The 144179-nt window shown below is 46.3% G+C and overlaps 4 protein-coding genes across 8 annotated transcripts in view; 1 reads left to right on the forward strand and 3 right to left on the reverse strand.

Annotated features, from left to right (window-relative positions):
- Positions 1-463: 463 nt before the first annotated feature.
- Positions 464-3107, reverse strand: LOC146199107 (uncharacterized). Its single transcript, XM_084594593.1, has one exon. The coding sequence runs from the start codon at positions 2978-2980 to the stop codon at positions 1154-1156; it is 1827 nt and encodes a 608-aa protein (XP_084450719.1). The 5' UTR covers positions 2981-3107; the 3' UTR covers positions 464-1153.
- Positions 3108-6253: 3146 nt separating this feature from the next.
- On the forward strand, positions 6254-8353 carry LOC146199108 (uncharacterized). The gene is made up of 2 exons (XM_084594599.1): positions 6254-6719; positions 7760-8353. The coding sequence occupies exons 1-2, from the start codon at positions 6387-6389 to the stop codon at positions 8072-8074; spliced, it is 648 nt and encodes a 215-aa protein (XP_084450725.1). The 5' UTR covers positions 6254-6386; the 3' UTR covers positions 8075-8353.
- Positions 7091-65202, reverse strand: Cdk12 (Cyclin-dependent kinase 12). Of its 4 annotated transcripts, XM_084594597.1 has the most exons (13): positions 63754-65201; positions 56892-57866; positions 55795-55931; positions 49357-49527; positions 48664-48880; positions 42437-42598; positions 41195-41521; positions 36276-36508; positions 24507-24664; positions 23153-23621; positions 19644-20012; positions 8671-8712; positions 7091-7885 (listed from the first exon to the last, which is right to left on the reverse strand). In XM_084594597.1, the coding sequence occupies exons 1-12, from the start codon at positions 64668-64670 to the stop codon at positions 8675-8677; spliced, it is 4173 nt and encodes a 1390-aa protein (XP_084450723.1). In that variant the 5' UTR covers positions 64671-65201; the 3' UTR covers positions 7091-7885; positions 8671-8674. The 4 variants fall into 4 exon arrangements, with proteins under 4 accessions (XP_084450723.1, XP_084450721.1, XP_084450720.1 ...); XM_084594595.1 differs by lacking the exons at positions 7091-7885; positions 8671-8712 and having other exon boundaries at positions 18368-20012; positions 56892-57848; positions 63754-65202; XM_084594594.1 differs by lacking the exons at positions 7091-7885; positions 8671-8712 and having other exon boundaries at positions 18368-20012; positions 63754-65202.
- Positions 65203-72087: 6885 nt separating this feature from the next.
- Positions 72088-144179, reverse strand: part of Frl (formin-like protein) — a 257689-nt gene continuing 185597 nt past the window's right edge. The window contains exons 2-27 of one of the 2 annotated variants that reach the window (XM_084594601.1): positions 117619-117702; positions 116004-116090; positions 112094-112173; positions 111127-111210; positions 108546-108756; positions 107012-107088; positions 105500-105671; positions 104699-104959; positions 103936-103972; positions 103752-103804; positions 101770-101911; positions 100430-100663; positions 98165-98289; positions 97543-97641; positions 96470-96646; positions 94972-95049; positions 94307-94393; positions 93735-93803; positions 92571-92651; positions 91834-91963; positions 88186-88358; positions 87712-87813; positions 87385-87507; positions 76919-77024; positions 76283-76427; positions 72088-74282 (exon numbers count right to left, since the gene is read on the reverse strand). In XM_084594601.1, coding sequence (XP_084450727.1) covers positions 76321-76427; positions 76919-77024; positions 87385-87507; positions 87712-87813; positions 88186-88358; positions 91834-91963; positions 92571-92651; positions 93735-93803; positions 94307-94393; positions 94972-95049; positions 96470-96646; positions 97543-97641; positions 98165-98289; positions 100430-100663; positions 101770-101911; positions 103752-103804; positions 103936-103972; positions 104699-104959; positions 105500-105671; positions 107012-107088; positions 108546-108756; positions 111127-111210; positions 112094-112173; positions 116004-116090; positions 117619-117702 — 2979 coding nt within the window. In that variant the 3' untranslated portion in view covers positions 72088-74282; positions 76283-76320. Of the gene's footprint in view, positions 74283-76282; positions 76428-76918; positions 77025-87384; positions 87508-87711; positions 87814-88185; positions 88359-91833; positions 91964-92570; positions 92652-93734; positions 93804-94306; positions 94394-94971; positions 95050-96469; positions 96647-97542; positions 97642-98164; positions 98290-100429; positions 100664-101769; positions 101912-103751; positions 103805-103935; positions 103973-104698; positions 104960-105499; positions 105672-107011; positions 107089-108545; positions 108757-111126; positions 111211-112093; positions 112174-115949; positions 116091-117618; positions 117703-144179 lie in introns of both variants that reach the window. The other variant, XM_084594600.1, reaches the window with a different exon arrangement.

The following is a 144179-nucleotide window of genomic DNA, read 5'->3' on the forward strand; positions in this document are numbered from 1 at the left end:
TTAACTCTATTAGAAAAATAAAAAATATAAACTTGGCGATGGCAATGAGGCAGTACCCTTTTTCAATGGGAAATTACACAAAGGGATCTGACAAAAAAAAAAAAAAAACTAAAAAAGAACAAAAAAGGTCTCAAAGAAAGTCTCTTTTTCGCGCAGCCTTTGAGCTGTTGAACTCGCTGCCCACATTCCCCTCTGACCTCTCGCACTTCCCGATGACTCCTGCATTTCGCCGATCTCACCGCTTCTCGCATTTACCAAAACTATAGCCGCCTCTCTGTGCACTCCACAAAGGCCTCAAAAGATTCCACTTCGTTCAGACTTCCTGATAACTCTGGCTTGCCTTCTGCCGCATTGCTGGTGCCTCTATATACTCTATATAAACCCACTAGTATCAGATTTGCATATATATATATATATATATATATATATATATATATATATATCCATTTTATGGGAAAAGCCAATAATGTTACATGTCAGGCAGATGTCCCTTTAGCACAATATATGCTACCACTGTGGTGTGGCCTAAATAATATTAAGCATGGTGTATGCACATACAATAAGACTGCACACATCACTTTCAAAGGTGTCCACAAAATGTCCAGGGATGATCCTCTCAGCACATTTATATTTTACTAAAGGAACACCCTAAAATATTGTATGGATATCTACTAGTTGCTATCCACATGCAGTAGTTGACATCTCCACAGAATATCAACAAACGGCATTAGATATTTAGACCATTTGTGGACATCCTCTGCATATTCATGGTTTACTGGATGACTGCTGTGCAGCCACTGTCAATTCCTCACCTCAAGTATATGTAGACAAGATTGGCTCTGAATTAGGAAGACTATGTGTACTAGCTCAGCTTGTCGCGAAAATTGAACGGGAAGGCACAACATATTGCTCAGTGAACTGGAAGGTACTTTCACCTTTTTCACCGTGATATTTGCCTTTGGCAAACAAAGCCGAATACCCCTTTTGATACAACAGCTACTTCTGTCATGAACCTATGTGGACAAGTCCAGTTTATTTGCACAAAATTCTGCAGTTTAACATGCCTGAGAGCAAGAAAGTTCCTATGAGCAGTCAGTGCTTGCACTTACTAGCTAATATGGTTGCAGTTCACACCTTGGCAAGCTGTGCCCAGTCACTTCTTTTCATCACTGGTTTGACCTAGTGTTCCTGTAACAGGAACACTAGTCTCACCAGGCATGACAAGTTCATATTTCTCTGTCTGGCCCGAGGCCAGGATCTTGTCCACAATCTCGCGAGCAGGAATCCTGTGACCCACAGTGAGACACCTGCCTGAAGGGCTGTTCACGCTGACACTCCTGAGGCGAAACTTCGTGGCTGTTGCATGGATGTACTGCCTCTCTTCTTTGCTGAACTCTGGCGAAAACACAAGGTCCTCCAAGACCACTGCGCGAGAATACTCCTGCAAAACTTGATGAATTTTATCGCTGAAATTCTTGTCCACCTGAGGAGAGCATTCAGAACCAAAGCCTAGGCCATGTCGGCCGCACGTTTCCTTCAGCACCACAGGGTCGACTATGCCACTGCCCCCCTTTCCCATGCCACCACCAGTCCAACCCATCATTTTGAGCAGCCTGTGGCCAATATTCTCCTCACTTATCTCCTCAGGGCCTCCAAACATGTCTCTAGTCAATTTAGGGCCAACCCCATCGGCAAGCTGCTTTATCCTCAGTGTCGGAGCTACGCTTTGGAGGTATGCAAGAGATGCAGAAGCTGCTTTCCGCTTTGCCTCTTGCTTTGTAGCGCCTCTTCCCTCCTTGATGATGTGCTGCCCAAGCGTGTATGTGCACACAAACCCAGACCCAGTGCTCTGCAGATCAAATCTGGCTTTGAGCCGGTTCTGTCTAGCTGTCATAGCCAGCGTCGACATGACATCACAGGGAGACTTAGTGCCTTCAACCACAACAAGCTTCTCCAGGTCAAGGAAGCCACTGACAGCTGAACTCTGGCCAGTAGGCTTACTTCTCTCACCACCTTCCTCTGTGCCTTTGGCAACACATTTGCGCTTAGTAGACACGTCAGCATTTCTAGGCACCGAACTCTGGAATATACGCTTACTCTTCGCATTACGTTTCTTTGCAGCCTTGCTCCTTTTCAGTGGCAAACTTAAGCGAGCGCGTTTACCTTTCACACATCCCTTCTTTACACCTTTGTCAATTTTTTTGCTCTCATGAGGCATGTGCACGTCCTTGGGCAGACTGGGGCAAATACTTGCGAACTTCTCCCAGATTGATTTTAGGGCGAGAGACTTTGCTTTCTTTTTGCTCGGAGCGGAAGCAACGGCCAGAGTTTCGCCATCGGCGCGGATGACACATTCAACCGACTGCCTCACCTCGAATTTCAGCTTGAAACCACACTGTGAGAAAGCCTGCTGCATCACGTCGAGGCCGTCGAGGCCTGTGATAACTTCATCTTTGATCAGCCGCGTCACTGCCTGAAATTTTGAGAGCCGGGTGGCGTCCGTGATGTCTACGGTTGACTGAGAACTCGCGGAGGCGGCTTTTGCCGGCTGTTCGTCTGCTGACATGCGTGCAACCTTTGCAACAATGCAAGAGTCGGTCGCATCGGGGCTGGCTCCTCGTTTACGTGGTTCGCACGCGACACCTGCCTCGATCTCAACGTCGGACACGAAAGACTGCACCGGTGTTTCCGACGAAAGCCCATGCGGCGGCGTTGCGCTGCTCTTCGCGAAGTTGACCAGCGCAAATCGTGGCACGCTTGGTCGCGCTGGCCTGGGCACATCCTTCGCTAGCTTACGCACAAACTCCGTCACAGCGGCCGGGTACATGCATCCAAGAATTTCCATGTTTGCGAACGCCTGAGCCAGACCAAGCAGTCGGTTCTCCGAAAACCGACCTCGGTGCAGGAGAATGAATTCCCGACGCATGGACCAATGCTCGTCAGACTCCCACCGGTGCCGAAACCGTTCCAAGTCCTCCATCCTGCCATGAGGCTCAAGCAGGTGCGTTGGTTGGGAATGAACCGCGGTCGCCACTGTCACAACCACAGGCAGTTGGTGCGTTCCACTCCGAAACTGAACGACTGAACCAACTGGATTAAGCCGTCAGGCACATCATTACAAATCTGTGCGCCAGTTTCGTAACAGGTAACGTCAGTGGTTTCGGTTTTGATATAAGCGCGCACGCAACGCAACACAGTAGGGGGCCAAGGGGCAATACCCTTGCGTCAATAAATGTTTTGCACCCCTCCCAGTCCGTACCCTCCAATTCGAGCCGCTTTACGGACGTTAAATCTCATCATTTTATTACAGCTGCCATCATACCGCTTATTTTAGTCACTGCTTAGATTTACATGCGGTACCACGCCAGCGCAGTCATGAAACGCCGCCAGTCCTGAAGTCTTGTTTGCATGCCTGCTCGCTACAAACACGTTTTCGTGGGGGAAGGAGAGGGGGGATATACGAGTGGTTACTATAAGCGCGGAAAGCACCTGAAATAGGCTGCCAGAAATAGTTGGAAAAATGGATATATATAGAAGGCAGGCTTTTCCATATTGCACTTCATTACATTTAAAAGGCAACACAAAGACGACCTAACACTAGCGCTGACAGGCTCCCCGAATTTACCTTTCTTGTTTCGTCCTCTTCCCACGCTGGCTCTCATAGTAATTAATCGAATCCCTTTATTTAAATCGAGGTAGAACGATAAACGGAGCAGCAAGCCCAAATCAAAACTCCAGCCAATCAGCAGCTAAGAAATAGTGCATAACTTGCTGCCGCCCAAGAACAAGGCACACAGGACACAAGCCACGAGCTGGTGACAAACCATGGCTTTATTCATCTTTAATGGCACTCCAGACCATGTTGCTGTTACTGGGTGCGTCGATCTCTGCATAGAAGAGTCCTTCACTGCAGCAATCAACTGCATTAAAAAATATAACTTACCTCAGATAAAACAGGCTGCATGCTTGCTCTTGCAGATTTCTTCACAAAGGGATACCTGATAAAAAAAAAAAAAAAGTACAGCAATACTTTGACAATTGCACATCAGCATTATAATCAGTCATGTTCAATTTGCATTTACTGATGACCTCAGTAACGACCGAAAATAGCAGCTGTATAAAATGTCCAGACAGCACTGAACCTGCCTCTCACAGCCCACTTTGCCATAACTTTATATGCATGCTTATAGTAGTGATAGTGATGTAAGACCATTGCTTTGAGCTAATGCCAGCTAAAATGTCAGCCTGTGTTGCAAAGGTGTAGCTGCATGTCAGCCAGCTATAGCCCCTATGAAAGATAAGCTATCTGTATTGTACCAGGTGCATATGATCGACAATACTGAATAGCAGGAACCACTTCATTTTATACAAAATGCTGGCATTACATTTAAGCCTCACTTAAACATACACAAGGCACAAAACTATACCCAGAAAATCACACTTTCAACTTGCATAGGTAGCTACCACATGCTGTGAAAAATGAGGTGCCTTCTTATTCTGAGTCATTTTTATACTTTCAAATATTAAATGCATTGTCACGCCACACTTCATTAAAATATATTGAAAACAATAATCACACTTACATTTAAACATCAGACACACTAGAACATAGCACTCCACAAGCTCATGATGCTAATAGGTACAAAACCTCTGAAGATTAACAGAACTCGAGAATGTCTGGAATAGAAGAGTATGTCTATGCTTGCTAACCAGCAGCTACAGAGGAGGTTTGCAGCTGTTTTAAGTATGGTATGCTATGCCATGAGGAGATTAACACCCCGGCATGACTTAGGCTATGCATTTAGACTTTGCCACAGCAAAGTGCTCTGGATTAATTTGAACCACTTGAGGATCTTTCATGTGCACTGGCATCACACAGCATATAGGTGCCTTTGTCCTCAGGTTAAACTCTGCTTCTTGGGCACACAGCAAAATGCCATAACCAAATTTTCTTTTTCATGTTATAACATCAAGCACTTTAAATGTCGTCAAATATTAAACTCAACTCCCTGCACCAACTGTATTCCTCCGTATCCAGCAGAAGCTCTGCAACATAGCGAATGTCCCACCTTATGCCACCATTTCTGGGCACCAGTGGCTGCACACACTACTTTTTGGGGCCCAATCGCTACCCACCTTCAGTCCACAATTAGACAAATTGAGGCTTGTACTGTCGCAGATTTTGGGTCAATACTTCAACGTCTATTTTTCGAGACTTGTACGCAGGCACCTCACAGGCGACGCCTCTACATGCGAAAAGTCGCATTTTCGACGGCGATGGGACGTAGCAAAGGTTTTCACAAGCGCTCCGGCATCACCACGCTACAATTCCCTAAATTAGGGGTCCAAGAACGAGTCAAAGATGCAAGGTCTGTCACAGTAATAAGGAAAAAAAAAATCACTTCGATGGATAGACCTAGCTCGCGACTCCGAAATTGTGCAGTGGGGGCCCATCGCAGGGAAACTGCTTTCATGGCACTAGCAACATAGCTACTCTTGTAAAGGAGAGCGGTTTCTCTGATGGCGCACACGCCCGTAAAAGCCCGGCAATCGAAAGCGGCATCAAAAAGCTGCTGAGACTGCCGTGCGAAATGCGTATGGACAACGTGCACACAGCGAAAAACAAACCCCTTTCACTGCGTCGTGAGCAAGCATATGCAGTGCTCGCCGGTGGGAAATGCACCACGTTCACCGCAGCATTTCAACCGCTGGCGAGATCACTTAGATGCAAAAATCACTTGCGGCATGACAGCCTTCACTGCGTGCTGTAGCAGAGTTGACGAGCTTGCGCACCAGTTATCACAGCTGTCACCGCTTTGATTCGAGCGACATGACAGCTGTATTCGAGCGGCACGACAGCTGTAGTAGGTTTGAGTTGCAGTGAACGGTGTTTCCACTTGCTTTTCACCACAGCGATCACCGAAGGTTGCTCCACGGCCAGCGAAGAATCCCGACGGTGAAGCGAGCTAGACGCACCCGTTCTTGCTCTGGCGTTCGTAACTACCATACCCTAAAAATGGCACTAAGTTGGTTTTGCAAATTCTGTTCCTCCCATTTCACTTTCAGAACTTATCGCGCAAATCGAACGAGTGTACTAAGTTGGTTTTGCAAATTCCGTTCCTCCCATTTCACTTTCAGAACTTATCGCGCAAATCGAACGAGTGTTCGAGAGAACAGACTGAACTGCTCGTGCCACTAACGGACTGTTTGGCCGACTGCGGCCACCCACGGGCCACCCACAGCCAAGCCGCTCGAGTAGCCACATGGCCACATGCAACGAATAAAAGATGGCGCCCGTGTGATCAGGCGCCGACGTGCGCGGTAGACGAGAAGTTCATTTGAAACTCTTTTTAACCAGTGCGGAAACCAAGCGGTTATACCAAACAATGCAGAACGACAATTCTACGAGGGATGATCGGCCCATGTTCGCTCAGGGCTTCTTTTTCCCGTCTCCGCCAGCATCTCCGTACCAAAGCCCCATCCGCGGCCCACAGCAACAGTCGTCCCCCGCACCCAACAACTCGTCTCCCCGCGGCCAAAACCACTCGGCTCTCACGTCTCCGTTCTCGTCACCGAGATTCAGCACGCCCGTGTTTGGCCGCCACCCTAGACAGCCTAAGTACCTGAGGGAGAGCTGTGGCTCGCCTCGATCACCCTGGCAGCAACAAGGCCACCGCCAGTGCTTTGCACAAAGGAATCGTTTCAACTCTAGCCCACGGGTAGGCATTGCGGTCAGTTTATGCCAATGCACGCTACCTTAAGCATGACGCCGCGATGTACTAAAGTGCCGCTGATTAAGCGGCGCAGCCCGCCAAATTCGAGTGAGTGCATGGCTAAGACGCGCGATAGTTTTGCAGCCTCAGTCTGCATCTATTGCAAATGTGCAAAATAAATGGAATGGAGCACATCCAGTATATAAACGGCAGTCATTGGCTGGCCATTACGTTGAGCCACGAAACACCGCATAACCATTGCGCGTCACCTCGCAGCGGATAGTAGCTGTAAAACCACTCGCGCGAGTTCCCAGCCCACGTTGGGTCATGCCGTCTTTGCCAACGCATATATCTTCGTGTCAAAGTGCCAGGAGACCTTATTTGGCTAAGATTAATTTATTTAAATAACCGGCTCCAACAACACTTGAGACAATGCACAAGCCTTCTTTCTCTGTACACACTTCAGCAATGCACATTCACCCAGTCACTGGAATGCCAGTGTAAAAGGCCACCAAAACTGTAGGAACCTCACAGTGCACATCATTTATGTATCCAGCTATGTTTTTTAAACATATGAATGAGGGTATGGCTTTGCCACATTGGCACTTAATCTTGTGGTTAACACCCCACTGAAATTCAGCCTAAACACACAGCATAAATAGGAATGTTCCATTGTGTACCATAATGCCCATAAAAGGGGAAAAAACATTTAACAGGTATATAACTAGTCCACAATCTTGCACACTAGATGCCCAGAACCCATCTTGCACCATACTTTAACAACAGAGGAGTGCCTCTAGAATCAGCAGCAGTTTGGTCCTACAAACCTTTTGTGTATCACTGTTTGGCAGCTCTGTCAGTATTCAGTATTGTTGGGGGGGCAGCAATGAGAACGGACCAAAAGCTGTGCACGGCGTTGAGCAGCTGCCCCAAATGTAGTGTGTGGCACTGATGCCCTGCTGCATGAGGCAGCAGAGCGCTGCTGCGCGTGCCCTGTGCTGGTGCCTGCCATTTATTTCTCTTGCTCTTCTTCCCTTGATGTCCAGTCTTCGGGGTCCCAGGCATCCAGCTGGTCCGGGTCACCGTACCGCTCGTCACCCCATTACAGTGGGGCCAGTAGTAGCTCCGAGAGCTACGTCAAGCCATCCATGGTTGAGGACCCTTGGGTGGAGCTGCAAGACATGGTTCAAGTCAAGCACGATGCATCATGCACAACAGCCACACAAAAGACAGATCTGGCTCCAGAAGCCATGGCCACCGGCAGCGTGTCAACATCAGATAACAGTGGATGTACGGCAGAGACTGACACCAACCCTTCCGCAGAGCACGGGCCAGCTACGGAAGAAAGTCAATGCTCTTAGTGACGACAGAAAGCATCCCCTACGTATTGCAGAGTTATTCAGTAGTGTGCCTAAGCTTCACTGCTGAATGAATGTTAGCATGCATTCATGCTCTTTGCCTGGCATTTGCACCTGCCCACAATTTTAAAAGATTTTCGGTCTAAGATGCAGTCCACTAACAAATTAATGCCAGGCTCCCAATGTTGCCCCAGCTGAAAAAGCTGGCCAAGTGACGTGCCACTCCATCAAGCTGTAAATAAAACATCACTGATTACAATGGTTTCCAAATCAGTACCCTGTGCTCATGATCAGCTGGTGTAATAGTACGCTCTCTGATTGGTGAAATAAGGTCCTCCAGCAACAAAGCAGAATTTTTGACAGTTCATTAGAAGAAAAAGCAGAGATCAACTTACATGGTGATAGCAAGAAATTCTATAACTTCTTGCCTAAACGGTCACGTGCACCACTAACTTGAGTTCTCCTCTCGCCAAGGCTGCCGATTTCCTTGCAAGAACTTTGTAAAAAAATTACATTTACGTAGAAGTGCTATCATACCAAAGATGACACTATTCAGACGGGTACTGCGATGCAAACAAATACAACACACAAAAACTCACCATTTCAGCTAGCACTGCTGTTTACTGCTTTCACAGGAGTACCTGCAAAGATCAGACAGTAAAGTAACACATGGTGCTTAATGTAGGTGTCAAAAGCAAAATGTAAAAGGACAGCAAGTTCCAGCTACAAGAAAAATATAGAAAATATTCTGATGTCCCACACACCACCACCACGAGAGCTAAAGCAATGGGGACTGTCCTGCTATCTCATGTCTGACAACAGCAGAAACTTTTGTTGGTACCAGTGCTTGGGTAATAAGAGGCATCTCGCACACTGGCTCACTTCCACATCATACACCCAAAAAGTAGAGATTTTATTTGGCCAGAAAGTAGAAGTAGAGTATGACAATGGCCTTCAGCACCAAGCCAGGTGCAACTAACTTCACAGCATACAGTAGCAACAATAAGGTTCATATTCATGAATGCCTCTGTTAGTACCCTAAGCAATATTTCCCATGTGTAGAGTTTTCTCATACAGATAAATGGCTGGAAAATTTGCTCCCTATGTAGTTATGTAAATTGATCTTAAAGCAGTTCCAAGTCATGGTATAAAGGTACAGCACACGAAAACACAAATGATGCATAAGTGATGGCATATTCTGGGGTGTTTGACATCTCAGTTTGCTTTCACAGCAAAGGGTGCTTAAATTGTGTGCTGCAGAGTACCACTCCACAACACAATTTGGCTGCTAGGGTTCTAACGGCCATAGCACATTTCAGTGACTCTAACATCAAGATGATCACGTCTACCAGCCAGGTGTCTAAGCACAATTCAATCTAGTCCAATTAGAGCACCTCCGCCAGCTTTCTCATCTTTCACTGCACACGTTGCTCAATTTCCGCGCGGATTCACATTGAATTGCCCAAACCACGTGGTCGTTACCCCAATTTGGTACCGTTATGCTAAAACATTTGATTTACCCAGTGTCAAGCTTCGCGGCAACCAGTACTCCCGCGCATGCGCAGATAACCCCGACGGTCCACGTGCAGGCCAACTGATTGCGCGCCCGACGCCTCTGGTCACCCGTGCACGCGAGTAGGCAACAGCCGTTTACACGCAGCGCGTTAAAGCATTCCTTGCATTAGGCTACTGCCATCATTACAGGCTGCACTGCGGGTTTCAAGCTCCGAACTTAAACGCACACTGCCCAAGGGCATCGGTTGCACGTGGAAAAAAAAAAAAAAAAAATGCCAGGGGGCACTTTGGAGCACTAAAGTCCGATGAGGCGAAAGCCTTTATAGCGCGGTGGCCCGTAGCCCTCCACTAGGGCGCTTTTTTTTTGCACCTCCACCTTCCTTCTCTACATTACGGCTTGTTTCAGGCGTCCGCAGAGAATTGTCGACAGATACTGCGCCTTTTATTTAGTGTTAACCAATTTCAAACGCCGCTGATGCCTGGTCGTACAGCTCAGCTGCCTGGGAGTACTTGAGCGCTGTACATTGGATTAGAACACTGTTCAAGGTTGCTTCCCATCGAACAGTCCACTGCGTCGAATACAAAGGTCAGTGCTCTTCGCGCAATTTCGAGCGGAACTGCGATGTTCCGGTATCGCGGTGCGCATCTACAACACGAGGTTCGTTCCATCCCAGAGTGATTCCTTCTCCACACCCACTCGCTTATCAAAGCTACCGTCGCCCGTTGTATAACAGCAGCCACGCTAAGAAAAAAAAAAAAAAAAAAAGAAAAAGTCTCCAAATAGCTGCAAGAGCACAAAGCTTCATTACAGATGACTCGCGAAAGCTATCTGTGAACGCAACCAAAGAACGGAGCACGCGGAACCGAAGTCTTGCCCTTTCTCCAATGCCATCAAAGGCGGCGATGCAACCATTCGTTTCAACGCCGCGTGCCAAGTGCCGCGTGCGTAGCGTAATCGGCGCCTTGGAGCAGCTTGAAACAGCTGTACAATCCTACATGCATTTCCAGCAACACTGGGGCTGGTTATAGTTTCAATTTATTAGTTGCCACTGACTGTGCGCGCGTTAGACGCTGCATATAAATGCACGCGTTCACCGGCGTCTAACGCGTCCCTAATCACGAGCACATCGGTGCCGACTTCCACACTGCGTAAAACTACGCTGACGGCAGCTTGAAAGCATGACTACTACTTTGAAACATGTGGACAAGCTTATGAGCTATAAAACTCGCATAACAGTTATGTAGACAAGCCCGCTCACCTTAGCTACCGAGTGTTGAACTGTCAGGCATGAATTTATGGGTAAATCTCGGAAGGGGCAGTCTGGTTTGAAAACAATACGGTTTCCCAACAATTCCCCGTTATAGGGGAGGGGGACACACCTATCCGGGGGTGTGACCGCAACTCGTGTAAGTATGCACCAGCGAGGACCAACGACCGCTGCCCGTATAACATCCCATTTAAAATGTCATACGGGATTACTGTCTCAACGCGACTTTGGGACGTTACGCTGTTTAAAATTGACAAATACATAACGCCAGAACTTAATTCAGATTCCCCATTCACAACTAACTTACGGGGCATCGTAGGCAAGCACGAATGAACCTATTGTATCTGTTCGATGGTGGACGTAAGAGTTGCATGTACAAGTTCGGCTATAAATAATAAAATAGATTATGGGGTTTGTTTCCAGGGTGGCAATGCAAATAGTGAATTGAAACATTTCATGGCTTTGGTCATGAAGGGTTTTACTCAGTGCTTAGGCGAAAGTTGCATACACGCTTAAATGTCCCCCCCCCCCCCCCCAAAAAAAAGATAAAAAAAAGAAAACCCCGCTAATAGTAACGTTGTGAAAACATATGGGGGGGGGGGGGGGGGGGGGGATCATTCCAAACCCGTATTATGTCCTGCCGTCTTTCTTTTCCCGTTCTTTGCACTTTGAAGATGACCCCACACCAATCAGTCAAACTGTGTACTTATTGATATGTGTGAATTCGTATGTATAGTTTCTTGCTGTGCATAATGTCTGTTTTGTTCTGACTCCGACCCTTACTCTGGCTTGAACCGGCGAAAGCTGGGCACCAAACGGCCACCCCCTTCTGTCACTAGTGTATGTACTATTATGAAAGGAAAAAAAAAAAAAAATTCTTAAAACCAGTGTATATCGGAATATCATGCCAAAAAAATAACATGATTGGCTCAAACATTTAGCAATTCACGCACTCCGGATACTTCGACGTCCCCGTTTGCGGTTTTGTGGCCCCATTTGAACCAAAGCTCAGGTAAACCTCATCTACAATGTCCTTTACTAGAGCATTCCAGCAGCAGAAGACTGCACTTCGTAGGCACACAACTTCGCGTCGGCCATCTTTATTTACTGTTCTTGAAAAGCGATCCTTTTCCTTGTACGCGTAAAGCAGCCCGGTTTCAAATGTAGCCGAAACCGCAGAATTCGTGAAAACGCCAAAGGGTAAAAAAAAAAAAAATGCTTACGCTTCGGTGCTGCTTGGCTATTATAACGGTTGTCAGCAAGTGCGCTAAGCGCGTGTGTAGTATGTTGCCTACATTGCGTTCAAAAAACGGTGGTGAAAGGAGACTGTTTCGCGACACTTACATACGCTACAGAATCCCACCTCGACGGGAGGCGAAACGCAAAAGGTGCTCCGTGTGTTGCACGCTGTCAGCTCGTTAACGAAGCCCAGGTGGACCGAATTAACCTGGAGTCTACAGCTCCGTTACTCATACCAAATGCATCGCTTCGGGAATTTTACGCTTGCATAGCAGCATCGTGAGCAGGCACTCCAGATATCCCTTTCTTGAGGAGTGAATAATCCGTCTGCCAAGCCAGCGACAAGTGTTCCAAGCCGTTCGTAACTCGCCGTCGCCCCCAACAGGCGAGCTCGCGGAATTTCGGCAGGCCCAAAAACCCCAAAACCATTTCACGAAGGACCGGTGCGATCATCGACACTGGATTGCGAAAGGCATGATCTCGTATCTCCGGGGGTCAGTCGAGATACAAGACAGCACAAAAGCCACACGCCGAGGAGTCGCCAAAATGTACGACTAATGTTACGGATCTTCTTGGCCTCGTGATGCTGCGCAATTCGTCACTTCCGCCGGTAGTTAGCACCACGCACAATGTAATGGCATTTGTCACGTAGACTGTCCTGGCATAATTCCGGGACGATTTCGCCACCTCTCTCTCCCTGTCTCCCACGTGTTGTTCAGATGACTGGATGCGTGCAGCCGGAATAGTCCGCCTCGAGTTGCACGGAACCAGTTTCAAGTTTGGCGCCAAAACCTTGCCGGACGCGCGTGTGAGCGCGTTGCGCTCGAGCGCCAGACCATCGTGAACGCGACGAATGTGAAGTCAGTTCCCCCGTATTATGCAAGACACTTGCAGTGTGACGTGAAGCGCGCCAGAAGTCTCTGCTCTTTGTCCAAGGAACGTACAGGCAGGACCTCTGCGGCGATGGCGGCGGTAAGCGCGAAATGCCACCCGCACGGTGACTGAAACAGCCAGTCGAGCTGTCATGTTCCGCCGTCCCACGAACCGTCAAACGTACACAAACTGTGTGAATTCAGCGCAATGTGCGCGCGCCCTCGTTTGTAAGCGCTGCGATTCCAAGACGATCGAGCATAAAAGTCTTTCTAAAAATAGCAATAGTGATTGGTTCAAGGAAGGGTACCTGTCGCGCTTGTCATGTGGACACCTGAACCGAGCCGTAGGGGAAGGGAAGGCGGGGATAAAAGAGGTGCCGTAGTGGAGGGCTGCGGGGAATTTCGACCGCCTAGGGATCCTCAACGTGCAGTGACAACGCACAGAAAATGGACGTCTCTCCGTTTCTCCTCCATCGAAACGTAGCCGCCTTTGCTTCAGAGGTGTTCTCGTCTTCCTGCAGTGCGTAGCGCACGACGGCGAGCCGAAGAACGATCTAAACTCTGGATCCAGCACAGTGCTCCATCTGCAACCTCAACTAGGAAAACGCGCAGCACGCGCCTTAAGAGTTAACGCAAATCAAAGCTATTTAGACGCACCACTAGCCCGCGTTTGTGAAGACGTAAGAGTCGGCAAGTGCCCAGAAAAAAAGTTTGGTCTCTCTGGTGTAATTTGGGTATTCCAATTGCATTATCTTAGTCTCATCCCCGTCTTAGGTTCTTGTAAGAGATATTAGCTTCACCTAGTTTTTACTTAAGACAACCGCTAAGTTAAGCGCCACTGACAACCAACAGAAAAAAAAAAAAAAAAAAGAAAAAAAAAAGGGCCGTCATTTTTTTTTTTTTTTTTTTTTTTGAGTGCAAGTGTGCGATGTCCGAACTCATGTCTGCGGTAATCGACTTCAGTACTCCTTGCATGCGATGCACTGCTGGCTAGATTTCCATTAAAACTCGCAATCTGTACAATTTCAATAAAAAAAAAAAAAAAAAAAAAAGGGGGGGGGGGGGGGCAGTTCCTTCTTTTTGCTTTACAGAGCGGTTCAAACAATAAGGGTCGAGTAGGTACGTCAGTTGACGAAGTGGCGAGCCGTTTGATTTGTTTTGGTGATCAATTATTTCCATTTGAAAGCACAGCTCGTATGGTTGAGCCCTGTGGGTCGCGAAAACTGCGGGACTTCGATGCGGTCAGGTCAGACGGGAGTTTTCCGCTTTGTTCTCCAAATGCATACGACCATCCTCCGTGCCGGTGTGCGACGGTACAAGCGTTGTGTTCTTGCTCTCATCGGTGGCCAGAGAGAGCTGGAAATTATGCGCAAGCGAAAGCTCCACAAATAATGTTCAGATTACACAGAAAATATTACGTCACTGCACAGTGGCATTCACAGGGCCCATGTGTTTCTTCCGCAGACCTCTAATCGCGCACGACATAATCGGAAACGCATGATCCTTCGCGCCTAAACCCCGACGTTACCTAATCGCGCGTTAATTCGACGTGCACTGCCCAAGAGCGCACCAGTCGATAATGTTAGGGCGCAGTTTAACGGCCCTGGAGGAGAAAAAAAAAAAAAAAATTACCGGTATAGTTGCTACGACCGACGCAGATTATCGCGGGATGTCGACCCGCAAACTCTCGGTCTACGAAGATTACAGGTAGCAGAAATACATGCGAGGAACTTCCGACAAAACGGACAACACATCAACTTGCGTTCAACACCTAAAAATGTGCTCGAGGTGTAAAAACCGATTAAATCGAACTATGCCAACATCAGAGACGACAGAATTTGCAGGGTCAAAATTCCACACTAACAGAGGCGCGTGAGCGAGTTTTCGCTCAGCAAGAGCTGCAGTGTTTGAGAAGAACGGCTAAGCCGCCCCTTCCTGTATATTCGAAACACAAAAGCATTCCAGTGCTCTTGCCCTGTCATTCAAGTTTTTGTTTTAATTTTTTTTTTGTGCAGAACCGGCGTTGTTAGCTTCGTTCAAGTCAACGTACGTGAAGTACGAAATGACGTGGATACGCCTACCACTTATAGTCGGGCATTTAATATATCGTGCGCGCTCTTTCGTGACCGTTTCCACTCTTTAGTGTAGACACTGGTACATCGCAGCTAGCCCACGCGCAGTTAGTGCGCAGGCAGCTGCACGCACGCAGCGTTGGGACCTATCAGCGAGCCTGCACGCCGGTAACCGTAACACGCGGAGTCGCAACCAGCCACACTGGAAGGATACCAGACCGAATTTCTAGCTCAAGCCAACCTATCTCAGCAGAAAACCCTCCCTCTTCGCCCGCAAACGGTGCATGGAAAGTTGGCAACTTTGGCCACTCTACTGAACTTCCATCGAAATTAGAACCGTTCGACCCTCGCCCCAGTTAAGAATGGGGCTTGGACGACTGGCCAGCTATCGGGGAAAGGATTGAGAGAGGGGGACGCAGATTGACCTCGCACACTCCGCCAGCTTTCGTCACTCCGCGCGATGAAAGGGGAGATTTCGTGATGAAACTGGACAGCTTATCTCTTCGAGTACATGCCCCTTCCGATTCACGCGCCGCTGCCAGCCCTTTCCCTTCAGAAATGGTGCTTCCCCACCCGACAGCCAGATAAATGCAAGACAAGGGCTGTGTGGCGACAAACTCGCTACGTCTGTGCGTCACACGCTGGCTCAAATTGCGATTAGTGATTCGCGGCGTCACGTAACAGTCGTTGCGCAATATTAAACCAACATAAGGAACTTTGCACGTCCTGATGTTGAAGTTATGAGCACTTTACGAGTGGGAGCCAGCCCATAACGGCTCGGAATCCCTTGGCAACATTGGCACTACTCGCGCCAAAGGCCGGGGCGTCCGTGTGGTACGGAACGCCAGTAGTGCGTGTGGCTTATCGTTGAAGCCAAGAAGGTAACCAAAAAAAAAACACCCATCTGCACAGTCCGACAAAGTCGACGAAAAACAGTTTGCTGGTCGTAAACACGTCGAAGCAACGAAAAAAAAAAAAAAATACCACAAGAATTTATGATTTTGTCTGCAGTCTCTTCATAGACAAACACAGAGACTTTGTAATACTGGGAGTGTCCCATGATTTCCAACGAGCCAACACAAACAAAGACGAAAATGCTTGTATGCTTCCACATGAGTCATTATAGGGAGTTGTGCCAGACGGTCGTTCATTGCGAGAACCAATCTCACCTGATGCTGAGTTCCATCGATGGCAGGAAAAAAACACAAAAAATAGAGGCAAAAAAAGTCGATTACACAAAGAAGCACAGTTGTCGCGTATGTTTTGTTTGTGTGACGCATGTAGACATAGGATGTTTGCAAGTGTTTAGTGTAAAGATCAAGCAAAAGGTTATGTAAACACTTATGCCATGTCAAAGCACTTGCACAAGCTCATGCCATTGCAACTGTGGTGTGAAGCGGAACATAATGCAGATAAATATAGCTAGCCTTGACATTAAGGCCACTCTGCAGCATATCATAAAGTATGCTGTTAACGGATGCAGAACCAATACAGGCTTACAAAACCAATAACACTCTGCTAATACCCAAGAGCTGAATCTGACTTGCTTCTCACTAAGCAGTTTCTGAGCTATAAATGGAGAAACCACCAAGGATGTTTATGTGCGAAATGCAGGAAAACAGCCATGATGTTCACTACAAAAATGTGTGCATATCACTAAAGAACCAAGGTGAACACTTCGTGGCTTAGCATGTGAAGCACACACACCATAGTTCCCAAGATCTTCACATAAATAAGCTTCATCTTTTGGCTGTATGAAGTTATGTACCCAGTCAAGTAGAGATGACATACGTTTTAAGGCTACAAAAAGCTTGCCGAAAGGATACCTACGGGTGGGCATAAAAGCTAAGGAATGCACTGCATGTTTTCATTTTTATTCTTAAGTAAGCCTAAGCAAGCGTGAACAACTTTCAAAACCTACTGCGAGCACAATCAGCAATGCACGAAATGGCGTTCATAAATACTAACACTTGCAGCTGAAATGTTTGCAAGAAGGGGAGAGCTTGTTCCACTTGTCTAGTTGGACCTAACCAGCTCGTGCTTGGTTGACAAAGGAAGCGAGGACATGGTGTGCTTTCTGCCCTTTGCAAAAAGGACAGAGTAAAGGCCCGTTCACACTTGCGACTCGCAGAGGTCGTGCGACAGTTTCAGTGAAAAAGAGACTGTCGCAAATGGTCAAAAAGCAACAGTTACAGGCCGTTCGAGCACTGGTAGTCAATCAACGGCTCAGTTGAAGTGAACATGTTAGCTTTACTCTAACTCTATGTGGTGAACAATAAAGATAGGCAAGATCTGGAAAGCAACCCGCAGGTCGCATTTGCAAGTGTGGACATCGGTCAAGCTGCACGGCTCTCTGGTCACGTGCTACAGCCCGTCGCACGCCTTTCCCGGCTCGCAAGTGTGAACAAACCCCCAAGACCTTAGTTGGTTGTGAATGCTGCTGCACATCTCTGCTCAACTACTGCCTTAAATGATATGGTGTCGCTGCTATCACGCATCTGGTTCCCACTCCTGTAACCTGTGGCCAAGAACCCTCAAAGCTACAATTAACAATCACAAGCCTGGCCGCAGCAAGAAGAGCCACCGAGCGCCACTCTTTACAGCGCAGAGCCACCACCTTGCAGCGGAAACTGGGGAAAGACAAAAGGCAATGCTTACCTCTGAGGACACCTTGACAACGTAATTACAGCGGAGAACATTTTTTTTTTTTGTTGTCGCAGTAGCAAAAACGGCAAGCAGTCTCTCCTGGATGTGGTGGGCACACACTTCTTCAACCGCGGGCCTCCATCTTTGCACGACAGTCTCAGGGCAGACACAGACAGTAGTGGCACGCACATTTGGTTGTTGCAAGGCTTCTCACAGAACACAGTTTGTAGCAGCACTGTCGGGGCTATGACCAAGCTCTCAGTCTGGTTGCTTTGGTGGAAGGTGCAACAGGAAAGCCATAGGGCACGCAGTGCAAGATGAAACGTCGTCTTAGTGGTGAAGCTGCAAGGTTACAAGGCTTTGGCGGCATGTGGCTTGCTCTTCTGCCTTACAAGCTTATCTGATGCTGCTCCAGGTACACCTAACTTTTACCTGACAAGTTTTTTTTTTTTTTTTTTCTCTCGTTTTGTTTTCCCCCAAACAATCCTTAAGCATGGCATATTTCGATTGCAAGTGCTTTGACACAACAGCACCAGAACCGGTGGTACAAGCGTCTCGTGTAAGCATGTCGGCGGTGACAGCAAAAAGGCTTGGTCAGTGTCCATAACAAAGAGGAGAAAAAAAGGAAACATCTTGTCACACCACGAGTTTGCTGGAAAAAAAGACCACTTTCAAACAGTGACGTGTTTGTTCCCTCCTGCTTTACTCAAGCCAAAATTTACATACAATGCTGCTTGCTGGTCCAGTGTAGTGACAATCCAAAGAATGTAGCCATGAGTAGCAAGGAAGTCGCCTATGGCTAACAAGCACACCTGAAGATGGCATGCTTGCCAATGTGTCCAGAGAAGGCACCTTGCAACCCAGACACAAGGACCATTCAGTGCGTTCCCATTTTTCCTTTAGTAGCAGACCTCAGAGTCTCACCGAGAGGAGAACAATTGCTCAACATGTCTCCAGGAAAAAAAAAAAAAAGAATGCTTCATTTACGCTGAGGAAGTCCTTTTCCCTCATTAGTGAGAGAACATTTGTGTCTTGACAGCGGCATTATTTTAAATTCAGGATGTCTTTGGGCATGTTCCTGTCACACAAAAGCACAATAATGCAGAAAAGTGTCCAGTCTCTCACACACACACACACAAAAAGAAAATTTAACAAAATGTCCCACTGAGATAGATACATATGTACAATAATAATAATTAAAAAAGGCTTGGCATACCGGCTGCTTTGCTGCAGTCCTGTTATCGCCGCCCCAAAAAAGGAGCACCATACGAGCCAGCATAATCAATCATCCTTCTCCAAACTAGCTATACAAGAATGCTGGCCCCATTATTATACACACACCTTTATGGCCAGCACTGCATTGCCTCAGCTGCGCAGCAAGTGACCCATGGAAAGAAAGCACTTTCACACCTTTCAGGCAGCAGAAAGTGCCAGGTCAGTGCAGCTCTCTGACAAACAATAGAGACATGGCTGGGTGCAGCCACAGACAAAAAAATCTAAACCTGACATGGATAACCAACACAGCCCCCTATCACCGCACTGCATAAGATTAAGGGTCACCCTTAGAGGATCGGCCTGTGACCCCTGGCCCCAAAGTCAGCTGGCGGGGGTGGTCCTCTTGGGACACCCCTGTACGAGGAGCCTTCCATCCTGGCAGGGTAGGCATCCGGCGGAGACGCCTCGAGTGGACGAGACGGTGGCGGCGTGCGCAGCAAGCTAAGCCGGCTTGGCTGCTGCCCCACCGTAGGACTGCCCAGAAGCAGAGGCCGTGCATCGGCCCCTGGAGGTGACACATAGAATTCACGGTTCCCTCGGGACTCTGACCTACCCCGATAGGGTCGCTCGTACTCTACCTCATAACCCTGTGGCGGATCATTGGGGGATATTTGTTGCTCAAAGCCCTGGTGGTGGTGGCGTTGGTGTGGTGGGACTATGGTATGGGGAGGAGTAGTGGGGATACCTGAGTGGCTGCCGGGTTTCTTTACGCGAAAGCCCTGCGCTTCCAGCAGCTGTGCCAGAGCTGCCTTGACGCCCGATGTGGTGTAGCTCTGTTGATGGACCACAGCGCTCAAGTCAGAGAGGCCCAGAGACTCAAATGGTGGCGAAGTGTCGTCAGGAGGTCCCCTTCTTTGATAGGAGGAGCCGTCTCCTCCGCGGCCCAGGGTGGGCATGGGGGGTGACGCTGGCCGGCCTCGATGCATGCTGGGCTCTGGGGGTAGCCGTCGGGGGAGCACGGGCGGAGCCCGGTCGCTATCCATGTGGTGTGCCAGCCCCACTGTCCCACGGTCGAAGTGGTAGGCTCCTGGGCTTGTGGTTTGTCCCCGGATGTCTGTGATTACACACCCGCCATGCTTTAATAGAGCTTGGCTACTAGTGTCATCACTTCCCTCATTAAAACTGCTGTGGAAAAAAAAGGGATGACTGCTTACCCTCCACTATTCTGTGCAAACCTGTACCTGAAAGTGATGACTGTAGTGGAAGCAAAATGAAAGGCCCCCTGCTTTCTTGCAGCTTTTCACAGCCTCCCCTCTCTCTCTCTCCTTTACAGCAATAGCTGTTAATCTACGATACTGTCATATATGTCAGCATAGAGAAAGAAAGAGGGAGAGCTAGCTGTGGTGCTGCATTTTCATGAGAAAACAAGGGTCAATGTTTTTACAGTACAGAGTTAGGAGGAGAGGAAGAGGAACTACCACAAAAGTAATATGGTGAGAAAACGGGACAGGAATTACGGGACAGGAATTAGGGGGTTACAAGGCAAAGCTTAACGCATGTGAAAAAAGCAATGATTACACTCTAACTACTTAAAATAAAGCATCATCATCATCCACCGGAATATACCCACTGCAGGGCAAAGGCCTCTCCCATACACCAATTAACCCAGTCATGAGCTAGTTGCATCCACTTGACCCCTGCGAACTTCTCCTCATCCCCCCACCTAACTTTCTGCCGCCTCCTGCTATGCTTTTCTTCCCTAGGAATCCAATTTGTCATCCTAAACGACCATCGGTTGTCCTTTCAATGCACTGCGTGCCCTGCCCATGCCCACTTCTTGATTTCCATTAGAATGTCATTAACACGAGTTTTTTTCTCTGACCTACTCAGAAATTTAACGCTACATCTACCATCTTTCATTCCATAGCCCTCTGTGTTGTCCTCAACTTAGGTAGAACCCTTTTCATTAGCCTCCACGTTTCAGCTCCATAGGTGAGTACAGGTAAGATGCAACTGTTGTATACATCCCTCTTGAGCGATACCGGTAAGCTGCTAGTCATAATCTGCGAATACTTGCCAAATGTGCTGCATCCCGATCTTATTGTCCTAGTTATTTCTCTTCCACAGTTTGGATCTGCGGTTACTACTCGTACTAAGTAGACATTTTCGTCTAACCCTTCCAGTTCATCGCGACCTATTGTGAATTGCTGCTCCTTTCAGCGGCTGTTGAACATTACCTTTGTCTTCTGCATACTGATATTCAAGCCTACATTTCTGCTATTTTTGTCTAGGCCATGTATAATTTTTTGCAGTTCATCCCCCAAGTTACTTTGCAAGGCAATGTCACCAGTGAATCGCAGATTACAGATGTATTCTCCATCGACCCTTATCCCTAACTGCTCCCATTCCAAGTCTCTGAATACTTTCGCTAAGCAAGCTGTGAATAGTACTGGGGAGATCATGCCTCCTTGCCTGACACCTTTCATTAAGGGAATTTTGTTATTTTCTTTATGCAGAACTATGGTTGCTGTGCAGCCACTATAGATATCTTCCAGTAATTTCACATACGGATCCTCTAAACCCTGATTTCACAATGTCTGTATGACTGCCACGTTTCTACAGTCAAATGCTTTTTCGTAATCAATGAATGGACTGTATAAGGTCTGCTTATATTCAGAGCATTTTTCTATCACCTGGCATATGATAGACATGATCGATAGTAGAGTACCCTTTCCAAAAACCTGCTTGATCTTTTGCCTGATTGAAGTCTAAGATCGTCCTGATTATGTTAGCTATTACTTTATTTATTTATTTATAGATATGGCGATCTGGTACAGATCATAGCAGGGTGGGAAAAAAAAAAAAAGAAATACAAGCATGTAAATGCACTCAAATCCAAAATACCTTAGTAAACACCTTATATGTAACAGATAGTAAGCTGATTGGCTTGTAATTTTTCAAGTCCTTAGCATGACTTCAGTACCGTCGATAACATTAGGCATTGCGTATACAGGGTGGCCAGCTTTTCTGCCAGTTCAATCCTGTCTATTGGGTTGGAAGCTTTCAAACTTTGGCGTTTCTTAATCAAATCTTTCGTCTCCTTAGATAGTTTACCGGTATCCTCTCTAACGATTCTACTGCCTATTTCTACCGCGCACTCAGTAATGATGTCTCTGAACTTATTGTTCATTGCTTCTAGGCTAATGTCGTCATCCTCGGTTGGAGCTGAATATCTATTCTGTAGCGAGATTCTCAACTGCTTATTAAGCTTAGTTACAATGCCTGCCAATTATAAAGCAACACACTGAAGGGCCACTGAGCAGCAGCTTTATTCAGGGACCATGTTGCAGTTTTCAAGCATTTCCCACAGGCTGAGCGTAAAGCAATGAGCAAAATAGCCAGTAGATCTTTATAAAATACAGATTGCAGAGTGCTTTTCATTGTATTATTTTGCAGTTTCAAGAAGAAAAAAAGAATCGAAAATTCTCACCCTAGTAACCACAAGAGCATGTCTGGCAGTGGAAGAGATGCAAATAAGCACCACCCATTTGAACATTAAAAAAAAACAACACCAATAAATTTTATTAATGGAACAATGTTAAAAAAACCCATTCTTTAGAAAATTTGGCGTCAGCTTTGTCAGCATAATGAGCGGAAAATCCTGGGCACGGCTCTGACAGGTGGTAGCAGGCAGGTGTCATTGCTGAGCAGAGACTGGTCATCCTGCTGTGTGACGTCACGAGACCGCATCACATGGCCGATTTAGCATACCCTGCCAACTACGGCTCTGCCTTTGAAATGGAAGGGAGAGATCAAAATAGGGCCCCGCCCAAGGCCCTAGGATCCCAAGTTAGGCACACTGCCCATAGGCCACGCAGGCACTTTCGTACGGCTTAGCTTTTAAATCTGTCGGGAGGTCCTTATATGTTTTGGTAGCTTACGATTATATGCTAAGGTATATGTGTGGAATAATAAAGCCACAAGTTAAAAGGATTAGTATTATACAAGCAGCAAAGTGCACTTAAGTGAATAAGGATCTGCAGATGAAAGCAATAAAGCTCTTAATAAGGTTTCTCTGCGGCTAAACTCAAAGTGACTTGCAAAATCATGAAAGAAAATGTTCTAGAGGAGTCTCAAAATGCCTCCCCCCCTTTTTTCTCCAGCCCAATGCCTGCAGATGTGCCCTCATGAATGTGAGCTCACAGTAGATGCAGACGCACCAAAATGTCTTTGTTGTCCGATAAAACAACTCACCAGAGCCGGGCGGCACCGGATGCTGTGGCACAGGAAGGCCTAGGGGTGGGGCGGAGGGGGGTGGTTCGCCGCTCCTCCACTTTGCCCGCAAAGGCGGCGACTCCAGAGGGGGTGGCGGCAGTCTTCGAGAAGGCTGCGGGGGTGACATGGGTGGTTGCGACAACGGAGGTGGCCGTGCCAAGCGGCGCCCTCCCTCGTCGGGGTGGCCCAGGCCGCTCATCTGGTCCCTTGGCACATCAAGCGGTTTGCCGGATGGTCCCACGAGGGGCTGCGGAGATGGCACTTGCTGCTGCAGCGGTGGCTGTGGGTGCTGAGTTGTTATCAGGTGCTGCTGAGCGAGGGGTGGGACTGGGTGCACCTGCCTACTCTGGTGGCTGGCCATTTGCACCTTCTGGGCCTGCTTGGCAGCCGCCGCCAGCAGCAGCTGCATGTTCAGGTTCTCCAGAAGCTGCCGCGTTGAAGCGTCAACCTGCAAGGCAGTTACAGCCACTGAGAAAAAGGTCGCTCACCAATGGGCCACTTCCATCACCAACACTACACCAAAGGTGGCGCACAATCTAGGGTGCCCACAAGAGAAAGCAATCATTTGACTCGTCTGTGGGAAAAAGATACCTGCCTGCACCTTGCTTCAGCGGGCGACAGATGTCTTTGCAAAATGCCCGCCTTAATAATAACACCAGCAAATACACTCACGCTGAAGCTGGCAATGGTGCCTTTGCGTCCGTCTGCAAGGCAGCATGAAGGTCAATGGCAAGTTTTATGCATGCAAAAGCAAAAGGGGCACTCAGGTCTCCCTTTGTGTTAGCGCTTATTATTCTCTGAAGGCAGTGCCAGAACGTGCAGGATGTGGGTAATCCATGGCCATGTGAGGGGATGTACATGGTTGTGCGCCCGCTCTCTTCAGTGCACCACAGCATCCGACCAAGCCGCACATTGAAGTGAAGCGGTAGGTCATGCAAAGCACCGCCTCGACGGCTATGGTCGCGCCAGTTTGCTTCGATGTGTGGCTGCGTCGGACGCAATGGTGCTTCACCTGTTCGCATTAAGAGTGGATGACCATGTACATAGACTGGTGTGCACTAAAGGATAAAAACAGAAATATAAGTCAGAGTCCCAGTCTGCAATAGGACTACCTTGGCCTATGCAAGCTGTATTCTAAGGCACGAGTTCTACATTATTATTAAAACGACAAACCAACATGGCACACAGCCGGTTTGAACTCTGTACGAGCCATGTGGGAGCTGGCTACAAGGAAATGCACATACAAGTGTCCAGCACTAACAAAGGCCTCACAGGAAACAGTAGGGTTGGGTGGAGTGTGGCTGTCTGTGTAAAGTGATGGTGGTGGGCTCACCTTAATGTTAAGCAAATTGGCAAGCTGGGCAATGCTGAGTGTCTCATGCTTCTGGAAAGCAGCCGTGATGGTGTTGAGGTTGGTCTGCAGCTGCTGGCTGTTCACACTGGATGCAGCCGGGTTGCTGTCAGAGCCGTCGGCCGACTTACTATCAGCCTCTGCACCAAAGAGGGCAGGAAGTGATGCTGCAGCAGTCACAAGCATAGCACACAAACAGAGAGGGGACACACCAGCAAACATGAAAGCAGACTAGACAGATGGAAGCCACAATGCTAGCTACAGTGACAGGCAAAATAGTCTGTGTCTCAAGGATGCCTATAGTTACAAGTGAGGTCTCATCACAACCTACTCCTACAGCAGATCCCTCATTAGTGAAATCTCATTACTACGAACATCACATTAACAAATTTTTCAAATTCACAACTTTTTTAAAAATCCCCAGCAGATTTCCTATGCTTTCAAAGAAAAAAAAAAAAAAAAAAAAAAGGTTTCAGAATTACGAATTGCAATATAGCATATATTTCAGAACAATGTACAGACTTTATCAAAAGTTTACAGCCCAGAGGATTTGCTTTTAAGCCATATAATATGACTTCTGTAATAATCGTGGAAGTCCTAGCCATTGGAGAAGGTAGGACGAAAAATCTTTTTGCCTTCAGCAAGTATGGAAACGTGGGAATGCATCACGAGCCACATAGTATCGCTCAGAAGTAGACCCCCTGGGCTGTAAACTTTTGATAAAACCTGTACATATATATCTTTTTCTTCTATGCTCTAGGAACACTGGTATTACGAATTCGGCTAAAATTAACAGCGTCGTAACTCTCGCGTGAAACAGAAACCACCGTTTCTGTGTGCATGGTCCGTGGGCTGTAGCTATCATCATCAGCACATCTAGTGCCAGCTCCTAGTGCCACCACAAGGTTGTGGCTTAATATGCAGTAGTCAGCAGGCCTAGCCGCCTGCCTTTTTTGTTCCCGTGTTGTGTGTTGTTAGTCGGTCGAATGATTGTGCCATTCGCGCATGCACTTTTTTTTTTTATTATATCTTACAGCAAAGTCTGCGTGGATCTGATAATGACTGCAACCAGCGAACGTGCCAAAGAAATCGGTGCAGCAAAAAAGCGAATTGGCCTCTGCAGACAGCTAGCATTGTCCTATCGACAGCCGCAATTATTTCAAAAGACCAAGATGCGATTTTAAACTTCAGAAAACACTGAAGATGAGGTCATATCGAGCTTTGATGTCCGTACTTTTGTCACTCAATGCAATCACGTACCCGATGAGGTGCTGCGCAAAGTGAAAGGTGTATGTGCTGTAATGGTGTAATGTAGTCTGTGGTTGTGTGCACTGCACACCCCAGAAGAAAAAAAACTGATTTCTTCAAATAAATCAGCTTTCAAGTTGGTGTAACTTTTTGAGATTTTGCTTGACTTCCAAGGTACATCATTTTTTATACATAGGTTTGACCACTGGGTTATAACTGAAGATTTTTCATTAGAATAATATTTCAAAATAACGAACAATTTTTTACGGTTCTGCGCGATTCGTTATATCGAGATTTGACCGTATACATAATCCGAACACCTTTGGAAACTGTGCTATAAAAATAGTACGTATAGGTAAAGCGCACCCACCCGTCTAGCTGTCAAAATGAATTTCATATGAATTTTTTTTTTTTTTAACCTAGAGAGTGCTAGGAAACTTCACAAATGCTTCACAATGTGCGGTGCAAGCATGACAGGGACGTGCTTCCCTGGTCAGACCAAGTCTGTCCTATAATCAAAGCTTAGATTACATCTATGGAAAATTTGCCTGGCCCGATGCCAATTCACAATAATACCGAAGTCCTTTTATGAACGGGAGAAGCATAATAGGGGTTCCTCTGTATCTGCACCAACAGCAGCAGTGGCAAACAAAGCCACACATCGGACTCCATGAGGAGCTATGCAGGGAAGACTTATCGTTCACCACGATGCACGCATAAAGAAGGCACCAGCTTAGCACAGTGCAAGCAGCTGCTATGCGACTATGCTCAAGGGATGACGAAAATTCGATAAGCTAACAGGAAGAGATGATGAGCATAGTCAATATTTATAATCCCTGAAGCCATGCAAAGGTCAAACAACACTGAAAGCTTAAAAAAGTATTAATTTCACGACCAAAGAAAAAATTATGCACAAATAAGCCATAATACAGGAAAACCCTGATAACATGAATTTTTGGCCACATCAATGTTTAAGACTGCTATAGCGCGACTGCTGCCATGACAGAGTCCTGCAGCAAGTGATACCTTCCTCCTTGCCTCACAGCAGGATTCAGGTGTTCAAAAAGAAATTCAACAAATACTGAGCCTTTCCTTTCCTCAAAACTAATTTTCATTTCCTCTTCACATCTTCTCTGGCTACGTTTTCTTGCTCCAAAGCTACTGCAGTCATTTTCCTCCCCACCCACTTCAGAGAGCCATAAAGATGGCAAGAAGTGGAGAGGGGTTTGTTTACCGTGATGCTGACAAGAACTATAAGTTTTGTCCTAATGTAACATACCATAAAAATGCGTGTAAGGGCAGCACCCCCAATTTCCCTGAAGCGAATGGGCCGCACCCAAACTTTCCACGACCCACACGGGAATAGCCTTCAAAACAGAGTTAATAACACAGAAAAACAGAGTTAATAACACAGAGGTAATCCTAATAAGACTAGAGCGAAAGCGACGGCGACACTCCCACATAAACTCTCTCCACTCCTTGGCTAATAACGTCTGCAGCCATGGTAGTACTTCTCGCATACTGCAGCTGCGTACAGCCAGCGCCCTCTAGTTATAGGCACAGCAGACGAAATGATACGAAACTATCGCAAGTACGCTTTTATCAGCATTTATAGCACTTAAATTTTACAACTGTGGAAAAAACAAAACAAAACAAAACAAAAGTGAAAATATATTTTATGAACTTTAATGGTTTACAGATCTCCTAAGAGTTTGTGTGAGTAAAGCAAAAATAATTAAAAGGAGTACCATCATGGCGCTACAAGAGTATAGCACAACTTCCTCGCCGCACTTTACACCCCTGCTTCAAAATGCAAGCGCACAGGAGCTTCCAGATGCCGCCCACGAATGGCGCCCAAAGTCGCGGGTCATCATCGTTATATTTTCCCTCTGCTACCAGCTTCTGCATTCCATATCGGTATCGCTGGCCCTGGCCACCCCGGCTTTGCTTTGCGACTGTCAAAGGCACGTGAGCAGTGGTAGTGAGGTTCGTGTGGCCGCACGGCGTAGCTGCAGCTCTCGTGTGCTCTATGCTTTATTTTTCATGAATTGCCATCCAGCGTTGCCATTCTAGCACGACGAGCAAGCATATTGGTAGCTACAAGACAGGCTTTAAACTTAAAGTGGCCGAGCTCGGATTGGAAGACTCTACGAGAGATGACTGAAAGGTAATTAAGTGCCACACATTCACTAATTGATCTGTTTTTACTTGATTTTTTTTTTTTTATGTCGCGTGTATGGGCCACACTCCGAAAACTGGCCCTTGAATCTGAAAAAATAAAGTGCGGCCCTTACAATGCATTTATACGGTAAGCTATTATCCTTAATTAATATCCATAATGCTGATTTTGTTCACCAGGGCTCAGCCACTTTCCTGGGGCAGCAAACTATAGAAAGTATGCAAGAACGGTTGTGGTGCTTGAGGGTGCATTTTTGCATGTGTGCGCATTATCTGCCTTGCCTAGACAGCAATGCAAGCAGCAAGTGCATGGCAGGTCAACACCTAGGCATTATGTAAGGTCTCTCTTGCTATCGTATGCACGTTAGCCAACCATGGAACTTGTGTACAAGGGTAGACAGTCGGGCTAGCTGATGTGGGGTCATTTTAAAGGGGCGATGACAGGGTCGGTCGATGTATTGCTGTTTTATATTTCTATGAATAATATACAGGTCTGCGATTCTACTCGCAAAGTTTTAGTGCCTAGCGCGCGGCGCATATTACAAAAAAAAATGCGACAGAAATCGAAATCGGGAAGCTCCTCCCACCCGAGAGCGACAGCCATTTTGAAATGCTCGTGTGACGTCACAGAGGATACACGGCGGAGTGTTGTCTGCAATGCAGGCTGCAATATCAAAGGACATGTTTTTGACACAGTGGTCGTCCCTCATGCAGAAGTGCTTGATGAAGATGCTGCCGTACGAAAGCAATATAGAGTAATGAACACTTCCGAAATGCTAGCTTCATGTGGTATGAGCACATTACAATGAAAGTTCCTTAATTTAAACTTGAATAATTAAAATTTGTGGATAACTGTGCTACATAGTATGGCCACACTCCTTTGTACAGTCAAACCTCGCTAATTCGGCCCCCGTTAATTTGGAAATTCGGATAATTCGGCCTGCTCACACCCTCCCTTCAAAATAGTACACAAGTCTATGGCAGCAAACCCTCGTTAATTCGGAGCAAAATTCGATACGCACCGGCTAATTCAGACTGGAGACAGGCCGTGGCCGGTGCTGAAGTGGCTTTTTGGAGCATGCATCGCTGTTATCATCTGAAAACAGGATCCTGGCCAGAAACTACTCTATTCCGAAACCGAAAACGTACCAACGGTAGCATTTTCAGAGCACGCATCGCTACTGCCATCAGTTCTCTCGAGCACATGCGGCGCATGCTCGAGCACGAGACGACCCTCGCTCTCGCATTCTTCCCTCCGTGTGCGTGCTTGCTCAAGGCAGCCATTTCGTGATTTTCTGTGCGTGTTTCGGTTGGGGCGGTGCACGTGTGTGTGTGCGCTCGCGCGCGTTTGTGGTGTTTCGCTTTGCCGTGATGGGGACTCCTGCTAAGCGGACTAAGTATGTGACCAAAGACTTGGGGCAAAAGGTGGAAATCCTGAAGGCACTGAAAAAAGGCGCCTCCCGTGAAGAGGTGATGCGTTGATTCGACGTGAAGCGAAGCACACTAGGAACGTATGTGAAGAATGAGGTGCAGATCATGGAAGCGTTTCAGAATGAAAAGTTCCATTCGGCTCGCAAACGTATGCGAACCGCCGCCCACCCTCAGTTGGAAGATGCGGTGGATTGGCACCGCACGGGACGTGAGGCTCCCATTAAGTGGGCCGTTAATCTGCGCGCAGGCAGAAACCTATGCCCTCCGCATGAATATCGGTTCTTTCAAAGCATCGGAGGGCTGGCTTGCACGGTTTAAGGAAAGGCATGGCCTTGTGTTCAAGGCTGTGTGCGGGGAGAGAGGTGCGGTCGACGAAGTCGTCAAGGGCTGGCAGAGCGTCAACCTCCAAGAACATATCGCAGCTTATAACCCCAACGATGTGTTCAACGCGGACGAGACAGCGCTCTTTTTTAAGGCGCTGCCAGATAAGACCATTACGTTTAAGGGGGACCCTTGCACCGGCGGGAAGAGGAGTAAAGAACATGTTACCGTGCTTTTAGCGGCCAACATGACGGGCACAGAGCGCCTTCCTCTTCTCGTCATCGGTAAGGCGCTCAAACCAAGATGTTTTTATAACATCAAGCACCTGCCAGTAGACTACCACGCAAACAGGAAGGCATGGATGACTTCCGAGATATTTCGTTCGTGGCTACTAGAGCTCGACCGTCGGTTCAGCGCCAAGAAACGGAAGGTGCTGCTAGTGGTGGACAACTGCTCTGCGCACTGCAGCGTTTCTGAGCTTCAAGCGATAAAACTTGTATTTCAGCCGCCGAATACGACCGCCGTGCTACAGCCGATGGATCAAGGGATCATACAGTACGTGAAAAAAAAAAAAATACCGGAAACAAGTTTTGGAACGTATGCTGCTCTGCATGGAGCGAAAACAGCCTTACACTGTAACGCTTCTGAGCGCAATCCACATTTTGGCAAACGTGTGGTCAAACATGCCGGCAGCTGTAATAGCCAACTGCTTCAGACACTGCGGATTTGGACAACCGGAGCCGCCTGAAAGCCTGGAGGCTGCCCCGCCTGACGATGATGACTATATGGCACTCGTCGCTTTGCTTCCTGCTGAAGTACACCTCAGCGACTACATCGGCATCGATGACGGGGTTATTATAGCCGGTCAGTTGAGTGATACAGAGATCATCGCTGATGCCCTCGGTGCTACTGGCGAGGTGTCCTATGATGACCAAGACGACCTCCGCGAAGAACTTCCGGCACGGCGTACGACCAAAGAAACTGCGGACGCCCTCGCTGTATTGGAAGAATTTTGCGTTGATGCCCCGCATAACACGCTTGCGTTGGAGGGTTTGGCACATGTTCGAAAAATTGTTCTTGCCGCCCAGTTTTCGGCGAAGAAACAAACTGCAATAACAGACTTCTTCACAAAGTAAAGGTGAGGAATAAAAGCTTTTTTCTTGTGCTGTTTTTGTTGTTCATTCGATAATTCGGCATTCGGATAATTCGGACAATTTTTTTACTCCCGTGAGATCCGAATTAACAAGGTTTTACTGTAGAAGCTTGTGTAAATGATCCTTACATGGTCCTTCAGAAACCTGCTGCTGAGCCAGCTGCACACCTCTGAAGCAACAGCAAGTGTGACAGACAGGAGAGGAAGCACGCTCTTGCTTTTTGGAGAAGGCAAGGGAGCAGCAAGTCTCATTTTGGAGCAATTTATGGGTTATTTCGGAGCGCATTGGAGCACGCTGATTGCGTTAAATGCTACTAAGCGCATTTTTCTGTTCACAGCTATAGTAAGTTGTATTCAATTTGGCCTCCAATAGAACAGAAAAATGTTCAAATTAACCTAATGTTCTAGTTATTGCCGAAAACAGCTTGCATTACAGTAATTTTATCTGATGAACACCTACATAACAGCTGTCCGCATAAAAACAAGTTTTTCCCACTTTCGTAAGGCGCTTTAATTGTTTTGCGCACACGGTCGGGACGGTTGAAGGGTTGCTAGAAAATTGTAGAAGCCTCCCTACCATTTCGCAGGGCTACTCGGTGGTATTAATTGATGGCTCTGCCCTAAGCGACCCCCTCGCGTTTTGAGGATGCTTCACCGCAGGCCACAATGAGGTATTGCAGCGAACCGCGCAGTGCGGTGAAACTGTGTGACTATACAGCTGGAAGCACAATGTGGATGCATGCGCGGGACATATGTGTAAGCGTTAGAACAGCACGGCGCCATCCAAAAAACAAAGACTGTAGCGAAGCTCCAAGCAGAGTCCGATGAAACGTCAATTGTAGCCGTGGGATGGCATGAACGTAAGAGCAAATCCAAAACTATCCAACTGAGCTTTATTTCGGAAATGGCGAACTTCCTATAGTCGTCATACCTGCCACAGTGCGCACAATCTGTGGGGGAACAACTGTCCCATGCAATTCAGGTTCGGGGAGTTTGTTTCAATGATCGCTGGCGGAGCATGTCCTGCCTCAACAAGTCGCCGGCCACTGGTGCGCTTGTCGCATGCGCCACATCGAATAACATCTACCAATTTGGACGCAGGAGATCAAAAGTTCCGAATAAACGGGAGTCGAAAAAAAGAAAATTCACTTCACTTCAAAAACTGCATCAAAATTTACTCTAAATGTCATTCGCCAGAATTATTTAGGAGTGCAATGGTTGTAAATATTGTTCCTGAAAGAAAAATAGACAAATGACAACTACTGCAAACAGCAGTGTAATCTATTAGCTGCTACAGTTGAACCCCATTATAACACCAGTATTTCATAAACGCGGCTCGACTCAACGCTCCACCTCCACTCCTTGGAGCTGAGAATACAGCCGCTCCTCCACTCCAGGGCCGATTCAAATTCACGAACCCCCTCTGCATTTACTCCGACAAGTTCTCCTCGAGAATACTACCTCCTCCACTCGAAGCCGCACAAGTGGCGTATGGGGACGAGATTAAGGTGAACTGTTTGCATGTTACACTCTTCAGCAGGCAGTTTTCATGCCCAGTTTTTCATGTCAAGTCTTCTAAACAACTTTCGCAAGCGACCTCGACGTTAACAGCGTAGTGGAACTTGTTTTGTGGGCTGGATGAAAAAAGCGGCTGTGAAAAATGGCCGAAAATCCTTTTGCATCTGGCAACAGCTGCTGTTGGTGACGCAGAGCATGACGTAGGCTTAAGAAATGGTGTGAATACTTCGGTTTATTATTATTATTATTTTTTTTTTTGTGCGAAATCTACACTTTGCCTTTGCCGCTTTGCCTTTTTGTTATTGCCAGATTTTGAGATTTTTTTTCATTGCCAGACTTTGACAGTTTTTTTTTTTTAAATAAATTGCCGGGCTTTGACAGACATCAAAATATATTGCAGGAAAAAGCAGTAAAGCCACCAGAAAAAAAGTAAAAGCCACCAACTCCTACGAGCATGGTTCCTTCATAGGGCTCTGACAGCTCAGGGGTGAGCGGTGAAAACACGCGTGCTGCTTCGCAGCGCGTTGCAGCTCATGCACACTGAATTCGACTCTCCAGAAGCAAATGCCGCGTGCAGTTTCCGAACAACTTGGGAGTCCTAACTGAAAACGTGCTTGAAAAGCTATGCCCTTCGTCGGCCGCGAATATCCCCCCGCAGGACGAGCACACCAATGCGCTCCCTCAACAGCACCGCAAGTCTGACGACGTACTACGTACCCTCGGGCGACGGGGAAGCCATTGATGCGCAGGCTGCAGCACAGATGTCCCCGCACAGTCCCACCGCGCTCTGGTGCCCCCCAGCTTACTGCACGCAACACCTTGTTCCACCACAAGTTCGCCGCCGTCAGGGGAAGCGCCCAGGGTGAGCCACGGCGAATGCGCCGCTCGACTCTCGAGTCCGGCCGCGAGCGAGCTCACAGTCAAATCATGCCTCAACTCTGCACTCGGTAGGCTCCGAAAAGTTGCCCACTTATCTGGTGACGACTTGAAATGTCCCCGCGCCACACAAGCGAATTACGATATGCGACGATCAACACATCACACACGTCGGTGGCTGATCACGATTATCCAAGTTCAGCATGAGCGGCAGGGAAGGCCGGAGGCTAGCCATGGCTGCATTCGTAAAACGATACCGTGGCGGAATTCCCAGGTCGCTGTCACTATCAGCTCAGCCGATGCTTTAGAGAAAGGTTCGGTGCATCTTTGTCGCATCCGCTTTCGTGAAAAGTTTGGTATACCGGCATAACGAAGTGAACACATCGAGCGACCGATGCGATGTCTGCCATGTTTACAAGCGGAGTGGCGGTCGAGGAGCGGCCAAGGTAGCGTCGTTGCCGACTCGAGATTCTTGAGAAAACTCAAGTTTTCTCCGCCGCTGGAGGAGCGATTCCAGTGGAGGTTGATTTCTGAAACGAAAAACAGGCCTCGAGGGCCGCTTGGAGTAGAAGTTCGAGCGAAGGAGTGTTTGTGAATACTGCGGTAAGAGACATGGATGTAACAGACAATCGGGTATGAGACACCATTCACCCAAAATGGTTGGCCGCCCTATGGCTCATTAATTGTACCTCTTTTTTAATGGACGTTGGATTTAGAAGACAATTGGCTATAAAAGACTAGCCTTAAAGTTTGGTACTCAGTCTTGCTTGTAACAGACATTTTAACATTAGATGCGGCACCATCCGTCGCCAGGTTCAGTAGCAGCTACAGTGAAAACAAAAGAAGAGAGACGTACCTGTGCCGTCATTAATTATAACTTCAGAAAACAGAGCAGGTTAATCGGCTATGAAATGACTAAAAGAAGCCCCTGCAGTGGGAATGCAGGATTGCCACGAAGAGCACAAGTGCGACTGCATATGCAAGCATCTAAGCAAGCATACCGGGAGTGCGCGTTGGGTTCTTATTAATGGAGCCTCCTCTCGTGAAATACCGTAGTTGCTGTGTCCACTAGTCTCAAGAGTATAACGGAAATTGTCTATTACGTTTCATTTCAGTATAAACGACAAATCTATTTGGTAAATGCAAAGGTGCTCAGCTGGTGCCGCTGAGATAAACGAGTCTTTGTGCCTAGAAAGCGAGACATAGACAAGCCAAGACTAAAACAAATGACATAAAAGCAGAAGTGGTTCTGCTTTGGCGAGGACAAATAAACTGCTGTTTGCTATTCAATCAGCTTCAACTCCACTCAGAAATGCCCAGTTTGCTTATCATTTATTTTTCGTCCGAGTAGCGACATTCACAGACTTGTTACAGTCGCTGTTACCCTTTGCCAAACAAGTATAAATTTCTGAGATATTTCTGCTGATGTTTTATAGTTTCGGCCGCCCCTAGCACCTCGATAGTAAGCTGGTTACTTTTACGACTTCGTGGCACTTTTTTTACTTTGCGAATCGCTAGCTGTGGTGCCACATCACATCACGATTTGCAATCGCTACAAACATATACAGCTTTGGCACATCGGCCATGAGGCTCTTGGCCTCATTTTCAAGCTGGGAGAGGCTGTGTTGAACAACAAAAATGCAGCCATGAAGCAGACCAAGGTTTACAACTATTTCAGCAGTAAATAAATGTAAGACAGTTGCGAGGTGTGGTTAGTGTCATAGTCGACCAAGCAAATGCAATATGTAAATGAAAGCTATAATAATGTTTTTTGCAACATGATGTACTCTTCTTTTTTGCGTATTTTAGCCATAGGATGTTTGAGCCGAAATAAGGTCTGGTGAGAAAATGTAAACGTGGTACCTTGCTTATAAGGGACCTCTCATTTAAGAGAAAAAACTGCTCCCCAGTGCACATCACTTATAAAGGGGGTTCAACTGTATTACTTTCAATTCAGAAAGGCTCGTGCCATCAGCCTTTTGTGAAAGCCGCACCGATAATAGCTTTATGACGGACACCACAAGAAAGCCAAACCATCGCGAATGTAAATGGGGCTGCATGCTTTTGTAGCGAGCGCCCAGTGTTTCACAACTGACGTTAATACTCGAGTAAATTTGGCGTTCTATACTTGCGATGGTCAATTACCGCGTAAATGGCTGTTTAAGCGCACCACGGCGCAACAGGTCAGATTGGCAGAAAATGGTGCAATTCGTACAGCACTTCCACCCCTGCAAAGAACGGGTAGGTTGGTTTTCGAAGATAGGGCCACAACTTTGTTTCAGCTTCGCTTCAATGAGATTGGTGTAAGCCCATGGTGACTGCGGCTATTGGCAATTAAACAAACCAAGATGCTTGCAGTTTTGAACGCAGACTGGTGCCGTGGACATTTCCCTCGTTTCTATCCCTGTGGTTTTTCCACTAAGCCTAAACTGCGCACTCGTCAGGTGCCATTTGCAGGCTGTGTGGTGCAGCCTCCTCACATGCGATGCAGTTGCTAAGAGGAAACCATCGCTATACCTCATTATTCCATGAAGGTTGCAGGGATGAAAATGTGAACAAAAAGTAGTCATTGTCATGTTTTCTGCCATGCCAAAACTCCCTCTCCCCAGCAAAGGTGCAGGTTACAGCAGGTGGTGATAAGGTTAGACATGCTCATCGGCTTTTGCCATGCTGTTAGCATCACAGTGCTATGATAAACTAATAGTTCAGAAGTTGGATGTTATGCGACACACAATTTGTGGCCAACAGCTCATTCATGGTCCACTGTATGAACCCAGCTTCAGCGAGCAAGCCACAGAAGCAAACCTTGGTGTGAAAGCTGTGACACTGCGCTTGTGTGGCAGGCTTCTGAAGATCCTTTTCTACAATCACGTAATCTATGTTCCATTCCGTTTCTGCTTGAAAAGCAAAAGCTGACACTGTGTTGGAAGCTTATGCACATCCCTAATGGGGACTGATGCGGAACGTGCCTAAACATACACAAGTTATACGATGCCGGCGCGTGAACGCAGGATAAGAGTGCTCACCATCGAGGCCATAAGGGCGTCCACCCAGTGAGGGCCCCCCATCATCCCGGGAGATGTCCTGGCTGGCTGGAGCCGAGTGCACGCTATTGCCGCCCCCTCCCATTCCAATCAAGTTCATGGGGAGGCCCGAAGAGGGCAGGGGCCCCGATGAGGCCGCCATGTCCTGCTCCAGCCTCAGCTGCCGCCTGCGGCGCTTCGACCACATCTCATGGCAATCCTGCCAGTGTGGGAGGCTGCAAGAGAACAAGCATGTGTTTGGGCAGGTGCCAAATGTAATACCACACACACACACACACACACACACACGCACGCACGCGCGCGCACACACACACACACACACACACACACAATGTGGAAGTCCCTAGCAACGTCACATAAGTGACCGCATTCAAGGGTTTCCGCAGCCAGGCAACCGCTGAGGGAATACGAGAGCAGCAGATATACCATTTACTCTCTGTCTCATATCACACCTCCAGGATGAGTCCACCTTCTATCAATATTCCATTCCTGCAGCTCTCAAAACGTGCTTACGGACGAAAGTCCCTAGGACACATGAATGGCAACCAAAGCACACAGCTTTCCGATCAGCCAGTAGTTCTAGGCCATACCGTGGACGTGGACCTAGTTTTTCTCACACCTGTTAGAGCGATCAGGCAATTTCTAGTTCACATTGCTCTTATAGGCTAAATTCACCAAATTCGTGGCTTTAATCCCCAATAGTAAGTGAGGTGAAATGAAGAAGAGGTGGGGGTCGCGATACGCAAACACACTTACACACCAATGCGCGCGCTCACACACACACACTTTTTAATGGTGTGTCCCCAACGAACCTTTTAAGCATGCGATTACATGCCGTCGGTAACTGTCCCCAAAAGTACAAGATAAGAAGGACGAGAAAGAAATATGATCGACACTGGCAAAGTCTTAGGTAAACAGTTTCTGCCTTCCCTCAAGATGCGTATGTGAAATCAACAGCTGTTACTTCAGCAGTTTGCTACCATGAATACGTACAGGCAGAGTTAAATAATCCCTCACAATACTATATCCCACAGAGGTTGTTACGGCTACATAAAGCTAATTAACTGAACAGTCAATGCCGTTTCGTTCTGGAAGGTAGCCTAGGAACAATACCCACACTATGCCGGTGTAAGGAAATCTCCGCAATTACTCCAAAGGCCGAATTTGAATATTTTCAGACCAGAGTGCCCTGCATAAAATCTGATTCAAGGTGGGGTGTTGACTAAGTAAGCTCTAACAACTTCTGAAATAACGTATGGATTGTGCCAGTATGATTTTCTGAAGGCTTTACTGGTGCTGATATTGAGAGTCGTTATGAGAACCATTCACTCACTGCGTACGCTGACTGAACCGACAGCAAAAACAAACGTGTTGATTATATTGCTATGACGTGGTATAATTACATTATCTTGAAAGTCGTTTACTTAACTGCACTGTGCATACACTAAAATTTAATATGGCCGCCAAGGTTTAAAGCTTCATGCCAAGGTCTCGAGGTAAATTGTATTCCTATTCCTAGATCTCTATTCTCGTCCTAAAGTGAGCATAAGAGACAACGATTTCGCACTAGAAAACCAATCCCAGTCTGCATTCTTCTGGACGCTGTCATAACCCATCTAATACCCTCTTTACACGGGCAGAGTTAACCACGGTTAGCGTAACTGCGGTTACGCGAAACCGTAGTTAGCCCGTTTACACGGCAGACCAAACCACAGTTACACCCCTAACCGTGGTTATCGCAAACCGAGTTTGGCGACCTCGGTTTGCGTTGTTAACCGAGGTTATGGCGGCGTCTCTTGACGGAGGCTGCTAGTCGGCAGCCGAGTGCGCAAAGCGTACGAGCGTGTCTGCTTCAACAGTGTGTACTCCTTTGCCCGAATTGAATAGGCGGTGTCTACTGTGCCACCCGGCGTCTTTGGTTACTGCCTACAGCCAAGCGTCTGCGTACTGAAGCCCCGTCCTGTGTCTGCAGTATCGTTTGCGCGTCTCAATTGGTTCTGAGCGCGGAACGTCAAAAAATGCGCGGTGTTAGCTTTATCATGAAAGTGCACGAGTTCGCAACGCTTGCAGCGCGGGATGCTGCTAGCAGGCTGATGTACGTTACACTTACCGCGGCGGTCAAGCGTGCGAGCGCGGCGAACGACGGCGGGGTGTGTAACCCCCTAGTCGTCGATAGGCCTAAATTATTCTCTTCGGCCGCGGCGGTCGGCGCTTTGGAACTGATCAACGCTGTCGAAATGGTGTACTCATAAAATTTCCTTATTGTGAATCCTATTCTGCCGCCGTAAAATAGCGATATGATTAAGCAGAGCGGTGAGCCGAAATGCACCGGCGGCAGCTGGCTTGAGCAGAAACTTGATAGTATCGCGGTTATCGGTCTTGCCAGCAATTTGTTGCTGGTCAGTGATCCTCAAGAGTGTTTCAATTCTGATATTCGGCTCAGTACTCCAGATGCCAATAAATTTAGCGCGCTTTATTTCTGACGTTGGCGCTAGCGAGCCGCCGTGTCGTTCGCGTACGGTCTGCGGGAGGCGGGGCCAACGCGGCGGTGTTTACGGTGGTCGAGGAGGTGCTGCCATCGTGCGGGGAATGACCGCGCTGTAGACTCCTTGTCGGACGGCACTCCGGAAACTACGTTATAAATAAGTTATTTGTAAATGCTGCTTCGTTCCGCAGATCACCGCGTCGCTTCGGTTGTACTTTATGGGCAATGGCGGCCGTAACCGAGAACGGTGGCGAGCTGTGTAAGCACAGCTAACCGCGATTGGCGGTTAACCGTAGTTAAGTTCGGTAACCTCGGTTAAGCGTAACCGTGGTTAAGCCGGCCGTGTAAAGAGGGTATAAGCCAATCATTTCCACTCCTTCAAAGGAAGACTGAACAGACTTTAGAACTTAACCTTAATGGGCCGAATGCGTGAAGCTTGTGTAGAAGATGCATGAAAATTTCGTTGCGCCAGCAGTTGAAATGGTGACGTAATCGTCAATAAGAGCCACAATAGAGTTCAGATTCTCTGCATGGCACAGCGACAGGTGTAGTGCTGTACGAAAGCGTCGCCTGAATGGCAGTAGGTATACGATGTAGAAAAGCTTGGTCAGAAGAAAAATTCCAAGAAAAGTAAACCCTACAGAACCTTGGTCTGCAGCATTTGACGGGACAGAGATATTTGTGGGCAAAAGCAGTGAAGTTGAGGCAAAGCCTGTAAATTGTTGTGGCTTTAATCGATGATTGCAGAAGAGTTCTAAATGCCAGCACAGTAAAACATGGTGTGCTTTACCTATAACCTCTAGTCGAACCCGGATATATCGAACTCGAAGGGGATCGTGAAATAGTTTGACAATTCGATACACAGAAATCGGCTTGTGATGGCACTTACGAAAAAACGATACCGTATTTGTTGCGTAATCAACCCACTCGCATAATGAACCCACCCTCCACTTTTGCACCCGAGAATTTGAAAAAAAAAAAAAAAAAAAAAAAAAAAAAAAAAACGTTAAGGCCAGCTTGCTCACATGCAAGCGACTGAGCGATCTCAGCGACGAGCGGCAGCGACAGAGCGAAAATTTTTAAACTTGTTGGAACTGCGTCCCTCTCGCCGCTCGAGCCACCGCGGCAGCTCAAAACAAGGTTTCTGTGTCGCCGCGGCAGCAGAAATCGCGAGCATTTTCACTTGCATGTCGATGGCGCGCGTCAGTCTGTTTCGGTTGTTTCATCCACAGCTCATTGGCAGCGTGCCAAGATGCTGCGCAGCGATAACGTTGGGGCGTGTTTATCTTTTGCTAACTCCTACTGTGGCGGGGAGCGAACTTGGCAGAGTGCCCGTGATGGCTTGATTGCACAAGCCTGGTTCGATTTATCACGCAGCACTTGGGGCGGGCGTCACGATAGCAGCAGCTGACCGCGTGCTTTCGCTGATTCGTACATGCAAGGATAAAGGATAATAAATAAATAACTAAATAAAATAAACATCCCCGCAAAAAAAAAAAAAAAAAATAAAAAAAAAATAAATCCTGCCGCTTCTTAACGTCCGCAGCCGCCATATCTTACGCTACGCCGCGCATACAGCACAACGATAAGAAAGAATGACTCTCGAAAAAAAAAAAAAAAAAAAAACCCAGAGAGAGTTGCCGCTTCTTAACATCTGCAGGCGACATAGCCACGTCCGCCGCTGCACGCAGAGGGTTCGCAACACACGCTGGAGAAAGCGTCCTACGTCTGTCTGAAAACGGGCTGAGCTGGCTTGGCGCATGCGTTGCGCGTGCTGAAGGAGAGAGATAGCTCGGCAAAAGAATGGTCACACCCACGCACATGGCTTGCAAACGTCATGTGTTGGCGCGCAGGAAACGACAACTGCAGATGCGCGCGCCTTTGGAGAATGGGCGCGGCGCTGCCCAGACCAGCCGTCACCGAACTGTCCCCTTTCATTCCTTCCGCGCGTGGCTTGAAAACGTCACGCGGCAAACGGCCAAGGGTGATGCGATCGTCTTTGGGGAAAGCACACTTTCCAGTGCGTGGTGCGGAGTTCGATATATTGAACGACCGGTGAAATTGAGTTCGATATATGACGCGGCTTTCCTATACTTTTACATGAGATTTTCAAGGGGACATTTCGCGAGTTCGATATAACCGGGTTTGACTGTATTTACAACCCTGACACTAATCTACTGCTTCAAAGAACAATTCAGCTTTCCATTACTCAATCAATCTACATTAAATAGGAGGAAATAAAGTCACAATACGGGCCTGGACAAACTTTCAGAAGCACCTACAGTGATGGTACTTGAAGACTGTCAATGGCGAAGGTGCACAGACAGCACGAGGCAAAAGGCAGATCCAGACTGTCAATGTAGCCTGAAGAGGAGATAACACATGAAGGGTGGACCAAGAAAGAGAGGACACTCACTCGGGCGGTGTCATGCGCTCGGGCCGGACCTGTGCGAGCCAGGGCGAGCGAAGGGCAGCCTCGGCCGTGATGCGACGATCGGGGTCCAGCTCGAGCATCTGGTCCAGCAGGTCGAGGGCTGGGCTTGGCAGGAAGGCAAACTCTTCGCGTAGCCGCCGCCGATGCTGCTTCTTGGGCCGGAAGGTGGCCCAGTGGGGCAGTTGTATCACACGAGGCCACACCGCCGGGCAGGGCGTGCCACACACCCTGCTGATGGCCTCCAGTTGCGCCATCTCCTGGTTCGCCTGGAACACTGGCTTGCGCGTGAACAGCTCCCCCAAGATGCATCTGCAGCAAGCATGATCTTTGCTCAGATGCGCAGCACCGCATTTATCCACACTGACTGCATGAAATTGAACTGTGCCCCAATGTGTCTCAGTGCTGACACGAGCCTCATTCAGAAGACGTTTTGCGTGGCCCCCAGAAAGCACTGTTACACTCACTTCAGATGAAAGCATTGATACTAGTGCAGTGCTTCATGCTTGTATGCAGTTTACACAAGCTCTGAGTAGAAGCTTCAGTAACACCACAACATTGTTCAAGGCCAATTGCAAAAGCCATTCTGTGCTACAGAACCTCTCCATGAGGCCAAGAAGACTCTCTGACAAAGTCTCTCACAAAGCCAAAATAGTCTGCTTTATTACTAGACTTTGTTACTCTTGCTTCCCACGTACTGGATGCAGCTATTATGCAAAAGGAAAGTACCAACATACTTCAGCATATGTTAGACCAATATGTGCACACCACACAGATATTATTTCAACGTTATATGTAAGGAAAGGGCTGGTAATACTGCTCTAGAATGTACTGAAGATAGTACAGCGAGGAGGGCAAGTCTGTCTCCCACTAGCAATGTGTGAATGTGTGTGCTCCGTTCCCTGGGGCGCCTCTTCCTATGCCCTTCTCGGGGCACGCCGGTGACCTGCACAAGGGCCCTTACAACCCTATAACAATTCTACAAGGGTTGCTAGGAGCAGACTCATGTCACAAAAAGAATGCTTGGCACAGGATGAGTGAAAACAATAAAACAAATGCCAGGAGGTAAGAACAAAATATTAGTTTATCAACTATTGCATTGTTTTGAATTAAGCATGTTTTACGTTCCCAATAACAAGATTTCCATGCTTTTAGCCATGTCATAACATGTTCTACTAGCAGAGCATCATGAGCTCACTTTTGGAGTGAGCCGCTTGCACCACTCACCCACAGCTCCAGACGTCTATGGCAGGTCCGTACCGCTCCTCGCCCAAAAGCAGTTCTGGTGGCCTATACCAAAGGGTGATGACCTTGTTGGTGTAGGGCCGCGCTTTGTCTTCTGCGCTGTACAGGCGTGCCAGGCCAAAGTCAGCCAACTTGATCTGGCCCCTGCAGAAAGCAAACAGAGCACCAGTTACCTTTACTTATTAGCACCCTCTGAAGACGAAGTAGACAGACCATATACGATGGTGTCACTGATGGTTAGATGGTTTCTAACAAGAATCTAATTGTCATTCACAAGACAATATAGCCGAGTGAGAGAGAGAGAAATCGACCCATTAAAAATTAAACACTCATATAGAAAAATAATATCCAAGTGTGTTCTGATCAGCAGCTGTAGCTACCAGAAGGGAGCAAAAACAAAAGGAGAAAGAAAGGAGAGAGGGATACATTAACGGGAATTCAGCGTTCAATGCTTTACATAGTATGCACGCATCTCTGACAGGACAAGACAAACAGCCAAAACATGCACATATCCTTAACACAACTGGAGTAAAAGTTTGGCAACAAATGAAATGGTTGCTTTTACACTTCATAATAAAACATCAAGTTTAATTTTAAACCAGCCAAAAGACAACACAGTGCCAGAAAACAAGACAAGGCTGGCGCGATTACCAAATTGCCCAGTCATCAACCTAGTTAATTCATCAAGTTTAACTAAAAGCTTTTCACTATTTTGGCTTGACAGATTCAGAGAAGGAGCCCACTTTGATATGCTCAAGCACAACTAGTTTGGAGTTCACATCGATGGGCAGCACATTTCCACTCCCCCATCTGATGCATGTGCTTTCTGATCCTATGCCTGTACAGATAAATTTCTGGGCATTGGTCAGTGTGCCTTCAGGGAGGTTCGTCATCACTGAAGGATAACCTCTTCCCCATTCAGATTTCTTACTTGACGGTCTTCTGATAGTGGCTTCTGGTAGTGGCTTAAGCTATGCTGGGCCTTTAATTTCAAAATGCTGGCAATAAGCCCTCTATAGCTTTCTAGCGCTACTGGGAACACCTTTAGTGATTGGTACCAAAGTAGCATCAACTCCTCCTCCAATAGCAGTTCAAGTATGCTTTTGTCTAGCATAGGCACGACAGCCTCAACGGTGAAGTACATGCTTGTTTTCACAGCAGAACCATCAGAACAACTCGTGCAGTTCTTTGCACCCAGACAAGTTTCCTAACGGCTCTTGGTAGCCGAGAGAGAGTGCTATGTCACATGCACAGAGCATTTCTTTGGCAATAGATTCCTGCCAATCAGTTCATTTGAAATTTAGCCATAAACAGACATTTATTAGGCACCATACCCTTCTAGTTCGTTAAAAATTATTAGGCTCAGCGAGAGATACCGCTGCCACTGGTGTTTGCCATCATGTTTACTAGGGCGCACGCCAACTCGCAACATGCCATCACCATGCTGTGCTCCTCACAGTCGTCATCGAATCCCATGTTTTGTAGGCAATAACTGACCCACCAAGCAGCAAAACAGTGTTTCACTAAATTTGATGGCAAAAATATCAAGGCAGCCCATTTGGAGCAAAATTGTATTTTGGAGCAGGAAAAGGAGTTTAGAGCAAATGCAGCACTTCCACCCCTGCTAAGCATGCTGACCTCATAGTTGCAGATGTAATCAACGGCATGCAAGTGCATAAGCAGCTGACTCATTTTTCTGTGGGCACCGATGATGCCATCATTGTTTCAAAGCCCCAATTTTCTTCGGAAGACACCTCACTACCTGTTAAGATTTTTGATGAAATAAATTTATTCTTAAAACTTGCTGACGAAGCAAAATGGATTGGAGCAGCAGAACACAAATACAGTCAAACACACTTATAACAATACCAGTTTTAACAATAGATACAACAATGGGCAGCTGCTGCACCGTCAAGTTTGCCATGTGTTCTATGGCAAAATAAACAGCTTATTACAATGGTGTCATATTATATTATTGGTTATAACCATCAAATATGATCACTAAGTCGACAAAAATGCAGAAACGCGGCGACCACAAAAGTGCGAGCGTATGCGGAGACACACACAAAGCCAATGCCGCGACAAAAAAAAAAAAAAAAAAAAAAAAAAAAATCGGGACAGAGCGCGTCGAGCCAACGCGTTGGTTAGGTGCGCCGGGGAAGCTCGCATGCCGCGGAGACGTGAGGGAGGACGGAGCGCTTCCTCACGCGGAGAAGAAGGGAAGGCGTAAGGCGCTTCTAGGCACGGCTGTTCTTAGGGAGAGCTTTGAGCACTCCCCCTCGAGGCCGCCCGTGGCTTAGGGTACTCGCGTCTTCTCTGCCTCTGCACGGTAGAGCAGTCCATTCTGAGGGTGCGCTGACTGTGATGCACTGCACTATACTCCTCTATTTGCTTTGTTCAGGCCTCTGCTTCGCGGCTACACATTTTTACGACAGGTGTGCAGCAGCGTTCGTGCACGTCTTTCTAGCGTGGTTCTCCTAGTGCGCCATCATCGTTGCCACGACCTTGCTGGAGTGAATGGCAATACCGCTAGTGACGCGACGGGACTTGAGGAATTTTTACATGCCGACTATACAGTCACAACAGATGAAAAGCCGACAGACGAGGCCATCACCGCAGCAGTCAATGGCGCGGAGGACGGTGACAGAAACAACAACAAACCAGAACCTCTGAAGGTTGTGTCTCACTAGGAGGACTTGAGAAAGACTCCCTGTGAGACTTTGTTTCTGCTAAGAACCTTCCACTGCACTATGTCCAGCAGTTGGATGCACTGCAGAAAAATGTCGGCCAGATTGCCGTGAAACAGATGATGCTTACAAATTATGGGTTTCTTCCCACTATGAAATAAAAATTGTAAACTACCTTATCCTCATTAAATCTGTAGTCCTAACCTGGTTATAACGATTATTTGTTATAACAATATTATTTCCATGGCACTTCAATGTTGATATAAGTGGGTTTGACAGCAAGTACTACTACCCCTTGCATTGTTACTTTTGACAGTTGAGCTAGAACTTTCGCAATCGCAATTGCACAACATAAAAAATTCAGGGGTTTAACTTTGAAGAGCCTTACATAGGCTATTTTACTCTTGATAACCCCCAGGTAAAGGCCACCCATTTGCTCCCAAAAGAACACAGTCCTAAGTTTGAACCACGGTCAGTTTTTAACCGGTTTTTAAACAAATGGCAACTCTTAACACTGTCTAGTTCTGTTTGCTGAACCTTTTCCACTTATATATCCTTTTCTGATAATCTAATAAATGCAGAAGCCCATTTTTTTTTTTTTAATCAGGCTAGAAACGAATGAAGTTCTGCAACCATGAGTAACATTATGTGCTTAAGGACACTGAGGAGAAAAGTTGGCTTTTACCAACATAATACCAGCTCCTAATAAAAAAAACAAACTGCTGTAAGGTTTGTCATTCTTGACTCGCAACAGGTGCCAGGCACTGCGGGTTTGAGACAATAGCTAGACAAAACCAAATGAGACCTGCTATCGGTACAGGTGCTCCTGCATCAAACCACAAATAACTGTTACACAAATACGCAACAGCGCCCGTAGTACTAGAAATGAAATTCAACAGGATAGTTAAGCGGGCGAGTTGGTGATACATCATCCAAAAAACAGCGCGAACAAACGGGGACGAAAGGAAGAAACCGCAGGAACAAGCGCTGACAGCAACCAACGAGAGCAGCGCTTGTTCCTGTGGTTTCTTTCTTTCGTCCCCGTTTGTTCGCGCTGTTTTTTGGATAATGTAAAATTGCCTTGTTGCTTAACTAATTTTTTTCTTGCCCACCAGCTTCTACATTGTGATGCGAGATATTCCCTCACCGTTCCAGTTTCTGCACTGCAGGGTGTTGGAGTTTTTGAAAGTATCGAATATTTCCACAGAAAAACTAAGATGTGGCAACAGAACATTCATATGAAAATCTCCATTCCACATGTTAAACTACTTTGCAGCGCCATTGCAATGTGGCAGTGCCAATTTCCCCAAAATAGCTAATAATGCCACGAAGTAGTCAGCACTTCAACGGTGATGGCCTTTGCTGGCCATCACCGCCTGACTTTTTTCCTTAGTTCTCCACATGATAAAACCGCACCATAAGTGCAACAGCACACAATGGCCACATACCAATGTGATCAAAAAGAGAGCAGTTGGATGACAATAGAAATCAGAAGTGGGAAAAGAAAAAAAAGAAAAATGTAGCGAGAGGAATTTTGGCTCTGCGAAACACAGTATCGTATAAAAGCACATGCTGACGAACAAAATTCACGATGGCCTACTTTGTTTGCCATGCTAACACATTTACCCACAGCTGACATAACCTGAAGACACTCTCCCTCAAGTCATCATTATTCTTTAATGAATAACTAAGGTCGTGCATGATTCCTTCCCGTACAGCGCTTTATTATTTCCACTTACCCTATGCAGCAACTTCAGGGGTATGTCCGGCTTCAGAACGCACTTAATGGGGTATTTAAGAAATACAGTAAAATCTCGGTGATACGAATCCGGTAGATACGAATTCGCGAAATTCCCCGGCCAGAGTGCATTGTGTACAATATGCAATATTTCGGACTCTCTCCCACGCCAATATGGATGATACGAAAGCGTGCCCGCACATCGTTTACTTCGCGATCGCTAGCCGCACTGTATGTACGCATCACGAGCAGTTCACGGTGACGCGTGGTCCATGCCTTGCCGACGTCGCGATTTCTGTCGGGCTCATGCCGCGAAAAGCTGTCAGCGGCGCGTGGCCTATAAACCACAGACGTTGCAACCGCCATAGCTGGCGGCAGCGGGTGCGCAGGGACCGGACATCGCTGGCTCCGCGATTGCGATCTGAGAGCAGTTTGCAGCGCCGCGCGGCCCACATGTTGTCACCTTCAGTCATGCTGTACGCGCCGCGAGAAGTACGCGGAGGCAAGTGGACCGCACATCGCAGGCATCGCGATCATTTTGCACACCGCGAAAAGCTCGCAGTGGTGCGTGGCTGCGAGTAGTAGTCGGCGATGCACGGGCCGCACATCGTAGACTTCGCGACCGTTAGTCGCGCTGTGCGCAACGCGAGCAGTCTGCGGCGTCGCGTGGCTGGTACGTCGCCATTTCTTGTCGTGCTGCACGCGCCGTGAGAAATCCGCAGACACGCGGCCCGCACGTCGCTGACGTCACGATTGCATGTCGCGCTGTGTGCGCAGCGAGTGGCGAGCTGTGGCCGCGCAACCGTAATAAACCTTCTCGGACGTAAACAGATATGTGCGACTGCCTTTCCCATGCTTCTGCATATTTATTTTTTCGTTTCGATGATATGAATGTTCAGATGATACGAATTTTTTCGCGACCCCATGAGATTAGTATCACCGAGGTTTTACTGTAGACTGCTTCTGACATGACCTAACACAATTTGGGCCAGTTCTGCAATGCATTTGCTAAATGTTATTAGGCGGCAACCTCTGCATACGCTCTGTGAGAAAAGAATATGTACTTTTATGGGCTGTACTCATGCCTTGAGTCCAGAGTGGGGGTTACTCCCATGTGCACATAACGCGAGATTTTAAATACACGCTGCCTTTACAGTGGCTTTTTATACTTTCACTATCTATTCTAGGACGTAACAACTGTAACCTGAGCCAGAACAAGACCTTCCCAGCCCCGATTATGGGTATAAACTGGCTGAAGTAAGCCTGCGCCCTCGCTCGACTCTGAAGGTGCGAAATCTCACTCCACACTTGCTGTCCGCTTGAAAGAGAGCAAGAACAGAGGCTTACATCAGCCTGTTGACACTTGTACGCAGCAAACAAGGGCCGAAGCTGGAGAGCACAGCACCGCAAGTTAGCCTCGATCTTGCTCTGGCAGCCAACGCAGCTGCTTGGTTACTTTTGGAAAAGGCAGTATTTGGTGGTTATTCATGAAGGAACGACATTATAGGCACACTGTGAAATCAAAAAAGCGGCTTCGATAACATAGTTATATCTGTTTCTATACATTTTAATCCTAATTTAAACCCAAATTTTACGTTATGTCTGCGAGTGGCCCCCACTTTTAAACAGGAAGTTGGTTACACTCAAAGAATCCGCTTCACACAACATTCCTCTTTGCTTCACTATTCACTGTTTTTGTAAGCAAAAGCAGTTACATGCAAACCATGCTGGAATTAGCACCAAACTGGACTAGTAGCGAGGCCACATGCGGTCCAATGTCGAACCTGTTGTTCATGAGGATGTTGGAGCACTTGATATCTCGGTGCAGGAAGTTTCGGCGGTGGCAATAGCTGAGTCCATCCAGGAGCTGACGCATGAAGGAGGCCACGTGGTGTTCGTTGAAGTCCACAAGACCAGACTCAAGCAGGCCCATCAGGTCGTGGTCCATGTACTCAAACACCAGGTAGAATGCCCCTGCGGCCACACAGATACCAAGGTATCCTTTGCAGCAGGTGACAAAGCCATCTGCCACATTACAGCACACAACTTCCACTCCATGGCAAACACAATGCTTGTGGACACCAGACAAGAGATCTGGCACAAATGCGATAAAGAAAGCCTATCATTTGCCTGAAATAGTGGTAACTTTGCATTGCAGCCATTCACTACCAGACTCTTGGGAAATAGAGCAACTTGTCCGTGCAAAACACTGAATATCTACAATGCCATTACCCTTCTCTGCTGCTTGTTAGTGGAAGTGAGGGAAAGAAAATCCCATTCATGGCAACAAACAGTGTCCCTCCCGCTGCTTACAGCTCTGAAACCATCAATAACAAGCATGTCACAGCTGTTCATTTTGTCCTGCATTAAATGGTTTAAATATAAAGGCCGACAAGCTTTTAACAGCACCAATAGACACAAATGTTATATTAATCAAAGCCGTGCTAAGGAACCTGACTTCAACAAACAATGCATACCCTTGTCCTTCTTGAAGTCCAAGGCATCTTGCTTGTCGGTGACGATTTCCTTGAGGTTGACTATACTCGGGTGATTGAGCTGACGCAAGATCTTTATCTCCCGGACAGCTGTGATGGGGAAGCCTTCTTTCTCGTTCTCCAGCCGCACCTTCTTCAGTGCCACTAGCTCTCCTGCGAGTAGAATCCCATGCAAATTGCACATCACAGGATGCACCGACCCTGCGGCTTCTCCCCCCTGCCAGGTGTTGCAAAGGTCAATGCCATCAGCATTTCCACAGTCCCACATTGCAATTTTCGTAGCCAGGAATTTGTGATCAAAAACCAACATTCAGTGCATCCTGATAAAGAAAATTGAAACAAAAGCTTGAGCTGGAACGCAAACTGAACCCTCCCTTCGATGTTTGAAAACATCCCACACACGATTTTCCACAGCATGCTCTGCAATTTTGTTAAACAGAGGTTCATACTGTACTTCGAGTAGTACACACATTGGCTCGCTCATGCTCTAGGAAGCAAAGCAGGGCTTTGTCTGCTATCACCTTGTCACGCGAGCGTAGACTCAATCGAAGTCTATAGACATCAAACTCATGGGGACTGCACCGTGCCACACGGCTGCTTGTAATGTCCACCGATTTCGATGGGCCTCAACTAAAAAGAGGTTCCGAAACGACCATTTTCATCTCACAGGCATCTCTCATAGCCTGAGTTGCCTTAAGATGCTAACCCCACGAAGCAAACAAACATTTCCATCTCATGCATCACTGATAGCAGCCTCTAGTGTGACCCTATCGCTGTGGGATAGGGGAATAGCCGGGTACCACCACAGACATGCAATATATTAACACCTAATGGGTGTTTTGGTTAGAGAGAGACTATGACCCGAAATCAGTGAATAATGTCGCCATCCAAAACTGGACACAGTTGGGCAAGATGGCAGTATCCTTTGAAGTGGGGGCTACCTGCGGTGTGGATTGGTTTATGGGGTTTAATGACCCAAAGCGACAAGGGCTATGAGAGATGCTGTAGTGGAATGCTCCAGAAATTTAATGTGCCACCACATTGCACAGCTTTTTGCCTCCATCGAAGAGCGGCCGCAGAGGCCAGAATTCGATCCCGCATCCTTGGGCACAGTAGCCGAGCACCCTAACCACCACTTCACCACCCCGGCGGAGTTGAAGTTCCAACTGACGCAGAGCAAACACTAGTAAGTAGTCGGCGCTCACAAGAGTGACACATTTCCTATCACACAGTCATCTAAAAAAGAGGGCAGAAGCAGCAGTCAATATTTTAGCAATTCCTAACTGAACTGACACGAGGCCATTTGCCTCATCACTAAATTCGTCGCAACCACTGACCTGTCTTTTGCATTCGCGGGTAAAGTGCACAAAGCTTTTTATCTATTTATGTCAAGGTGCTCACACCCCAAAAATTTAATGCTGCTTCCAAATTTTGACGGCTACTAGGCTCAGAGTATGCACTGTTTGGCTGCCATGGAGGCACATCACAAAATGCAGGCCGTTGAAATGGGTTGGCAACACTCATTCAGGGTAGAGGTCACAAACTAACCTTAACATAATAGGTCAGCTTAGTCATTATTACTGCATTTTCTTATGCTGCCACAGAAAAAGGGGTAAATAAAGTTACTAGCAAGATTTACAATATAAAGTTTCATTTTTCAGCCAAACTGGCATTGCAAGAAGTTAACACAATCCAGATGCAGCTGGCCATTACTCTGAAGCTTTCAAGATAACAAGGACTGCAAGGATAACTGCAAGAAAACAAGGTGGAGTTATGTTTGGATTTCCCATTTCATCTAACAACAAAGATTGCAAAAAAAAGAAAGAAAGGAGGACAATAAAAACAACAAGGTCGATGATCCGTGGCAGCTTCACTGCGAGAGATGGAGAGAGCAGTTCTTGCAAAACAAAGAAGCGGCTATCTATGAACATGCCATTAATGCAACTCACGCTCATTTATACCAAAGGGCATAAATTCTTCGGAGATAACTGCTAAATGGTGAGTGAAAAGACCGCTAAGTCAGATGCGACCTCATATTGCCACCGATGATTCTAACTATACGCTGCCGTGCCTGGGCAATAGGAAGGCCTAGGCACGAGGCAGCGTTGCCACTTAACTACCTGCCTGTCTGTCCCAGCCAATGCCCCGTAAACCTATGGAGTACTGATGCTACGGGTCTCGCAATGGTTGGTTAATAATTCAGGCCGCATACTGGTGTGATGGGCACCGCAAGAAATTGTCAAAATCTACCCCTTGCAGGGCAAAGGCTTTTTTTCATATTCCTCTAATTAACCCGGTCCTGTGTTAGCTGCATCCACTTCACCCCTGCAAACTTCTTAACCTCATCCACTCACCTTTCTGCCACCCCCTGCTATGCTTTCTTTCCATTGGTATCCAATTTGTTACCCTTTTCGACTATCGATTATCCTCTTTGCACCACGTGACCTGCCCATTCATATTGCTTTTTCTTGATTTCCACTAGAATGCCAGTAACTCGAGCTATTGCTCTGACATACTCTGCACGCTTCCTCTTAACGTTACACCTACCATTTTGCGTTCCATAGCTCTCTGCGGTGTCCAACTTGTAGAAGCCTTCTCGTTAGCCTCCAGACAACTGTTAAAATAGCCCTAATCAAACCTGAACATGCTGCTGAGTCGACCGCAGATCTCTGCTATATATTTATGCAAGAAATTTTCATGAAGGTGTTCTGAAAGCTTGATAAAAGCAATAATTCGGCATATCTTGAATCAATTCTGTCGTGACCACAGAATTAGAAGGACAATGGTTGTGGCCCCAAATGTCAGCATGATCTTTCGTCCGTGCTCCAGCATCTTAGTGAAGCTGGCTACATTTGCGCAGGCATAGCAAAGTGAAAAAAAGAGAAAGAAAAGTCTTGGAAGATGCTTATGTACCACGTAAAAAACATTGACGAGATAATGTGCTTCTTTTTGTGACACATTTGATGAATGTTGGCGTGACGCCAGGTCATAGCAACAGCACCCTTTCGGCACAAAAAGCTGTATACGCTGCCTCGTAAAATTAGCTGGGGGTTTAAGACGTGCATAAACAGTGTTCGGTATGGTTTTGCTGGGCGGTTTATCATTGAGAGACTGGCACAGAGTTTGGCGAAGTGTTAAATGTCTTCAGTTGGTTTGGTTTTGAGGAAAAGGAAAGGCGTGCTGCTTCACTTCTCGGTGGACATGTAGACTTACAATTAACGTCTTACAATTGGAGATATGCATGTTGTTGGTGAAAATCTCCACTATCGCAAAATAGCCTCCAACTTGACTAGCAGATGACGAGCTCAGTGGCAAATGAAATGGTATGACGTTATCCCGAACACTGCGGAAGGAACGGCTGTGCACCAATTTTAATACGAAATATTGTGCGCATTCTTCCAGACACATTTGGTACAATTTCAGGTCACAGCAACCGTGTCAGAATGAGATGTGTCCGCTATTTCATAAAACAGGCACGTGAGGCGGGAAACTAATGAACCTACAGTTACATGTGCAGGTAAAATCATTCGGTAACAGTTTGTAAACGATATGCCGCTTCTTTTAAAAAAGTCCAGCATAGGTATGATAGGCATTTCATAACTGCTTTCACATGCTGCAAGCATCACTCGACGACAAAACATAAAATGCTACAAAACGAACCAAGATGGGGAGGGAACATGCAAGGGACATACGAGAGATGTGCATTTGCTGGCAGGCTAGCTGGTCCACTCCAAGGCTTGAAATACCTGCACCGCTAAACGAAGCCAAGATATGCAGGGAGGACACTAAAAGTAACAAGTCATTGCTTCGTGCCGCTAAATTTTAAGCTCTAAAAGGCGACTGACTAGCCTTCTAGCAACTTGTTCAGGGTCAGAATGATATAATAACGGTTAAATTTCTTTTTCTTTTTAATGAACCATTTCTGTCTGCACCTTCACATCCACAGCAGGGAAGGATTCAGTACACCCCAAGGCGAAAATGGTAGAGGGAGGAAGGAAAATCAGCAAACCCACAGCTAGGAGCGTAGACAGAGACACTTGACAGGGAAAAGGTGGGCGTGCCGAGGTAAGGAAAGGTTTGGTTTTGATTTTACAGGGCCTAACATACAAGAACAACTCATGCTGCGAGAACATCATGGTGGAGGAATCTGGAAATTTTGACCCCCGGTGTTCTTTTAACATGTACACAATAAACGGGTACATTGCCTTTTGCCTGCACGAAAAAGTGGTCGCTGCACCAACGTCCCTGGGCTCGGCAGTCAAATTTGAAATTGAGTGCCCTAACCACTCTACCAATGTGGCGGGGTTAACAAAAGGGGGGGGGGGGGGGGGGGGGATATCAAGGTAGGGGTTTATTAGGTGTTAGTAGGAGATTCACAAAATTTAAAGGGACCCCTGAAATGCTACATGGGGTAAAGTTCTAATGCAATCAATTCACTGAGGGGTTCATTGTGAGTATTCGAGCCAAAAGCATTACACGGATCCGATAATTTGCAAACAAGTTTCAAAAAGTGGCTCCTGGCGATCAATCGCAGTCGAGTTGGGCAACCCATCTCCACGAGCAAGCCTCCCCACTGACGTCAATGAGGCTGCTGGGCACTTGCTAATTGGACGCTCCCAAGTTAAGCGAGCAGGACGGGACGTGGTGGTGCACCGTCGCGACTTTTCTTTCTTGCGCGCCAGCGTGGGTTGAGTTGAGGAGGAGAGAAGGAGCACAATTTTTGATCGCCAATATGTTCGTCGCTAATGAAAGCTAACTTAAAAATTTTTGCGTTGTAGGGAGGATTGGTGGGTTACTTGTTGCTGGTGAGCATTTCATAATTCTAGTAAATAGCTTTTTCATGGGCCCTTTAAGCACCAAGAGTAGGCTATTCAGGCACTTAAAAATTTTTGCGTTGTAGGGAGGATTGGTGGGTTACTTGTTGCTGGTGAGCATTTCATAATTCTAGTAAATAGCTTTTTCATGGGCCCTTTAAGCACCAAGAGTAAGTAGGCTATTCAGGCACCTAAGACACATTTTCTTTTTAAACATCTCTATTCTGCACAGAAAGACTTGTACAGACAAACATATTTTATGTGTGCTTACTATGACACCAAAATGTGCGACATGTCAAGCATAAATAAATTAGACTTTGCAGTGGGTAAAATAACGCATTACTGTTGTAGGTTTCAAACTGAACAGGGAAAGAGAAAGAAAAAGCACAATTTGTTGCAGATTATCATCATCACAGTATTTAAAGATCAGCTAAGCAATCTTAAAAGCACATTTGTGCAACTATTTGACGTCTCAATCATAAACTCAAATCTTAAATACAACAAAACCTCGATGTCTTTTTTTTTTTTTTAATGTGGGGAAAAAAACGTTATCCGAGAAAACTTATGATCTAAACTGCTGGATTTTGAAAACATTAACTCCTGAATGAAGTACAAAGGCATTCAAAATTGAGACTTTCACTGTATAAAAGAGTAGATTAGCATTCGCATCCATCAAGTATGCAGAGCTCCATTTTTTAGCTCTCGTAGAATTCAGAGCGTAATTGCATTATTCTAAGCATGGAAGAGAATTAGTAACAAATTCGGTTCGTAGAAGGCATTGATGAGTCTTGATCGCTTCCTTGGTTGTTTTGGGATGCTTTGCCCCCCTTAGACCAGTGACATGTGAAAAAGCCATCAGTGGCTTTTAGTCGCGTTTTTGTTCATATTATGTTCCCCACAACCGGTGCATTCGTATGGATGTGAATAGTTCTAGTTATCAAATTGTTCACCCCTATGCCTCTAAGGCACCATAAAGACGCCACCCTGTTTCCCCTAATGAAGTCATGTTTCGGCAGCAACGAGTGCCTCGTATGTTGGCTTTATTTATTTGATACTTAGCCCCTCTGCATCTAGGCACTGCAGGAAAGCAACTATGTAGGTAAGCACAGCTGATCAATTTTTAATGTCGCGAGCAATCGCTAACACATGTCTGGTTGATCGCAGAACATATTATACGACCACAATTTGTCGAAAATTTCAAACATAGTAACCGGGAAATCGTGCTATCCAGGAGCATATTAAGCAAGAGAAAAACAGTGTAACTATGTGAGAGATGTTTTACCTTCCGCAATTTTGACGTATGAAATGGGAAATCGTTTGAGCCAGGAACATACTGACGAGGTTCTACTGTATTCAAAAGGCAACGAAATCATCCAATTAATTATTATTTGATGAGTATTTTGAATATTGACACTTTATGATGAATAAGAATGACATGTTCAAACACAAAGGCTTGAAACTTCCCATTCCATTTTTGAGCTTTTCACACAAAGTTAAAAATACCCTCGAAGCAGTTTCCTGTAGTCAAACGAACCTTGAATGAACAAGCTGCATGACTTATTTCCATGACCAAGAAATAAAAATGACAAGACAAAAAGGAAATTACCTGTGTCCTTGTCTTTGGCTTTGTACACTTGTCCATAAGTACCTTCCCCAATCTGACACACAATGTCGAAAACATCAACACAGCGCTCTCCCCAGTTTGGAAACCGATCATCATCAGAGGGAGGTTTGTTCAGAATCCTGAAATAGAGACAAGAGAGAACAGTTTCCATACATATGCTTGAAACTACAAGAAAATGTGATGTGACCACACAAAAATGCTTTCTGCATGCAGGGATAGTAAGCAGCCCCAAAGATGCAATATGTACTACAGGTGCTTAAACAGCATAGGACTAACCCATGTCTATGAAATAAATAAATAAATAAACAAGAGCCAGCCAAACCCTATGTTATGGTATTCTAGAATGCCTGTCTCAATGGAAGACTGTTTTGTTTGCACATCATCATCATCAGTCAGACACTACCTATTGCAAGGCAAAGGTCTCTCTCACATTCAATTAATCCAGCCCTTTGCCAGCTGCCTAATCTCCTCTGCCCGCTTAACTTTCTGCTGGCCGTTTGCAAACCAGGAACAAAAATAATGGATAATGACTATGAGTCATGATTATTTGTAATGCCTGTACAATTTTTATACACTACAGTATATTACTTTGTAAAGTGCCAGGTCATGCTGCAACCAACCAATCACTGCACTGCAATGTCACTTGCCAGCCACCATCAGTCAGAGGTATGTTTGTGAGGAGGACCATGATATATTCCGCCCAAGTTGGCAGGCTAAACATCCATATACAGCCTCGTTTTAATCAAGCCGTACGAAAGCACATCGTGGCCTACGAGCAGTGTGCCTACACCAGAATCTAAGGGTCCCACAGTGGGTTCGATTCCCATCTCAAATGCGGTGCCCAAGCTGGCAGCTCCCGCTGATTTGGCCATGACATGTCTCATGGCAACACACAAACTGCTTACCAATCAGAGCCCAGCCATGCGATCGCCAATGGCGCTAGCAAGCTAATGGGACACACAATGCTTTTGCACTAATGTAGTGGAGCAAGTGAAAGATCTGCACTGACTTTGGCTAATAAGCACACAGGTAAGCATGAACACATGCACGCATACAACAAGGGTAAAATCAGCTCTCACCTTGGCCTCCGAAACACCTGCATGGAGGAGGCAGCTGCTGCGGCCTGAGACGTGCTGGAAAAGGCCATAGCAGCCATTGCTTTCTGGTTGATCATACTGCTTTCGTGCTTCTGCAGCTCCTGCTGCTGCTTTTGATGGTGCTGCTGTGACAACTGAGGTGACCCTTCCTCCCGTTCCGCCGCCTCGGGCGACATCATGTCCTCCGCCTTCATACCAGGAGGCATGGGAAGCTCCTTGATGCTCTTGCGCTGGGGTGGTGCGGCCACAGGCGGTGCAGGGCTCGGCTGGGCAGGTAACTGTTCGGCAGATGACTGCCCGCTCTCCAGGCTGCCTTCCTCTTCCTCTTCGAGCACACCATTGTTGCTGAGTGGGGCACTGCTGTCCCCACCACCAGAGGACGGCTGTGGCGGTGGGGGTGCTGCTGCTGCTGCTTCGTCCGGCGAGGAGACCAGCTCCGGGGAACCTTCAGAAGGCGGCGTGCATGGCTTGGAAGGTGCAGAGGAGGGTGGGGCAGGTGGTGGTGGTACTTCTGCTGGGGGTGGCAATGTGGATACTGGTGGGGGAGGGGGCAGCGGAGGGAGTGGTGGTGCTTCTGCGGGTGGTGGCGGCGGTGGGTGAGCAGTGTCACTGGGCAGTGCAGGAGGCAGGGGCGGAGGTGGTGGGATATCTGCAAATGCGGGCCCATTGGCAGGTGGCGCAGGAGGCAGGGGAGGAGGAGGCAGCGGAGGTGGCGGGGCTACCCGGCTGCTGGCCGAGTGACGACTCTTTTCGAGCTCGCGACCTTTGCGGTGCTTGCGCAACTCGGCGCCAAGGCTCGTAGAGGCGAACTTGGTCTCGTAGCTGGGGCTGCGCTCTCGCCGCCTGTGTGTTTGGTAAGCTGCAGGGGGGCTCAAGGGGGGTGACCGGGACCGACCCCTGGAACGCTGGGGAAGGGGGCTTCGTGACCGGCTTCTGGATCTGCGGGAACGTCTAGACCTGTGAGCAAGACACAACACGCAGAAAAAAGAGAAAGAGAGAGAGAAGAACTTCAACTGGAGCTCCAAGCTCTCCGTGTAGTTCTTGACCATTACTTGAAGTCAAGCCTAGTGACATTATCATGTGCTCAACACTTGAAAACCAAAGGTTCACACCTGCAGATCACTTGTAATACCTCTTTCTTCACACACAAAACAAAGACCTGCCACACAAGGTAATGATAAATGCACATGTAAACAATGTTTATTTCCTCCTCCTCCTGTAGCCTTGTGTATATATCCAAGCAACAAATGCGTTAAACAAGTTTTGAATACTTCCCTGTACACACTGGATGCCACTATCTTAACAGCCCACAGCCCTGCAAAGAAGGATACTTACAGCTTTTTTAAAAGCAATATAATATAATGCAAAAGCCTATCACAAACTATAACCGCTAGCATTCCTCCCACAAGTGCACTTGCCCTAACATACATGCGACACTAACAACTTTCTGTGGCTCTGCAGCAAAAGCTAGGCCGGAAAGGGAAGGAGATGGACCTTTATACCCATTCTTTGGAGAATGGGTTGCTGGCAGTTCGTGTAGAAGGTGTAGAGGGGTACAGGGAGAGACTGTGCAAGGCTGCTAATGCTAAGGCAAGCCATATCTCAAGGGACTCGGATAAAGGCCCATCTCCGCATCTTTCCTGCCTTGCCTCTGCTGCAGTCATAGAAAGCTGTTGACGATTTTTACAACACCAATATTAAAGAAGCGAATCAATGATAGGTTATTGCCCAAGTAGGACAACGCTTCTTGGGATCTGTGTGTCCCGAATATATTATTAGCACGATAGCGTTAATGGTCCCCTCCCCCAGAAAATCCGGCATCAGCGTTGCTAGCAAAAAAAATTCCAGTGGTGCACTTAGGTCTGCTGAGCTGCAGTAATGTAAAAGCACCTCTCTTTTTGTTTCTGATTATGTTGCTGCATGTTCGTTTCTTTAAGACTTTGCCTTTTCTAATGTGTTTTGGTCCCGATGTGCTGCTAACTAGCAAGGGCTTCATAAGACTGCTGTGGTGCTTGCTGTATGCCAGCCTCGCTAGATGCTGCCATGCGTCTCGGTAACAGGAGATGCATTGTCTGTTGTTTTGAACTTTGCTTGTGAAAATTTCGAACCGTTCACGCAGGCACATTTGTACAGCTTGGTTAAGTGGGGCACTGTACTTATGCCAAGTGGCCTTTCAGATTCGACTATGATTTAGAGTATGTGTGAAATATTAGACGAAGAAATTAACAAATTACTAATCGGGCGAGGAGCAAAGTCCATGTACGTGAACAAGGATCTGCAAGGAAACTCTACAAACAGGATCTATTAGCGCTGTTGCGTCTTTCCATCAAAGGCGGAGTTTAAATGTCCCTCCAAATTTTTTTTTTCTACCTATATAGATGCCTCAAAGAAAATGCAGCTGCTTTCCAAAGGCAATAAAACTGAGAAGTACAGCACAGAAATTAGTAGACATATCATGAACCTATTCTGGAATGTTTCTGCCTAAACACCCCTGCATCTAATCCTGCCTTCAAGGTTGCGTCTACGGCAACGTGTTTAGAAATAAGTTGTAAAAAAACTGTGTATGCCAAGAGATAGCCACAAGAACTCAGTTCATGTCTCATTGTCATCGTATAAACTACGACTCCTCGACCCCGCATACTACTGTGCATCTCTGATGGTAACTGCAATCAACATAAGCAGAATGCTTTGTCAGTGTGCAATTTATCACAACAGCAGAAATTTGACACACACTGCTTATTATGCAGGTGACAAAATAACTGCAACAACTGGGTAAAATAAAACTGGTTTACGCAGCTTTCTTAGTGCATGGTATATGTATATAGGTAAATAATAAAAATGTGTGATATCTGTGCAAACAGTTATTTGTGTAGGATATTTTTTTACGCAATCATTCATTCATGCCTCTCAAAAAATAGTCATAATGAGCCTTATCACCATGCCCCATTCCAGATACTCCAAAACAGAGCTACTACAGCGAAGTGGTTTTAAGAAAACCCAAATTTTCCCCCATATTGGACCCCCCCCCCCTTTTAAATGCACCCAATTTTCACCTCTTGACCTCTGAAATTCCGGAACAAGAAGCTAAAGGCACTATGAAAAGCCTAATGCTTATAACTTCCACCAGGCCTAGGTTAGGTACCACAGATGACAAAGAGAACAGTAAAAACGGTTCAGCCTTGACTGTACTCTGAACCTGCTGCACAAAGCCTTGCTCCAGAATGTCAAAGCCGTTTACTGCAGACGAGGTGCCTCAGCTATAGCAGATAAAACTACAAGGAAAACTGCAAGATGGCATTTTCAAAGTCGCAAGGCAAAAGTCTACCATACCATGTGGCACGTAATGCATTCCCAGGTTTCCAAGCTTGCTGAAGACAAGATTTTTTTGTCCTACTCTCTCCAATGATTAGGACTTCCGCAGTCATAATATACGGCTTAAAAACCTCTGGGCTCTAAACTTTTGACAAAGGCTGTACAGTATAAGGGACTTACATTCCAAAGCAACGCAGGCTACGAGGGACACTTATGCCGTATTATGTTTCTCGTGCCATCTTCCCGGGCAGATGAACAGTAAATGAATTATCAGCGAGCTAATCCTGCGATGATGCACTAACTAGAAACCCCCTCAGCCTAACCAGAGCTTGCTGAACAAATACCCTTGCCAACTGTGCACAGCTCTTGAAAAGGTGCTTCCTCCATTGCGATCGCCATGCATACACGACGCATTTTACATACTCACCTTGTATCCCCTTACTTCCTTACAACAGCCTGCCATGTTAAAAAAAAAAAAAAAAGAAATAGAAAACAATTGCAAAAAAAAAAAAAACTACATGGCCAAAGATGCATACTCCTATTGCTAAAATTATGTCCCAAACACATGAAAACGTTTCCTCTGCATTACACTGAGCATGTATGAATTAACGACGGCTGTCAACTGCAAAATACCATGACCACAGCTGTGCGAGCAACAAATAAGACGAAGTAAAAACGAATTTAAAATTTCCAGCTGACTGATGCTTTCCGCTTTAAGTGCGCCAATTCCCAACTGCCACCCTCCTCTCCAGCTCATTCATTTCATTCGTCTTGGTTTTCTCAGCAAATAACTATGGAATTTCAACAGCTTATGATGCATTTGTGCAGAGAACTCTGATCAAATATTGCCACAACTGTGACATTCTTCTTTTGCCACGTTGCCACACCTATACGTGGGAACAATTGCGATGCTATTGGCACAGATGGCGTGGACAGCAACAAAGTGAACTGCGTATGTCGGCGCAAGATGGGTTCCCTAGGATTGCGAAGGTTTTGTCTGATGCATTTTCTTAATTTCCTATCATGCAACGTCATTCTGCAATAACACTAGTGCCTTAAAAAGAAAGGGCTATGTTGCGTCAAGGGCAGCAATAGTGATTGGCAATAGTACAGTAGGTGGTTTAGTACTGTTTTCCTAAGAGCTTCGAGATGCAAAAACAAAAACACCCATGGCTTATTCTCTAGACTTAGGTTAACTCTTCACAGCCACAGAGTCGCAGCTATTCCACAGTGAGGCTCTACTTTGCAAACTACCTTCAGACACCAGTGCAATGTACAGCTTTTGTCAAAAATATACAGCCCAATTGGTTTGCTTCTAAGCCCAGTAACGGGGCGCCTGGAAGCATTCCTGGTATGCCTAAGCTCGATAAGGGTGAGCATAAGCTTTCTTCTCACAAGAAATTTAGGATGCTGGAGATGTGCAATGAGACATTTACACGGCTTAGAAGAGACCTCTTGGGCTATATATTTCCTACATTATTTTGACAGATTGCACAACTGCTAAGTGTAGTTCATGTGAATGCATGAAAGCAATCAATTTTCTGGGTGGATGCCAACGTGCTTCTACGTCTCTTGCAGTGGAATGCCATTTCCCTCGTACCACCTTTACCTCCTTGAGAGACAGCACATCAGCACAACAACCCTCACTATGAAACAGGTGCAGGCAGGCACTACATAACATATGATAACAGCTATAGTTGCCTGGTGTTGGCTGGGACATGGCAATCAACTGCCAGGCATGTCAATGTCACCTTCCAAAACCTGAGGAAAGCTCTTATCAGCCACTGTGACAGCGTAACTGTGTTCCACGCAGGGCAAAAGCTTCTCCCACTAACCAGCAATTAACCCAGTCTTACATCATTTGGCTACAGCCATCTTACATCTGCTTAATTCCCGGTCTCATCCAGCTACCTGACTCTCCAGACTTCTGCCAGTTTGCCTTCTCTTGCTTTCCATTCCATCAGCCTCGAAGAACACCAGCTGCCTTTCCTCTGATGTGTAACTAGCATCTTTCTACATAACCTATCCTGCTCTCCTCTTAACGTTGCCTTCCCCGTATTACTTTCCACTGCTTGCTCTGTTCTGTTGGCTTGCAGGTAAGCAACAGTGAAAGCCAAGTGCAAGGCATAGTTTTTTTTTGGCTCCGCCACACCGACAGGCGGAGGCGACCCGTTAAAAAGGGGACAGCCATCATCACCATCACCATCACCAGCATTAGCGAAAGAACACTGAAATTTCAAGAGTTGAGTGCCAGATAAGGTCCCAGATGAGCATATGAATGACATGTCTCTTCTGGAAGCACTTCCAAGAGGTTCAAGACTGTAGGTGCTTCGAGAATTGTTTCAAACATGTACAGGCGCCCTGATTTTTAACAATATAGCGCAAGCGTCGACCAAACTGCTGCTCAGCGCCTTATAACGGCGATAAGCATGCAACACGGCGAGAGTTCGCGCACGCGCACGAAGAGAGAGCGTCTTCTGCTACGCTGTTCGGATCACAAAGACACACGCCCTGCCACAATATCTGTTTGAGGCGTTCCACATTCTTGCGCATGCACAAACTCTCGCCGTGTTGCACGCTTATCGCCGTTGTAAGGTGCTGATCAGCAGTTTGGTCGATGCTCGCGCTATATTGTTAAAAATCAGGGTGGCTGTACATATGTGCCTGCGAAGCATTAATGTATTCAATGGCAACTCACGCAATGAAAGCTAGGTGCACTCTATACTCCGCCCCAGTAGTGACATTGCGACAGATATGCTGCGTGTTGAACAGTACAAATTATAGGGCATCTATGGCTTCAAAGCAAACAGGCAACATAACGAGAAACTTGCACCTGTAAACTTGACAGGTGCACAACCACAAAGCAAGAAGAAAAGTTTAGTGCATCTTTACCAGGTCCGCGTTTCGAATTCTGCCGATCTCCATGGGCCAAACTGGACTCTTTTCAAGGTCAACAGGATATTACTGGGGAAAGACACTGGATGAATGAACAACTAGACTAGGTCATGGACCACGATTGAAGGCAGTTATAAGCCCGCAAAACAAAAGAAAAATCTGCATGTGAAAGACTCCATATGAAAGGGCAACTGTTGCTAAGGGTGCTGTGAAAAATTGCCATACAAGATGCGAGTCACTAAGTATACTCCCTGGAGGCAACCAAATATAAAATCTTTATATATAAAAAAAAAGTTTTGCAATTTTCTGGCGTGTACCATGCCAAGTCACTTCAGCAATAAAAAAAAAAAAAAATCTTCAAAAGGTGCGGACAAATAGACAGACGTGAGACTAGTGCGACGCAGCGCGGACGCCGCGGAAGTCCTGTGGTCACGCGCAATGTGCCATGGAAAGCTACGCCCTGTCGCCCCGAAAGGCATTCACTATGACGCACTACACGCTTCGACAGCATGGCTGGTGCGTTTGTGGAATGAAATAACTTGCAAGCGACTAACTAGCTGCCAGCTAGCGCTAAACACAAGCCCAACTGTTTCAAGACCTCGTTACGCGCCCAAGAATCAATAGGTAGGGAACCTACCTGATAGGACTCCTGCTCCGACTCCGCGAGTAAGCGGAGGTCTTGCGCGAAGAAGAGTACAGACTAGAATTGTTGGGCGAGTAGTTCCTCGACGGCCGGTCCTTCTCGCGGGAGTCTGAGGTCGGGGACTTGCGCCGTTTCGCCGAACGGCTAGGCGGCGGACTGGGCGAGCTTACCGGGCTTCGGACACTGCTACTCTTGTAGGCACGCGGGTGGTCCGGGGACAGCGACCGTTTTCGACTGCCGCTCGAGCGACCACTGTAGCAGTCACCATGCGAGTCCGACACAGCATAGTATGGGTCCAACATGCCCGATTCCCTGTACACACTCATATACGTTCGGCTACTTGAGTAGTCCTTCATCACATCTCTGTCGTAGTACCCGCTAGACGTCGAATAGTCCCGCGAAGAACGCGAAGACGGCTGCGGAGGCGGCGGCGACGGAGGCCTCTCGCTGTGGTTGCGTCGGCTGGAAGACCGCGACGAGCTGCTGCTCTCCTTGACATCGCTTGTCTTGTGCCGCGATGAGTGGCGTCGCTTGCTGCTGCTGCTTTCGACCCGATCGGACGTTCGGTCGGTACCGTGCCGGCTTGACGACGAAGTCGCCGGGGGAGGTTGCGGGGACGCCGGGTACAAGTGCTCGGCACCCGCTCCGCCGCCGTCTTCCGACAACAGCGACGAATCCGAGCTCACGTCGTCGTACTCGACCAGCGGCTTCGTGGCGACGATGGCTCGGTCTGAGTCTCGCGTCGTATGCTTTCGTCGGTGCGACCGATGGCTCTTCTTGTGCTTTCTGTGGCTGCTACTTTGCGATGAGTGCCGAGCCTTGCTGCTTACCCGGCGGCTGTCTTCAGGACTGCGGGCCTTCTCTTTCACCTTGGTCCGGGAACGTGCAGAACGTTCTTCGGATCCCCGCATTCTGGCTGGTCGGCGATGGGCGCGCACACGCCGTTGTCACGTATCCATGGCCGGGCAATCCAGAGTCCTTCACAAAAGCGAGATACACAGGACCTCTGTCGCTTCCACCATGTTGGATTGCGAAAAGCCGAGGAACGAGGCCTAAACGAGAAACTGCGGTCTCATGGCGTTATGAATATTCAACGCCTACAAATGCAAGTTTGCAACTAGCTCTTAACGAAAATATGCTTAGGTCGTTTCTCCAACTTGCGATCAATATACAAGCGAACGCGCTGCTCTCTGCTAAAGCTCGACTGAAGAGCGTCGATCACGGCGAACCCTTTTTGAGGAGGGGGAACAACAATGTTTTTTCGTCATATCGTAGGGCCCTTTAATTCTGGGCTGGTGGACGCAAAACGCACACCATTTTATAGCTTTGACTGTGCAGACATTTAATTCGAGCACCTTTAAAAACCTATATAAATATTCTACAAGATTGCGAAGGATTTAACCAAGAGACCGCAATCGCTTAGATTCTAAACAAAGCTACACGAAGCCTATGCTGACGTCATACATGAACAAGTGTGTGAAAACGCGAAACAGCCTGTAGCGCGCACATTTTAGAAAAGGTAAAAAACATGTATTTGAGCTTATGAACAGCGCAGTTATAATTTATTTTACTGCAAATAATAAGAAATAAATCGCAACGTTGATCAGAGCACAGCCACAACTGGCGCAACGTTTCAGGTCCCAAATCCTTTATGACTGGCCCTCTTGCCCATGCTCTTGCCTGGCTTGGCTAGCCCACGTGGTGTGCCGAGGTAAATTCAAAATAAAACTCGTGCGGGAGGTGCATCATGCAATCAGTGCAGTGGTTATCGCAGATGCCTCAAGAAATGCCAAGGACATTCGTCAGCTATCTGCGTGAATACCAGAGCTACAACTCTGAATACATCGTTGGACGCGTTATGTTAGTTCATCCGCACTACGCTGGAGCTGTCCATACTTCTGATTCCACTGCTGTCGACGCAGCGCGAATCAAACTAAACCTGCAAGAGCCTGAAACAGGAGAGCTCTTCTCGGCGCTAATTTTTGGCCAGCTTTCTCACGATGTGTCTTGCAGTGTGAGCGAGGGGTCCATACTTGTTTTGTCGAGCTTTCAAACGGAACCGAACCGATCCGCCCATGCTACGAGCAAAACCACTGCAAGCGCGCCGCTCGTCGTTTTAGGAAGCGAACAGAACTTGTGCAAAAAAATATGGCGAGTTTTACCACCGCTGCCGTTCTCCGAACAGCCGAAGTCGCTTGGCAAAAAATATTTTGATGGAGACATCTATAGTACCCTGAATAAGAAAGTTGCCATGGACCAACGTTGCAATTTTTACGGCATTGTCCGAAGAGCCGCCGAAGTGGACGCAAAGTCGAAGTCAGTAATGGTCGACATTGCTGATCCGTCCGTCGCCTCTCTGGCTTTTCGTATCAGAAACTGCCGTTTAAGGACGGTGTGCCCCTTGAAACTGGGCGACGTGCTGCGAGTTCGAAACGCGAGCGTTCTTTGGTACAGCAAGACACCCTGCGCCATCGCATTCTGCAACGACGTTGTCGTGTTCAGAGCCGACCTTCGAGGTGGGAGCGTCGAGGCTGTCTCCATGTGCTCCGGTACAAAGTTACCCATTCCGGGCCAAGACGAGACCGGCAACGTAGTTGAGCTCAGTAGGTGGTATTCACAGCAGCGACTCCGCGAGCAGGAAGAATCCGGCAACTTCATTGCAGGCAGGCTTCTTGCTACAGACGAACAACTGCGGAGCCGTCTGTCGTGCTTGGCTGAGTTGCGTTCGATTGAAGTCACCTGTGTCGTGGTGGCAGTTCACCGGATCGTTGCCGCTCCCGACCTGCGAGTCTTTCTCACCATCTGGGACGGCACGCGACCCGAGATTTTGGCGAGTTTGCAAACGCCGAGGCTGCCTGCGAATGCGATGCTCATCCGCCGCGACGACACGGCATGGGCGGTTCTCGGGCCGCAGCTCGTGTCCGTGAGCGTGTCGCAGCCTTGGGCCCGTGTCGCTGTCGCGCTGCCGCTCGGCGTGCACATCCGCCTGAACGGTCTGACAGTCCGCAGAAGCACGGGACGGGACCATTGGTGGGTCGTTCTGGAAAGCAGGTTCTCTAGACAGGGCATTACTGTGCTCACCAAGCCCTGCATCGAGCTGAGAGAATCAATGGAAGCCCTCTTGGTGCTTGGCACGGTGTTTGGCGATTCTAGTAGCGAGCTTATGGATATGAGTGAGCTTGCTGCAACAGCTGCTGACGATGAAGGGCGACCTATCAATCACAGCAGCATTGAAAGTGGCGTGGACTCTCGCCAGCCGTATCATGTTACCAATGTTCAGAGTGACGACGAATTGTTTTCATCATACAGTGGCTGCATCAGCGGCAATGTTCAGAGTGAAGACGAATTGTTTTCATCATACAGTGGCTGCATCAGCAGTGACACCTCACCTAGCAAAAATTCTTCTGAGAGTTTGTTTGGTACGACGACAGATGATGATGATTCATCATAACTTATGTTTGTTGCCCTATTAATTTGATCGTGCCAAATAAGTATACCATAGGCTGTACAACTCAACGGTTGCCGAATCAACTCCCTACGGATTATCTCACGCGCATATGATACTTATGAACTGTGGTTCTGCAATGTCACATTGCCTGTTGAGTGTATATGGTGGCATTACTGGCCTATTGATCTCACTGTGTGAAATAGTTGAAACCCATTGGTTGAGTTTGTTGGCGAGATATTTTGTGGCTTCTGGCCACCAGTAATTCTGTGCAGTACCATACAGTGTTTCAGATGGCTCCATTTCCACCAGGTTGATGTCGTACTTGGTACAGGTACAATGCATAACGGAGTATTATGGTGCACATACAGTTTCTGGACTGTATTGCTGCTGTCATGGGATTTCCTGGCCACATATATGCATACATCATACAACTGGATTATTTACTGACTCCACATATGTCTTGGGAACATGTATTATCTTGATAGGACTCATTGTGCAGAAACCTTTGTGCCTGGATGTAAACAGTGCCCCAGTTTAACCAGTATAGCCAAAAAAATAAAGCATCTGCTTTCCTGACACTCGCAGACAGCTAGAGTGCATCACGATGCAGTTGGCTGGATGCAGATGAAGAAAGACAGATAAATATGACCTCAACAAAAAAATCTGTATGCATGCTATGTGTGCATACTGAAAAACATTGATTTTTCAATTCTAACTCAACACAGAAATCCATGAGTAATTTATAGAGTGAACTGTTGCAATACAAACTTGCAACTCACGGAAATGCATGAATTATATATATGTTGAACTGTTGCTGAAAACAGTGCCCACCAAAAAGGCCTTTCCTTTTCAACTGCATGAGGCAACTGTCCAATGCAGTAAAGTGCAATGCAGCCATGTGGTCCATGCCTGTAAATTGACAGACGAAGTCATGCAAGTGTTTTATCACTCACTAATTCATACCTGAAAGTAATGCTTGCTTTGTATTGTGAATTAATAAAAGATCCACTTAATTGCATCAACTGCCTTTTTGTATTGAGAATTGGTTCAAGCACAGCAAGGCTGCCTACTTACAAATAGAGCTAGAAAGTTTTTTATAACATTTACAGTCCATCATCATTTCTCATAACAAAGAATTTATATGGCAGCTACAGCTGTGCTGATGCTCCTGACCTTTTTAGGGAATAACATCTGGAATGAAGCAGTATATAATTAGAAATGATTGAAAACAGATTCTGGTTCAGTTTTGTGTTTCGGGCTGTGCGAACTAATTTTCTCTACTGTGCGGCACATGGAACGTGCGACCTTGGATGGATATTCTCATTGGCGAGTGAGGAAGTGCAGCATTTCTTTAATGTACACCTTGATCAGAATCTGACCACATTCTCCAAGAGTATAGTAACATCAAAGAGTCCTGCAGTGCACACAGGCTTGTTACTACAACACCCGGCCATAGAAAATTGTATTTCAGAGAAGGCTCCGCCTAACTGCCCATGAGCCATGGCAGTGTTAGCGTACGATAGAGAACCCCAGGTGATATAAATTAATCTAGAGCTTTGATATGTTAAACCCTAAATGCTGTTAACATTGTATAGTTGTCATAAAGTCATCATTTATGCAGGTTTATTTACTGGCCACCTTACAGAAGATCCACGAGAAAGAGTACTCCATAGAAGAGCAAATTTTGTTGCCCGAGAAGCGTATGTATCAATCTAGTAGCACCTCTGTAACAAGGAAGCATTTTTATTGTGCCGGTTTTTTAAGGCCAACAAACACAAAATAAAGCTTTTATATAAATGGTAGCTTGCTGCAAACATTTCAGTTGGCTATGTTTCATTGCAATCTACAGCATCTGCATTAGCAGCTTTTACTTCTGACCAATGAATATAAAGGTGGCTAATTAGCCATTACTAATCAAAATACTGCAGGCTAGGCCACGAGATAGTAAAGTATATTTTATGCTTTCGGCCTGCCTTTGAATAGTTCATCGTTCAGATCCTAGTAACCTGCTTTCATAGTATACTTTGTAAACTATGACCATTTTAATAAAGTTACTCTTAGTCTAATATTGCTGCTGAAACTGCACAAGGTTAACAGCAATACACTGCTGAGTAAAGGTTTTTGCAGCATGCAGTGGCTATGCTGTCCTAAATTCTGTCCTGACCAACTATTAAAGGTTAAAGACTACGAAGACAGACTATTTGTTCCAAGGCGCTGTCCAAGGAATGCTCTCTTGTGAAAGCTAGTTTTTAGCAAAGGTGAAGTGGTGGTCAGGAGTTTCCCTAGGAATTGAAAGTAGAGAAGGAGGGTGTCTAAATATCTGTGTATCGTGTAGGACTAGCTATGTTCATGACTCCAGCACTCGTGAGAAAGATGATTAACAAATACTTCAGTTTAACAAAGGTCGTATTTATAAACAGAAAAAAAAGAATAGCAAGGACTACATAAAATGCATAGAGAAACCGCACGGCAGTTCAGGCTACTAGCAGTAAATAGGAATAAACATAATCGCGGTACTTTTGTATGGAAGTAATGGGTTCTTCCACCACAAGTAAGCCATGGATGATGTTTTTCTTCACATAGATGCTCATCTTCCAGTGGTATTGAACAAAATTCACCGTAGGGTGTAAAAAAAAATATTCTTTATGAATTAAGGGGGTAGGGAAACCACTAGAGACAATGGTCCAGCTTCAGGTATTAGAATCAGTTAAATTTCACAAACTCCTAGCAGATTTCATCAAGCTGTGTGCTACAGCACTGTAATCAAGATAGCGGACTCCAGCACAAGTTGCTCATAACAGAGTGTTACTCTTTCCAAGAAACCTCATTGGAGATTCATTTATGTAACGTCCACCTTTAACAAGATAAAGCAGCCCATCAGTGGATTAAGGAGTCATTCTTCTCCACAAGCAGTGCAGGGCAACTCGTTTAGCACTGTATGCTCACCACGAAATTGCGTGTCGTTATGCAACATACACCTATGTTTCACAACACAAGGGAAAATGTTGTTGTATTTGCAATAACACAGATTCTTCTACTTTTACCTGCCACATAATATATAAGCAATAGCAATTATTATTTCACTGTGGGTGTAACTAATTAAGAATTGGGACACATTGACCATGCCACTCTATACTTGTGCGTCTCAAGGGCAGCCCCTTTCATATAAGTGTTAAGTTAATCTTTACATAGAATGATATGGCTACAGCATAGCAACTCATGCGTTGTCAACCAATTTGAAAACTTTGCAAGTTTGATGTACCAAAGCCAAACTGCCACACTACTAGCGCAACAAAGAGAATCGTTGATGTCCCAAACGCTCACTTCACATAGCAAAGGGGAGCAATATTTAGTCAAGCTTATTATAAGCACATGTCCTATATGTTTAGTTCTCATTCATAGCATCCAGTATATCAGGGGCTCATCAAAGAAAGAAAAGTCTACGCCGTGTGGCTGTTCGGTTGCAGTGGGCCACAAGTATGTAGCAGAAGCAGTAGACATGTGGCCATGAAGCATAGTAGTGACAGTATGGAGTGGTAGAGTAGTTTCTCAGCCAAGCTCTGGCAGCATGTTGGTTAGAAGCCAGCCTGCTAGGCCAAGCCTTGAAAATCTGCTGGTAAAGGACTTCTTCTCCCCACAGGAGCAAATGACCATTCTTAGATGGGGTTTTCTCATTTCCGATGGCAACAGCCACAAAAGGGGAAAGGAAGAGCGAGGAGGGGTTCTTAGCCCAACATCTCTGGCCTGTTCCTGGTACTTGTGCACCTCTTGTTTCGCAAGTGCTGCATGCCAATGTGTTTAATCTTATCTTGTTGCTATCACTACCACACAGTTATTTCCACAAAGAATGTGTACCGTCTGGGGCCTTCTTACCTAGGTTAAATGAAGTAGCGGCGCAGATGAAGATGACGCCATTCACTGCAGGGCACTAAAGTGTTTCCAGTTGGAACTTGATGAAAACGACATTTACTGCACAGTGAAAGAGTTTGTTGCAGTTACACATGACATGCAACTGGCTGTGGCAATAGAATTAAGTATAGCGCTCTCGCTCCTGGGCCAAGGAAGCCAATTTGCTCGTATGGTGGTTAGATTCTTGGTGGTTGCATGATTTCTTTTTTTTTTCTTTAAGTGTCAGTGCGAAAGACGTTTTTCTAGTCACCCTTTCCACTCACACGAAGCGCGAGGCAAAAAATGTTTTCTTTCGCATTAGTAATAGGCCATTCTTATATGGTGTTTTTCCATTACCTGTGGCAACAGCCAGAAAAGCAAAATCGGAGATGCCACATGTTGATGACCAATATATTCAGCCTTTCTTTGCCGTTCCTTTCAGTGACGAGCTATAGGCGATCCTTTACCTGTGGCAACAGGCAGAAAAGGGAGAGCAAGAGACTGTTCCTAGTCAGGCATCTCCGACTTGCTCATACTTGTGCACCACCTGCTTTACAAGTGCTACATGTCGATGACCATTGTAGTCAATCTTGCTTGCTAGCATGTTAATTGATAATCACGACAGCTACAACAACGATGTGCAGCCATAAAAACATTTTTAATAGACATCTCAGCAATGTACAAAAAAAATTCCTACAAGTCCTTGTCAGAAGGTCTGGACAACGATGGCAGCTATTGCTGCCAGCGGGCAAAAATGGCCCTTTTGCTTTTTATTACATCGTAGTATATGCCCCTGAATACTGTGTCACCTTCTGAACATCATCACTGGCATTCAACACAACAGTCCGGCAGAGTGACAGGAAAGGTTCTTGAATATGACAGCTTAACTTGAGCTATCAAGAATGTGATAGCATTCCTCTGAATGCCATTTCAGGCCCCAAGTACTATTTACGCCACTGTATGTTTTGTACGCTCTCGCTAGTACATGCATCTTTTTTTTTTTTTTTTTTTTTTAACTTTATTTAGGGGTAGTCTGTTGAGCCTCTTACTATAATTCTGCATGGGATGATAATCACTGCTTGGTCCCTTGGCTGATGCTTTCATGGTGACAATACATTTATGCAAATGGGTTCCCAGCAGAATGCAGCCACTACTCCGCATTAGCATTACACATAGTTTAAAAACAACTAAGTTTTCAGCCGTTAATGACAATGTGGATGTGAACTGTGCACAGCTCAAGCAAACAAAAAATAAAAAGAAAGCGGATGGTCGAAGGCTTTTCTTTCTTTCTTTTTTTTTTTTTGCTTAGCAGCAGCACAGAGGGAATGCTGAAACTATACACAAGTGCAGGAGAATGCTAAAACTTCACAAGCTTGTCTACGCAGCACACTTTTGGGTGCATCAACAGCCAGTACTTAACAGTCATGGTTGAAAATGGTTGTGTTTGTGCATTATACAGCCTGTAGGCAAGGACATCATAACCTTAAAGGAAAGTTTTTCAGAGTTTTTAAGTCAAAGAAGAAAACGACAACACTTGTGCACATTCACCGCGCACAGGGCCAGGAGCACAAAACAAGTTATCAGACGGTGCATCCAATGCACCACCATTTTTGAACATGTACTGAACAGCCTCTGTAGAAACAAGCATTAAATATGTACCATCCATTTAGAATATCCACTATATATCACCGTACTTGAGGAGGAACCCAATCTGAAAAAACAAATTGTGAGTTCCTGCAGTTAACTGGGAGGCGACAAAAGCCAAATGTTTGTGTACTACGTACCCGCAGCATTATGCACGAACTTCATTACATGCTTTCTTTTCATTATTCTGCAATCCCGGACCCAAATATTAGCCAAATCATTCCATTAGCCCATGAACTTTCACGGGAAGGAAGACGATAATACTCACACGTGCATACTTGAAATTATGGCTAACGTAAATGTATTCCAGCCACGTTGGCACTGTATGCGGACTAACAAAGTTGAACCCTTCATAACAGCACCTTGCTTTTATGATTGTACTCTACTTCTAGGCTGGACTCGTTCACTTTTATTAACCCTTAACATTTATTCATTGTCTCGAGTACCAGGACACTATCTGTAACAATTTGCCTGATAACTGTTTGTACATAATGAAACTGCGGCATTCTGGACTATTTAATTCATCGTAGGTAGACAAAGGCTTGAGATAGAGGTTGATTTGCAGCATGTAAGTTTAAAAAGGGTAAAAAGTAATAAAGACAGCAGAGGCAAAAGAGCCAAGACTGTTGCTTTCTCAAAGCGGTCATTTGTATATATAATATGTTTATGTATATATTTATATATATATATATATGTATATATATATATTATTGCAAAAACAACCATAAATGACAGGATTGCCTTCATCAGCAAGCCAACACGACTAAATCTCCGTGAACAAGGAAGCGACAAAGGAGAACGAGTATGCACGAACAACACAGTTGCTCACAGCAGGCATTATACGTCACTGCTGTTGCATACGCAGAACTTGGCGAAGACGACATGTGGGGCTCTCCCAAGGATGACCAGAAGCTCAAACAAACAAACGAACACACAGCTCAGTCCTTGCCACGAGACAATGCCTGCGACAAGCACGACCAGCAACAGCACAAACTAAATATACAAAAGTTCAAAGGGAGGCACAGCGAAAGACAACCACGCAAAACGTGTTTCTTTTTTTTTCTATCTTCTTTCGTATTAGCAACGTCTGTCGAAAGCACCGAGAAAGCAAAGCACACATCGTAGGGTGTTTGATAGTCTCGAGGTGCCGATGAATTGCACCGGCGACGAAGCAGATGCAAAGCAGCACCCCTGAGTGATTTGCACGCCATTCTGCTCCGCGACAGGGAAGACCAGACACACCTGCAGCCCTACCGGCCTGAATGGGGGTTGTTAGCGAAAGAAACCTCTTTGCACATACACACACATACATGCATACACACAACACCCACATGACTCGCAGGGGAAGTACTGGCTTTTCTGCCCATACTCTATAACTTGTGGAGGGGTGCTACTAACTCAACAGCCTATATGTACAATGCAACAAGTGACACGGGAGAATTCGCTCTGCAAATTGCACGTGCACGCTGTACAGTGGAGGGTGTCGTCGAAAGGCTCGCTGCCATCACTAGCAGGCCTCTCGAGACGAAGGAAGAAGGCACTCCTGCACAAAGAAGAAAGAGAAGAGACAGGGGCTAGTTGGTCATTGCAGTAATCATACACTTGTTGGGGCATGCATGCAGATTCTTAGAACATGCTACGTTCCACTGCCTTTTTTTTCTTTGTGCTTTATAGCATTATACTTTATTTATTTAGTTTTTATATTGTCCAAATGGCTCTACATATGGGATGGGAAATAAACCTGAGCAAGGTTTCTTTTAGAAGCAAACAACTCAAGCAACTTCTTCAGTAAATCACATAGTGCTCATAGCAGCACTGCTGTCTGCAGTAGTATTTGTAAATAAACGAGAGCTAATTTAATTTTTTCTTGCTCACAAGGCAGTTTTGCATTAACATTTCCACAAATTTCTATGACTATATATTATTTTGCACATAATAAAATCACCAAGGTCTGGAATTTTGTTAATGCTGATTTCTGATTCCATACTCTGACTTTTCCCCTTTAAAATATGTGTCCCAATAAAAAAATTTCTGTTTTCAAAACTCGCATTACCCTATTTGCTTATCTCTTTTAAAAAAGACTTTAGCCAGCCATGGTCTGACACTATACAACAAACAAAAATGTTGCAATTTAAGGCTAAATCAAATTTTAGGTAAACCACTTCAAACTGAACTTTTACATTAACAGAAGTTGATTGATTGAACGTCCTTTATTGAATAGGAAGGCTCATGGTCGCGGATGGGGGGTAAAGGGGAATAGTTTGCACAGGTAGTCACTCAAATCATATTGCTCTGACCAGGCCACTAAGAGAGCCATACTTGGCAAATATCATCTGTGTGTTAGCACCAGTTTCTAGATGGGAACGGTAGTTCAGGCGGTAGGGTTCGATCTCTGATTAACAAAGAAAGAATTTAGTGCTGCTACACAGGAGGCTATGCTGTATAAACAAATAAGAGACTGCAACAATAGTGAACCATATTTCCTCAGCCTGGGAAATGAAGGCAACATTTAGCAGAGTGTGCTTGAACTTTCAATACTTAGTACCAGCACAGTCACAAAGGCCGCGACTTGCACCAATGAAGTCAAAGTGAATAGCTGATCTACAACCTAGAGAGTTCGAGATCTTGCAAAGCACAAATCTGACAAGGCAGTACCTTAATGCAAAGGCACTTTATGTCCCGTTAGCACAAGAACTGCCAATGGCACGAGCGCCCTGCTTCTACGGCATGTAAATCACGCTTCTTGGAAAGCGATGTTTGGCCAGTGACACAGATTACAGGCACACAAGTGGCCACGTCACTTGCAAACTACCACCTGCCAGAGGCGTGTTCGTGATGAGGACTGGGCAGACGAACAATGGCCTATCTGCGGAGTGGATTGTGGCCACCTACTGCAATAAATTGAATTAATCTAATGTGAAAGTATTAAAAGCCCCATTACTGGGGAGACCCGGTGTCACTCAAAGTGCCATTATAACACTACCTACCAACTGTTGCAAACAGATGAATCAATTAATGCAAAACCATTAGAAGTCCAAATAGGAGAAAAACCCAGTCTCCCTCAAAATGCATGAAAATCATGAGCATGTCTCTGGCAGGTGGTAGATGGCAGATGAGAGGGCCAAACAGTGATTGGTTGGCTATGGCACAACTCAGCACTTTACAATGTAATGTAAGTTTGTACAAACATAACACACAATCATAGCTATGACTCGTGACTCATAGTCACCATGCAACATAGCATTACCCAGCATTTTACAAAGTAACGCAACACTTTCGCATTCTCACAACTAAGCAGTCTTAAGTTTATGCCGAATTTTTTTCTTCAAACTCATCGTGGTCATTACAACATCACTGCCCTGAAATCCAGAGTCCAACAAATTTTTATTTATTTTTTTACAGATATGGCGACAATACTAACACTTCTGTGAAAATAGCATCACCACCCACAGGGCACAAATTGCTGATGGCATCACTTGCTGCAGATTAGTCAACATCAGTCCGCGTGGACAGAGAAATTTGTGTCAACCGAGCGTGACTCACTCTTCTTGCACTCTATCACCAGGTGGAGGCAGGTGCTGCTACAGCTCCATCTCTTCCATGGTGCGCGACAGCCGCACATTTTCCTGCTTCCGCCGCTGACTCCTGCGCACGGCATCTGCTCGGCGGTACGGCTCGTTTTTCAGACCTGCAGCAGCACAGGGAGGTACGTGTAAAAAGTCAGATTCTTCACAGGCACTGCAAATGGCGTAACTCACTGCTGGCACGGCAAAAGTTCTACCGCAAAGTGGCACCACCTCGAAGCAGGTTTTCGAAATTCCAAGCTTAAAAGGGCTTATATGCTTTAACACGGCATGCGTATAAAATGCAGTGGCGTTCTGTCCTCTTGACATAGGTGTTCACACTGCTTCAAACACATCAAGCACACAACTCGCAAAATTTGTAGCAGCTCAGTCACATCGGACAAAGCTTACATCTGAAGTGCTCGTTAAGCTTGACTTCACAACGAACCTATGCATCTGATGATCAGCAACCTTCAGCTACTGTGCAGAAATATTGAACAACTAGTTCAGTCCTTCCTTGTTTTGTTTAGGCAAATAAGTTTGCAATCGGTGCTGTTTTAGGTAAAGTCCCAACTAAGAAAGTAATCAGAAGCAAGGCCCTCGTAACATTACTCACCCAATAGGATGTCCTCAAGGGCTCCATTGTAGACTTCATCCTGCTTCAGCAAGCGCTTCTCGTTTACCAGCCGAGTTTTGTTCTTCAGCTCATTTATCACAGCGTCCTAGGAAAATGAGAGCAAAAGGGCACCAACAAATGAATAAAAGTTTTTGATTATCAATTTTAAGAAAAGCTACATATTGTGTACTACATCAAATTTACTGGCATAAAAAGTGCAGTCATATATTAAATAAACATTTGGGAGCAATTGGTCACCTCAATTTTCTCATAATTTCTTATTAAAACATTTCCCTATTTTGCTGAGGATGTGAATTTTACTCTCGTTAATGACCACTCTCTTTTCTTGTTCTAAAAAGTGCGTTCATTTTATGATAAAACACGGTATGCATACATGCTGCACTATTACACACAGCTCATTTGAAAGTATAGATACATTTACTACATCGATCAAGACTAAGAACAACGTAAACTTACATTAATTTCTACGCAAACGTCGCACAACAATTTGAGATTAGAAGCGGAATGGCCACATGGTGAAGACAGACACTAGTGTGATAGTGGTTAATACAACTCCACACAATACCATGTTAGATGTAAGACAGTCCAAGTGTTAACATTTCTGCACAAACGTGAGTGAATGCTTCTGTAGTTACTGCGGGGGTCCCATGTGCTAAAGAATTGGCCCTGCCACTGTAGATGCCTAGTAAAGAAGTAACAGAACAATGAGCTATGTGCAAATGAATCAAGCTTGCCATCATTGTCTACACACCTCATCATCACCATCATCAGCCTGACTATATACCCACTGTAGGGCGAAGGCCTCTCCCATATTTCTCCAATTACCCCGTTCTGTGCTAGCTGCATCCACTTGACCCCTGCAAACTTCTTAACCTCATCCGCCCACCTAACTTTCTGCCGCCCCCTGCTAGGCTTTCCTTCCTTTGGAATCCAGTTTGTTACCCTAAGCAACCATCGGTTATCCTCTCTTCGTACTGCATGTCCTGCCCATGCCCATTTCTTCTTCTTAATTTCCACTAGAATGTCAGTAACTTGAGTTATTTCTCTGACCCACTCTGCGTGCTATCTCCTAATGCTACCCCTACCATTTTTCGTTCCATAGCCCTCCGAGTTGTCCTCAACTTAAGCAGAATCCTCTTGGTTAGCCTCCACGTTTCAGCCCCATAGGTGAGTAGAGGTAAGATGCAACTGTTGTATACTTTCATCTTGAGCGATACCAGTAAGCTGCTAGTCATAATCTGAGAGTGCTTACCAAATGCGCTCCATCCCAATCTTATTCTTCTTGTATTAATGTTTCGTGGTCCGAATCTGCAGTTACTACCTGTCCTAAGTAGACATATTCGCCTACTACTTCCAGTGCTTCGCTACTTAATGTAAACTTCTGTTCCTTCCCGAGGCTGTTGAACATTACCTTAGTCTTCTGCATATTGATTTTTAAGCCTACCTTTCTACTTTTCCTGTCTAGATCATCAATCATTATTTGCAGTTCATCCCCCGAGTTACTTAGCAAGGCAATGTCATCAGCAAATCGCAAATTACTGAGGTATTCTCCATCTACCCTTATTCCTAACTGCTCCCATTCCAAGTCTCTGAATACTTCCTCTAAGCAAGCTGTGAATAGTACTGGGGAGATCGTGTCTCCTTGCCTAACACCTTTCTTTATGGGAATTTTGTTACTTTCTTCATGCAGAACTATGGTTGCTGTGCAGCTACTATATACATCTTCCAGCACTTTCACATACGGCTCGTCTACCCCCTGATTTCGCAATGCCTGCATCACCGCCGAGGTTTCAACTGAGTCAAATGCTTTTTCGTAATCAATGAATGCTATGTATAAGGGTTGGTTATATTCCGAGCATTTTTCTATCACCTGATTGATGGTATGGATATGATCTATAGCACAGTACCATTTCTGAAAACCTGCTTGATCCTTTGCTTGATTGCAGTCTAAGGTGGTCCTGATTCTATTAGCGATTACCTTAGTAAATACCTTATACGTAACAGACAGTAAGCTGATTGGTCTGTAATTTTTAAGGTCCTTAGAGTCCCCTTTCTTGTGAATGAGGATAATGTTTGCATTCTTCCATGGTTCCGGTACCATCGATGACACCAGGCACTGCATATACAGGGTAGCCAGTTTTTCTAGCATGATATCCCCCCCCCCCCCCCCCCCCCCGTCCTTTAACAAATCTGTAGTTATCTGATCCTCTCCAGCTGATTTCCCCCTTTTCATAGTTTCTAATGCTTTCTTGACCTCGTCCTTAGTCACTGGTTGAACGTCTGACTGGTTTTCCCTACCGCCAATCTCATTACGCTCCTGACTACTTTGGCTGCTGTAGAGATCTGTATAGAACTCCTCGGCTACTTTGACTATCTTGTCCATATTCGTGATGCATTGCCCGTTTTGTCCCTTATCGCATACATCTGGTTTTTGCCTATGCCCAATTTCTTTTTTACCGCTTTAAGGCTTCCCCCATTCTTTACAGCATGCTCAATTTTCTCCATGTTATACTTCCTTATATCGGCCACCTTGCGCTTATTGATTAGCTTTGATATCTCGGCCAATTCTATCTGGTCTGTTGGATTGGAAGCTTTCATACTCTGGCGTTTCTTAATCAAATCTTTCGTCTCCTTAGACAGCTTACCAGTATCCTCTCTACCTATCCTACCGCCTACTTCTACAGCGCACTCAGTAATGATACCTATGATATTATCGTTCATTGCTTCTGGAGTAATGTCGCCATCCTCAAGGAGATTCTGACCTACGAGGCACTAAATTATACATTTGATACAGATCTAATAATCTGTTCAATATAAAATGCTTCTCCTTAAAGTCAATGCCACAAGAATTGGTACTACCACTACGTATCAGCAACTGCCTAACGCAATACACAGAATGACATTAGTGGCAATTATTCATGCACTCTGAACGTCCTCTATGCAGTTACCTCACAACAAAGCCGAGCTTTCTGTGTCAATTTTAAAAAATGTTGAGGATCATCCTTTTCAGCAAATTAGGAATTGCGAGATTGAAAAATCATGTTTTAGTTGCCTTTTGGGGCTTTACAAACGTGCACGTAAAAATCAGATGCCCGGTAGGCTTATGTTGTCTCACAGCAACAAAATTTGTAAGAGTGTAAGCCTAAAGTCAAAAGGCAAAAAGAACGAAAACAAGGTGCATATGTCAGATTCTAAAACCTGTTAGGGACTTATAGGCAGGTTACAGAGCACAGTAAATTTTCTTGGACTGGTAACAAACAGATGCCGTTTAAAGAATGACAAATTGTCAGGTTACAAAGACTTGGATAAAAAAACTAGCTCAGTAAGAATGCACAGTAATTCCGAGGTAATTGTCAATGATTGTGTAAGCACTCTTGGTGTTAACCATTCTAATTAGCATAATTAACTATTTTGGTATTAATTAACTGTAATTCAATTAAGTATATTCTAATTAACCAAACAGTTTTGTTAACTAACCAAGTACAATAAGTATGATGTACTAATTACTCTTATTTGTATTATTCACATGATTTGCAGCTCGCAGTCATGATGTGTAGGTTAGCAGTAATGAAATGTTAAAATGTTTAATTCATCAACTTGTGACAAATTAGGCATTAACAACCAACACTTAACTAAGTACTGTAAGTATGAGATACCAAGTACTCTTATCCATATTATCACTGTATCTCCTAGATAAATTTGTGATGCTCTTGCATTAATTAGGTTTGAACTAATTTAGTAATACCTAATTAAGTACTATAAGTATAAATATTAAGCACTAATTACTCCTATATTTATTAGTATTATTGTATCTCCTATATAAACCTTGTTACACTAGTGTACACATGTGAAGACCATGTTATACATTACGTTATAGACAGATGTTTTTGCCAAGGAAGTCACCTAAGAATGCTTACACATTAAAAAATACAATAACAATTACAATAACAATTCTGCTCACAGAACACGTGTCCTGTAGTACTGCTAAATGCTAAGATAACATGCCTGTTACAATAAAACAAGAAAGAAACTTTGCTAAAATATCTGTGCATCAAGCATAATTACTTTCTATCAGGTTCAGTTCATGCAACTTGGACAGCCTTGCATAGACAAGACAAAAAAAAAAATTACAATAATGGAATGGATGGGTTAGTAAAACGTCGTCCATCAGTTGCACATTGCAAGAGTCTATGCATGTTCATGTGCAGCGAACCAATGTCCCCACGACATCACACCACCGTGGCCCTCTCACTTTGGCATGCAGAGAATAACGCAAGTATCTGGTAGCCATAGTTCTTCTTGGGTGTCATGCTGGCTCTACCAAGTCATACGTTATACAGGAAGAATACACGGTGGGTTCATGCAAAGCAGATGGTAGATCCAACATGCATGGTAGCATCAGCATGCGCTGTCACTCTTTACCACTTCCCTTTCACTGGCACACAAGAAAGTGCCAGCTCCACCTGTAACCGCCAGTCATGCATGTCTACAAGCCACAATAAGTTCAGCCTGATGGTGTCGACAGATACAAATTGAAAGAAAGTAGCTTTAAAAAAAAATAAAAAGAAACAGAGAGAGAGAGAGAGAGAGAGAAGAGGGCGTGATCTAATATGCAATTGCATTACAGGCTTGGAGCTGCTTGCAGCACACAACAAATGGCTGCGACAGACACACATAAGCAAAGCGGCGCATTTTCATTGATGACCCAAAAGGCTGTCAGCCGTGACTGCATTTGCAGACGCTGAAGAGGGATACATTTTGAAATAACTGTAGTTCACTAGGATGCAACTGTTTTTCCCACACCCCTCCTAAGCGTGCCCCTCTTCACTGTCTGTGGTCACAGGAACTTGCATTTTTTTGGCTCCAAGTTTCTCTGTGAACAATTTCTGGATAAAAATCGATTTCTGCAGTCTGTTTTGAAGTGTGTTTTGCAGTAGGGTGCACTATATGTTACCCTACACATCCAGTACAAACAGAAAATCACTCTTAGCCGCAAAAATAGCCATGAACTGCCCGGCTCAGCCAGCCAACTCGGAGGCACTGCCTTGCGCTACAACAATAGAATAGGGAATCAGCAGTAACACTACACTTGGGCCTTTTCTGGGTTAGCTAGGCTTTTCAATGCCAGGCAAGCTGTTTGTTTCGTGACCAAGATCACAACCAAGAGCGATCAACTATATTTTAAAGTTGAGCATACCCACACTACCACACATATTTTCAAACAAAACAGACTGCAAGAGGTTATCAGCATGCGAGAGGTGGGTTAAAGTAAGCAAGCCTAAGCAGCATTAACTGATGTCAGGAGAGAGCTGCAGGCTCCTGCGCAGAGGTTAGTAAAGCTTGAAAAAGATGGGGGGTGATAATATGGACGTGTAACATGTACCTTGGTCAACCCACTTATAATTAACATCACAGTGCAACAGCTTGACTGTATTGACAACGGACTGTGTCGCAGGGGACTCACCTTCAACACAATTTGCAATGGAGCCAATTTGTGTCGGTGAGAAGCTGATCGTTGGGACACCTGCAGTTCAATACCTTAGAAGGTGCTGCTTTGGCCTAAAAGTTCTGCTTACGGTTAACGAGCCAACGGCTCTTGGCCTGGGCACAAAAGCTGCAGCACAGGCATAAGTTTGTCGGCTCCAGATTAGCAACTGTCAGCAGAGTGTGACACACACAGAAGACTTTGTTCAACATCCCGTTTTGCCATGCCAATCATTTTGGAAATGAGCACCATTCTTCACCTAGGTGCATCTCTGGGCATAAAGTGAAATAACTGTGCAAAATTTCAGACTTCAATTTGGTTCGCATTCTTGAATTCATCGATGACTGTCACCCTCAACTCTCAACAAGACTGCATGACATTCTTCAATTCACCGTTGACTGTCACCCTCAACAAGACTGCATGAAATGTAACTGTTTTCATTGAGTGTGAACGTAACTTTCTGCCATCCCCCTGATGCCATGTACGATGTCATGTTTTGTAATGAAATAAGGAAGCAAGGGAGCTGTCAGTGCTCTGTAGTAGCCTTTGATACGTGTAGCAAAAACTAGTAAGTAATTCAGTGTTATAACCTCATCTGAAACAACAATATAGCATGATATGATGGTTGAAATTATAAATCTCACAAGATAATTTTAAAATGGCTTTTTTAAATGCAGAATGATAAGATTCAATACATTCACTAACTTATATTTCCAGTCATGTATAGACTATGATGTAGATTGCAATGTCAAGTCATTATAAGTGGGTTTTATTACATTACTGTAAGTCATGTTTGTACTTTTAAATAACGAAGTTGAGATATTTTTAAGAAGCTGCATTTATTCAGTATTATGTTTGAAAATATATAGTCGAGTGAGTAAAAGGGACTTCCCTAAGCCTTAGAGGCAAGAAATAAAGCCTTGAAGACATGCAGTATAAGATATATGTGTGAACTAAACATGTTAGCATGCATTTACAATGTCCGAAATTTCCAACACCATGTTTTAAGTGGATGACTTTACACCGAAAGCCTTTTCTTCCAGCAATGACCTGTCACAAAAGACCAGCATCCTGCTAATTTTTTTTTTTTTTCAGGGCTGCATCGCGGTACAGCTTGATAATCTGCTTCATGTCAGAAAACTGGTCCCAGAAAGATGCCAGCCAACAGAACACATGCAGTTTTAGACTACCAGGGAAGTGGTGGCAGCTAATGCGTTTATTTGGGAGGCATAACAGTATGAAATTGTGTATCACAGTTATCACGTCGTGGCTTCAATCAACAAGTCAGTTTTTAAAAAAACTTGCACGTTCCAGTTATTGCAAGAAAAGCACACTTAGCAAGTTTGTTGCATTCAACTGATGGGAGAGGAAGCAGGAAAAAAAAAAAAAAAATAGCATGCGTGACACCACTTCCAAGCAACGATGTCCTTCAGTCTAGAGTAAATAATGACATGGTTTAGAAATGCTATCTCTAACTTCTCCGGCTAGTAACTAAGTCTCAGGCATACCAGTAAGATAGGAACCTAGATACGAAACCTGATGTGTGGTCATTAAAAAATGCACTTTTAGTGTATAACGTTATTCTATACAACTTCAACATAAATACTGTATCTGTCATGCACTTGGAAGTTATCAACATTAACACATTTTTACAATCACAATGCATTTGCTTAGGAAGCTTTCTACCCAGCAAAAACAGCAAAAGCGAAAGCATCATACATGGCAAGCATCGTACATTTACAAAATAGGGCAAGGCACACAAGCTAACATGTGACCAAAGCAATGTTTAGCATTTCGTACATAATCTCAGTCAAGACCAATAGAAAGGAGTTTCCAACAACACGAATGAGACCAATTGGAGACCAGCTGAACCTAATCAAATACCAAATGACTTCAAGTGCGTTTTTTGGAAACACCAACTGGTCTCGACTGGGATCGCACAGGGTCCAAACACTGCACAGAGGAAAAAAATTGAAAAAGGAACATCATAGTGTTTAACCACACACACACAAAAAATATCTGTGGCATGAACTATTGTAAAAGCTAAAAAATAAACTTATCACAGATGTCACAGTATAACAGTCTTCATGTTTATATATAGTAAATTCGCAAATAAAGGTAAAGCGAAAGCTGGCAGTTTCCACAACTGTGCTTTTTTCGATGCAATAAAGAGCGAGGTACGGCTTAGTAGTGTTATTATTTACAGGCATGCTGATGCACTAGTATAACATACTGGCATAAAAATTTGCTACTGAACATCAGCTACTTACTCCCTCTTTTTTTTTTACTATCCATATAAATGCAATATAACAGTTCTTTATAAATTTTCATCTACTGAAATAGCCAAGCAACAATGCTGTACTTTCTTACGCGCATGCCATTATAGAATACGTCAGACTGTATGCCAATGTATATGTATGCCTGTGTCGCTGTATTTCTATGTCACTGTCACAACTCAATGTGAGCAGGACAAACTTTTAGATCAAGCAAATGCTCGGAGCAAACTTCAGTGCACTATGTTACAGTGACAAGTTTATGCTCACTGACTTTCATATACACCAAGAGTGACAATAGGACAGCTAGGGTGGCTCACAGCAACTGCCGCAACAGAAACATGGCTGTAACTGTCCACGCCCTATGGACACAATGGGATTACAACTTGAGAAATCAACAAACAATAGCAGGCAGTGACTCAGCAGAAATTGGAACGATACATTTGGCAGTTATAACGGTTCTTTAGGGTGCTCTAGAAGATTCCCTGCAGAGCTCACAGAACGGCCTCCCTTACGTGACAAAACACGGGCATTAGGAACAAAAAAATGGATGTATCACCTTCTCTCCGGACACATTTGGCAAGCTGCCTTGGCAAACGCAATGGTCTAGATTAAAGACTTTGCCTTGCCATCCATAGATATGCTACATTTTCCGCCTTGCAATGTGTCCTCCGCTTTGCACATAGTTCTCTCAAAAGCACACCGGCCACTACACCTGCAACAAGAACAGTTGCTTGACACTAAGGTTGCTTGAGGGCTAGGAAGCAAGAAGCATAGCCTTCCCCTATCCTTGTGAAACTTCGAGGCAGCAACGAAGCAGAGATCGTGGCCAGTGAACTTTTGACAGAGGTTCTATGCAGGTGTAGCACTTGTGAGCTGTGGCTTGCAGAGCACCTTACATTGAAGCAGGTGGCTTCAGCCTTAGTGTACACGCTGGTACCCGTGAAATGCCACCCAGTGGTAGTGGGCTGGACTTGATCTCGTAAGAGCGTAGATGCACATTCAATTAATGAAGCACACAGCACGTGTTTTGACATTGCCACATTGCGGCTACGTAGGAAATAAAAGCACTAACACAGCTTCACAATGCTTGCAAAGCAAAACAGATGCACCAGAACAAAAGCTGCGCGGGACAAATGATTGAAAAGCACGTGTTCTAATAAAAGAAAAAAACAAAGCTTATGGAAATGGCCTTTAGAAAAAAGGCTCACCAGAAACAACATTATAATGAAGTAAGAGAAAAGGGATTTTGCTTTGTAGGGCATAAACAAAAGTGAGCAGTTATCTGCAAGGAATAAAGAAAAGAGGGAGGAACCAAATGAGCTCTAAAGAATGTGCTGGCATAAAGAAATGACCAGTAAGGGCAATGCATATTTAATATGCGCACATATTAGCTGCTAGAATCGAGAGATCGAGCATCTCTCTGCTGTGCATACTTCTGTTTGCCTGCCAAGGGGCCACTGATTGGGCGGTTATAATATTTTTACACCTGCCGAAACCAGGAGCCAGCTTGCACGTGGAGTAATTCCCTGAGGTTCCCAAAAGAATGTCATTTCTTTTCCTTCTCTCACATGCGTCAAGGGTTTGCGTAACCCAATCATTTTCAGTAGCCCCGTTATTTAAAATTATTCTTGTCTACTTCGTCCGCTTGACAGTGCTTTGGCAGCCTGATCTGGCAGTGCACTGCTCGAAGGTAGAAAGAAAACTATGCTGAAGGATGAGCAGTACGTTCCCGCTTCGCTAACAAAAATACACAAACAAAAAGTTCTCCTCGTTATGAAAACAATGCTGCACTTATTCAGACAAGCCTCATAACAACAAAAGGAATCCATACAACACAGCTCTATCTGTGCAGCCTGTTGCAGGCCAAAAAGAAAAAAAAAAAAAAAAGTCTAAAGTCTGACTTGACTGTGACAGTCAAATGAATTTGTGCAAAAGCAATTGCATTCGTCATTCCAAATTATAGCACAACAGGCACGAAACCACGTGCAAGCATGGATTGCTCATTAGCTGCACCCAAGCTGCTGGTTTAGCAAGGCTTGAAATGAAAATGAATGAGAATGACTTCTGCATACTGTAGCAGAAAATAATAAATAAGAACAGAGAAATGCAAATGCTGAAGTGACCAGTGACCTTCCAGTCAAAGCAAGCACACAAAACCTAAAGGTACGGCTACTGTTAAAAAAAAAAAAAAAAAAAAAAAAAAAAAAAAAAAAAAAAAAAAAAACCCTGGCAGCATATAAGCACAATGTAGACCTTTAACGTTTGAGCAGTTCACTAGGGTCGAGCTAGAAAACGGCACACACTTGCGTACTTCCTGATGACAATTATGGATACAGTGCCGCCGCAGTGATGCATGGCCTTCACTCGTTGGCGTAGTTTGTTAACGCATTTGTTACTACACGTAAACTGCAGCCATCCGTTCGGTATTCCTAAGAAGCACTATAGTATCAACAAAAATGTGGCATGGTACAATAAATAAAAATGCGAGAAATGATCTGCTGAGCTCCCCACACTGTAGCGAAACCAAAAGAGCACATGCTCGGTACAGTGCAGGAGTGCCATGTCGCTGGTCGTTGACGCCCAGCAGCAGAGCAGTGGGTGGAGGTGGGGACCCCTCAGCGGGCGTTCTGTGCCCGCCAGAAGCGGTAGACAGCGGGGATGTTGGCCAGTGGCCGGTTGATTACCTGGGTGCTCTTCTTGGCGTTGAGGAGGTTCTTCTTCTGGATGGACTCCTGGGGCGGCTTCTTGAGCGCTTCCTGGGCTGCCACCTCCATCTTCCTCCTAGTCTCGTTCTCCTGGTCAGCCTGCTGCTCGGCCGGAGAGAGAACAGACATTGCAAAACAACGGCGCCACTCAAATCTTGCTGCGAGACACTCATTTATAGCTGAGAAAATTGAATTAAAGAAAGCACAACGCCAACGCCGAATTTTCAGAGAACACGGCCTTTAATGCTATCATGTTAAAAATTTGGCATCTAAAGAGAATGGAAGCTCTTAGTTGAAACCGCTTACCTTGAATGCTTTAATGAACCGAACGAACATGGAGAAGAAGATATTGGTAGCAACACTTCGTGCACTTTCCCCAAAGTACTCCACACAGTCAGCATACGCCTCCTGCAAAGACCGTTCACAAATTATAAAAGACTGCACAAAACAGAAGACTAAAAAAAAAAAAAAAGAAAACAAAAGTACACAGAAAAAAGCGCAACCACGCTATGATCTCTACTGGCTGACTTTGCAAGCAAGGAAGCTCAGATGGATACACAACACTTCTTCAGCCATAAATTTGAAACGCATTTTTCATCATTCAACAAGTACATTTTGCTCATTTTTTTGCGGCATAAGCATCGAAACCAACTCCACAAGTCCACATCACTGATATTTTAGTACACATTATGCAACACACTTTATAAGTTGTCAGCAGTTTCATGACAGTTTTATGTTAGCTACTTGGTAGCCAATCCTGAAGCCAGCTCGGAAGAGTACCTGGGCCGTCTTGATGTCCTGCTGCAGCCTGCGCAGCTTGTCCTCCGACTGGGCCAGGAACTCCTGCAGCACAGCTGCATCTTTGGAGTCCCTCCGCAGGGCCAACTCCCGCTTGCACAAGTCCATGCCCTTCTCGAGTTCATGGCTGTCCGTCAGGATGTTTTCAAGCGTCACTGCATTCACCAGCAAGGAACACAACCCGATTCAGTGTATTTTAACAACGGGAAAAAAAAGTTTTCTTTTTTTTTTTTTGCATGTTTTGTTGATGCTGTGAGTGAGATTTTTTCTCTGGAATGGTGCATGTGTAAGACATTAGTAAGCATGGATCATCACATGGTATTCTAACATGCTGGGCTTTTCTTTGATTTCATTTGGTTTATGGGGCTTAACGTCCCAAAGCGACTCAGGCTATAAGGGATGCCGTAGTGGAGCTAGGGCTCCGGAAATTTCAAGCACCTGGGGTTCTTTAACGTGCACTGACATCGCACAGAACAACGAACATCTTGCTTTTTGTCTCCATCAAAAAGCGGCCACTGGGGTCGGGATTTGATCCTGCATCCTTGGGCACAGCATCCAAGAGTCCTAACCACTGCACAACCGTGGTAGGCTTAAACGATCTATAATGGAACTCTCTCCCACGCAGTTTCACTTCCAACAGCATACCGGTGGCTGTGATGCTGCAAGTAGGCTTGAGATCAGGTGAGGCATACAAAAACAGCACAATAACCCTTCCTTCCCTCACTACTGTCTCAGCTCTTCGGGAAGGCTAGTAAAAGAGTTGGTGTAAATTCAAATGATGCAGCAAAGATCCTAGTGCCGTTTTTGCTTGCCTCACGTGATCTCAAACCTACTTGTGACTTCAGAACTATTAGTAGGTGCCTGCAGCTGTAATAAATAACAGCATCTAGCAAGTCCCTATTTTCAAAATCACTGACTTTTCCAGGTTTTCCTCAATTATTTCAGTTCAAATTCCCTGACGAGTGAAGAGGTTAAAAAGTGTAGCTGCTGATGATTATGAGCATAGATGAATAATTCACATCAAAAAGCTATTTATAATTCATATTCTGCAATTTCCAATAATAAAAAGGCTGTAATTAGTGTTAATAACGTTAAAGGTTTACAGAAAATTAAAAGTGCACTGATGCCAGCCTCAGAGCACGCGAGCCGCCCAACCCGCAAACAGCCGAGCCAATCCAATCCAATATGACTGCGTGCACGTGCACTTGACAGCACAGCTCACTGATCGATTTCGCGCTAGCCACTGCCGGCGCGGTAATTCCTGTTTTTTGTGGCATACTACTCTCACACAGCGGTTGCGCATATTTCAGTGAGTACCCACTTCACGTGCATATTGGTTCTGCTATTGTGGTAGCTCAGCCATGCGCTGATGTGAAAGTAATATATCGCGCATCACCTTGCGGCGTGGCCGCTGACAATCGTTGGCAAGGCAGCGAAAAAAAAAAAAAAAAAGTGGGCATGAATAACATATTGGCTGCGCACCAGCTTAACATAAAAATGCACTTCAAAATATATCGTGCCATTTTCCCTGACTTGGCGTAATTTTTGATGATTTTTCTGTCATTTCACTGATTTTTTTCCGATGCATAAAACTTCCCTGACAATTCCTGGTTTTCCTGGTTGCTAGACAGCCTGAAAAGTCATACCTCATTAAAAACAAACCGGAAAAAAAAAATCTTAATACAGCTCGATACAGCTGAAATCCATAACATTCATAACAAGAGCAGCATAGTTTAGTCAGTGAACTGAAAAATAAATAAAAGATTCATTGCTGCTTCTGGGTACTGTCAACCACTGAGAAGGAGCAAATGCCCACCTGACTACCAACTTCACATACCGTTAGTACAGTAGAACCTCGTTGATGCGTTTATGGTTCATATGATTTCCTGTTTCATACGCTGAAAATCGTGGAGAGTAAAAACCTTCCACAGATTTACACTACTTTTCTTCCAGCTAATACGTTCCCAGATAACACAATTTTCCAGTTACTACATTTGCTATTTTGACAAACTGTGGTCGTATATACAGGCTTGACATTCAACCGGACATGTGTCAACTTGCAAGGGGGCCGAATCTAGCGACTCAAGGTAGAAATCTGAACAGCAGTGTTCACCCACAATGGATGCTTTCCTGCAATGCCTGAGTGCAAAGGGGCAAACCACCACAGAAGGCCAACAAGCTGACACATGAAGCACCCATTTTCGTGGAAACGGGACTTCATGATAAGAATCGCGGTAGCTTCTTTGCAGTACCACAGGGAAGTAGCAGTGAGCCATTTGATAACTACAACTATGCGCTTACATACAAGCGAGACAAAAACGTGAAATGTGACATGAACGCTTGTTGCACCGCCACAAATAAATTAAATAAATAAACTAACAAATAAAATGTGATGCAGCAAAAGTCTGCCATCTGCCATTTGAGCAGGCACTATTTAGGAGTGGGAAGTTTAATACACATGTCTTAGGGCAGACCACATTCAGTAAAGTAAAACTACATGTTTGTTATATTTACAATGAATTCAATACAGCCTATGTTCATAATATATCTGCATTCAATATATCAATATTCCCTACATTTACTGGCATAGCCTGATTGCTTGTGGTGATGCATGTTTACTAATTGTCTTATCTGTTGTTCCAAACATAAAAAATAAAAACTGAAATTTGGTGTCTCTACCCCTTTAAGATGCAGTGCAGGGTGTACTACGACATGAATAGTTGAATTTAAAAAATGTACGAGACGCTACAGCACTTTTTTTTTTTCTCATTTTGCAGAAAGGGTTTATCGGTCAATAATACGGGGTCAGCCGAGCACTAGCTGTATAAAAAGAAAAAGTGAAACATTAGTTCGAAAATACAGGAAGATCAGAAGAAAACAGTGGCCTATTGAATGGTACATATCCCCCAATCTCATAGTTTCATATAGTTTAGCAATTCACACAGATTAAAAAGGACAAAAGTGACTACTTTTGGGAAATGAATTATGAATAATGCGATTACACGTGTTAAAGTTCCAGTCCTTCGTTTTCAGCAGTCACATGAAGAATTCAAACACACCATGTGGTGGTATCACCACTCCACCACAAGTGTAAACTTTAAATCCTAAACACGTCTCTGTCTGTACTGCCTGCCTACACAGACCACAAAAGCTATCCACACTGAAGCACGAACACTATCCATATGTGTTTCCAATGCTGGAAAGTCTAGTCACACTAAGTCTAGGGAGCACACCAATAGGAATCCTCTAAAGAAAACAGTTAAACAAATAGCAAAGCACAAACACTAAAAGCAATTTTGTGGAAAGAAAAACGCAGCTCCTAGGCAAAGCAGAAAAATAGAAGCATACTGTCTGGGAGTAGAGAGAAATGAAGACGCTCTAAAATCTGTGTGCTTGCATACAACCAGCATTCTTCTTGTCATCGCTCTTCAGTGTAGGTTCCCTGTAACTGACCCATGGTCGTTTCAGCCCTACACAGTTTAAAAGAGTCAGAGAATCGATAGGCCCAAATTTGGCGCTTATCATAAATGCTCCTAGTTCACACGCTGTTGCTAGCCAGAACGTAGCGTATGCTGCTACCAGTCAGGGAACTTTTGAGAGCTGCACAAAATCAAGTCAGCATTATCTCACCCGTGCATGCACGCTCGACAAATCGCAGCTCCTGATCAAATGCCATGAGGTCGGGAAATTTGGCGCTGACTGTCTCGACAATGTAGTGCAACAACGAGATCTTCCTGTCGGCAGTCTTGGTGTCTGCAAGCTGCAACAGACAAAGAACAAAAGTAGCATGAGAACCAAGAGATCAATGTTGCTCACCTCAATATACTTTGCATAGGCAATGTTAATTTCATTTGTCATCTTGCGCTGTTAAAATGTGGCATCAAAATTTACACCTCATTTAGAAACTGAACTGAACTGTGAAAGGTCAGAAGCGGCATTAGCATGAACGGTATTTGGTGGCCAACCTCAGAGTTGAGCAATGTGTCCGTGTACAGTCAGTGGAGATGCATGGAATATACGCTGCTACTGCAAGCTGCCAGTAGACAAAGCTTTGCTTTCTCTCAAGCAATTGGATAAAATGCTAACCGACTCCTGCATTCCAGAAGCCATGTTCCAGGTTGTAAAGTTTTAGGCTACATTTACGCAGATGTATTGTTTCTTGCACCCCACAGCTACAGTCAGACAGAACTTGCCTTACCCCAGAAACTTTCCGACCATGTGCTCTATGACTGTTTAAATGACCACCTTGTTCATACTTCATCTGTGGTGCAACACTGAGGTTGAGCATAAATTTACCACCGCTCCTTTCTGCACTACCATTAACAGCCAAACAACAAACAAAATAAAAACATGTGTGGTTGACTTACCATGTCGAGGCTTTGGAGTTTGAAGCCGTATGCTGGGCCCCTCTTCGAGCTGTTCATGTAGTTCCCAAAAGCGAGAATAACCTGAGGGACAAAAAGTGTGCAAAAGAAAATTCGGGTGGCTCTTAGCTCCACCTATAAGGGCATGACGGTACAATGTTAATAACTCCCGCCCACGGGTCTACGTGTGAATTCTCGTTTGCATACATCCACTTAGCTACATGCTTAATTACTGATCCCTTAATTTGTATCTCTACGAACTCACAGATACTCGTCAGCATACTATTCTCAAGCTGCCCCATTATGTGAGAAACCACTAACTCAGATATAGAGCCTCACTTAAAGGGACAGTCTACAAAATTTTCTACAATTTTTTCTTGCCTCATTCAAAAGTTCCCTCCTCAAATTAACGAATACTAGCGCTGTGCATGTGAGAAACACTGCAGAACAATCTAAAGCTTAATTTTTCCATGCGACAGTCTCATTTTCTTAGTGGTGTATGGCAGCAAACAATGACATCGTGAACACAATGAAAACATAATATGGTAACTATATGCAGCTCTATGAACTGCCGCACCGCCCAGGTTGCATGCAGAGCATGACATTAACTGAGATGCACAAATTTTGTTAAAACTGTAATCGAGAGTACTAAGCCAGCCTTAAACAGAATAAAATAAATAAAAAGACTGAATAAACACAGTTGACACCTACCGGAAATACCGACAATCGCTTTTGTCTGTAGCGGCCCTGCTATCAACAGCGCCACAATATATACATGTAACAGAATGTTTGGTCATGCGATTTCTTTTTCGAAAGCATTTTAAATATGAATCTAGTGACATTAAAAATAAATGTAGCTGTAATTTAAAGTAGGCTCCTGTAAAATGATATCCCTGCAAATAAGTGTCTGTATGACGCTGTGGCAAAGTAATAAAATGTAGTATGTTCACTTCAAATGCTGCAGAGAGCTGGCACGTTAGCAGCAACAAAAGGACACAGCATGATGCCACCATCCGTTCAAACCTGACATTTTTAATGTACAAATTATCATATAGCATTATAATTATATGTTATAATTATAACATTATAATATAGGTCTATCTGAAAAGAACTACAGCACATGCTGACATAAAGCATACCGCTAAAGGTGATGTAAATGCTGCTTACCTCGAGGAGCTTTCGAAGTCGCTTCGAGTTCTTGATTGCCCTAGATGCTGCTGTTATTGCGTGCACTTGCTGCAAAGCAATTGCAAATGCGAACAGGTTAGGATGTCGCATTTGTGTAAACAAAAGTGCACATTAAATTGAAAACTATACATCACACTATTCAATGTGTTTGTGGGCAAGCAACACACAAGTCCAGTTTGCATTAAAGACAGCTTGAACCCAACCAAACAGTTGACCTCACCATGCAGGTATCACTATCCACATTTTAATGATATCCCAATGCATGTCAGTTCCTCAAAAGTTTTAACCGCCTATAGTTGCAAACATTCTAAGTTATGCTTTAGTACTGACTCCGACAAGGATAGCCTTCACAGTGAAATGCAATAGGCACATACAAGGCATTTAGTATTCAGTAGGTGTATTCAGTAATGAGGAGACTGTCGCAACAATCAGTCTTTTCTGTCGAGTCCTTATTTATTTTTTTAGCTAAGCTTAAAGTCTAAAAAATGCAGGACCTGAAAGAACGGCTACTGAGATAACTTATAAATGGTGCATGCAAGTTTTTTCCTTACTGGAGTGATGATCTGGATGTTTTCTGCAAAAGATGCAATGTAGCTCATGATGTTCAGCTTCTGTGATAACCTTTCTATCTTTGTGAGCTGCAAAAAGAGAAAACACAACCTCATTGAGTCATAAAATGCAGAAATGCAGATTATGACACCACATGCCGTCTCCCAGCACAACACCAAGCTAGAATTCACGGGAAATCACTGAAAATTTCATGGCAGGTTATGTATAATTCTACTGTACCTTGATGAGATGCAATGAAGGTTCAAGCAGCGAAAGAAAGAAAGGACGTAATGGCCATAGCTGTTCAACAACAGACTAAAGATATGGTCGGTATGATGCGATCTGGATACTAATGCTGTTTCCCCTCATGCGACTCCAGTCCAAGTGTGCCTATTCTGATAGAAAAATCTATAGGTTGAATGGTGTTGTGTATCTGGCATCCACCCAACATGCACAGCACCAGTATGAGCTTCTGCTTTTTAAGCCACCTTGTGTCATTATCTGCAGTGGGCTTTTTCCCAAACCATCAGTATTTAAACATTGCAGCAGGATGCAACGTTGCAAGCATTCCTCCACAGCACGGGGTTACAATGATCTAGAAGCAATGAATGCGCAGCAGATCCTGAAAAAATAAGGGTTTTTCAACTTCTATTCATCAGTGACTTACTTGAAGCAGGAACTTGTCTTCATCCGTGAGAGCATCAATAGGCTTCTTTTCTCGTTCGTACTCTCGGTATGCCTTTGTCTACAAGCAGTCAACAAGAGGCACACAGACAATTTGATTATTTTCTTACTCCATGCTTGTAACATGAAGTATCTTATTGCAGCTGGTCACTCATTCATCACAACATCTACAATGAAGTTATTCAGCCAGAAGCTTAAACTTCAGGTTTATCTAGAACACAGACGATTTCAAAAATATGATAGGTCCAAAAATGCATCCTTTTTTATTTCTTGCTTTTCTTGTGACATATTTACAAAAAGGAAACAAGTACTAATCTCAGGATCTTGTTATGGTTTTCATAAACACATATATCGGAAGCCTGCTATGGTGCTTGCAAGTGCCAAAGCAAGAATAAGTTGACCCACCAACACTGTAACATGTTCAACTGTCACTAGTGGAAGAGGGAACGAATTATATTTATCATAAATTCATTTAATTTACTTGCCACTCAGTTAACCAGTTATTTTTCTGCATTGCAAGCTTGCAGGTCCTTAGGTTCAAAAGGAGAAATCCTGTGATCAGTTCAACGAGCCCTGCATTGCATTCTACGCCCATGAGGTCGCTATGGCTCACAAAGCCATTAGCTGAGAGCAGAGTCCACCAACAAAGGCAGTGACGGCGCAAAGGGGATGTAGCTGCTTGCCCCAAATTTCAAAAATTTGCCGAGTGGTCCCTTCACACCATGGCTAGGAGGGCATTTTTTGATATAGAAGCCTTTAGGTGAGGCTCTTGCTGCTGTAATATTGTTGATTATACAATGTATTTTTTTCATGAGGCGCAGGCATCACACCTATTGAATAAGCCCCCTCCCCTTCACCCAACCGCTTATTTTGCGTCTCCTTAACACGAACATTGCGGCATCTGCTTTGTCAAAGTAAAGAAAGCTCTTATTAATGAAAAAAAGATAAAGACGACTGGCGGAAGTGGTGAGACATAATTATACCAACAATGCGTAACCGCACCGCCCCAAACGGTACCAATTCAGGTTCTTGTTGCTGTTTAGTGTAAGCATGAAATCCTTTTGCATTCTAATACCATCTACTGCAGTAACAACTTTTATAAGATGCCAATGCTCTAATCCTACAACAGCACTATATCAAGCCCCGTGTCTTCACAACTTGGAACATTTTCAAGAAGAGGGCTTTGTCGGGCTGGTTGGTCCATGTTGAATGGAAGGAAGGAACAGCTCAAATGGACGGGACGTGTAGGAAGGCGAGACAGACAAATGAGCTCATGTGTCTGTCTCGCCTTCCTACACGTCCCGTCCGTTTGAGCTGTTCTTTCCTTCCATTGGAACATTTTCCACACAAAACTGATGGCCAGGAGCACAGATAGGCCGCAAATTTCGCCACAAAGTTGCCTTTAGTGCTCGCTGGTCTGCCTTTTGAAGGCTGTGGAACGTTACTCTCCCATGCATTTCAGACATGTGCCCGACATTCACCTCAGCATCATTGGGCACCATGCGAAGAAGGATGTCAACGCAGTCCTGTGAGATGGTCTTGAGGTCGAGACTGTTGACGGCCCTAACCACCACGTCCGTGGCCAGCTCAATCTTGCGCCGGGAGATGGCCATGTTACGTAACCGATTGTGCTCCAGAAGCGTCACTTTTTCAGGAACCTGAGCGATTGAAAGAAGAAGCGATGCGGTGGATTGTAGTACGCTTACAGGAATTACGGCAAGATAAGTGTTTATGTGGGTTTATTAGCTACGACTTTTTTATAGAGTATTTACCACAACAAACTTATACCTGTCTGTACGACCACCTTGAAGGAAGCATCGAAAATGCCGATATTTCTACCTGTTCCATTCCAAAAATTATTTTGACTAGTTGCTTTTCAACAGTTCCACAAAACAAGGGGCAGAATGTTATCCATGATTAATGACCACAGCAAAAAATGGCTGCGGGTTTTACTTTATTATCCAGAGCATTTAGAGTAAAACTTCCTATTGTCAACAGGCTATGAGCATGCAGTTACAAAGTCATATTTAAAATGAAGCGCTCAAATTGCATATACAGCCCACAACTTAATATGTAATACTATTCTCCTTTTCTTCTTCTTCTTTTTTTTTTTTTTTTTTTTTTTTTTTTTTTTTTTTTTTTGCTTTTAGGCACACCTAAGCCACTGTGGAAAAATTGTGGCTTGATACTGAAGCTAAGATGCTGGGCCCTTGGATGACTTTTTCACCACAAAGGAAATCAGTGAAGGCGCTCCTTGAGTTTTTAAAGGACTCGGGGTTGAGTTCAAGACTACCTAAGTGTACGCTCTTTACCCCCTTTCACTATAGATATCTGGACATGTCATGGACACCTTTACCTGGTGCTCTTTCTTTCCTTTTTCTCCCTATATTTCCCTTCCCACGTCTAGGGTAGCCTACTGGGCTTCGCCTGGTTAACCTCCCTGCCTTTCTATTCTATTTCCTCTCTCTCTCTCTCTCTAAACAAAATATGCACCTGGTTGGACTGGATCTTCATGCACAAAAGCCAAGGTCATAAGCAAAAGCATGCAATCTACCTTGAAGCGCTTGCTGTTGTTGATGTCGTCACTTCGGTCTGGGAATGTGCCCTGCACGCCCAACTTGAACTGTTCTTCAAAACGTGTGAAGTCAATAACCTGAAAGGAAACACATTTGCACATAAACGTGGCAGGCAAAGCAGCTGCTGAGCAATGAATTCGATTCCTCAAGTGACGCAAGCCTTGCCATGCAAAAATTTGATACTATGCTACGTGCTCTGAATACGTGATAATTTTACTAAGATATGACGCACTGACCCAGGATGTGATGACATATCTGATTTGCTGGCGGGCAGCTTAATCAGCAAATGTAGTAAAGTAGCCATATGTATTCAAAGCATCATTATAGCCGACTGCACTATCCAATCGTTCAGCAGTACCCACTGCGTGCCACAAATTATTTTGCCTTTAACAAAAGTGATGTTATACTTCTCCCTGCAATGGATAAATTTTTTGGCAGACTCTGCGTATTCAACATTCTATAGTTTTCTGTTCACTACAGTTCTCCTACCACTGAGAACACTGCCTGCCGCGCAACTCCAGCCAATCAAAACAAGTTTCATTGGCCGCCTACAGCTGTGCGAACAGAAAAGTGCAGACTGGACTTCCAAGGGGTACATACACTGTACAGTTTGTCTTCATCCAGTTCGCTGAAAACAGTCCCTCGAACTTGGTTTGGCTTCAGGGCAATCCAGTTGAGTGTGGGAAGCTTGTACTTGGTCTGGAACTTGCGCTTGATGGTCATTGCTGCAATGCACGGTAGAAAACAGTGAAGTGACAGTTTTAAACATTTTGAAAACATCGATTCGGTATCTATCGCTTCTATTTTTTTTTTTTTAGCACACACACATAATGACCATTTCTCTGCAAAATTAAAGCCTAAAGCATGAAGTTAGTGCATTGGTAAGACCGAGGCCTTTAAAAGTTAACAAGATATCCCCTTCCTAAGTGTTTTACCTGAACAAAAACCTGTGAGAAATTATGACAGGTGAAACTCTTATTAAAGTACTACATAGCATCCAAGGCTGAGCAGCTCCCTCAAGGTGTAATCCCCAAAGCCTGCAGAGGCATAAAAACAGCAGAAAAAAATTAAGAGCCATTTGGGCTAGTGTGGCTCGCAGAATTCTGTTAATGCTGCATTAATACTTTACAAGTTACCATAAAAGGCTTGAACATTGCAAAAAAGCATAGAAATCAATTAAAACTTGTTTTTGTAATCCTTTATGGCTCACCTAGTGCTTCCCTTTCTCAACGTAGCTGCATATAAAGAGCACATACTTAATTTAGAAGTGCTGCAAGTCAATTTCAAAATGTTATGTATGCTTACAGAGATGTGGCATCTGAACATTTCTTTCTGTGTGCCCAACCTCCCTCAAGCTTATGCCATTATCACCCTTACATACTCTAGGCAACAGCGACTGCCTGTAGAATTGAGTATGAACTCACAAAAACCAATTTACCAAAAACTGCCACCGCATCAAGTACACTGTATTATTTAGCACAAAAAAGCCCGAAACCAATACTTTACAGAACATTCATTAGGGTAAGCAATGAAATAAATAAGAAAAAACAATGCTAATGATGTTGCATGCACTCATCGTCTACACTTCGTTTCATACATGGCCTAGAAAACACTGTCCTAGCGTGCCTCTGTACTGAACACACTCCTGATTAAAGTACAGATAAGCCTGTCCTGTTGTGAAAAACCTCGAGTACCGTGACTGGCAAATGTCCTGCACTTCGCTCTATTTCTTACATCATTTTCAGATTCATTTGATTTCATTTTTGTTTTTACTTCTGCCATACAGTTTGCCTGTTTGGTAACCAGTAAGAGTTATGTGCTGGCGTGCCATTTTTTGCCATCTTGCCATCTTTTATGTGCTCTACCATCTATGATAAATACATGTCTCAGCCTTTTCACGTGTCGACGATTTTGTGCATCACAATGTAGGTGCAACAGGTAACCATGGATGAAGGATTTTGGGGCGAAGCACATCTTTTCGATTTTTCGATCACCGGTGTTTTGCCTTCGGCATCCATGTGCTAAACTTGCCGTTGCTCACACTGAACATATTCCGTGTACAGCAATGTTAGCTTGCACACTACCAATTCAAGTTTTTATGTCTATTTGTCAGAGGGCAGGCAGTAGGTGTAGCAAACAGCTGACCGTATTATCTTCTCGCTGCTGGTGCCTACCTGAGTTGCAACTAAATGTATGCAATTTCATTACGCTCTATGACACTGGCCAAAATGGCTACATGACAATGTCACACATGCTGAGAGCTTGCGAATAAAACTGACCTGTTTTCTGGTAGAAGAAGCCATGAAAGCTGGCTTCTCTGCTAATAATTAGGGTTTATTAAAATGAGCAACACTGTACTATCTGGCAGCTAGCATCCTTTAGGTGCACTTTTCTTCAGCGTGCCTGATAATGTACTTTTAGTATATTTAAAGATGCATCATGCCTCTGGTGACGTGCAGGAGCCATATTCTGATAGGTTTTAGATTTGCCAAGCATAGAAAGAAAGGCTCCAAAACAAAGTGGCGCTTAAATAAAGTGAGATAAAACTTGTCTTCTCTCAGCTTGTGACTAAGCTGAGCTGAGCATACCAAAATAAGTAATTTTGTTGATGCGACTGATGCGTTGCCATACAGCTGAAAAGACAGCCCTACGTGCACGTTGGGCAACTGGCAGAAAGGGTGAAGAGCACACAGCTCTGGACTTTGGTCTACAGTGTCCCTTCATGTTCCTGTCCAAAGCCCTCAGCAAGGCTTCAAGAAGTGTGAGTGATATGCTTTTGTGAATGCATCAGTAGCTATGTAGCCTTCACAGTGTTGCATTGCAAGAGTGGAACACAATGTTGGAGCGCAAGAGAGTGGTACTTACCGTCCGGTGGTGCCTGCATGCTGCCTGGTGGCGGTGGGGGAGCCAGTATGCCACCTTTGAGGGGAGGCACCATGGGCGGTGGCACAGGAATGGCACCGCTCCCTGGCGGTGGAGGTGGCGGTGGTGGAGGTGGTGGTACTCCCAACATGGGCGGCGGTGGTGGTGGTGGCGGGGGTGGAGGAGATACTCCTGATATCCCACCATCAGTGCCTTGGAGAGGGCTGATTGAGGAACCTGCGCAGTGGGCCAATGGATGACCTGAGACATGGCAGCAATACTAGAAATCATAAGGGCAAGGCTGGCTGTCACACACTAATATGCGCCTCATGACCTTTGGTTTGCACAGTCATTTATCCCTTGTTACCTCTTAGTCAGTTTGATAAAAAGAATACTTTTACTCCTTTTATAAGACGTAAACATCTGTGGGTGCAGTAATTGTCTGTATCCTCTTCCATGTTCCATATGAGTTATGCTACGATTAAAAATGACAAAGTCCGCTTGCACTGCAGTCAAGATAAATAAAACTAGAGATATTTAGTACAAGACCGCTTTGTATGCACTTAAACATGATTGGATCCTTTCACTGTATGCTGAAACCTTCGATGAAAAGGGGGTCGATTTGCTAAACTTCCGTCAAAAGAAAACAATGGTAGATGGTTTGTTTGAAAGAAATTTAACATTATTTCCAACTGCAGCTTAAAACAGGCTTAGATGCAGCCTCAGATAACACTATAAGGTATTTTACCATCAAGAAATCCACTTTCCCCTCTCCCTGCCTTAGCTCTCTCAGAAATTCACTTTCAGGGCTTATTAACTGCATATTTGGAACAAACTGTTTAATGAGAATTGTGTCTACAGAAATTTGGAGCATATCTAACACAAAGCAATGCAGAAAAATGTATGCTGAAAATCTAAAATACGTATGTACTCTATGCATTCTCACAAAAAAGTTTCCCAATGAGAATATAAAAAGGATCATTTGAATCCCTCTCACTTTCATAGGTATTGGCACTAGAAATGCTCAGCTTCAAACCTGAACACCATTCCTGCAAACTTTGCTCATGAAAACCCATCTCTGTGACTCACAATACAGTCCACTCTACAGACTTTACAATAGAACTTCCTCAACAGATTTCCTGAGTTTAATTTTGTACAATGGTTCTATCACAGTCCAAGCACGCCTTGGCATACAATTTTCAATGCCAGCCATGCTCACATAAACAACAAATGGGTTATTTATCTTCAGAGAAGTTTGCTTACTTGTTGCAACACAGTGCACAGTAATAGACCAACATCAAGCAACAGCCATGCAGTGGTAAATGCGGGAGATTCTTTCTTGCCTCTGGGTAACGTCCCGGTGAGGCTTTCCAGCTCTTGAATTTTGCCCTCGAGAAAACTCTCTCGCTGCCGTTTCTCCTCTTCCTTTTGCGAGACCGCCTTGCGCAATGTGTTGAGCTCTTCGCTCGTCTGCTTTTGAGACTCCTGAAAAGGGACGCAAAGAGCACAGTGCTGTGAACCAACTTTGGTGACCACTGGCACGCACTTATATAAAGGAAACACAAAACGGGGTTGACAAGGAGAAATAAAACTATAAAAAGGTTGGTACTAAGGGCACAATATACATAGAAAATAACCTTGACAAGCCAAGCATAACTTCAAATTTATATGGAATTAGAACATACACTGTAACACCTCTAAAAAAAAAAAAAAAAAAAGAGAAGAGAATATATGCTTCTTCCCTTAAGGAGGCAGACGCCAAGCGACAAGTTGAGGCATAAAGGCGTAAATGGGCCTAGCAGATGGTGGAGTCATTTTATTTTTTGTCCGATGTGCCTCGTCACTACTTGCTCCTGTAAATGCTAGTTGCCCCCCATAATGTAGCATCCTCAAAGTGCCAGTCCTTAGAGGTATGAAAAATAAAATAAAATAAATACAAGTGCTGCAAAGCTCTGCTGTGTACAGTGGCAGGAAATGTGAACGGCAAAGTGAAGATGTGATTTGTCACTTGTAAAAAACTGGGGGACGCTGGGGCTCCGTCGTTAAGGATATGACGCAATAGTGTTGACAGTGCCCATCGGCTAGTAGCTCTCTTTGTGGACCTTTTTTTGCATCTATTCTCTTTGCTAATCGCTAATCTTTTTATTTGTGCCTCTATTGTTCCAAACACACTCATCAGCATACAGTCGTAAGCTGCCATGTTATATGAAAGATCAACCAACTTTGATATAGAGTGCCGTTTTAACCAAGCCTGCGCAGACTAGGAGCAGCGTATCTAATTTGTGATCCAAGGTCCTGTGAAGCTGGATTCTGATCTCACCCTCCCATCTCAAAGACAGAGCTCAAATTGGTAGCGCCTGCCAACTGCCACCTGCCCCAGTCACGCATCTGATTTTTCGCTCACAACACTGGTGCTGACCACATAGACAATAGATATTCTGGAAAATGGGGCCTTTAAAGCTCTCGTATTAAACATGAAAGAAATAGCAATCGGAAATTTTCACCAATGAGTGTTACCAGTGCATGCTTATTGATTAGGTTTCTTTTTGATTACAGGGTCCAAATAAGAAGCATTATTTTGAAATCTATGAAGCCATTTTTCAAATCTGCAAAAGATAAATTTCTTCACATATAAATTTATTTGTTTAGGAATAAAATTTATTCTAAAACATATACAGATATATATATATATTTTGAAAAGACCCCAGGCCTTTGCACCGTGATGTTTTCTCTTCCTGGCAATGCTTTCTCAACCAAGTGTTACTTGCATCAAGCAAAACAACTAAACGTCTTAAACCGTAAAATAAGCAGACTGGAGAAGTGAATGCTCAAAGTCATCTGCACTAACTCCTAGCAGACAGGAAACAAGGACTGTGCACCAAAATTCCAGATGTGTTCCTGACGTGGCATAATCTGAATGACAGCTGCATTAAGTGCCTTCCTGCAAGGCACTACAAGCGAGTGAAACAAAGCATGCATATTTCGTAATGCCGCCCTTCAGAAGTACAGTACAGTCCATTGTTATAGGGAACATGAGATTGTGTGGTCTAAACACTTTGCAAAGCGCTGCCGCCGACCACCTGCAAAAATGAGCGGTACCAGGTGCATGTTCGGGAAGAGCAGTCGACCGTGCTTACTGCACATCCACCTTGTGCCATCATTTGTCACTGGCTTTCTCGAGAGTGCTTTTTAAAGTGCGGCAGCAACGCTTCCTCATGCTTCCTTTAACAGTGGACTGTACTGTACATTCACTCAATATGTTCTATGACAACAACACAAGCATTTGAAGTGCGTGCAAATGAAAAAGATAACAGTGGACACTCACAAGTAACTCCCGATTTTCTTTGTCCAAGAGTTGCAGTTGTGTTTCAAGTTCAACTGTAGAAAGCAAAATAAACAAATATTTATTCTGTAGAGCATGCTGCATGGAAACACTCAGTGTTCTCAACAAATCGCAAAGAGATAGGAAGATGAAATAAAAGGAGGCCCAAAAAGCAAGGAAAACGTACCTAGTTTTGCCATCATCTCATTTTCGAGTTCATGGGCCTGAAATAAAAGGAATAGAGAAATCAGCTCAACTTCACACTGTTTACAAGCCTGACTACTACACTTCCTTGTTTCGCATGAAACATGACACCAAGCATAATTCTGTCTTCTGAAAGCATATAATGAATCCAACTGAGCATCTACCAAAATGCTACAGAATTGCTAGCAGTAATGACCCCAGGTAACAGAGGAGTTACAACACTTGCTGAGACCAAGTTCTCTGTATGCCTAAAATGCTGTGAAACCATATGCATTATTTGAAATTAAATTAGCCCACCAGTACAAGAATAAGCAAAATAGTAGAAATGAACATCTTTGTCAGCAGGTCAGTTTTTATCCGCTTTCCTTTGTACAGCCCGTACTGCCACAACATATAAATACAATACAAGCATGTTACTTCAAGCTAAGTATGCACACTGATTGAATTGTTAGAAACTGCTAGTTAAATGCTATGCACGAAGGAAATACCTGCTGAAACAAATCTAAGGACCCAAGCCTAAAGGTTAGAAAATCCGCTTTCAATCTGTGTGAGAGCAAGGCATGCCACAAATGTGTAGGCGTGACCCATACAAGATGTCTGTGCACATTAATATATTTTTATACATCATGAGAATGTACACTGTGAGAACCACAGAGGCATTATAGCTTGCCCAAAATATTTGACTGTACCACATGTAAGCCATTTGCTGTTCAGATGAAGTTGCAAGTGAGGCAAGGTAGGCTCACCCGTGAGATCTGGGCCTCCAGCTCGGCGACACGATCGATGGCTGCACTCTTTGTCTCAGAGTCCTCCATGAGGGCGTGCACGTCGAAAACATTATCAAGGTAAGCTGAGATCTGCACCTTGAGCTCCTCGCTCTCTGTCGAGCGCAACCGTTCCAGATACTCGTCCAGCCCGAGGAAGGTGAACTCGTATTGCAGGTGCACCCTAAAGTTCATGTCGTCTACCGAGTGAACAACAATGTTGATGAACTGCATGCAGGCAACCTGTAAAGGAGGGAGTAGAGGATAGGAGAAGTGCTGTGTTAGACTGCACAGTTCATGGATGTTTGTTTGCACGATGAAAAGGCAGCAGCTGGCAGAAATCTCGTTCCGACTTTTGCTGCTTCTGCTGCACAGAAAAGATGGTATATAAAAGAAAGCAACGGACCAATGCCAATGCAGGAATGATCAGAACTGATGGAGAATACCGTGCAATAAAGAAAGAGCGAGCATGAATGTGGCTTCGGTGCCCAGTTTATTGTGCTATACCAGGTATTTTTTTATTATACACTAAATATTTGACACGTTTCCTTGACAACAGTTTGTCTGTTCCATCAGCAACTACATCGACCTCAATAAATTGGCTACAGTCCTGCAGTAAATGATCTCCGCATCCAACTCCATTATGTCTCCACATACTGTCCAGCACAAACTTTACATGTGCCCTGCTTACTGGCTATTCTCTGCTTCCCAACTTCTTAAATCATTAGTGCTTTCACAATTACAGTGAATTCACCTCAGAAGAGAACAGAAATGGACCCGTACCATAAAGTCAATGTTAAACGTCTCGTAGTCCCTGAAGTCGTCCATGAGAGTCTTGAACCTCCGGGGTTCACAGCACACGGTCTTGAAGTTGTCAAAAGCGCTGAGGATGATCTGATGGCCACCTTTTACTAGGCAGATGGCAGCCAGCAGTTCCAGCACCAAGGCCTTTGTTCTGAACACACAGAAGGTGACAGTGTGACTGACATGAACATTTCATCTGTGAATGACCCAGTCTTGCCAGTCTTAACTATAGCCTACACGAAACCATGGATAAAAAAATTACGTCAAACAAGATGGTCGTGGTATTTCTGCAAGCCTGTGTCTTAACTGGGCTTTAAACATCATGCCCATACAGAAGTTTCGGACCTGACAGCTATTGTTTTGTAGGTGCCATAACATAACAGTGCTGTTGCCTGTACCTGGCAAAAAGTTTAGAGATTCATATATTCATTTAGCGCAAGGTCCCAAGCCTATTGCCATGAAATCGCAGGAGAATGACTTTCACTCCACTGACTATACTCCCGAATAAAGGAAAGTCTCCATGTGTCCAGAAGCTGAAGGCAAAAACAGAGCTAGCACAAGTTCCACAACAAGCAGCAGCAGCTAACATTTAAATAAAAGTTTCAAACAGGCTACATGAATGAAATCCACTCTGGGCAGTACAACCATATGTACCAAGGGGCAAAATTCTAATGTGGAGCACTGGAAAGCTCTTTCTATACAAAAAAATGTATAAAATGGTTGTCAGCAAAACACTGATTTCCCTTTCCACATTTTGACATTAATAAAGATGCCAAGGTGTAAAGGCGATGAGACTAAAGGCCATAGATGCTGCACGAACAGGTACGATGTGAAAAAGTAAACTTAGCCACAAAACTATGCTAAAAATATAGAAACAACAAAAGATGCCAGCACTGTATAGAGAAACTACATTACCCGGGTACACAGTATTTCCCAATGCCCAAACCGCATTTCAAACCAAAAACCAGAATGTTTGCCACACTTTTTAGCAATTTATGCACTCATAATGCAGGTCGGGTCTGTAGTTAGAGCTTCGGCGTGACAACTGCAAGACTTTCCATGCAAGAATTCCTCCCTGTGCACGAGCATTCATGTTTGCAGAAAGATATTGCACAAACTGCATGCCTAGAGTCACACATACAAGATTTTGAATTTAAAAAATACTGACAAAAAACAAATTTATTAACTGAGAAATTCATATTAAAAAAACAAAAACAATGATAAAACGATGAATATACAGTGACCTTATTAGTGGTTACAGGCCGCTGAAACTGACTACGAGCTCGTATTATTTCTGCCTGCAAGACTGGGGTCCGCTGCGGCAGCAAGAGCACAGAAACGTTTTATCGGAAGCAGAACCTTGTGAAAGGCATTCATTTCAAACGCCATGGGGTGCTCAGTCCACTCAGCCACTTGCATGTGAACCAATCTAAGCCTCTGTTGGTCATGCATGAAGAAAGACAATTATTGAAATCCCACACATGGACTTACCGTAAGCTTTTGTGGTTTAAACTCAGGGCTATGGAATTTATTGCTTGTGTATGTTCGATGACCATGTTGAAGCCAAACTGTAATGCAAGACAGTAGAAGAGAGCAGAATAAAAATTTTGTGGAAGAAAACTCCGAAAAAGGTTCTTTAATAAAAAAATCTATGCATAAACTGATCATTGATAATAAAGGGTATTCAAAAAACATCAGCAGCATTTAACACAGCATTTAATCATTCAGAGGTATACAGTTGGTAAGCATGGAAAAATGTGTCCAGAGTTAATGCCGTTTCAAGGGTTCCGCAGTTCTAAATGTTTCGTTTTTCTCATCTTAAGCCCTATATTTGCTCCCTAAAGAAAAAAAATTTTTTACAATAATGGTTGTCTGATCTCATTCCATGCCAAACACACTCTTAAGAATAAACGTTAACAAGCCTTTCCTGTATCCTGATTGTCGGAGTTCTTAATTGGCGTGTGGACCTTCTTTTGAGGTTTAGCAGGTGATCTCCGAGCTCCAGGTAGCGTGCGAACGTTCTTACGATAAAACCGCAGTAATGAGAAGCAGAACACAACACAAGATGGGACGCTTTGCCTGGGGCCAGGTGCTTATAGGGCTTTCCCAAAACCACTGGCTGCTGGATGATCTGTGACTCTTGCCTTCTGGCCTAGTATTGTGGCTAACGAGGCAAGAATGCGACAACTAAGGAGGGAGGCTGAAGGAGGCTGGGGACCAGAAAATGAAGAGGGCAGCGCGGTGTTCTGGTGCTGACCGCCTGGCTGCACACCCTTGGGAGAGAGGAAAGCGTCCGTGCTCTCCTACGTCTATAAGGCGCGCCTCGCCGGCGAGGGGAAAGAAAAAGAAAAAAAAAAAGCACAGCCTCGATTGCAGCTCTGAAAAACCGCATAGTACAATGTAATTGACAAGAATATCAAGGTCAGCGCACGTTCTTGGCTAGCAAAAATAACACGCCTGTCACGGCAGACTAGCACACGCTGCCTCATGAGCCTGAAGTGTCTTTAGCTGAGATGCCTTTCTGGTGCGTAGTCTGACGGCCGCTGAAAGAAAGGGCCGCAGTTTCATCCTTTATTTAAAAAGAAATTAATAATGCGAGTTTTTCGTTACATCCCCTCTTAAGATTAAATCCGCGCTGGAAACCTCGACAGCAAATGCACTTGTAGCGTTGCGCAACAGCACAAGGTCTTCGTCAAAGCGGGCTTCACTGCGCAATGACTGTGCATGCGGAGAAGCCCACTTCAGCACATTTCATATTGCGGCCTAATGTTATCGGCGATCCGATCACTGCGAGAGACGAACGCCAACTACCTCGCTGCGTAGGGTGAAACTGCACGGTATTACGAGAGAAAGCAGGGCTGATATCAAATTTCACCGCGATACTTCAATCTAAGCTTAGAACAGCATACCAGCAGCGTAGTGACACTTTTCGCGAGCAAGCTTGCGAGTGTGTAAGCAGGGGATACCAGCAGCGTAGTGACACTTTTCGGGAGCAAGCTTGCGAGTGTGTAAGCAGGGGGTGCACCTTGTTGTTCATGATGGCGCGCAGGCACATGATGCAGACGTGGATGTCGTCTTCCGCCTCGCCCATGTGCAGCTTGGCCGCGTGGCGAGTGGCGCGCTTCAGCCGCGGCGTGTCCACCTCCAAGATGGACTTGCGACAGTTTGCCGGACTCGCCGCGTACCCGTTTTCCGAGGCCGTGGTCGACGAGGCCGCGGCGGCCTCGCGGTCGTACCTGCGCGGCGGCGCAAGCAAGAATTGCAGCCTCCCGCGGCGATGCAGAAACCGCCGCGTGCACACCACCGGACGCAAATTCTGACCGTTTCCGCGCATCACCTGTCTAGGTACGCATATTACGCATGTACAGGGTGTGCTAGCTAAGATGGACCAAGAATATATCAAGAACCTAAACGTTCCCCCGAATTGAAATGGAGTGTTGTTACGAGTAGGAGTCGTGTAAAGTACCCACTGGTATCTTTCTTTTTTATTTTTAAGGCGAAAGCCTTTAATGGCTCATACTGTCATGGACAAAGTGTGTCCCGCTTTTTATGCGGCTGTCGCGTGGCGTTCCTTAGCGCGCGTTCAAGTGTGGGATTTCAGATGGCAGGAACGCTCGACAAGATGAGACTTCTGAAGGAAAGGTACAGTATCTGTCACACTTTCTCCCACAAGTGTGGTTGGTTGCTTGGTTGCACAACTTTTATCTCCATCGGAAATGGGCGTCCTCCTCCCCGCGTGCCGGGGAAGCCGGGGAGTCGTGCGCGTTTGGATGGTACGCCATCGCTCCTGTCGCGTGGTGTTCTTTGGCGCGCGTTGAAGTGTGGGATTGCAGATGGCAGGAACGCTAGACAAGATGAGAAGTCTCAGGCTTTCGCCTTTCACTACTTTAGTCGCTAAAGTCCCTCGTAATTTTTTAATTTTTTTTTTTGACTCATTTGTCGATCTTAACTAAAGAACTTTTTAAATATCGCTCTAAGCTCTCAGGTATGAATAAGTTGTCGAGCGCCACAAAAATAGTCCAACCCAGGTGTTTTCAACAAGGTGGACATAGCGTTGCCCTTTTTCTTCGGCTGAAATTAAAGCCCGCGAGGTTGAAAAAAAAAAAAAAAAAACGAAGTGAAAGCGGGCTTCATGCGTCATGATGTGACACGATTGCAGCGCTCTCGTACAAGACTCGGTAAAACGCTGCCGAATTCGTCCCGTTCTGCGCTGCTCATTACAGAGTTTCGCTTTGCTGCTGGTCGCGAGATTAACGCCAAGTACTGCCGACAGCGTGCTCTTCCAGCGCGTCGGCTAGCTAACACCGCTGGCTGTTATCTCCGAGTCAGCAGCAACGCCGTTGTGGCATCGTAGAAGGTGCAAATCTGGCAGCGCTTTCCTCAGTGAGCGCTGCAACCGCGGCGCGCAATCGGGCGCACGGAGCGCATTGCCACATGGTATTTTTTGAACTTCTTGCGCTTTAATTTTTGCCGAAAAAATAAGTGTGTGTGTGTGTGTGTGTGTGTGTGTGTGTGTGTGTGTGTGTGTGTGTGTGTGTGTGTGTGTGTGTGTGTGTGTGTGTGTGTGTGTGTGTGTGTGTGTGTGTGTGTGTGTGTGTGTGTGTGTGTGTGTGTGTGTGTGTGTGTGTGTGTGTGTGTGTGTGTGTGTGTGTGCGTGCGTGCGTGTGTGTGTGCGTGTGTGTGTGTGTGCGTGCGTGTGTGTGTGTGTGTGTGTGTGGTGGGGGGGGGGGGGTGTACACTAAAGCTATTTCGTCGAAAACATTTGGGTGGACAACTTTCGCGGCGCTCGACAACTTTCCTATTCACACAAAGTTATTTAGTAAATGTCGACCAAGTATTTCAGTAGGCAGAACGAAAAAGAAAATACCAATGGTATAGCAAAGTAGAGTTCTGGGCTAGTTGGTTCTGGGACATGATTACTGGGAGGCTTAGCGCGGAACAGACAAGGACAAGACAGTGTCCCGCTTGCCCATATCGTACACTTTCCCCTTTCAATTTTCAGTTGCAAGTTAGCGCTCGTCCTGTGTGCCTCTCTTGTCCTTGTCTGTTCCGCGCTAAGCCTCCCAGTAATCATGACCAATGGTATACTTTACATGACTCCAAACACTGACTTGATTTCAGGAACTTTCAGGTTGCTCTTTATTATTATTATTATTTTTTTAAATCTAGGTCCGCCTTAGCAGGAACACCCTGTATACTATACTGCATATATATTATCACTTGAAACCGCGAGTGCCTGGATATGGCATTTCTTAAGACATAATATATAAAGTTCCCAACCACTAATTTATGCAAACGAAAGTATGCAAATCACAGGAACCGCAAATGTCTGATGTATCGAAGGTTTCCAGATAAAAAATTGTTGTTTCGAGATGCGGCCATTCGACTTGAAGAAATTAGAGCTGTGCAATTACTGCAACTTACAGCCTACGTCAAAGCCACTGAACAGGCCATGTGCGTGTACCATGCGAACACAGTTCAGAGCGCCCCGCGCAATGGTACGCGCGTGGTCTGCGTCGAACCGCAGTAGCAGCGCTGTCCTAAGCCGAGTTTAGAAAACGACAACGTAAATTATGCCGATTCAATACCGGCATCATTACACTCACCTCAAAAATCCCAGCTGGAACGTCAGGTAGTCAATAAGCACTTCGAGTCCTTTGTTCTGTTCGTCGAGAAATTCTCTCACCCACCTGCGGAGGAGGCAAAGAAAAGAAGCTCAGAAAGTTCCGCGCGCGACTCACGCGTATTCTTCGATTCTCACGACCCGCTACGCGACCATATGCCCAGCGTCATCACATCTCCTACGTTAAAGATTTCGTACATAACACAGCCATTAAAGCCGAGATATGAGAGAGACAGTTTGAATTGTGGAGCGGTTATGAATTCACAATAACAGCGTAGTCTAAAATGACCACCATTTCTTGTCAGTCATGAATGACAAGAAAAAGCGTTAACTTACCAACTGCTTGTTTCGGCACGGTTTAGACGTTTTTTTTTTTTTTCATAGCTTTTTTTTTCTTCTCTGCCCTGATTATTTGCTACGTTTGAATAAATACGTACACAGCTTACTACATAAACCGCTCATATTGGACTCAAGTAATGACGCTCTCAAGTTGTGGCCCGCCATCGTGTTCAGAGAGCCTTTCTACATTGAAGTTGAAGGTTTTACTTTTTTTCTCTTAGTGGTACAAGGTGTTCCCTGTTCAAAGCTGTAAACCCGCTTCCGTTCCGCTAAATAGACATGGTGTCTCCCCGCTTTGTAGGCGTTTTACATGGGCGGATATACCATGGCATGCTCATCTCTGCCGTCGTTCCATGCTGCCAGAGCATTAACTAAACCGGCAAGACGCGGCAAATGATTCCAGCTAGGTACAGTAGCTAATTGTTGGCGAATTTTTATTACATAAATTCAGCTTCGTTGTTCGTGCTTTTCCTCCATCAACAACTGTGCGTGACGCGAACGGCGATCCACATTTTCCTATCCACTATCGCATTGTGGTTTGGGACAAATGCATGTCTCACAAGAGTATGAGGAGGAGAAAAAAAAAACAAAAAGCCCGACGTCGCACTCACTCAATATTGTTCGTCCTCAGGGAGATCTCCAAGTCCCGTAGGACCTGAGTGGATTTCGAGTCTCCTAACATTCGTCTTCTCTGAAAAACAACCGGTGGCGGCGCCGAACGACGTTAGCGCGCGCACGTTGTGTTACACGACGGCACACACGCACTCTCGCGGCAGCAAATACATGCGTACGCGACACTAGCTTCGCCACCCGATGTATAGTCGAAATGCCTCGTGCAACACCGGGAGAGCATGTTAAACTTTCGATACATACATACATACATAAAGGCATAAAAATAAGCACTAAAATTAACGTTACATCATGCTGAAAATGGGAAACTATGACGTAAAAAACCAATAAAGCGATAAAGACAACTTCTCCCTTCTATGTAATCTGAGCGTGAGAGGAGTCTTATAACGTTTTATGCTATTTATACGCATTTTATAAAATTAATATCCGCGCAACATTTTTTTTTTTTTTTTTAACTCATGGGCGCAAACACACCACCTCCGCAGCGAGCGAGCGAAAGACCTTGCCGAATGCTCCCGGCCATTGAAACGCGACACCCACAGAAATGTAACCAAAGAATTTCAAAACACGCCCGGGCGAGGTGACCACTTTTCGTTCCGCTAACGAGCGCTTTTAATCTCCGTGAATAATTTTTAATTGCTAAAATTACGCTCGCCACAGAGCCGTATCGGCTTCCGGCCGTTCAAACCTAACCGCGCAGCTGGCTACGGGACAAGAGATATATGCGCACTTGGAGAACACGACAAAACAAAAACTGCGCTGCCTCACAAATAATATGCTTGAGCCCGAAAAGCGCAAGTCGCGGTGAATCTCGGTAAAGGGCTGCCCATGTTTTTTTAGAAATGCTTTTTCTGCGCCCGAACAACGTAATATCGTTATAACGAAACAGGAGCCAGGGGAGGTCCGTGCGCGCGAAATTATGCCCTACATACGACGCCTGCATCGATCGATCCACTGTCTGCACTCATTTCGCCACATAGGCGCATTTCACGAAAAGCGGATTCTCGAGTTTCTATACAATGCTTAAAAAAAAAAAAAAAAAAAAAAGCTAACACTTGCATCGGATGGCGCAAACTGAAAAGCCAATTTGGCCCTATGCGCTCTATATAAGGGAGCGCGGACTGCACATTCACTCGCGGCACATATATTGCTGCTGCTTCTGCAACGAGTGGATGGAGTCTCAAGGTTATAGCTGGCGCGCTAAGCAACACCGCACTCTGCCCTTCCGGGGCCATCGCGAGCAAGGTCTTTCGCAATGCACGTCGAGAACACTGACTACGAACGTTCACGGCTATATAGGTGGTGCACGTCAGCCATATTCGAGCGGGTAGCCAACAAATGCAGTTCAAAACTCAGTTCACAAAAGTGTGTGTATGCATGTGTGACATAATACGCAAGCACATGCACAGTGCTCACATGCATATACAACACGGCGTGTATAGTACGTGGCTCGTGCAGTCTACGCGAAAACTAAACAAGAGGCGCATGCGGACACGCGACGAACCAAACACGATGGTTAATTCATATTATTCGGTTATAGTTATTATGTTAACCAAACAGGAAAGAGAAAGGAACAGGTTACGGGTGCTGCAGAGGGACGAAGTAATGAAAAAAAAAAAAAAATTCCCGCCAAAGAGTTACGCGCGCACATACGAAGCGCTTCGCGTAACAGGGCCATTTCACGCTCAACTCGTCCGCGCAGAACAAAAGGCAACGCTGTAATTACGCGGCTGACACGTTTTTGTGATAATTAGCCGTTTGTCCCAACAACACACACGCAATGACAAGGAAGGTCATCGCCACATCACTGTCGCTTTGTTGCCGCGCTAGCCTACATGAAGACAAGGGACGAGATTGATCCATATACGCAGTTATCAAGCACTGGCGTACGCACTCTTTACATATACGCTTGCCATGTACCTCTGTGGGTACGGGAGAGTTGATTACGTGCATATGCCGAGGCCACATACGGGCAACATGTCATCTCGCGACCCGGGCATCTGTTCCTTTGCTCTTCCTTTTTTTTTTTTTTTTTTCAGTTAATGCGCGCTGTTTTACCGGGGCGCTAAACGCAAGGGGAAGCCCAAGACCACACTCAAACTGTTCACTCCGATGGATAAATAAACGCGTCTCTCATAGCCTGAGTAGCTTTGGAACGTTAAACACAAAAAAACTGTCCAACTTATAAGCGAGGTGCAATAATTAAACGCAGCTTGTTGGAGTGACGCTTGAGCCATCCACGAGGGTCACTAATTTCGAGCTATCCCAAAAGGGTGCTGATGCTGTAGGAAACTGTTTCTTTTCCAAGATGGCCTTATGCTGCGGCACTTCGTGGAATGCACAATAATAGTGCGGCAGTTAAGTTCATCGGCAATCTATGCGCTTTACGTTACGAGGTGTACGCGGTTATTCTCCACGTGATTCGTCTTTCCCAAGCGCAGCGCAGTCAAGCGAAAAGCTTACCTTAAATTCAGCCCGAGCTGCCCGACATTCTCCTGGCTATACTTGCTATATACTTGCCCGCACGCAGCATGTATATACAGGGCTACTAGCTCCTCTTGCATCTAGCGCCCCGATAACCCTCGCTCGAAATAACAGTGAGACCAATAACTCCACATACACGCACAAAAGAAGAAAAAAATATCATGCAAACGAGCGCGTTGTACGGCGCCGAATAAAGTTGGAGAGCGCAAACACATGGCTCGCATACGCGTCCCCGTTAAGACGATTTCCGAGACACAAGAAGTGCCTTATACAGGGAACTTGGACGAATCCCATTAGAGGAAAGATGGCCCTCCGGAGAGTTATTTAGGAATGACTATTTCTTACATATCGCAGAAAGAACGTGCCGACGCGCACGTTTGCTTCGTTCTTCGCCCTTGCTCGCAGACTAAAAGCATGCAGCCATGGTGAACTTTAAGCCGGTACGCTTTTAAACCACCGTGCTGTATCTACAGCCATGGAGACGGACAGACACTAACGAGAAGGCAGACATCTCAAGAAGCTCGCGCCGGTGCTAAGTACACCAATTACAAGAAGAAAAAAAAAATCACTCATAACGACCAATGGAGGTGCGCTTGAACGGACTCCTCCCCTTTTAAAATTCAATTTGCTTTAAAGTTTCTCCTGCCTTACTTGTTTCTTTCTTGCTTCTTTTTTGTTCCAGGAGATTTTACTGGTAGACTGCCTCGAATAGTACGAAATCATAATATTTCCTTCACGTACGAGCTTATGTTTTGTCCTCTTTCTAGTGTGGTTCGACGCACGTCAGCGGGATACAGTCTCGTCGAAACGAAGACACGAGGTGAGCGGTGTATTTTGCTCTCACATAAATACATACATATATATAAAAAACCGCATGCCCCACTTCTACTAAACAGAGACTCCTAAAAGAGGCTCTTCGAGCAAACACGTTAACCCGGATGCACTGTATTCCAACCCAAAAACATTCACAAAACAATGCTAGTTGCTCGCAGCGCAACGCTGCAATATTTACCCTCCACCGCTTGCAGTCGAAGAAGATGAGCATTCGTGTGGAATGCAGGTATGACAGAGATGTAGAGATGGAGAGAGAGAAAGAGAGAGAGAGGAAAACGATGGATGTGCGTTGTGTTAAACAGTGCGATGACGAGCGGTTATTTAGAGGGCGTCCCGCAAAAAAAGAAAGCAAACGAACAAAAACTGACGCCTCATGTGTGCTTGAAGCGCCAGTTGTCCCTGTTAGTGAGTTCCTCCACCTCACACAACTCAGGCAAAACAAATCCCCGCACACACACGTGGTTAGCGAGCGAGCCAGAGAAACAAAACACAAAGGCAGGCAGAAGGAGAAATGTATACCTGTATGGGTAACAATAATGTCGAAACGGCATCGTACACCATTTGATTATTTACCTTGGCGCTCCTGGAAGCTCGGGGATCAAGGTAGGTCTTTAATTTACGTAAGTAAAAGGAAGGGGGTTCTTTTGCGATCACTTTTTCCTGAGTAGGGATTTTTTTAGGGAAGGAGGAAGGGTTCGGGGAGAAATGGGGATGGAGGAAGTGGTGAAAAGTAACGGAGAAGCCAATGCACGCAAGACAGGGGACAAAGGAGGGGGAGAAGGATGTCGGGAGGGCAGGGGGGAAAAAAAAGTAGAAAAAGAAATCGATTAGGCATGATCACTCAAACGTTTCGCCACAGAACGAGAATAAAAAAAACCAGCAATGCGCGTTACGGGACGAAAACAACAAGAACAGCCCGCAAGTCATTCAACAAGGAAAACAGCGGTGTTCCGTATGTTTTAGCCGAAAATTCCTTTCAGGCTTTAAAATTCCTATTTCTGGCCTTTTTGTTTCGTATGGCTGTTTGGAAAACCTAGTAATTTACATTAAACGAAAAAGAGTAAAATTTTGGCTCTTGATACTCCCTGCACACCGATAACAAATATTCGCCCTTTTCCGAATATTACTCGTAAAATGTTCTTTAAAAATTCCTCTACTGGAACATCACTGGTTAAGGAAAGGACCATGCAGTAGAACTGCGAAGGTTTTATCACCAGTACAATAGCTGGCCTGATAGCATCTTTTTTTTTTTTTTTTCGGTTGTACACTACACAGCAGTAACACAAACGACCGCGGCTCATGTCGGATAGGCAGTGGCCAAATTGAGCAGTTATATTCGCCTCACAAAGCGTAGATCTTGCACAAACGAATACCGGCGCTTTGCGCGCAGATCTGAACGCCTACAGAGACCCATATAGCACACGAACAGCGGCGTCGAAAAAATAACTCGCCACAAAATTAGAGAAAAAAATTTCAGGAAACATCATCGGTTCCCCACAAACGTGTCGCACACTGCTGCAGCGGTCGGCCACGCCCCCACAGGTCTCGGCGGCGGCAGCTGTAAAACACATGCACAAAAAATGCGCGCGCAGGCGCGCACTCAACGGGACCTCGCCGTTCAGCGCCGCGCAGGAGCCCGCGGTGAACGCATTCGCGTAGCAAGCCCAGCCTGATGTTAGACGCATAAAAATAATACCTCGAAATGCTCGGCAGGGGAAGTGTCACTCTGTCACTTAGCCACATCTGTATTGTTTCGGTTCGGTGAGGTATATATACCGCATCGGTAAAATCTGAGAGGATATGCTCGCTTGAAATGAATTCACGAGACTCCATGTAGGGACCTCGTACTGTAGAAAAAAAAATAAAATAAAGAAAGCTTTATAATATAGTAATGTTAAAGTTCGTCTAGTCATGCGAGACGCGCAAACGCTGGGCTAAATATCTTAAATCGCAGATATAGTTCAAAGCGACTCGTCTGTATTACAAAGTAAAGCAGATGAAATCAAGCTATAGAAGTGTCGTAGAAACAACGCCGCATGGGACATACAAGAAACTCTTCAAATGCGCGAAAGTGCACAGTCCGGAGAGCACACGGATAAGCGCCCTGCGGCAAGCCTCATTATGTAGTAAAAAGTAAACAAAAAAGAAGAGAGAGAGAGAGCTAGCGAAATCAAGAAAAGTCACTTACTTGATCGCAAATCATGTCCCATTTTTTCTCGTCATCGTACTGCTTGAGCAGTTTAGCTTTGTCAGGTGGCAAATCCATTGAATTCTGCGAGAGAGAGAGAGAAAGAAGGAAAGAAGGAAAGCAAACAATCAGATACAGGCAGCAACCGGCAGAATCAGACTCGGCACCGTGCGGAAGTGCTCCACTGTCTGCAATACTCCGTTACATTGACAAATCACCTGGGTCCGCGATTACTCACGAGAATCGTGTTATCTTCTCCAAACGTGTCGCCACTCCGCCTGATCAACTGCGCCCAAAAATGAAAGAAACCAAGACGCTCCAGCTCGCTGCCGGAGAAACACTTAAAGAGAGAGAACCGAGAAGCGATGCAGCACATCAACAGACTAAATAAAGCCCGAAGCGGCTTTTAATGGCTTCGCGGGAGAAGTAAATCTATCCGTCTTGTAAAGCGCGCAGCGGTAAGGTTGAATCCATTACCATGGTAGTGCGGCCAAACTCCTTGAGCGCTCCTATGGGCGCAATAAAAGGGCAAAAGAATGAAAACGTTTAGCTTCCGCCAGTACGAAAGAGTCCTGTTGCAGTCAGAACTTTCCCATCTGGGCGTCGCTATGTTGGTTTGGTTTTGTGGGGTTTAACGTCCCAAAGCAACTCCGGCTATGAGAGACGCCGTAGTGGAGGACTCCGGAAATTTCGACCACCTGGGGTTCTTTAACGTGCACTGATATCGCACAGCACACGGGCGCCTTGCTTTTCGCCTCCATCAAAAAGCTGCCGCCGAGGCCGGGATTCGATCCCGCGTCCTTGGGAACAGTAGTCGAGCGCCGTAACCACTGCACCACCACGGCGGGATTGGGCGTCGCTATGTTGCTCAGTGGCTAGCTGGGTTGCTCCTGGCGGAAGCATGGCCGAAGTAGCAGCGCCAAGTGCACACAACAGCAGTCTGAAGCAATCATTATGTAACAAAGCCCGCGCCGGAAAGGTCTGTATACATCTACCTGCAGTTCTTCCTCTTAACCCTTATTTTAACCCCCGTTCCTCACAGCGCGAGGCTCAAGTGAGACATTGCCTCTTCGTAAGTTACAGCTACAACCAAACCAGAGCTTTCCATTATGTTTCCTATACTTCGTGCGCATGTTAGTGTGAGTGCGGGAACGGGGTTTGTTGGCGGGCTTCGTTTTGCCCTTCACGCACGCACATGTACACTTTGCGGACCGACGGAAAATCGTCGACTAAATCAACGAATGTCAAACTCCCACTTTCTGTTGACTGGCGTGTACGTACTATACATGGGGGGGGGGGGAGGGGGAGGGGGGGGGGGGAAGAGAGAGAGAGCCCGTCAGACAAATCCCTATTCGATCTCGTGCGAGCAGGCAGGAACCGCGCGCGGAAGAGCTGATGAAGGCGCAGCAGCGCGCACTCTTCCCCGATGACTACAGAGAAAGGCAATCAGCGCACGTGGGCGTTCATGCATGGTGACCCACTTCGAACATTTTTTTGTTCACCATCCCAGCAGCAGCGAGCACGCCATTTTCTGCCTGGGAGGCCCCGTGCACGCGATCGAAACGGCGACGGAAGTGTACGAAACTCCGAGGGGGGTTCCCGAAGCAAGGGGCCGGCCACGAGGAGCCCGCGATCGCCGGGTTCGGAATAGGGTCAGCTGCGGTCAAAGCGAGTTCCATCTCTCTCGATTAAGCCTCTACCGTCGTCGAGCCGGAGGCGCGGTCAGCGTCGCGCTGCCACATCCCAAAACGAATGGTGCCGGATTCCAGCTCGGTCATGCATCACTCGCCGTGAGCCATCACTCTTCCCGTTCTTTTCTTCCGAGCGTTGGCGCAGGGCTTGAGAAGGGGTCGGCGCACGTAAAGGTGGAGCCTCCGCTGAAGTCCGAACTTTTATTCACGCAATGTGACGAGAGGATGTGTTCGCATCACGGGTGCGGTTCGGACGATCCGAAACAAACGTGTCACGTTACCATCGCCACTTTATGACGTCATTTCACAAGAAAAATGATCACTGGCATCATCAGCGCGCAATTAGCTACTTACGTGCACAACTGCACAACTTGGACCGTGCGCGACGGTATACCCGTGCTTCTAATTTGCACTGGGCCTTCATCATCAACCCCTTCCTCCGTTTAGCCATAGCATTGGCTGCTTCCCACTCTGACTCGAAATATATAATTTCTCACTCGCGAGGGGCCTGTCGGAACGTCGAACAGGACTGGAACCCTTATCTAGTGTTACGACCAAGCATCCGCATTTGCGTGCTCTATTGTTCGCCTGTGGGCATGGAAAAGTATTGTGAATATGTGGTGATGGTCCATTGGCTCTAAGTGAGCCTGTTTCCAGGAATCCTGTTTTGTAAGCCTGTTTTGCTTTGTGGACACTCTGCAAGTGCCAAATTGACCCTGCTTGTACATATTTCACCAACTTCGAAGATTCAATCCTACTTCAACCCCGAGTCTCTGCACGCTACCAAGTGAAGGCCGGGTCGACGTAGCCCCAGCGTCACGACAACTGGTGACCAGCGTTGGGATCTGAATCTACAAGCCACAACATCTGATGACTGGAGGTGGGATCTGGATCTACAAGCTACAACATCTGGTGATTCGAGGTGGATCAGAATCTACAAGCCACATCTTGTGATCGGAGGTGGCATCTCAAGCAACAAGCAGGCGCAACAATCGGCCAACAAGACAGCAGCTCGGAACATCGATCGCATGTGTGGGTGAGTGCTTGGCTTTTCTTCTGATGTGGACCAGGTTCTAGAACAGGGTTAGATTTTAAGAACTGGTAAAAAGTGTTGAAACGCCTTTAGGTTTGGTAGTTTGCACTGTTGTTTTGGAAGTAGCCGACACTCGGAGCGATCATGGACCTACAAAAGCTGCAGAAACCGGAACTGTTGCTATTGTGTGAGGAATTGGGAATTAATACAAGTGGTTTGGCACGAAAACCCTTGATTATAAAGGCAATCACTGATCTGGGAACCGATGATGAGGAGCTCAGTGAAGCATGGAACCTCATCGGGCAAAAAAAGGAACAGCTCAGACAGCAGAAAGAGGAAAGGGAGCGTGAACTTGAGAGGGAAAAAGAGGAAAGGGAGCACGAACGTGAGAAGCTTGAAAAAGAAGCAAAAAAGCTGGACCAAGAAATTGAGCTCCGGAAATTAGAACTAGAGTTGAGCAAGAGGTCGGGCGATTGTCCCCAGCTAGCGGTACCTCGTCTCAACAAGGAGGCAGATTTCAAGATGTCAAAGTACATGCAGCCATATGTGATATCAGGGGATATCGGTCTGTATCTGGCTAACTTTGAGCGAACCTGCGAAAAACTGTCCTTCCAGCGAGACACTTGGTCACAGAGATTATTGACGGTTCTGCCCAGCGAGGCAGCGGAGGTTGTCGCGCGGCTAAGCAAGGAGGACGCGGACAACTACGAGAAGGTCAAAGCTTGCCTTCTGAGAAAGTATAGGCTTAGCGCCGAGGCGTTCAGACAACGTTTTCGGAACGCTACTAAGTCCAGGGACGAGAGTTACCCTGAATTCCTGTACAATTTAAGAGTAAATTTGGGCGAGTGGCTAAAGAGCACAGATTCCTACAGTGATAGGGACGCTGTAGTCGAGCGAATTCTTTTGGAGCAGTTTTATAACTGCCTCCCAGAAAAAGAAAGAAATTGGTTACAGGACCGAGGCGAAATTAAGTCGGCAACTGAAGCTGCCGAACTTATTGAGGAGTATGCTTCGCGCCGACAATTCAGCAACCCAGCAGTGGATAGGCCCCGCAATCCCAAGTTCAGTGTGAAAAACCGTCAGGAAAGGCACTTTGCTAGAGTTGGAAACGAAGAAATGAAGGTTTCTTCAGGCAAATTCCCTAGAAAGGACGGCAGTGAGAATAGTGGGGAAGTGACCAACGTGCAGAACACAAAGAATAAGCTTGAGGCTAGGAAGCCGCTCACATGCTTTAGGTGTAATGAGCAGGGTCACATTGCCGTCAACTGCCGGAAAGAAAAGATTGCTTTCTCGTATGTCAGGGACTGCGATGAAAATATGCAGCTTTTAGAACCCTACCTGCATGACCTAGTAGTCAACGGGAAGCCTTGCAAGGTACTGCGCGATTCGGCCGCAACGATGGATGTTGTCCATCCGGCGTATGTATCGCCTTCCGACTATACAGGACAGTGTGCATGGATCCGACAGGTAGTTGAGGAACAGAGTGTGTGCTTGCCGATCGCGAACGTGGTCATCGAGGGCCCTTTCGGCGAATTAACAACCGAGGCTGCCGTTTCAGGAAAGCTTCCTAAGTGCTATCCGTATTTGTTCTCCAACAAATCGGACATGCTGCTGCGAAAGAGGGGCATCCTTTTCGGAGACAGAGTTGTGCAAGCCTTAACACGTTCAAAGGCACGAGAACTAGCTACACTGCTCATTCCAGAAAAATCCACAGCGGAGGAAACGGCAGTTAAAACAGTGGTAAATGCGGAAGATAGCAGGTCAGAAAACTTTGAGAGCGAGGCATCTCAGATATGTCAACTTGAAAGGGAGCTTGATGAGACGCGGAATGAGGACGTTCTTGAGAGTAACCTCTTGCCGCCAGTGTCTAGTAATCTCACGAGACTTTTAAGTGGAACCCGAGAGGACTTAGCTATGGAGCAAGACAATGATCCTAAGATACAGGAGCTTCTCAAAAGGACGGAGCAGATAGGAGAACTAAAGAAATCTCAGCTGTCCGATCTGGGGGAGCTAATAACAGAGTTTGAGGCCTGCTTCGTGGACAGGCCAGGCAGAACTGATTTGACTGAGCACGATATTGAGCTGACTTCAGACGTGCCAGTGCGATCAAGGTGCTACCGATTTTCTCCAAGGCAAAGAGAAATTCTGGATAGGGAAGTAACTCGCATGCTGGAATTGGGAGTAATAAAACCCTCGGAAAGCGATTATGCTTCGCCTATGATCTTAGTAGAAGCTCCAGGTAAAGACCCTAGGCCTGTGGTAGACTACCGAAAGCTAAATTCTCTCACCAGGGATCAAGTGTATCCTATTCCGAATATTGAGGAGAGAGTAGAACAGGTCAGTAGAGCGGCATATGTGACTACGCTGGACCTTACTCGAGGATACTGGCAAGTACCGCTCACTGAACGCGCCAGCAGATACGCGGCTTTCGTCACTCCGACGGGCAGCTACCAGCCAACAATGATGAGTTTCGGGCTCAAAAATGCTCCATTTTGTTTTTCCCGACTCATGGATAGGGTGTTAAATGGGTGTGAAACATTCGCGGTGCCTTATTTAGATGACATTGCGGTTTTTTCCGACTCATGGGCGGACCATATGGTACATCTAAGAGCTGTACTGAGCCTTTTGCGTCAAGCTGGACTAACCGTAAAGGCCGAGAAATGTTGCCTGGCAAGGGCGACCGTGGACTACTTGGGTCACAATGTAGGTCAAGGTTTCAGGAAACCCAGCGAGATTAAGATTTCTGCGGTAGCAGACTACCCGCGGCCGAGCACGAAGACGGAAATTCGAGCATTCCTAGGTCTGACTGGGTACTACAATCACTACATCCCTAACTATTCAGCTTTGGCTAGCCCTCTGACCGACGCTCTCCGCAAGACAGAACCGACAAATGTAGTCTGGGACGAACAAAAGGAAGCCTCCTTCGTAAACCTGAAGGCTGTGCTGATTAGCCGTCCGGTATTGCGAGCTCCAGACTATGACCGAGAATTCACGGTCCAGTGTGATGCCAGTGATCGAGGGTTAGGTGCTGTTCTCTGCCAGAGAGATGACGACGGTAATGAGCACCCCGTGCTCTACTTGAGCAGAAAACTGAGTTCTAGAGAGAGGGCTTATTGCGCGTCAGAGAAAGAGTGCGCTTGCATTGTATGGGCCATTCAAAAATTGCAGTGCTATCTTGGAGGGGCCAAATTCACCGTAGAGACGGACCATTGTCCCCTGGCTTGGCTGCAAACTGCGACATCGAAGAACAGTCGCCTTCTTAGGTGGAGCTTGATTTTACAGCAGTACAATTTTGAAATAAGATACAAAAAGGGGAAGTTAAATGGGAATGCGGACGCGCTTAGCCGCTCTTTCTAAGCGGTCCGAGATGTTCCTCACCATGTATCCAAATTGATAATCAGGTTTTTTTTTTTTTTTTTTCGTGCGCTTGTATATGTGTGGCTATGTAAAGCAGCACGTTTGGTTTTCTAGGAATACGTGGGTCCTGAACGTCTTGAGAGTGGGCTTTTCTCGAACAACAATGGCAGTTTTCTTTTGACCTGGTCTCTTCAGACGGGAGCCGAGTGCTTGTTTCGACATGTGGTTGAGTTTCAGACAGCTCGAGCAATTTGGCCTACAACAATCGAGACAACGCGACAAGCAACAGCGAGCTTCAAGCGTTCACGTGCAGGCCATTAAGTCGTCTCTTCATGCAGCAGCTGGGACTGCTGCCCTCCGAGACTCTTCTGGCGGGGGAGGAGGCTGTTACGACCAAGCATCCGCATTTGCGTGCTCTATTGTTCGCCTGTGGGCATGGAAAAGTATTGTGAATATGTGGTGATGGTCCATTGGCTCTAAGTGAGCCTGTTTCCAGGAATCCTGTTTTGTAAGCCTGTTTTGCTTTGTGGACACTCTGCAAGTGCCAAATTGACCCTGCTTGTACATATTTCACCAACTTCGAAGATTCAATCCTACTTCAACCCCGAGTCTCTGCACGCTACCAAGTGAAGGCCGGGTCGACGTAGCCCCAGCGTCACGACACTAGCTTGCCGAATACTTCAACATAGCTCCTACATTGGGGACCCCGCTACCCGATATATTTTGGGCTCCTGCTCATCAGGGGCTGGCTGGAAACGAGGCTGCCGCCGCCCGCGCGCTCTCTCCGGCTTATACATTCAAAGATATCGTAAATTACTACCAATCTAGCCACAGCCTTTACCCCCGCCCATGTAAAGGCCTTTCAAAGGAGGATGAGCGGCTCTTACTGCGCCTCTATACCAACACACTGCTGTGCCCGGCAGCTCTAAAACACCTCGACCCTGCTTTCTCTGGCAGCTGCCCGCACTGTGGGGTGGTGTCTTCGGACATCTACCTCATGGTGTGGGCCTGCCCCTCAAATCCGGCTATCCCCCCTCACCCCAACCCAACCCGGGAGGACTGGGAGGCGACCCTGCTCGGCTGCTCCGACCTGAAGGCCCAACGGGCCTTAGTCGGGCGAGCCCGAGCGGCGGCAGACGCCACTGGGGTCCCGAACTAGGGACCTCCACCTAGTGTTTGTGAGGGTTGGCCCCTTCAGGGTCAGCTCATGCATAACCTCCTGTATTTGTATCCTATATAAATGTTTTCCACCACCACCTACGCGTGGCATCCGCGGTGACACAATTACTGCAACTTAATTTCTTTCGTGTACAACTCCTGCTCCATGCAGACTGTTCGTGAATCTCGGCGGCGACTGCTTTTCGATTGAGACAAAACGTAAAAGGTGCCCGTGTACTGTGCGACGTCCTGCACGTAATAAATGTGCCCAGGCGGTAAAACCTTGTCCTACGTAGTGAATTTTTCTTTCTTCTTTCAGTTCCTTCCTTCCTACCCTCCCTTCCACAACGCCGAAATTGAGGTGTCCACCGAGAAGCGAGACAGCTAAGGCGCTGTTTCCCCTACCTCGACTATTAGTGCGTAAGCATTGTATGGCTATGTAGCATGACCTTGTCGGAGCTCTAAAAGAGGAACTACAGTTGTTGTATCAGGAAAAGGATGCTACCATCGGATAGAACGCCAAGGAAAGGTGTGCAGGTGACAAAATGGTTGATGTGGACTGATTATGTAATTAATTAGAGCCAATTAGGCGTGTAATTGCAAGCCAAGATGACCGCCAGCCAACTTCTGGTTTCGGTTTTCAGCTTCCGGTCACGTGTCTCAGTAGATTCCACTTGTCCCAGTGGAACGCCCCTTGTCGCTACTTTGAACGCATCAAAATTCACCGGCCTTCTATAATTGGTTTACACGAAAGGAAAGGCGCGCCGTATCTGTCACTCGCGGACTGCCGCTGACACCTCGCTGGCAACACAGCAACGCTTAGGCTTACCCATTTCTCCATTGCAGATTCTGCAGTGATCTCGGAAAATGTTTTATCCCCCTCCTCTCAGCAAACCAAACGAAAACAAAAGTGCACGAAACCCGGGACCATTTTGCAACGATTTATATTCTTGATTTAACCCCCCCCCCCCCCCCCCTCAACATCGGCAACTTGTGTTTGAAGTTACGGAGTGCCCCGCCGGGGTGGTGCAGTGTTAAGACGTCCGACAACTGTGCCGGAGTACCCGGGTTCGAACCCGACCTCGGCGGCTGCGTTTCGATGGAGGCGAAACGAAGAGGCGTCGTGTGCTGTGCGATGTCAGCGCACGTTAAAGATACCCAGGTGGTCGACATTACTCCGTAGCCCTCCACTACGGCTCCTCTTTCTCTCCATCCACTTTCACTCCCATCTTCCTTCCTGCCTCCCTTCCCTTCGCCCCGCCGGGGTGGTGCAGTGGTAAGACGCCCGACTACTGTGCCGGAGTACCCGGGTTCGAACCCGACCTCGGCGGCTGCGTTTCGATGGAGACGAAACGAAGAGGCGTCCGTGTGCTGTGCGATGTCAGCGCACGTTAGATACCCAGGTGGTCGAAATTACTCTGGAGCCCTCCACTCCAGCTCCTCTTTCTCCCTTTCCACTTTCACTTCCACCTTCCTCCCTTCCCTTACGGCGTGGTTGAGGTGTCCACAGAAAAAAGTGAGACAGTTACCACGCCTTTTCCCTTCATAGCTATCAATCAATCCCTTCCCTTACGGCGCGGTTGCGGTGTCCACAGAAAATAAGTGAGACAGTTACCACGCCTTTCCCTTCCTATAAATAAATAAAATCAGTTCCAAGTTAGGGTTGACGACCGACAAGCGATGTTATTCGCCGGCTCTGTGGTGTCAAGGGAGCGGAACTGACCAACGCCAGACTAAAAGGAGAAAAAGAAAAACGAATTGAGTGAAAGAATCCTTACGGAACCATAACGGGGAAGCTGTTATATTCACACGACTACACTGGTTATCGGAGGCAAGATGCTGTGACAAACACTTCCACGAAACAGTGTGAACAGAAGCGATAGACGGAGAGAGGGAGATACATCGGGGAAAGGAGCACAGGGCGTGGGGAGGCCAACGCCGTGATCCGTGCGAGCAAGAAGCCCCACGCCCGGGCGCACAATTTCCGGCCGCCCCAAGGAGGCGCCACGCGCACGACCGATACAGCACAAGCGCGTCACACACCACACCGCCAGGGCGGGCACGCGACGCGCCCACCTCTTCTGTAGCGCAGAAAAGAAACAAGGGCACTAAACACGAAGGAAAAGCGCCGAGTGACTGCTCAGCAGTCGCCTATTCGAGCGTAATCGAGAAGCGTGTTTACGAGCACTGAGGGAGGCACTACAGAAAGGAGTGCGTTGTCGGAATTCAAAGATCGGTAACTTTACAAATGCAGGTGCTCACAACAACAACAACAAATTGTAGAGGTTCAACTATCCTGGAACCAAGTTTCAGAAGCCGAAGCCAACGGTCGCAGCCTCTGCTGCCGCTTCGATCCTGACACGTTTCCGCGATTGGTAAGCTTCTCGGCAATGGGCTAGTGCGGCTTTTCGTTCGGGTGTCTCGGCAGTCTGCCTGGCACGGCTGTTTTTTCTGTCTTTAGCGAGAGTCGCCTACTCAACATCACAGCACCTCTTTCTGTCACGCCGCCTGGTGGATTCGCCCAGCACTACGCTCGCGGACATCGCCCGCACTCGCCCAGATGGCCTATGTGTATGGCGCTGATGGAATTGAACTCAATGAAGACGAAGACGTTTGCTGCACAGCGCGAGAAAGTTTTACGGGTCAAATTTTCGGAGCTAGACGACCTTGAGGTTTGGCATGGGAGCAGTAGAGCTTCCGCTCTAAAGACTGAGCACGGTGAGTGAAAAAATAAATAAAGAAGTGGCGCTACTCCGACCAGGCCGCTGATGAATCGGCGTGGTGCAAGTTTTCCACCACGCCGAAGCCGAAGCACGCGTGCTTCGTTTATTTTCCGAGTTTCCGCACGAACGAAAAACCATTTTCCTCTGTTCCACACACTAGTTCTCGGCGGGCGAGTGATAGCCACAAGAAGTTAAGAGTCAAATATTTTAGGGGTACCCCCAAGGTGGAGTAGATTTCTAATAAGGGAGTAATTACTCATTAACACTCACCATACGGCTACAAAGGAAAGCTATACAGCTTTCTCAGAAACTTCGTAGTTAAAGAAAAATTCGTCCTGATCCGGGGATCGAGCCCAGCACCACCGCTTTTCCGGGGCAGTCGCTCTACCAAGACGGCTAGCAGATCAGATGGTAGGGCGACCATAGATTAAGCTTTTTCACATCTGCGAACACCACGATTCCTGTCTCTGTAACCTTTCCCACCGTATACACAATAAAGAATCTAGATATAGAATCTAGATTTAATCAGCTTTTGGGTCAGTCCTCTAAAAGACCACCGGATTATGTGTACGATTCCTGACCATCAAACAGCCAGTCCGCTCCAGCTCGGCCATCTTCGTGTGTTCTGTGATACTTGTTGCACCGCTTTCAACCTCTTCTTTGCCTTTCTCATTGCCCGATGATCCACAGTCCGCAGTCTGTTTTCAAGGCCTCCGCGGAAGATCTAAACGCGGAAAGGCTCCTGAGGCTAAAAAAAAAAAAAAAATGAAGAGAGAAATTGCGAGTCGTGAACTGATCAGGGCGAAAATTACAATTGCCTAATCTTTACCAACACATTTCTTCTCCACGCTCGCTTCGTACTGTTCCCGCGGCACTCCCTGTCCACAAAAATAATACGCGCGCAATACGAAAACGCGAGCGTGCTCTGCTGAGGAGACGAGACAGTTCGAACGAGGCAGGGTAAGAACTACAACCAAATAAACAAAGGACACATAAGCCAAGCAGGCAACGGGCGGTTCTGACCGCTGATAAAGAAAAAAAAAAAAAGGGGGGGGGGGGGGGGGGGGCAAACGCTCACACGCGCCGTGAAAGAAGGTGCGCCAGCCCTCGTTCACCAGTCGTGCTATCTTTACGAGCTGCCCAGAGCAGCAGGCTCGCGATGCAGACAAATAGGCGAGCCTCCGCGCTCAGCTTGCCGACGCCGTCGCAGCACCCACCGCAGTCCGAAAGAAGAACGCACTGACGTCGCCACCACCAAAGGAGGGCCGTGTGTGTTCCAGAGTGCCACCCCCCGCCTCCCCTTCCTCCTTATATAGTATATCTACTGCCATACAGACAACACAGCGCCGCCCAGAAAGGGCCGCATTGTTTCATAGCCATCGAAAGCAGCAGCAGCACCAGGCTTTCTTTACGACGACGACCCGGATGAAGGCGGCAGCACAGTGTCTTCCGCGATAACAGCTTCGTCGCCCATTCGGAGGTCTGCTCGGGCCCCCGGCCGCAGCAGATCAGGCCGCGGGCGTCGCGAGTAATGTGCGCCGTATGTAGGACCCACAGAAACAGAAGCGCAGTAATTGCGCGGCTTTGCCACCACACTTTGGTGTCACTGAAAGCGGCACAGTCGCGGTGGAGCCTGGCACATTATGCGGCACAGCTTTCGCCCAGCGGCGACCCATAACAAGCGCGAATATGAGTGCTCGCATTTGTCTGCGCGTACAAAGGCTCCACAAATGATAATCCAAGTGTATAGCGGCACCAGAGTGTTCCCCGATTCATAGCACATGGAGACTCTAAAGCAGTCACGGGACACATGTGTTGCTTTTAAGAATGGGAACAGGAAGGCTCAGATATTGCATGACGCATTGTGCGATACTTGCACGGGCGCTATAACATACGTACATGCACAGGATGGATTACATTTACTACGAGTGCAAACGCTCGTGAAAAGGGCAGCGACCAGATGAGAGTAGCTTCGAACCAATAACATGCAACACAACGCATGCAAAACGTGTCCAAGTGCGTATGTGGTAACAACCGTCGAGTGCTCACAAAGATACGCATTAGCACGTGAACGAGCGGCGCGAAAAATGATGCGAGGCGCTGTATTCCTCATGAGCCGTGAGCGAAAATCCAGGAAGTATAGCTTCGTTGCACACACAACGAAGTGAAGGGCTTCACGAACTCTTCGTTATAACCGTTGCTTCGTTATAGCTGCACGCGACCTTGGTTGCAACTGTCGCATACCAACCTCCCGCAGTGCCCCCCTAGGACAACTTAACCGCGGCGCTTAAAGTGAAGCCGAAGTGCGTTGCGAGACTCTCAATACCGCGAACCGAAGCGCGCACTACACAACGTATACATGACAACCGAATATGTTAGCCAGGCCAACGCGCACCCAGGGCTCTCGCGGCCCGCATTGGCTACACAACAGGAATATAATGAATATATAATATATATAATATATATAATATATATATTATATATAATATAATATAATGAATAAGGAATATAAGGACATGCGAAACAAGTCTGTAGGAATAATGTCGCAGATGACACGGATGAGACATATTCAAAATGTTTATCTCCATTTCCTAGGCGCTGAAGCCGACACGAATCACAGCAAAGCAAAAGCACGCTTAAAAAAAAAAAAAAAAAAAGTTGCCTTCGCCGCAAAGACAAAAGCGTGCGGGCAATGACACTTCTCCGCGTGGCACGTATATCCTGTGGGAAAGAAGTATGCCACAAACCGAAAGTGGATGGCCGCCTTTTCGTTTTCCTTTTTCGCCACTATAGCCCCGACAAACGAACGAGATCTTTGGAGAATGGAGAGGCTGCTAATTGCCACAATGAATAGGCACGGAAGAGTCGGGCACTGTCATTAATCTGCACGCTAGATACTAAATTCCCAATGGAGTTGATTGAAGTTTCGTTATGCCCTATAGTAAACAAAAATGATTCTTAAAAACAAGATATCGTATAGACGGGCTTCTACGGGAGCTTCAAAGGTTGATGACTATTTCATCGCTATGTCCACTATTTCGTTATAAACCGCTTCGTTATAGCGAAGTTCGATTATATGGAGACTTGGTGAGAGTGTAGGTTCTGGGAAGCTGGATTCCCGTCAATCTCGGCCATGAATGAAGTCAAGTCAGAGGATCATTAGGTGCTCGTGTTCGAGCCTCATGTAGTCGGTCCCACTTTGACGAAATCAGCGCCCGTTACTCTTCACTGTTCTATATCTCGATTTGACGAGCAACCGTCGAGCTATCCAGACGTTCATTTGTAATTCAGTTATCCCAGTGCGCCCGGGGCAAGCAACGGCCATCGATTACTTCTGCGCGAGTATTTGCGAAAGCAATCGAGTGACGGCGACAAAAAAACGCTCTTTAATTTATGCACGTCCGCCAGCAAGACCGATCGAGTTTTCGTCCAAAATATAAAAGGTGCGTCGAAAAACTCGACCTCAATGCCGCCGTTATCGAAAAGCGCCCCCCAAAAAGCGTTTTCTTCTTATCCTTTTTAAGTGTACGAGCAGAACGCGTGAGAGCGTACAAAAATGATTCACGAACTGATCGCCGTACAACTCGTTCTTCCGCCGTCACTGTACATAAAAAAAAAAAAAAAGTACCTGCATGGACGGGAAGACGTTTGTGCACGCTCCGTCTCCTATTTGCCTGAATATCTTAACCCGTGCGAGTGCGGCAGGTGGTCAAGGTGGCCGCTGCATTGAATGACTTTCTTCAGGAAGTCGTTTCGATGCATCTACGCTTCTTTGTCTCATGCGTTCCCGGCGATGTCCGCTCAGAGAGGAGAGGCCGCCAAACGGGGAGGAGTAGGCAGAGAAGGCCCCCAGAGAGGCGCGTACACTGCGCTGAGCTGAGCGCTGCGCGTAGTACTGTACGCCCCGAGTGCCGGCGGAGGCCAGCATGGGGCACCGGGCGCCGAGCCTTTCCGTGTGCATGGCGGCGCCGACGGAGGAGATTCTGAGCTGAGTTGCCCGCCCCCCATCGCTTCTTCGGTACAAGAAGAGGAGAAAGAGGGGATCGGTGCGCGCGATAAACGGAGAGACGCCCCTCGGCCGGCGGGCGACCGCGGGGCGCGCGCACTTGACGCGCATACCGCGGGCGGGTGGAGTGCTGTATTTCACGCTGTATAACGGGTAGGGAGCACGCAGTCGCGCTCACAGAGCAGACGTGAACCATCTGGGAGCAAAAATTAAAAAAAAAAAAAAAAAAAAGTAACGAAGTTTCCGATCTGAGCAGGCTGCTTGAACTGGATATTGATTGATTGATTGATTGATTGATTGATTGATTGATTGATTGATTGATTGATTGATTGATTGATTGAAAAACGTTTATTCTCGGTAAGAGGATAGCTTGTCCTAGCGCAACGGAAACAGACAGAGTAAAAAAAACAAAGAGAGACTGTTCATTTTCGTCAGTGCGTAGCCTCATCACCAGCTAGAGATCATGCAGCAGGAAGCACGTAAGAACAACAACCCGGATAAACGTAAGAGCTCTGGCTGAAGGACGACGCTGCTAGATAAATATTCGCGAGCAACACATTATTGCACTCTTATGTCCGGCGTCTCATTTCCCAACAACAGACTGTGCAGGGGACACACAAGGAGCACCTGACCTAATTACCAACACATGTGGCAAATAAAGCCGCTTCTGTCAGTATCGCTCCGTGCGAAGTTTGTTTGAGCGCCTCATCTCCAGTTGCGGTTGTACTTGGCAAACCCCAAGCCGCCAAGCGCACAACGGCCTTGAGTGCAAAGTCGCGCTAAGCCTGCCACGGTGACCTTGTAAATGCTCCCGCGCGACATCTCGGTGCAAATTACTCATTGCCTTAGTAAGCGCGTGTCACTCACGCTTATCTATCTTCGTGCACTGTCTGTGCTCACCCCAAAGACACAACGCAAAAGCCCGTCGCAATGTCTGGTCGTGCTCCTATTCCATTTGTGGGCGTCAGGTGGGGAGGGAGGTAGAGAGAGAGAGAGAGAGAGAGAGAGAGGAACACTTTATTTAAGAGCGCAAATTAAGCGCTCATTATATTCTGCGCCTGGTTAATCAAGGCAAGCTGGTCTTCTATCTGTGCTGACGATAGCCAGGCACTTCAGGAGGAGGATGACGGGAAAGGGGATGCAGTGACGTGACTGGGCGACTGGGCAAGTGGCGAAGAAGGTGCGTGCTCCACGGTTAATCGGCGAGGCTCGCCGTATCTACAGGTCGATTTGATGTTAAAATGAAGCGCCTGATTTTTGTCATAATGCCTTATCGGCGGTCCGCTGCAGGAGTGGTGCGGGAGGAGTCCGCTTTGGACTCCAATCTACTCATTGTCATAATGACTATACTAGCCCAGTGGCAGTGAGAAGCCAAGCTATTGTTTATCATCGTTCTTTACAGAGCATTTTTCCTTTGAAAGACTGGCGTCCGTTTTTTCTCTCTCTTCTTTCGCTCGGACTTCGCGTAGAAGTGAATACTAAAGAAGGCTCTTAAATTCCAATCATAAATTTTCGCTCTCAAATTTCGGCTCCCTAATAATGCGTCGGCATGTGCAGCTTCCGTGAGATGCCATCACATGCCCATCCAATTTCCTTAACAATCTGCGTAATCACTTCAATGATTTCATGCGATCATCATAACCAGGCTCCTGTAGCGCTCCAGAAAATTCCTAAGCTCCGGATGGCAGAGGATGCAAGGGACCTACGATGCTGGCAAAGTCCAACAATGCCAACAGCGCTGCCCGCAAGAAAAACCATACGTCTGTATATATTTCTTACAAAGGCTGTAGCTGCATCTCTCGTCATAGCGCGCTCGTTAAAAGCAGCCTGCGCAAGTCGCACATTCCCAAAAGCAGGGGCGGCCCACTGCGGTCGAATCCGCGCAGGTCCATCATCTAGACCGGCCACGCTGGGCCCCCTTCGAGCCCCGATAAGGGAGGCCCAAGGGGGACCCGCGTGCCTTTCCATTCCGTCGCCTCCCCGCTGAGGGCAGACTGACGTCGGAGAGCTCGCGTGGGCGATACCCCCCAACCTTTCACCCGCCCTGTGCTCGCACACTTCTTTTGCCAGTCGATCGCCAAGCAAGGGGAGGGGCAACAGCACATAACGCGGGGCGTGGAAGACGTCTGCGGCAGTCAAGTAGAGAGCTGGCCGGAGAAACTCAGAAACGCAAGGCTCATAAGCCGCCGCAGTCGCGAAGGTATGCGTTCGGGGAAGCCACCGCCGCTAGACAACAAAACGAATATACCAGAGAGAGAGAGAGAGAGAGAGAGAGAGAGAGAGAGAGAGAGAGAGAGAAGCAAGGGGGTGTGGGCAGGGGTTGGTCCAGCAGCCGCAAAGAAGAGAGTTCTCCAAAGCGAATATGCTCACGTTCATGTTTCGCGGGTGAGAACCAAGTTTGCGGCTACGAACACGGGCGCTTTCACCGCGCTTCGTTTTTTTTTTTTTTTTTTTTTTTCCCCGAGGCTTTATCATTTCCTCCGCAGTACTATCGTTACGGTTGCATCAGCACAGAAAAACAATGACGAATTGCAGCGCGCGGACATTAGGGCAGTTAGCAACGCTACAGGGCGGGCACTCCTCGCGTGCTTTTATGCCATGGATCTGGCTCGCTGATACAGAGAGACCGCTAATCACAAGAGGGGCGTTGAAAAAAAAACCCAGAGCAAACGTGGTGCATAAGGACAATTCCAGACACGCGTTTGCAGAGGCTCCATTTTATTCGGCTTGCAACCCCAAGCGCGCGCCAAGCATGTTGTGGTGGAATATGCTAATGCCTTCAAGTTAAACTGGAGATTTTTCAGAATTCGATGAGACAGAAGAAGAAGCATGTGAAAGCATGTTGTCTTTTTTTTTTTTTTTTCGGTTAGCATTTGAAACGATGACGCGATCGCCGATTAAAATCGCAACGGCTTTCATGCTTCCCCGCACAGCACAACGCCAGGAAAGGGAAGCATGGCGACGTCATTACGACTGCGGTACTTTCTCAATGCAGACCCGCTTTTTTTAAACGAAGGAAACCACCGTCGTCGATTGCAAAGCACGTCATGGTGTGGACGAAGCTAGCGGAACTCTGAAATCTCACAGGCCGTTACGCCACCTTCTCGCTTCTCTGGCACGCCCTGAGGAGAGGCCTAAGCCTTAATTAACGATCACGAAACAAATGGAAACATTAGGGCAGGAAGACTGGCAAGCTTAACCTTCAGGCTTCACACATTACAATCGCCGAAGATCGTGGCATTGTGAGGTAAAAATGGTTTAGCTTTTATGCTTGCGGCAATCTCTTCTCGAAGTTGAAAGGAAACTTTAAGGCAAAAGTAAACACATCGAAGCAAACAGAACGGACTAGCCTTCTTTCTTTTAATTTTTTTCGCATGGCTACAGCTTTCGTTTTGACGACCGCCTCTGTCCTGTCGCTTCCACTAAACCACTGGAGTGAACTCTGCCGGTAATGGTCATCTGTTATAATTACCCGGAGTCGTCATCCGTAGTTTCTCGCCACACCGGGCTATGCCAGCAAAGTATGGTTGCCAGTAACCATAAACCAATAAACATAACACGAGGAGCAGCGCGGTCAATAAGCTCAGGCAATATTATGCAGGCGAATTACGGCCACGCCTGCTTTTTCTTTTCGTCGCACGTGAAGTTGTAGTAAGTTATTGGAACGGCTCCCGAATCGAAAATCGACCGCGCCGAGACCGCGACGCGAACAAGAACGGAAAGAGTTATGATTAATCACTGGCCAGCGACGCAGCGCACACAAAATACTATACTGAGGCACTCACGAGAAATCCGAGACCGCCTCGCCGAAATCACCATATTCCATCGGCTCTCCAGCGAAGAGCACCGTGTATTCCCCGCTGCTGCACTGAGTCTGCTTCTGTTTGCTGCGTGGTGCGACGTTCGAGGAAGCGTCACATGAAAGGACGCCTGGATCGGACGACCGGCGGCCACGGTACGGCGGGGTCAGCTTCGTATATATGCCCGAATCGCCTGTCACCGGTCGTGACCGCACGTGACGTCATGACGACGTCAGTTCAGGTTATTAGACATGACTAGATGTGGTGTAATCATGACGTCAAATATGCTCATGGCGTCACAGTATGGCGGTATCCCACGGAATCTCGTGGAGTGTGACACATCTCGCGGATGCACGCAGGGACGGACACTCATGAGCCTATAAAGGCTTTCGCCTTGAATGCTGTCAGGTGGTATCGTGACGTCACACAACCAGGCGACCAGTAAGTGCCCTAGCTAACATAAGTGAAGGCTTTCGCCTTAAATGCTGTCAGGTGGTATCGTGACGTCACACAACCAGGTGACCAATAAGTGCCCTAGCTAACATAAGTTAAGGTTTTCGCCTTAAATGCTGTCAGGTGGTATCGTGACGTCACACAACCAGGCGACCAATAAGTGCCCTAGCTAACATAAGCTAAGGCTTTCGCCTTAAATGCTGTCAGGTGGTATCGTGACGTCACTCAACCAGGCGACCAATAAGTGCCGCAACATAAGTTACCTGCCAACTCCAACCTCCACCAGCCAGAGAAATGCTGGTGATATTTCGCTCGCGACGCAGACGGAAGAGCGCGCCGCCGCCGCTCGAATCCGGCCTTGAGGAGGCAAACCGCTCGGTGCTGCTGCTCCTCCGAGTCGAGAACACGGTGTAAAGGTCTATTCACACTTGCGACTAGAGGAGAGGAGCTCGCCACTACCGATGTTCACACTTGCGACAGTCGCCTTCTTGTTCTGTTCTCGTTCCGAACGAGTTGAAAGTAGGAGAGCTGCTGGGCGATGACAGCGAACGTCGGTAGCAGCCGCTTGCCAGACACTTCAGCTTTTTCAGGCGAGGACGCCGACGACGAATAGACGGTGTCAATCACCGTGGTGTCATAAAATGTTGCGCCTGCGTGAAAAACCCATTTCTCAAAAGTTCATGGTGCTTACCGGATAGTTCGAATATCTTTCCAATCTCCTCCCACGCCATATTCTTCTCCCTGCCTTTGAATTCCGGGTGCCGTTTGTTGAAAAGGTGGGGGTATTCTTTAATTGCATTGAGAAGGTGCTCGATCGAGTACTCCGGGATCTCGCTGATTGGTGAAATGGTTTGCGACTAGTAGTCGCGCGACTGGAAATTCGAGCAGTGCCCGATCGGCCCGCGGCAGTCGCTTTTCGACCGATGCGACCATTTGCGACTGTCGCTTTTCGACCAGAACGGTCGCGCGACCGCTGCTAGTCGCAAGTGTGAACGAGCCTTAAGAATGTGTGGTCGCGGGAGCAATGAAGAGCTAAACTGGTTCTGCGCGAGAATGGCGTGCGAGAATGGCGCGCGTCACAAATGTTGCGAGGCAACGGCAATAGCGAGGCATGGGATAACATTCAGCATTTAGTAACAATGTAAACGGTAAGGTAAACGCGGATAAGTGCTATAAACTCTATACACATCTCTGAAAAAAAAGAAAAAGAGAAGAAAAAAAGGTTTTGACTGCACCTGAGTCGAGACAATTTGTCTCACTCCATAAAATGAAGTGGCTTCGTGCGGTGATATACCTGTCCACAGGTGCTCTTTGTTTTGGAATATGCGCTGATTATACGCGCTTACGAGGCACAGATGACCGTGGAGCGCATATGTTTCGACAACTGACTTCGCTAAGGTCGAACGCCTTCATCGCGCAACACTACGCACTATTACCGGTCTACCTAAGCACACTCCTATAGCCGAACTTGAGCGTTTGGCCGCTCTTCCACCGCTCACTACCATCGTTACCGAGTCACAGACGCGTCATCGAATACGTCTAGAGAACACTGTCCAGGGGCGTCGCCTGCTGGCCTGGGATGAACAGCGTAACGACAAAACACCAGCCCTATATGCATCACTTCCCCCTTGGGAGATGCCAGTAGTCACACGCGTCCATCGCCGACCTATAAACCGCGATTTTGTCATTCCCCGGGAGCTCCTAGCTGCCCATCACCGACAAGAGCGAATCCCCGATACGACTGACATATACACCGACGCATCCATTACAAGCGAATTCGCATCTATGGCCTGGGTATGCGATGACAACCCTTCCCTTTCAGGCGCTTATGCCTGCCATCTACCTCAGGGTACCCCTCTTCACGCTGAACTCCTCGCGATTTGGGGAGCCTTGTCAGGAGTGCCTTGCACCGGAACTGGGTCACTACGTATTCTTACTGATTCCTTTGAAGCTTACAAGGAAATCGCTACTCCGGGTTCACAAAATGCAACAGCTACGGCTATACAGCGCCTCCTTAAACGCCACCAACTCGCGACCAGAACTGTCGCTATTCACTGGACCCCAGGTCACTCGGACGAATCAGGGGGCAATGCGGCGGCACACGCCGCGGCTGCCTTGGCAGGTGGGATGTCCACATTTACTTCCCCACCCCCCTTGCTTCATCCTTATTCGACCTTGGGCGGGCAACTCACCCCTTCTCTTGCCCTTATGCACTATACTCGGACCAGTCTTCGTAGCCTCAGTCAGCATCGCATGCAGGTGGCCACACCAGACCCACCTATTACGAGAAGAACCCACCTCACCCGAAGTCAAGAAGTCTTTTTGAATAAGCTCATCGCCCATGCGGCGTACACGCCACGTATTATGGCCCGCTGGCGTCAGTATAAGGAGGAAATGATTACGTGCCCCCACTGTACGACTCTAACCTGCGGCGGCATATCTCATTTACTTTGGGAATGCCCTGCTTTTTCTACTGGACGCCCCGAGATCGAACCCTACCGCCTGAACTACCGTTCCCTTCTAGAAACTGATGCAAACACACAGATGATATTTGCCAAGTATGGCTCGCTTAGTGGCCTGGTTAGAGCAATGTGATTCGAGTGACGACCTAAACAATGAAGATTATGTCTACTCCCCTTTATCTCCATCCATGGCCATGAGCCTTCCCATTCAATAAAGGACATTCAATCAATCAATCAATCAATTCTTGATGAGGGGCTTTGCGATGCGCACCCGTAACGCTTGTGTACCGAACTGACCCTCTTGCGTCATTCTTTTTCTTTGTGCAACGAAAGAAACGTGAATGCACAGAAGTTGGGAATACAGAACTGAATCTTCTTTTACTGAGCTCTAATTCGTAACGAATAGCCCGGGGCCAAATGGATTGCATCGCAGGATTCCGGTCATTCCGCGTGCTGTGCGTGAGTACATAGAGAGAATTAGTTTCGCATGTAACTCCAAATGGCCCCCTTTTAAGGATCACGCCTTGTATGAAAGAAAAAGTATCACAAAAACGCGCTCCTCGTTTTTCACGGAAAACAATCGTTGGCGGCCTACTAAGTATAGCATTCCCTTTCGGACTGCTGTGATCAGTACACTATACATGCTAACGGATATGCGGGGTCCGATAAGTTATCATTTGGCAAGCTTAAATGCTGATATGTTTCTTGATTCGACTGCGATTCATGTCTCCGGAACGCGTTACGAAGTCGTTCCATCAACAAAACAGCATCCTCGCGAAGTTGGCTGAACGCTTGGGCGGTGACCTAGAAAGATACGCGCACGCGTATACAAGGTTTATGCAGCGTTCCTCGGAAGTATGTGGAGACCTTAATCGCTGCTCGAGCAAAACAGCAGCGACTTGAGCACGTTAGCCGACTAAATATACCCTTTTTACGTGCACCGCATGAGCTTGCTGACAGCTCTTACCGAGTCTCAAAAGCACATATTACCCCCTTGGTATGCCGCTGCATCTGATGTGGGCTCCTTACGCCGGTGAGCTACGCGGCAAGTGACAGTAGAGGAGGAGGAGGAGAGGCCGTCAGCACGAGCCCGGAAGACACGGGCAGTGAGGTGACCTAAACGGTGACCTTCCGCTTGTCGTCCTCTTCCGCGGCATGTTTGCCGCTCACATAGCATATGAACGAAGCGAGAATGCGGGCGCCAAGAGAAGACGCTTCATACCCCTGTTACACGGGCGTTTCGACGGCAGTTCAGTTGAGCGTCAGTTGAACGCCGTAACGGCCATGGGAACGAAACGGTGGTGGCTGCGCTCACACGGCACTTTTCATGTTCGGTCGGTTCACTTCGAGCTGGTTGAACAGCGCCGTCATCTTTGCGTACGCGGGCGCATCGTGTTTCTGTGCTCGCAGTTCGGCAAGGTGATCCTGCCACAAGTTGATAAGTAAATGCGTAAATGACGCTGGGGGCTGCCATCTTGCCTATTTCACGACGAAACGGGCGGAAACGGCGGCGGAACGGAGACCGGCGAGCTCCGTTGTTGTCAATCGCCGTTGGATTTCCGACGGCCCTCCGCCTTGAGGCGCACAAGGAGGAATGCTGAAGGCAAACAGACGCTGCATGAAGCCTTGTTCATAGTCACATCGAATCTGCTACGCGGAGCTATGCCCGGCGTACGTATTTGAAACAACACATATCGTTGGCTTATGTTCAGCGCTTTGTTCTGCACTTCGCCCAATGCAATGTATACATGCTCTTCCGAATATTCGTTATAAACCACCATAGACTCCGGATTGATCAAAGGTGCAACAGTTACGCACGGGTGCACCGAGACAGCCATGGAATATCATAGGCGAAAGTTAACTCGTACCGCTTGGCCGATTTGCTGCCCTTACAACGAGCTTATTTCGTACACGTACAGATGATTTTCCGAGAGGGTACCCCGTTTATTTCGTCTGTCCCAGACACACTTGAGCCTGACGCAGCCCTGAAAACGACACAACTACCGAAGTGCAAACAAGGCCGATACTACACGTGGCAGAAAATGTCGACCACAATCACTAGAAAAAAAAAAATAATAAAAGAAGTGACTATACTAATGCGCACGACTACGCCCGTAAAGCAAAATTTGCTCTCACCGGCGCGAAAAAAAAGAAAAAAGAAAAATTTAACTATTCAGTACTAGATTCAGTCATATCGCGAGGGGCGAGGTCTCACTTCCATGACCGAAAAACAAAAAAAGAACAGCTGCACTCCAGTGGATAATGAAATGAAATACCTTAAGCCGAAGGACGTGGCAGTTGAAGATTTTGGATTGGATTGGTACTGAGGCTTCCCTTTTTTACCAGGTGGACCAGAAAGGTCCTACGCAAGTCAATTACCTACTGTGACGGAGTCTGTCCCGCCATGGCGCAACGCCACCAACACTACTTATCTAGTATGCCTTATCCAGTTCTCAATGATGATGATGATGATTAATAACAATTTGAATCCATCAAGGAATCTTCCTCTCCATTCAGCAGGCTGGAATCCCTTGTGATTCAGCGGTGTCCACGGCCAGACGGATTACTTTCTTTTGGACTTCTTTGTTCTGGCTGATCATTAAAGCCTCTCAGGCCTCCATAATTCCTGCATGGTTCGTTGTAGCTAAGGCATGTCCACACCATGTGTATCATGTCTGCAATTTCGTTACAGTGTTTATACCTCGGGTCCTGTATCACCAGATATGCCATCTGCTTAGTGTGAGTGGGTTGGGAAAGACCACCGCCTGCAAGTTTATCCACTCTTCCTTTCTAAGATATCCGCCAGCTCGAGGCAGTATCAGTTGTTCTAATCTGTAATGATTAAGAATATCGTGATATGTGTTCAGCTCCTTGCTTTGAAGGTGATCTCTGCTCGACGAGACCGCACTGATATTCCAGTGTGCGAGTCATCGGGCCAGTGCGTGCGCTGTCTCGTTTCCTCGCAGGCCCTCGTGGGCCAGAGTCCAGACGAGGTTAATTAGCTCCGCCAGTGGCTGTCCGGACAGCCAGAATTTTAACTGCTTCGGCAGATACCTTGCCTGCGTTGTAGTTTCGGACAGGCGATTGGGAACCGGTTACAATCACCCTTACATTCCGTTAAGTTAGGACCGCAGCGCAATGGTCACCTCCTCAGTCGCTGTTGCGCGTCCCTCTGTCGGATGCTGCAACCCGAGACTCGATCCCCATCCTCCGTGGTTGCTAGGGCTACGAAACCTGTTCTGCGTTCGTATTCCACCGCGTCCGCGTAAGCCACGTCCAATCTGTTTGGTAGCTTTCTCCTTTAAAGCTTTCGCTCTGTCCTATCTTCTACCCTCATCGTGTATCAATCCGTCAGTCACTCCCCTGATGGGGCTGGGGCAAGTAGGTCACCGCCGCATGCGGTGGGGGCTAGCCTACCACCGAATTTTTATCTGTTGAAGACCGTCATTGCACCCGCCACCGCTTCGGTGGTGGACGGCGGCTGCTGCTGCGGCGCGCGTCTTTCTTTCCCTCTTCCTTTTCTTTCTTCTCTAGTTTCTCTTCTGTCTGCACGAGGCAGCGGAGTTGGCTCAGCTACAGAGCCAGTAGCAGGCCCGTGCATTTTCTTTTCCTTCTTCCTACAGCCACAACAACAACATCGTGTATCGGGTGCATCTTCCTTGGGAGCCCCGCGTGGTGGTGCAGTGGTAAGACGACCGACTACTGTGCCGGAGTACCCAGGTTCGAACCCGACCTCGGCGGCTGTGTTTCGATGGAGGCGAAACTAAGAGGTGTCCGTGTGCTGTGCGATGTCAGCGCACGATAAAGATCCCCAGGTGGTCGAAATTACTCCGTAGCCCTCCACTACGGCTCCTCCTTCTCTCTTTCCACTTTCACTCCCACCTTCCTCCTTTCCCTTACAGCGCGGTTGAAGTGTCCACAGAAAACAAGTGAGACAGTTACCGCGCCTTTCCCTTCCTATAAATCAATCAATCAGTCTTCCTTGGGATAATTTCGCCGGCACCTCGCAATTAAATGCGACCATTATTATTATTATTATTATTATTATTATTATTATTATTATTATTATTATTATTATTATTATTAACTCCTGCCGTACACGGCATTAATACAAAGTAAGGCAGGAAGTGCTCATGCGAGACCCACGGCCTTCAGCTCCCTTTCTGCAACAGCGATGAGCGTGCCGAGCGCATAACGCCGCTAATTTAGCGACTCGGCAGCCCTGGCTCCCGCCTCGAAGTGCTAACCGAGCCGACTCCTCTGGCTCAAGGCTTCCTCTGTAAATGAGCACGCGTTCCCCATTCAAAAGCCAAAGGAAGCCAAGGCCGAGGCGAGCCGTGTTCTCCGAAAGCGGAACGGGACTTGTTCAGAGATATGCTAACAGCAGTGCTGGGAAAGCGCGACCAAATAAATAAAGAAGGGAAAGAAGGCTGCACGCCACTTAGGTTTGTCAGTTGCTACACCCTAGCTGCTGCGAGCGCATACTTCTTCGTCGCATCTCCCGAAGGGCATTCCCATCTCGACGAACCAACGAGTCGCACGCAACCTCCCGGAATAGACTGTTTCGAGACGCCGCGCACTCGTGGCTCCTACGGCGCAGCTCTCACGAAACGCTGGGCAACCAAAGAGGACAAACGCCGTGACGCATTCTGAGTGACAGGGTCGTCATCGTCGTCGACCACGCGCCGTCGCGCGCAAAGGAAAGTTCAGCTTTATCCATCCCATCCGACCTGAGATATATGTCACGGGGGGAAGGATCAGGCGCGGAGAGCAATGCCACTGCCGGTCAGCAGGCAATGGCTGGTGAACTATACGGTCTTCGGAAGAGAACACGGAGGGATATATGCATTTAGCATAATGATGATGATAATAATACTACTACTAATAAGAATAATAATAATTGGTTCACAGGAAAGGAAAGGCGCAGTATCTGTCACGTTCTTTGGACACCTGAACCGCACCGTAAAGGGAAGGCATGCAGGAAAAATGGCGGAGAAAGAGTAAAGAGGAGCCGTAGTGGAGGGCTACGGAGCAATTTCGACCACCTGGGGATCTTTAACGTGCAGTGAAATCGCACAGCTAGACCACGGACGCCTCTTAATTTCGCCTCCATTGCAACGCGGGATGCGCTATCGTGAGCACACTGACACGTGACATTAGGGACGCAAATCAGCGATGCACCATAGACATCGCACATCAAAAGGACGCCCGGAAAGGCGCCTAATCAGAGTGCGTACCGGTTTCGAACCTAATCGCGGCAGCCACGTTTGGATGCAGGCGAAACGAAGAGGCGTCCGTGTGCTGTGCGATTTCAGTCCCTAGGTGGTCTAAATTACCAAGCATTCCTTCACTCCGGCAACCCTTTCTCTCTTCCCGTTTTCAATCCCACCTTCCTCCCTTCCGTTGCCCCGCCGGGGTGGTGCAGTGGTAAGACGCCCGACTACTGTGCCGGAGTACCCGGGTTCGAACCCGACCTCGGCGGCTGCATTTCGATGGAGGCGAAACGAAGAGGCGTACGTGTGCTGTGCTATGTCAGCGCTGTTGTTGTGGCTGTAGGAAGAAGGAAAAGAAAATGCACGGGCCTGCTACTGGCTCTGTAGCTGAGCCACCTCCGCTGCCTCGTGCAGATAGGGGAGAATATAGAGAAGAAAGAAAGAGAAGAGGGAAAGAAAGACGCGCGCCGCAACAGCAGCCGTCGTCCACCACCAGCGGTGGCGTGTGCAAAGACGGCCTACAACAGATAAAAATTCGGTGCCAGGCCAGCCCCCGCCGCAAGCAGCGGTGACCCACCTGCACCAGCCCCGTCAGGGCTGAGCACCCTGCGATGTCAGCGCGCGTTAAAGAGCCCCAGGTGGTCGAAATTTTACCGTAGCCCTCC

The sequence above is a fragment of the Amblyomma maculatum genome, chromosome 2 (assembly GCF_055883805.1).
Source record: "Amblyomma maculatum isolate TAMU_Amacu chromosome 2, ASM5588380v1, whole genome shotgun sequence".
Lineage (NCBI taxonomy): Eukaryota > Metazoa > Arthropoda > Arachnida > Ixodida > Ixodidae > Amblyomma > Amblyomma maculatum.

Coding starts and splice junctions, on each gene's coding strand:
- LOC146199107 (XM_084594593.1), bottom strand. CDS start 2,980: ATGGAGGACTTGGAACGGTTTCGGCACCGGTGGGAGTCTGACGAGCAT.
- LOC146199108 (XM_084594599.1), top strand. CDS start 6,387: ATGCAGAACGACAATTCTACGAGGGATGATCGGCCCATGTTCGCTCAG. Junction 6,720..7,759: donor GTTTCAACTCTAGCCCACGG/GTAGGCATTGCG, acceptor CTTGATGTCCAG/TCTTCGGGGTCCCAGGCATC.
- Cdk12 (XM_084594594.1), bottom strand. CDS start 64,670: ATGCGGGGATCCGAAGAACGTTCTGCACGTTCCCGGACCAAGGTGAAA. Junction 36,509..41,194: donor GAGCGCATGACACCGCCCGA/GTGAGTGTCCTC, acceptor GTTCTCTTGCAG/CCTCCCACACTGGCAGGATT. Junction 24,665..36,275: donor ACGCCCTTATGGCCTCGATG/GTGAGCACTCTT, acceptor TCTTTGGTGCAG/AGGCTGATAGTAAGTCGGCC.